Raw genomic sequence first — 144,179 nt, 5'->3', positions numbered from 1 at the left:
CCTACAAATTCATTATATCAGTTAACCCCACATATTCCATAATATACCTGACCCTCATTATTGATACCCTATTTATTTTTTTACAAATATGATGCTTAGATTATGATCTGTAACTGTTTTATTATCTAAACACTACAGTGGTGTCATAGAATAACTCTATATCTAAAGCTAATAGCATTGCGGAGGTAATCTGGTTTTATAACTGGAAAATGAATAAATCCAGTAATAAACTGTTAGTAAAGAAAATCAACCAGTAGGTAAAATAGTAATTGATCTGGTTTCAGCTAATCTGTAAAGTATCCACTGCCTCGTCAATATTTGCAAAAACTTTTTTGCATGGGAAAAGTTGGCACCAGAAATCCAGCGATAAAGTAGAAACAAACTAATTGGGTCAGCGAAATACAGCTTGACCTATTGTTGCTGACTAGTTGATAACTAGTATTGTATGTTGTAAGTATTCATTAACATCTGATACTGTATTTGATTTTGCAGAGTGGTCCAACTTTGTGGATTTTCATGTTGATCAAGTATCTTGAAATCATAAGCAAAGTGTTGATACACATTTTAATGGCCATATATTATGGGTATGTATATATCATTATAAGATTATAATTAAGTTAGATTAATTACTTACCAGGTAAATTGTAGATGATTTACAAATTTAGCTCTGCAGTTTAAAAAGCTTAGTTATTCACTGATTTTGTTTTGCCATATGAATGTAGTTTTGAGAACAGGATGAAAGTTGTTGGTAAAAATATAGGGTTGGTAGTTAAAACAGAAAATATCAACAGAACTTAGGAAAATCATACCAAACTCCATAGCAGCCAAGACTTATCTCATTTTTCAGTATTCTAGTGGAGTTATAACACGCACCCATGATTGATGGCCACAACAACTACTTATGAATTTCAACAAACAGATGACAAACAAAGTGGCTATTTATGCCACTTTCCAGTCTCCCAGTTAGCAATCATTCCATGCAGTCTTTTGCAGCAGTCATGTCACTGTTGGTTACTTGTTACGATTCTCTGCTACTATTTGTTTTCAGCAGAGTAGGTTTTCATGTACACACTTGATATTGGATTAGCTGCTTTTTATTTCCAGGAAATAAGGTAGATATCCAGTGGAATGAGTTACTACAAAAGCAGTATGAATGTGTTCAGTGATGCACTTGCTGGTTTATGTTGCAGTTTGAGTGATAACTCTCACCCTCTCCAGACCTCTCACACAGCACTTACACTTACAGATTAATGGATTCAATTAAACCTTAAGGTCTTTTTTGGCTTTCATATCCTGATAAACTTTGGTACTTAAATAGGGCTAACTGACTGTAGCATCATTGATGACCTAACTTGCGAGAGAGTTCCAACCATCTATCACTATTTCACTTAAGAAGTTCTTGGTTTCAAATAGAATTCTTTTTCTTGAGACAGTTTGTGGCTCTGACCCTTCAGAAGTTTATTGCTGCTTGGCTCAAAAAATAAATCTGTGTACATTCCCCAAACCTTTGAGAATTGTAAAAGTTTCAGGCAGGTCCTTTCTCTCTCTCTCTATCTCTCTCTTGCTTTAATAGTGGCAGTACTTTTAGATGGTGGAACCTCTCTTCATGGGAGCACTGCCTCAAGTTAGGAACTATTTTAGTGGTTAGTTTCGCCAGACCCTAAATATCTTTGGTAAGATATGGTTTCCGTGCCGAGACAGTAATCCATGTGTGATCTAACATTGGTCTGATGTAGGATCATTAATTATTTACAGTCTACTGGTATATATGGAAATATTTTGCCATATGTCACTCACAACCTTGGCTACAGTTTTACACATTGATTTTAGGTATGTCTTGATCTACATACCCAAGACTTTCCATTCTACCACTTCTTTTATCGAATGTAAAGATCAACTTGACTGGCCATCGTATATATAACCTTCAACACTGTGGCCTTTCTGCATCCTCCTGCATTTTTCAACATTATATGCCAGGTGCCAGTCACTGAACCACTTACCTTGATATTTTATTTGCTTTGTCGCTGTCTCCTGCGTTAGTGAGGTAGCGCAAGGAAACAGGCGAAAGACTGGCCCAACCCACCCACATACACATGTATATACATACACGTCCACACACACAAATATACACACCTATACATCTCAATGTACACATATATATACACACACAGACATATACATATATACACATGTACATAATTCATACTGTCTGCCTTTATTTATTCCCATTGCCACCTCGCCACACATGGAATAACAACCCCCTCCCCATTCATGTGTGCGAGGTAGCACTAGGAAAAGACAACAAAGGCCCCATTCGTTCACTTTCCTTGATATTCAGATAATTTTGAATTAGGTCTCTTCCTTGACACCCTATGACTCTGGTGAGTTTCCATGAGTTTATATGAGAAAGACAGACAACAGAAGGCCTGATTAGCCCATGACTGGGTTGCCAGACAACAGGAGGCCTGATTGGCCTATTCCTGGGTTGCCTGAAAAAAATCTAAGTTTACAAAAAAAATGTAATTCCACTCGATACTTCATTAAGCTATCACCGACTCCCTGCTGCTGCACATTAGCCTTCTAGTGTCCCTGTTACTGCTGTCATTTATACATTTATTGCTAGCATTTTCTCAAAGTATACCTGAATTTATAGAATATTTGTCTAAACAACTTTTGAAGGTATTTATAGTTTTAGCATTCAGTACATCTAACAGTAACGTATTCCAGTGCTCAACACAAAATAGGAAAAGAAGCATTTTCCCATGTCCATACTACATGTTATAGCTTTGAGTTTTAATTCATTTGTCCTAGTAACCATATTTTCTTGTTTTAAAAAAATGCTTGTGGTTTACTTTATCAAACTTATTCCCAATTTTGAACACTTGAATTAAGACGCTGTGAAGTCTACATTTTTAAGGGAGAAGAGATTCAATTGTTTTAGCTTCTCTCCTTGTGCAAGAATTCTAAAGGATGGAATCAATTTTGTCATGCTTCTTTGTACTTGCTCTGATTTTTCCTCATATCTTTTATAGTTTGGGGATCAAAACTAGGCTGAATATTCAAGTTGTGGTCTTGCTAGAGAATCATAAAGTGTAAGAATTGTTTCTGGTGTCTTATTATTGATTCTCCTGGCTATGAAACCAAGCATTTGGTTACCTTTTTACTTGCTACTTGACACTGTTTAGTGTATTTCAAATTGTTGCTAATGACAACTTCAAGGTCTTTTTCTTCATTTACTTAGTGAGAGAGTTTCTGAATATCAGCAGACATCTTGATGTGGCTTGTGATGCTTTCCTGGAGGTCATTAATGTATATGATGAATAGAAAAGGACCAATGATGAAGCCCTTTAGAACTCCATTGGAAAATGTGGCCTACTCTGAGTGGCTCTCTCCAAGACAAACATTAGTTTTTCAAATTGGATGAATCCACTTAAGGATTTTGTCTATAATTCTGTAGGGCTTTATCTTTTGAAACAGTTACCTAGGGCACAGTTTAAAAAGCTTTATTGTTCTGTTGAAAAATATCAACACCATTTATTTCATCAAATGCTTGAATCCATAATTACAATGTTTCAAGTTGAATTGTGAAGGAGAATTTGTTTCATAAGAATCTGTGCTGATGCAGTGTTATCAACTTGTAAAGGTCCAGATAATCTAGAACTGGGGTAAACCATGGAAAAGTCTGTGGTGCCTCGATGTGGATAGGGAACTGTGGTTTCCGTGCAATACACATGACAGCTAGAGATTGAGTGTGAACGAATGCCCCTGCTCCCCTTAGGGTAGCTCTTGGAAAAGACAGAAAAAGCCACCTTCATTCACACGCAGTCTCTAGCTGTCATGTGTAATGCACCTAAACCACAGCTCCCTTTTCACATCAAGGCCTTACAAGACTTTCCATGGTTTACCTCAGACGCTTCACATGCCCTGGTTCAATCTATTGACAGCATGTCAACTCCGGTATACCACATCTTTCAATTCACTCTATTCCTTGCATGCCTTTCAACCTCCTGTATGTTCAGGCCCCGATCCCTCAAAATCTTTTTCACTCCATCCTTCCACCTTCAATTTAGTCTCCTTCTTGTTCCCTCCACCTCTCACACATATATCCTCTTTGTCAGTCTTTCCTCGCTCATTCTCTCCATATGTCCAAACCATTTCAACACACCCTCTTCTGCTCACTCAACCACACTCTTTTTATCTCCACATTTATCTCTTACCCTTTCATTATTTACTTGATCAAACCACCTCACATCACATATTGTCTTCAAACATTTCCAACACATCCACCCTCCTTCGGACAACCCTATCTATATTCCCATGCCTCGCAAGCATATAACATTGTTGGGACCACTATTCCTTCAAACGCTCTCAGAACCTTTGCCGCTTCCCCTACCCTATGACTCACTTCTGCTTCCATGGTTCCATCCACTGCTAAGTACACTCCCAAATATCTAGAACACTTCCTCCACTTTTCTCCAAACTTACCTCCCAATTAACTTGTCCCTCAATCCTATTGAACCTAATAACCTTGCTCTTATTCACATTTACTCACAACTTTTTCCTTTCACACTTTTCCAAACTCAGCCACCAACTTCTGCAGTTTCTCTTACGAATCAGCCACTAGAGCTGTATCATTGGTAAACAACTGACTCACTTCACAGGCCCCCTCATTCCCAACAGATTGCATACTCACCTCTCTCTCTCTCTCCAAAACTCTTGCATTCACCTCTGTGTCCACCCCATCCATAAATAGATTAAACAACCATGGGGACATCACACACTCCTGCTGCAAACTGACATTCACTTTGAACCAATCACTCGCCTCTCTTCCTACTTGTACACATGCCTTACATCCTTGGTATAAACTTTTCACTGCTTCTAACAACTTACCTTCCATGCCATATACTCTTAGAACCTTCCACAAAGCATCTCTATCAACCCTATCATATGCCTTCTCCAGATCCATATATGCTACATACAAATCCATCTGTTTTTTAAGTATTTCTCAAATACATTCTTCAAAGCAAACACATGATCCATACATCCTTTACCACTTCTGAAACCACGCTGCTCTTCCCCAGTCTGATGCTCTGTACATGCCTTTACCCTCTCAATCAATACCCTCCTATATAATTTCCCAGGAATGCTCAACAAACTTTTGCCTCCGTAATTTAAACATTCACCTGTATCCCCTTTGCCTTAGTGCAATGGCACTCTGTATGCATTCTGCCAATCCTGAGGCACTTCCCCAGGATCCATACATACATTGAATATCCTTACCAACCAATCAACAACATAGTCACCCCCTTTTTTAATAGATTCCACTGCAATACCTTCCAAACCCACTGCCTTGCTGGTTTTTTATCTTGCACAAGGCTCTCACCACCACTTCTCTGTTTACCAAACCATTCTCCCTGACCCCTCTCACTTTGCAAACCACCCTGACAAAAGCACCTTATATCTGCCACTCTATCATCAAACACATTCAACAAACCTTCAAAATACTCACTCTATCTCCTTCTCACTTCATCACTACTTTTTATTACCTCCCTATTAGCCCTCTTCACCAGTGTTCCCATTTGTCCTCTTGTCTTACAAACTTTATTTACCTCCTTCCAAAACATCTTTTTATTCTCCCTGGAATTTAATGATACCCCCCGCCTCAACTCTCATATGCCCATTTTTAACCTCTTGTACCTTTCTCTTGACCTCCTGCCACTTTCTTTATACATCTCCTAATCATTTGCTCTACTTCCGTGCAAAAATTGTCCAAACACCTCTCTTTTCTCTTTCACGAACAACCTTACTTTTTCATCCCACCACTCACTACCCTTTCTAATCTGCCCCCTTCCCACCTTTCTGATGCCACATGCATCTTTTGCTTAAGCCATCTGCTTCCATAAGTACATCCCATTCCCTTCATGTCAATTGCTCTCACCTTTTGCCATTCCACAGTCAATCTCTCGTGGTACTTCCTCACACAAGTCTCCTTTCCAAGCTCACTTGCTCTCACCACTCTCTTCTCCCCAACATTCTCTCTTCTTTTCAGAAAACCTCTACAAATCTTCACCTTCAGCTCCACAAGATAATGATCAGACATCCCTCCAGCTGCTCCTCTTAGCACATTAACATCCAAAAGTCTCTCTTTTACACACCTATTAATTAACACATAATCCAGTAATGCCATTTGACCATCTGTTCTACTCTACTTCTACTCTTCTACTTCCTTCCATTTCTTTATTGTTCTTTCCCAACTTCTTGCTGCCTCCACTTACAACACATATATCCCTTTCGTCACTCTTTCTTCGACCATCCCCTGCCTATGCCCAGACAATTTCATATTTTGTTAATATCTTATGTATACAGGTTGAGCATCCCAAATCCAAAAATCCAAAATGCTCCAAAATCAGAAACTTTGAGAGGTGACGTTACTAGTGGAAAATTACGTCTCAGTTAAAACCTAGAAAATAAAGTACAGTGTACTGTAGTCTTTTGATCAAGACAGCATTGAAGGTGGAAACTGAAAACCTACACTTGTTTATTGTAATTGTTTAACAGTTGATACAGGTATTCTGCTGATATTACTGTGCTGCTTAGTTACCTTAAATGCACTATTTTTCATTGTATTAATGGTGTTTTTTTTTTTTTACTTTTAAGTACTTATGCATATCTGTAGCATAGAAATTCAAGAGTCAGGAATGGTGATTCCAGACAACCACAGATTATCCACATGGGTGGCTGAGGTTGTGACACCTTAGCTTACTGATGGTTCATTGTTACACAAACTTTGTTTCATGCACAAAATTATTAAAGATATTGTATGGACTTGGGTTCCATCCCCTAGATATCTCATTATGTATACATGCAAATATTCCAAAATCTGAAAAAATCCAAAATCCAAAACACTTCTGGTCCCAGGCATTTCGGATAAGGGATACTCAAACTTTACCCCTTTAGTCATCCTTTCCTCACTCATTCTCTCCATATCTCCAAATCATTTTAGCATACACCTCTTTAGCTCTCTCATACATATTCCTCTTACTACCACACCTTCCTCTTACCAAATCATTTCTTATTTGATCATTCTTGCATCACTACACATTCTCATACATTTCATTTTCTGCACACTCTTGCCATCCTTTAAATTTTTGTCTTCAAACGTTTAATTTCCGACACACTCATCCCATTCTTTACATTTTTTTGTCTTAAGGCATCCTTACAGCACTGACAGGACTACTTTACCATCATACATTTCTGCTTTCCCCTTAAGACAGTGTCCTTTCTTTCCACACATTCCTCTCTGCACCTAAGACTTTTGCCCCTCCACCCACCCTTTGGCTTACTTGAGCTCCTATGGCTCCATTGGCTGCCATATCCACTCCCAGGTATTTAAAGCACTTCATTTTCTCTAAGCCCCCAAGTTCTCTGTTCAAACCCACACTCCAGATAACCTACCCCTTTTCACTGCTAAACCAAATAAGCTTGCTTTTATTTTCAATTGCCATTAACTTTCTCATTTCACACACATTCCCATAATCAGACTCGAATTTTTGCATTTTCTCACTAGTGCTATCATACATCATCTGCAAACAATAACTGACTCCTCTCTCAAGCCCCCCCCTCACAGGAGACTTCATACCTGCTCCTCTCTACAAGATTTGCATTCACCTTCCTCACCACCTCATCCATAAACAGAGTAGACGTCCATGGTGACATCAAGCACACCTACTGCAGACCCACCTTCATCTTGAATCACTACCCTCCCCACTACCTACCTACTTATACATGTATTACTCTATTCATAAAAACTATCCACTGCTACTAGAAAGCTTTCATCCCATTCCATATATTTGTAGCACCTTTGGTAGAGCATCTCTCTAAACCCCATCATAAACTTTCTGCAGATCCATAAAAACTATGTATGTATTTCTCTCACACATTCTTCTAAGCAAATACCTGATCCACACATCCTCAGCCACTCTTGATACTAAAGTGTTCCTCCCTAGCCTGATGCTGTGTGCATGGTGCCACCCTCTCAACCATCACTTTTCCTTACAACTTACGAGGTTCACTTGGTCACTACTCTTCCGTACAATGTACCAGGTACACTCAACATACCTTTGTTGCTCGGAGAGTCACTTTTATCCCCCTTGTCTTTGTACAGTGGCACTTTACATCCTCAAGCACCTCACCATGATTAGTACACACACTTGAAAATCCCATCTAACAAATCAAGAGCAGTGATTTCCCATGTTAAGAAATTCCACTGCAGCCACCTTGCTGCATTTCATTTTATGCATGGCTTTTTATATCTCAAATTTTTATATTTCAGTAGAAGTGGCTTGAGGCTAGATTTTGTCAAGAAATTTTTGATGATCTTTTTCATGAATACAAGCCTTTCATCATTATACATGCACCTCCGCTCATTATCTCTAGACCTCCAAACTTTACCTGCAAGTCATAATTACTGTCAAGAGCAAGGGCAATCTTGACAAGATACAGAGGTAGGTGCAGGTGATTACATTGTCTTACATTTTTTTTCCTGGAGTGTATGGACTTTTAATTTCCATTAACTAAAGAAACATTTGCATCATGAAGGTCTTGATTTTCATAAACAAGCTGTTATTATATGCATATTCTTATCTGTTTTTATTCACAAGATACTGTATCCATTTTTTCTATGATTTAGAAAAACCCTGACCTGCAGGATATGATGTTGAATACATATTGTTCCTTAGATATTTTGTCCTAACCCCTTTAGTGTTATTAATCTAACAACAGAATTTGAACATGGCAGAATAATTACATATTTAGCAGCAGGAAACAGTACGAGTCAAAACTTTCACCAAGATCATGTGGAAAGGAGGATAAATGTTGCTTTAGTATGTATGCAAGGGAAGAGCAGAGAACTGTAGGAATAGTTTGAAGTTAAATGACAGAAATTGGAAGTCCATGACCGTATAGTATGAAATTTTAGAAAAGTGAAAATTCTTGCGCTCCTTCTGGAGTTACCATCAGATGATACGGCAAAGTGAATTTGTCCCAAATCTCTTACAAGAAAAGAATAATGAATGAAAATTTATGATAGATCTGAGGTTGACCTATTTGGTTTGATCTTTACAATAAGGAGTCCATCCTAAATTCTATTTCTCCCCTATCCCTGTGGATATGGTAGAAAGATTTCTATACTGCCTACTTATTCCCCTGCGTGTCATAGAAGGTGACTAAAAGGGATGGAAGTGTGGGGCTGAAAATCCTTCCCTCCTGTTTTAATTTTACAGAAGAAAGTTGAAGGAAGCAAAGTTAGGATTATCCCTTTTGAAGCTCAGTCATCTGTTCTTGATGCTACCTCACTAATGTGGGAAATGGCAAATATGTACGAAACATTTATATCCTTGGGGATAGGAGAGAAAGAATACTGTCCTTGTATATCCTGTGTGTTGTAGAAGGCAGCTAAAAGGGGGGCTGGAAATCTTCCTCTCCTGTTTTTACTTTTCCAGAAGGAACAGAAAAGGGGACCAAGTGATGATTTTTCCTTCCAAGGCTATATCCTCTTTCCTTAAGGCTACCTTATTAATTTTAAATGGCAGTTATGTATGAAAATTTTTTTTTATCCTTAACTCAGTGTTGTAAATGGAAATGGTGAAGAGCTTGTAGATTTGTATGCTGAAAAAGGACTGGTGATTTAAAAAGAGAGATGTATAAAAGTACACGTATGTAAGTAGAAGAGATGGCCATAGAGCATCATTGGATTATGTTTTAATTGATAGGTGGTGAAAGAGAGATTTTTGGATGTTTAATGTGCTAAGAGGGGCAACCGGAGAGGTCTGATCATTATTTTCTGTAGGCAAAGGTGAAGATTTGGAGAGGTTTTCAGAAAAGAAGAGAGAATGTTGGGGAGAAGAGAGTGGTGAGAGTAAGTGAGCTTGGAAAGGCGACTTGTGTGAGGAAGTACTAGGAAAGATTGAGTGCAGAATGGAAAAAGGCAAGAACAAATGGCATAAGGGGAGTGGGGAAGGAATGGGATATATTTAGGGGAGCAGTGATAGCTTGTGCAAAAGATGCTTATGGCATGAGAAAGGTGGGAGGTGAGCAGAGTAGTAAGGGTAGTGAGTGGTGGGATGAAGAAGTAAGATTGTTAGTGAAAGAGAAGAGAGAGGCAGTTCAATGATTTTTGCAGGAAAATAGTGCAAATGACTGGGAGAGTATAAAAGAAAGATGCAGGAGGTGAAAAAGAGGGCAAATGAGAGTTGGGGTGATAAATTTTAGGGAGAATAAAAAGATGTTTTGGAAGGAGGTAAATAAAGTGCGTAAGACAAGAGAACCAATGGGAACATCGGTGAAGAGGGCTAATGGGGCGGTAATAACAAGTAGTGGTGATATGAGAAGATGGGTATTTTGATCGAGGTGGTGTCTGAAGTGTGAGGGTCAGGGAAATTGGTTCGGTAAGGAGGGAAGAGATAGTAAAAGCTTTGAAGACTGTGTTGTTGACTGGTTGGTGAGGATATTCAGTGTATGTATGGCTCATGATGAAATGCCTGATGATTGGCGTAGTGCATTCATAGTGCCAGTGTACAAAGGCAAAGGGGTTAAATGTGAGTGTTAAAATTACAGAGGTACAAGTTTGTTGAGTATTGCTGGAAAATCATATGGGAGGGTATTGATTGGGAGGGTGAAGACATGTACAGAGGATCAGATTGGGGAAGAGCAGTGTGGTTTCAGAAGTGGTGGAGGATATATGGATTAGGTGTTTGTTTTGGAGAATGTATGTGAGAAATTCTTAGAAAAATAAATGGATTTGTATGTAGCATTTATGGGTCTGGAGAAAGCATATGATAGAGATAGAGATGCTCTGTGGAAGGTATTAAGAGTATATGGTGTGGGAGGCAAGTTGCTAGAAGCAGTGAAAAGTTTTTTTCGAGGTTGTAAAGCATGTGTACAAGTAGGAAGAGAGGAAACTGATTGGTTCCCAGCGAATGTTGGTTTGCAGCAGGGGTGTGTGATGTCTCCATAGTTTTTTGATTTGTTTATGGATGAGGTTGTTAGGGAGGTGAATGCAAGAGTTTTGGAGAGAGAGGCAAGTATGCAGTGTGTTGTGGATGAGAGGGCTAGGGAAGTGAGTCATTTGTTGTTCATTGATGATACAGTGCTGGTGGCTGATTCGGGTGAGAAACTGCAGAAGCTGGTGATTGAGTTTGGTAAAGTGTGTGAAAGAAGAAAGCTGAAAGTAAATGTGAATAAGAACAAGGTTATTAGGTACAGTAGGGTTAAGGGACACATCAGTTGGGAGATAAGTTTGAATGGAGAAAAACTGGAAGAAGTGAAGTATTTTAGATATCTGGGAGTGGATTTGGCAGCGGATGGAACCGTGGAAGTGGAAGCGAGTCACAGGGTGAGAGAGGGGGCAAAAGTTCTGGGAGCATTGAAGAATGTGTGGAAGGTGAGAATATTATCTCGGAAAGCAAAAATGGGTATGTTTGAAGGAATAGTGGTTCCAACAATGTTATGTGGTTGCAAGGCGTGGGCTATAGATAGAGTTGTGCGGAGGAGGGTGGGTGTGTTAGAAATGAGATGTTTGAGGACAATATGTGGTGTGAGATGGTTTGATCGAATAAGTTATGAAAGGGTAAAGGTAATGAGTGGTAATGAAAAGAGTGTGGTTGAGAGAGCAGAAGAGGGTGCATTGAAGTGGTTTGTCATATGGAGAGAATGAGTGAGGAAAGATTGACAAAGAGGATGTATGTGTCAGAGGTGGAGGGAAAGAGAAGTGGGAGAGCAAATTGGAGGTGGAAGGAAGGAGTGAAAAAGATTTTGAGCAATTGGGGCCTGAACATGCAGGAGAGTGAAAGGTGTGCAAGGAATAGAGTGAATTGGAATGATGTGGTATAATGGGGTCGACGTGCTGTCAATGGATTGAAGCAGGGCATGTGAAGCTTCTGGGGTAAACCATGGAAAGTTTTGTGGGGCCTAGATATGGAAAGGGAGCTGTGGTTTCAGTGCATTATACATGACATCTAGAGACTGAACGTGAATGAATGTGGCCTTTGTTATCTTTTCCTAGTGCTACCTCCCGCGCATGCGGGGAAAGGGGGGTGTCGTTTCAAGTGTGGCGGGGTGGCAACGGGAATGAATAAAGGCAGTAAGTATGAATTATGTACATGTGTATATGTGTATTTGTCTGTGTATGTATGTGTATGTATATGTTGAAATGTATAGGTATGTATATGTGCATTTGTGGACGTGTGTGTATATACATGTGTATGTGGGTGTGTTGGGCCATTCTTTCGTCTGTTTACTTGGGCTGCCTTGCTAACGTGGGAGACAGTGACAAAGTATGATAGATATTTATATATAAATAAAAAGATGTTTAGGAAGGAGGTAAATAAGTTGCGTAAGACAAGAGAACAAATGGGAACATTGGTGAAGGGGGCTAATGGGGAGGTAATAACACGTAGTGGTGAAGTGAGGAGATGGAGTGAGTATTTTGAAGGTTTGTTGAATGTGTTTGATGATAGAGTGGCAGATATAGGGTGTTTGGTCAAGATGGTGTGCAAAGTGAGAGGTTCAGGGAGAATGGTTTGGTAAACAGAGAAGAAGTAGTGAAAGCTTTGTGGAACATGAAAGCTGGCAAGGTGGTGGGTTTGGGTGGTATTGCTGTGGAATTAATTACAAAAGGTGGTGACTTTGTTGATGACTGGTTTGTGATAATTTTCAATGTATGTATGGTGAAGTGCCAGAGGACTGGTGGAATGCACGCATATTACCATTGTATAAAGGCAAAGGAGGTAAAGGTGAGTGTTCGAATCACAGAGGTATGTGTTTGTTGAGTATTCCTGGGAAATTATATATGAGGGTATTAATTGAGATTGAAGACTCAGATTGGGGTGTCTAAATGCATGTGTATGTAACCAAAATGAGAAGAAAAGAGAGATAAGTAGTATGTTTGAGGAAAGGAACCTGAATGTTTTGGCTCTGAGTAAAACAAAGCTCATGGGTAAAGGGGAAGAGTGGTTTGGGAATGTTTTTGGAGTAAAGTCAGGGATTGGTGAGAGGATAAGAGTAAAGGAAGGAGTAGCACTACTCCTGAAACAGGAGTTGTGGGAGTATGTGATAGAGTGTAAGAACGTAGACTCTAGATTGATATGGGTAAAACTGAAAGTGGATGGAGAGAGATGGGTGGTTATTGGGGCCTGTGCGCTTGGGCATGAGAAGAAAGATCGTGAGAGGCAAGTGTTTTGGGTGCAGCTGAGTGAGGATGTTAGCAGTTTTGATGCATGAGACCGGGTTATAGCGATGGTAATTTGAATGTAAAGGTGAGTAATGTGGCAGTTGAAGGAATACTTGGTATACATGGAGTGTTCAGTGTTGTAAATAGAAATGGTGAAGAGCTTGTAGATTTTTGGGCTGAAAAAGGACTGGTGATTGGAAATACCTGGTTTAAAAAGAGAGATATACGTAAGTATATGTATGTAAGTAGGAGAGATGGCTAGAGAGTGTTATTGAATAATGTGTTAATTGATAGGCATGGGAAAGAGACTTTTGAATGTTAATGTGCTGAGAAGTGCAACTGGAGGGATGTCTGATCATTATCTCGTGGAGGCGAAGGTGAAGATTTGTAGAGGTTTTCAGAAAGGAAGAGAAAATGTTAGGGTGAAGAGAATGGTGAGAGTAAGTGAGCCTGGGAAGGAGACTTGTGTGAGGAAGTACCAGGAGAGACTGAGTGCAGATTGGAAAAAGGTGAGAGCAAAGGACACAAGGGGAGGGGGAGAGGAATGGGATGTATTTAGGGAAGCAGTTATGGCTTGCGCCAAAGATGCTTGTTGCATGAGAAGCATGGGAGGTGGGCAGATTAGAAAGGGTAGTGAGTGGTGGGATGAAGAAGTAAGATTATTAGTGAAAGAGAAGAGAGAGGCATTTGGACAATTTTTGCAGGGAAATAATGCAAATGACTGGGAGAAGTATAAAAGAATGAGGCAGGAGGTCAAGAGAAATGTGCAAGAGGTGAAAAAGAGGGCAAATGAGAGTTTGGGTGAGAGAGTATCATTAAATTTTGGGGAGAATAAAAAGATGTTTTGGAAGGAGGTAAATAAAGTGCATAAGACAAGAGAACAAATGGCAACATTGGTGAAGGGGGCTAATGGGAAGGTAAGAGCAAGTAGTGGTGATGTGAGAAGGAAGTGGAGTGAGTATTTTGAAGTTTTGTTGAATGTGTTAGATTATAGAGTGGCAGATATAGGGTGTTTTAGTTGAGGTGGTGTGCGAAGTGAGAGGGTTAGGGAGAATGGTTTGGTAAATAGAGAAGAGGTAATGAAAGCTTTGCAGAAGATGAAAGCCAGCAAGGCAGTGGGTTTGGATGGTATTGCAGTGCAATTTATTAAAAAAGGGGGTGACTTGTGTTGTTGACTGGTTGGTGAGGATATTCACTGTATGTATGGCTCATGGTGAAGTGCCTGAGAATTGGTGGAATGCATGCATAGTGCCGCTGTACAAAGGCATAGGGGATAAAGGTGAGTGTTCAAATTACAGAGGTATAAGTTTGTTGAGTATTCCTGGGAAATTCCTGGGAGGATGAAGGCATGTAAAGAGCATCAGATTGGGGAAGAGGAGTGTGGTTTCAGAAGTGGTAGAGGATATGTGGGTCAGGTGTTTGCTTTGAAGAATGTATATGAGAAATATTCAGAAAAACAAATGGATTTGTATGTAGAATTAATTTATCTGAGAAGGCATGTCATGGAATTGATAGAGATGCTCTGTGGAAGATACTAAGAGTGTATGGTGTGGTAGACAAATTGCTGAAAGAACTGAAAAGTTTTTATCAAGGATGTAAGGCATGTGTATGAGTAGGAAGAGAAGAAAGTATTTGGTTCCCAGTGAATGTTGCTTTGTGGCAGGGCTGCATGATGTCTCCATAGTTGTTTGATTTGTTTATGGATGGGGTTGTTAGGGAGATGAATACAAGTGTTTTGGAGAGAGGAGCAAGTATGCAGTCTGTTGTGCATGAGAGGGCTTGGTAAGTGAGTCATTTATTGTTCGCTGATGATAGTGCTGGTGGCTGACTCGGGTGAGAAATTGCAGAAGCTGGTGACTGAGTTTGGTAAAGTGTGTGAAAGAAGAAAGCTGAAAGTAAATGTGAATAAGAGCAAGGTTATTAGGTACAGTAGGGTTGAGGGAAAAGTCAATTGGGAGACAAGTTTGAATGGAGAATAACTGGAGGAAGTGAAGTGTTTTAGAATAATCTGGGAGTGGATTTGGCAGCAGATGGAACCATGGAAGTGGAAGTGAGTCACAGGGTGGGGGAGGGGGAGGGGGCAAAAGTCCTGGGAGCATTGAAAAATGTGTGGAAGGTGAGAACATTATCTCGGAAAGCAAAGATGGGTATGTTTGAAGGAATAGTGGTTGCAACAATGTTATATGGTTGCGAGGTGTGGGTTATAAATAGGGTTATGTGGATGAGGGTGGGTGTGTTGGAAATGAGATGTTTTAGGACAATATGTGGTGTGAAGTGGTTTGATCGAGTAAGTAATGAAACAGTAAGAGAGATGTGTAGTAATGAAATGAAGAGGGTGTATTGAAATGGTTTGGTCACATGGAGAGAATGAGAGGAAAGATTGACAAGTAGGATATATGTGTCAGAGGTGGAGGGAATGAGAAGTGGGAGACCAAATTGGAGGTGGAAGGATGGAGTGAATAGATTTTGAGTGATCAGGGCCTGAAACATGCAGGAGGGTGAAAGTCATGCAAGGAACAGAGTGAATTGGAATGATGTGGTATACTGGGGCCAATGTGCTGTCAATGGATTGAAGCAGGGTATGTGAAGTGTCTGGGGTAAACCATGGAAAGTTTTTTTGGGCCTAGATGTGGAAAGGAAGCTGTGGTTTCGGTGCATTACTTATGACAGCTAGAGACCGAATGTGAACGAATGTGACCTTTGTTGTCTTTTCCTAGTGCTACCTCACACGTGCACTGGGTGGCGGGGTGGCGATGGGAATGAATAAAGACAGCAAGTATGAATTATTTACATGCATATATATGTATGCGTTGAAATGTATAGGTATGTATATGTGCGTGTGTGGAGGTGTGTGTCTATACATGGGTATGTTGGTGGGTTGGGTATCCTTAATCTGTTTCCTTGTGCTACCTTGCTAATGCGGGAGACAGTGACAAAGTATAATGAAAATGAATAGATATATATTGATTGAAAGGGTCAAAGTATGTACAGAGCATCGGATTGGGGAAGAGCAGTGTGCTTTCAGACATGGTGGAGGATGTGTGGATCAGTTGTATGCTTTGAAGAATGTATGTGAGAAATACTTAGAAAAACAGAATAGAGATGCTCTTTGGAAGGTATTAAGAGTATATGGTGTGGGAGGTAAGTTGCTTGAAGCAGTGAAAAGTTTTTATCGAGGATGTAAGGCATGTGTACGAGTAGGAAGAGAGGAAAGTGATTGGTTCCCAGTGAATGTTGGTTTGTGGCAGGGGTGCATGATGTCTCCATGGTTGTTTAATTTGTCTATGGATGGGGTTGTTAGGGAGGTGAATGCAAGAGTTTTGGAGAGAGGGGCAAGTATGTAGTCTGTTGTGGATGAGAGGGCTTGGGAAGTGAGTCAGCTGTTCGTTGATGATACAATGCTGGTGGCTGACTTGGTGAGAAACTGCAGAAGCTAGTGATAGAGTTTGGTAAAGTGCGTGAAAGAAGACAGCTGAGAGTAAATGTGAATAAGAGCAAGGTTTTTATGTTCAGTAGGGTTGAGGGAGAAGTCAATTGGGAGGTAAGTTTGAATGGAGAAAAACTGAAGGAAATGAAGTATTTTAGATGTCTGGTGGTGGATTTAGCAGTGGATAGAACCATGGAAGTGGAAGTGATTCACAGGATGGGTGGGGGGGCGAAGGTTCTGGGAGCGTTGAAGGATGTATGGAAGGTGAGAACATTATCTCGGGGAGCAAAAATGGGTATGTTTGAAGGAATGGTGGTTTCAACAATGTTATATGGTTCGAGGCATGGGCTATAGATAGGGTTGTGTAGAGAAGGGTGGATGTGTTGGAAATGAAATGTTTGAGGACAGTATGTGGTATGAGATGGTTTCATCAAGTAATGAAAGGGTAAGAGAGATTTTATTTATTTATTTTGCTTTGTCGCTGTCTCCCGCGTTAGCGAGGTAGCGCAAGGAAACAGACGAAAGAATGGCCCAACCCGCCCACATACACATGTATATACATACACGTCTACACACGCAAATATACATACCTATACATCTCAATGTACACATATATATACACACACGGACATATACATATATACACATGTACATAATTCATACTGTCTGCCTTTATTTGTTCCCATCGCCACCTCGCGATGTGTGGTAATAAAAATAGTGTGGTTGAGAGAGCAGAATAGGGTGTATTGAAATGGTTTGGTCACATGGAGAGAATGAATGAGGAAAGATTGACAAAAAGGATATATGTGTCAGAGGTGGAGGGAACGAGGAGAAAATCTGGAGACCAAATTGGAGGTGGAAGAATGTAGTGAAAATGATTTTGAGCGATTGGACCCTGAACATGTAGGAGAGTGAAAGGCATGCAAGGAATAGAGTGAATTGGAATGATGTGGTATACTGGGGTCAACGTGCTGTCAATGGATTGAATCAGGGCATGTGAAGCATCTGGGGTAAACCATGGAAAGTTTTGTGAGGCTGGGATGTGGGAAGGGAGCTATGGTTTCGGTGCATTACATATGACAGCCAGAGACTGAGTGTGAATGAATGTCACCTTTGTTATCTTTTCCTAGTGCTACCTCGCATGCTCTGGGGGAGGGGGTGCCATTTCATGTGTGGCGGGGTGGCAACAGGAATGGATGAAGGCTGCAAGTGTGAATATGTATGTGTATATATATGTATATGTCTATGCTACTTGATCATTATCTTGTGGAGGCAAAGGTGATTGTAGAGGTTTTCAGAAAAGAAGAGAAAATGTTGGGGTGAAGAGAGTGGTGAGAGTAATTGAGCCTGGGAAGGAGACTTGTGGGAGGAAGTACTGTAAGGAGAGACTGAGTGCAGAATGGAAAAAGGTGAGAGCAGAGGACGTAAGGGGAGTGGGGGAGGAATGGGATGTATTTAGGGAAGCAGTGATGGCTTGCACAAAAGATTCTTGTGGCATGATAAGCATGGGAGGTGGGCAGATTAGAAAGGGTAGTAAGTCATGAAGAAGTAAGATTCTTAGTGAAAGAGAAGAGATAGGCATTTGGACGATTTTTGGAGGGACATATACATATAGACACATGTTCATAATTCATACTTGCTGCCTTTCCACATCCAGGCACCACAAAACTTTTCACTGTTCGCCCCAGATGCTCCACATGCCCTGACTCAGCCCACCGACAGCACGTCGACCCCGGTATACCACATCCTTCCAACTCACTCAATTCCTTGCACGCCTCTCACCCTCCTCAGGCCCCGATTGCCCAAAACCCCCTTCACTCCATCCCCCCATCCCCAATCCGGTCCCCAACCTCTCCTCGCTCCCCCCACCCCTGACACACAAACCCCCCCCTTGTCAATCCATCCCCCCCCCCCCACACACACACACACACACACACACACACACACACACACACACACACACACGTTACCAAACCATCCCAACACACCCTCCTCCGCTCTCCCAACCACTCTTTTTATTAGCACACATCTCTCTTACCCTTTCATTACCCACTCAACCAAACCCCCTCTCACCACACACTGTCCCCAAACATCTCACTTCCAACACATCCACATATATATTTATTTTTATTTATTTATATGTGTCGGAGGTGGAGGGAACGAGGAGAAGTGGGAGACCAAATTAGAGGTGGAAAGATGGAGTGAAAAAGATTTTGTGTGATCAGGGCCTGAACATGCAGGAGGGTGAAAGGAGGGCAAGGAATAGAGTGAGTTGGATCGATGTGGTATACCGGGGTTGACGTGCTGTCAGTGGATTGAATCAGGGCATGTGAAGCGTCTGGGGTAAACCATGGAAAGCTGTGTAGGTATGTATATTTGCGTGTGTGGACGTATGTATATACATGTGTATGGGGGTGGGTTGGGCCATTTCTTTCGTCTGTTTCCTTGCACTACCTCGCAAACGCGGGAGACAGCGAAAAAAAAAAATTATTTATTTATTATACTTTGTCTCTGTCTCCCGCGTTAGCAAGGTACCGCAAGGAAACAGATGAAAGAATGGCCCAACCCTCCCACATACACATGTATATGCATACACGTCCAGACACACACATATACATACCTATACATCTCAATGTATACATATATATATACACACACAGACATATATACATGTACATAATTTAGACTGTCTGCCCTTATTCATTCCTGTCGCCACCCCACCACACATGAAATGACAACCTCCTCCCCCAGCATGTGCACAAGGTAGCGTTAGGAAAAAAACAAAGGCCACATTCGTTCACACTCAGTCTCTAGCTGTCATGTATAATGCACCGAAACCACAGCTCCCTTTCCACATCCAGGCCCCACAAAACTTTCCATGGTTACCCCAGACGCTTCACATGCCCTGGTTCAATCCATTGACAGCACGTCGACCCTGGTATACCACATCGTTCCAATTCACTCTATTCCTTGCACGCCCTTCACCCTCCTGCATGTTCAGGCCCCGATCACTCAAAATCTTTTTCACTCCATCTTTCCACCTCCAATTTGGTCTCCCACTTCTCATTTCCTCCACCTCAGACACGTATATCCTCTTTGTCAATCTTTCCTCTCTCATCCTCTCCATGTGACCAAACCATTTCAAAACACCCTCCTCTGCTCTCTCAACCACACTCTTTTTATTACCACACATCTCTCGTACCCTTTTATTACTTACTCAATCAAACCACCTCACACCACATATTGTCCTCAAACATCTCATTTCCAGCACATCCACCCTCCTCTGCACAACTATTTATAGCCCATGCCTCATAACCATATAACATTGTTGGAACCACTATTCCTTCAAGCATACCCATTTTTGTTTTCCAAGATAATGTTCTCGACTTCCGCACATTTTTCGAAGCTCCCAAAACCTTTGCCCCCTCCCTCAGCCTGTGATTCACTTCCGCTTCCATGTTTCCATTCACTGCCAAATCCACTCCCAGATATCTAAAACACTTCACTTCCTCCATTTTTTCTCCATTCAAACTTACCTCCCAATTGACTTCAGTTGCACCTCTCAGCACATTAGCATCCAAAAGTCTCTCTTTCGCGCGCCTATCAATTAACACGTAATCCAGTAACGTTCTCTGGCCATCTCTCCTACTTACATTTGTATTCTTATGTATATCTCTCTTTTTAAACCAGATATTCCCAATCACCAGTCCTTTTTCAGCACATAAATCTACAAGCTCTTCACCATTTTCATTTACAACACTGAACACCCTATGTACACCAATAATTCCCTCAACTGCCACATTGCTCACCAGAATACTAACACCCTCACTCATCTGCTCCGAAAACACTTGCCTCTCATGATCTTTCGTTCTCATGCCCAGGTGCATATGCACCAATAATCACCCATCTCTCTCCATTCACTTTCAGTTTTACCCATATCAATCTAGAGCTGACTTTCTTACTCACTATCACATACTCCCACCACTCCTGTTTCAGGAGTAGTGCTGCTCCTTCCCTTGCTCTTGTTTTCTCACTAACCCCTGACTTTACTCCCAAGACATTCCCAAACCACTCTTCCCCTTTACCCTTGAGCTTCGTTTCACTCAGAGCAAAAACATCCAGGTTCCTTTCCTCAAACATACTACTTGTCTCTCTTTTCTTCTCATCTTGGGTACCTCCACACACACTTAGACACCCCAATCTGAGCCTTCAAGTAGGATGAGCACTCCCTGCGTTACTCCTTCCTTCATCTGTTTCCCCATTTAGAAAGTTAAGATACAAGGAGGGGAGAGTTTTTAGCCCCCCGCTCCCGTCCCCTTTAGTTGCCTTTTTCGACACGTGAGGAATGCCTGGGAAGTATTCTTTTTTCCTCTATCCCCTACTGTTTTTCGTGAAGAATGTAGAATTCATTCAATTTTAGTGATACTAGAATCTGCTGTCAAACATGATATTCCCATGTCTGAAATCTAACACCAACTCTGTTGTATCTCTTATACCTCATATCACCAGGAAAGTATTGCTTGGGTGATGGTCACGGCAGTAAGGTTTCTTGACTGCTTGTCCAAAGACATCTTGAAGTGCTCCAACCTCATCACACCTGCCTGGGTCCTCTTGCTCATGTATTCTGCTAATGTATTTCTTTACTTTCTTTTTAGCAGAATACTAGCAGTCTGTGCTTCACTATGTACCTTGTTCCTGGCTCTTGTATGATTTTTTTATCTATGTTATTCATCCTCTTTATTTAAATGTGTTTCTTTTAACCCACTCTGTGACACCCCATTACTTTTCATCCTCTGACATACACCAGCTCTTAAATACTTAACCACTACTTGGTTCATCCCATGTGCTAGCAGTACAGGTTCTCCTCTAAAAGCTTCTTTGAGCATCTTGAGTCCAAGAGCTGTTTACTGCACTGCATGTCCACATTTCACACCTATGGCCTTTGTTTATACTCATAGTCTGAATTTTCGTTGCATAGTTATTTCTCTCTAATTATCCCACCACCTTCCTCTTAAGAGCTGTCCTGTATTTTGCTTTCAATTGTGTCTTATTTGCTTTGTGTTGAACCCAAAAACTTTATTTCTTTGACCTCATCCATCAATTTAGCATTCATTTAAACCTGCATTTCAGTTCATTAGATCTGTTTATTCTGTTAGGCAGTGCAACCTACCATTTATCCTTCCTTCCTAACACAAACTGTCACTAGCACCCTTCAGTCTCTACTCACCAGTGACTAGTTCTTTTTTCTACTAAGTCTTTGCTCACTCTCCCGTGTTGTTTTCATTTCTGAAAACTTATACTTGATGCAATAAAAATTATAAACCTTACACAAACAAGGAAAGCATTAACTGAAATAGACAGTAAATTCAGCTTTCATTTATCATGAACATATACATCTGTCTATCTGTGTATATCTCTGATGCCTGTTTCCTTTGTGAACTCCCTTCAAGGAAGTGGCTATAGCAAAAGAGTCTTTTCTTATCTCTGTCCTTCTATGTCTCCCTTGCATACATCATTCCACACATTCTTCCTCAATTTCTATCGCTCCAGTACTCTTCCACCTTAATTGCAGTCATAGGAGGTAGTTGGTAGGCAGCCTCCAACCAGGGAAGTATACTACTGGTACTACCTGCCTGGATATTGGAAGGGTCAGTGATGGCTGCTTAGTGAGCCAGCAGCCCATTGTTTTTCATGTTGCGCTCCTTTGACCTCCCAGGTAGCTGTCTTTTTCTTTCTGCCTTACCCTCATATGGACCGCTTGCATTATGTTCACAGACATACAATCTCTCCTAATTACATGTAATGCTTGACAACACTTAACTCATACAGCTCAGTCTTCATAACTCTAGATTTTTCTGTGGTGATTGATATGTGCTAGCCATGCCTTTTGGCAGAATGGTAGGAGTAATAGGTAGAAGTAGTAGGTAGAACATTAGACAGGAGTATTAGGTAGAAACAGGAAAAGTTGCTGGGAGCATTAGGCAGAGATAGTTGGTTGGAACTTTAGGTAGACACATGAGGTAATAGCTGTTGGTGGGAACATTAGGTAGGAGCCTCTGAAAAGACTGCACTAGAATTGCCCTCTGCCAGTGGCCTATTAAAGGTGAGGCACTAAAAGTTTAGAAGTGGCACTGAAGTTCACTATGTTTGGAGACTTTGACTGTGGCCACCCCCTTGTGGGAGTTCCAAAGGAGAAAGGCATCAGAGATGTAGATAGATACGTAGATAGATGGTTATAGTCATACATTTCCCTTGTAAACTCCTTGTCTTGCACTTTTTCTACATACTCAAACCACCTTTTCAAAGTATTACATTTCACCCACTCTTCCACTCCACAATTCATTCCCAGTGCATTCCATGCTGCACCAAATCTTTCATATACCCCCTCATTTCCTTCTTCCTTCCATCTCATCATACCATATGATCCTCTCAAATAACTCATTTCTGCAGCCTGGATTCTTGAGTTCTGTGACTCATCTCATGTCCTTGTTTTGTCTGCATAGGTCAGGGTCAGGAGGCCTATGCTGTCCTTTAGTCCTTTCTTCTTTTCCATTCTTAAACCTTATAAGTCTACCCTTCATTATTTCATTAAGGAACCCAGTGACTCTTCTATCTTCTATAGTTAAATACCTCTCCCAGTCTTTCTTCCCCCTTATCTAACACAGTTTAATACACTTTTTCACTCGTTCTGTAGGGCTTTGCAAAATATATACTTTCACTCTGTTTCATTTCAGATACTATTACTTTACTTTTATTTGCCCTTACCTTCAGTAACCTATGCTTACATTCTATAAAACACATTTAAAGCCTTCTGTGGCTCCTTCATTTTCAGCAAACAACACAGTATCATATACAGACAGGCGTGTTACTTGCCACCATACCTCACCACCACACTCCATCTCTACACCTCCTTTCCTTAGTTTTGCTTTCACCTCTGTTACCATGTTGACTTCACACAAGCCTGCCTCATGCTCACATGTTTACCTGAACTTGCTCAACTCTCTGTCACATGTACACATGCATTTGCTTCTCTGTAGAAGGGATTCACATCATCCAACAGTTTTTTTTTTTTTTTTTACATTGGAGGCTCCAGTCACCAACAAAAGTACACATCAAGGCCAGACATTGATTGAAATATAGAGAGGTTAATGGAAGGAAAAAAGAAACGACAAAGAAAAGTATTCATGAATTTTGGAGGAAGTGAAAACCCTGTATTTTAGAATGTGCCGGGTCATAGGTGAGAGCAGTGCTTCATATGATGACAGATCATTTCTTTGTATAAACAGAGCAATCATTAAGAAGAAAAGAAATATCAACAACTTAGAGGCAGACTTACCTATTTTCATAGTGTTGGGTTTCCAATATACTTCGGATGTTACATGACAAGTATGACAAGTATGTTCATTGGGGTAATTGGTGGAATTAAAGAACCATCAAAGGAGAGAGGAAAGTTGTGAGAAGTTGTTGGTAGTGAGTGAGCAGAAACTGGGTCTTAGAGGCATTAAACTTATCAAGATTTTTGTCTACCTCATTGAGATATCCTGTTCAAGACTGAGTTCATTGAGGAAGTTGTGTTCAGATGAGATGTAGATCGAATGAGAGAAGTGGGAGTGTAGTGTTGTGTTATCATTGTATGAATACATGTTGTGATATGTGCCATGTCAAGGTAGCTTTAAGGTGAAGAAGGCAGAGGGATTGAGAGAAAGACCATTTCCATAAGTGGTGCCAAGCTATTGTTATTGTTCCACCCATACAGAATAGCACCTTAATCCCGTGCATCATGACAAGTCTTTTCAAAAGAAATATGATATGATTGCCTGCTACAAAAGCAAAAAATAATACAGTGTCATTTAATGAAAATATAATTTCCATATAAATTGAAATAATTATCATTACATATTTCCCCAAAACAAAACATGAAAAATAAAGTAACATGAAATAAGATAATGCCAAGTGAACTGCACAACATAACTCATAAATATGCAAAGTACAAAGATTTCTTTTATATCATACATTTATAGATCTAAAAGCTTAGGTGGTTGTGCTAGTTTACCTCTATATGTTCTCGTCTCACTGGAATCATGCTTACTCCTGTGCGGTGTACCTTTCCCATTTGTGTCCACTGGACTTGTCACTTCTTCCAGTTCATCTCGTCTACTGTTGATTCCTGGTTTCGCAGAACCTTCTCCTTCTTGACATACATCAGTTTGTTCGTCATAACCACTGGCATGTTTTAGAGAATTTGGGCTTTCTGCTCTCTTATGCAGTTGCTGCTTTTTCTCCTGTAAATCTGACCTTCACTATTCATAACTGAATATGGTCTAGGAGCAACCACGATACCCTTTTTTAACTCTTCACTTGTGCTGTCATTGATTCTATCCACATTTCCCTCTCCCAATTCAGGCAGTGGCTTAGATCTATCATAATATTGTCTGCCTATCTTGTTAGTCTTGAAGTAGGTGTCTGATAGTCAGTGGGTAGTGTGTCTCGGGTCGTAACAAGGCTTCACAAGTGGGGATCATGGTTCGTGTTCTCCTACCAAACAGTAACTGAATGGAGCTTGCTCTCCCCAAAACAGGAGTATTTCTATAATCTAGCACACTTAGATAAGGATCCTTGCCCTCTTTGGCTGCCTTCTTCATCAGCTTCTTTACTGTCTGTACACACTTTTCTGCCAGGCCATTACTTTTTGGATAATAGGGGAATGAAGTTGTGTGGTCTGTTCCATATGACTGAGAGAATTCTTTGAATTCTACAGCTGTGAACTGTGGGCCAATGTCGTGAATAGTCTGAGGTATCCATGCCTAGCAAAATGATACTTAAAGTATTTCACAATAGTGTTGGAACGAGTATTGTCTCAAGTCAAACTCAAAATATTTGCTGTAATAATCAATAGCAAGAGGTACCTCTTCCCTTTCATCTCAAATAAACAATCTCCAAGTTTTTGCCAAGGGAGTTTAGGGACTTCATGAGACATCAATGGTTCCATTGCTTGGTGGTTACTATAGGCATTATGGGTGTTACATGCACTAATCATGTCCTTATTTCAGTCCCCATTCCAGGACAGTACACAAGGTCTCTCACTATTCTTAGAGACTTTTCTATACCTTGATGAGATTTATGAATGAGGACCTTACTTCTTAGTTCCTTAGGCACTCTAATTCTGTTCATTTTATGCAGCATTCCATTTACATAACTTTGTAATTCCATAAGGCATGGATTTCTACTGGAGTGTCTGTCTCACCATCAGGCCATCCCTCTAATGTGAATTCTTTAAGTGGCTGCAGTAATCTATCTTCCTTAGTCCTGTCTTTTAGTACCTTCAAACTTATACCTGCAGTGTCTTGCTGTTCATGAATTATTAGATGTACTTGAACCTCTAGATCATCATTTTGCACTTTTTCAGCCCAGCTGACTCTATTCAGAGCATCAGCTATATGCATGTCCCTCCCTTTCTTATAATGTACCCCTAAGGATTACTTCTAGAGTTTGAGAAGTCTTCTCTGTAACCTAAGAGGAGCAGATGACAAGGACTTCTTAGAAATACTCTCTAAGGGTTTATGATCAGTCTCTACAACTACTTTACTTCCCTCATACAGATAAGAGTAAAGTTTTTTGGTTCCAAAAATAGTGGCCAACAACTTTTCAATTTGAGCATAACTAGGGACTTGGCACCATAGGCAACAGGGTGATCTTCCTGAAGAATACAATCCCCTACAGCATACCCTGAGGCATCAGTAGTCAAGGTTACAGGCTTAAATACATCATAATAACTCAAAACTAGTGCTTCACAGACCATATGCTTGAGTTTCAGAAAACATTTCTCCTGTGGTTCATCCAGTGATTTTCTCAGAGGATCATTTATTTCAGACATACCGGGAACATACTTTCCCATGTAGTTGATCATTCCTAGGAATCTTAAGTAACTCTTGCTCATCCTTAAGAGAGTTGGAAAATTACTTATTGTATCAGCCCTTCGTAGGGTATGGTCTTAACCCTTCCACTGTTAATACATGGCCAATGTATTCTATCTGCTCAGTTTTAAGCTTAAGTTTGACACGGTTCAACTCTAAATTTCTTTCCTGACATCTCTCAAGGACTTTCTCTAGTCTCTCATCATGTTGCTTCAGAACTCCCATTAACTAATACTTCATCCATTATAATTTCCACTCCAAGATCATCAAACAATTCATGCATGTATGTGCCTCTGGTAGATTTCTAGTGCTGGACTTATCACAAACGGGAGATGTATGTACCTGTATCTACCAAAACAAGTGTTAGTTACAAGCAATTTGCAAGACTCTTATCTAGTTTAATTTGCAAACCCCCTTGGTGGTATCTAACACAGAAAACACCTTAGTATCTGCTAACCTGGTTGATAATTCCTCAGTTGTAGGTAGTGGATAGTGTTGCTTCTTCAAGGCCTTATCTAATTCTCTTTGATTTAAGCATAATCTTAATTTACTTCCCTTATCTGCCGTTACTGTAAGGGTCAGGTCAAAGGTCGTACACATCGTGTTTACATAGAATAAGCAAAGGGGTCAATGAATTATTACATGGAGAGGGATATTGTGGTGAGGAAAAGAGGTAATGAAATAGTGAAAACGTTATATGGGTGGTCAGCACCCGTGGTGTCTTTTTAGGGCGTCAAGCTACTGCCCTGCTTCAGGAGCGGAGTGCATGGGCCACACCCACACGCCGGGGAGGCTGTATTCAATATACACTGAGGAAGGGAAAGCTGGGTCGGCCTTCACTGTATAATAATCCCACAATTGCTTTTCTTTCTTTTTCTTTCTCGTTTTCTTTTTCCCGTTTTCACTGTTGTGAATAAATTCGGTCGCGTAGATCGTGGGGGAATTTTCTTTCTCACATATATATATATATATATATGTATATATATATATATATATATGTATATATGTATATATATATATATATCCCTGGGGATAGGGGAGAAAGAATACTTCACACGTATTCCCTGCGTGTCGTAGAAGGCGACTAAAAGGGGAGGGAGCGGGGGGCTGGAAATCCTCCCCTCTCTTTTTTTTTTTTTTTTTTTTTTTTTTTTTTTTTTTTTTTCCAAAAGAAGGAACAGAGAAGGGGGCCAGGTGAGGATATTCCCTCAAAGGCCCAGTCCTCTGTTCTTAACGCTACCTTGCTAACGCGGGAAATGGCGAATAGTATGAAAGAAAGAAAAGAAAGATCTAGAATAACCATACCGTTAACCCAGTATGTGGGATTACTTTCTCTGATGACACCTTTCTTTTCCATGACCTCTAATTCACATTTTAATCTTTCTCTTAGAGCAGCAGGCACTTTGCGGGTGGATGAGCCACTGGTCTAATCTTTGAATCAACCTCTAGATGCATTTCACCCTCTAGGCATCCCAGTCCATCAAATACTTCTTTATTTTTCTGCAATACCTTATCAGTGGTTGTGTCTAAGTTGGTCTCTGACTTTGCTTGATTCATGAACTAGATTAACCCAAACAATTTAGAGGCATTTTTACTCAACAGTAACACATAATTTACATCAACAACGAAGAGAGCGAGCTGATATTTTAGAGAGTTCTGTAAACATATCATTTGACAGTTAACAAGGGGTTTGACTTTAATTCCAGTGAAAGCAACTGATAGAATCTATGTGCATTTTGACTCTGGTTTTCCTTTTAGCTTGTTGATACTTTTGGACAATACACTGACCTCAGCTCCTGTATCCATTCGGAAAGACACTGGTTGATTTTGAAGGAGAAGAGTAACTGGTTGGAGGTTACCTTGGACACTGCTTTTGCTTACTTCTTTAGGACATATAAACCTTCCACTGGCATCTCGTAATGCCCTTCAGAGTCGGATGACAAATCTATGACAGCCTGATGGACACTCTTGCCTTTTCCTGAACTGCTGAATTGTCACACCTGCTCTTGAAATGTCCAGTCCTGCCAAACTTCATACACTGTTTGTTGTTTGTATCCCTCCAAGGACATGCTTGAAGCCACAGAACCTACAGGTCCTTTGTGATGTGTTGCCAGGAATTGAGGATAGACACTCACTTCTCTTCTTTGACTTCACATCGTGGAGATTCAAACTGCTTACAGCTGAACCGAACTAATTCATTTGTTCTTCACTTGCCTCATGAACTCTGCACTGTAATATGACTTCATCAAGGATCATGTTGCCTTTCCTCAACGGCCGTCCACATAGCTTGTCATCACTGATGCCACATATGATTCTGTCTCTGATCATTTCATCCTTCAAGGCACCAAACTCACAGTTTATAGTCTTCTTGCTTAGGTCAGTAACAAAACTATCAATAGTTTCATCAGCCTGTTGCACTCTACCATTACAAATGTGTCTTTCATAACTGACATTCTTCTTTGGTTCAAAATATTCTTGCAACTTCTATATAAGAGCCTTGTATTTCTTCTTATCAGCTTCCTTTATAGGCAAAGTGTTATATATATCTAACAAGTTTCTTCCACCACAGTTTAGCAGTAAGGCAATCTTCACCTCATCCTTCTTATCTTTCTCAGAACTCAGTAGATATATTTCAGATTCCTGGTGGAATCTTCTCCAGTTCTCTGCTGTTTTGCCTGATAATATCGGGTTCAGGAAGTCGACATTGGATGCTCACCCTGAACGTTCTAGGTGACCACAACAATGGCACAGGGAGACTTTCCACCTCACAGTACCTCAATTCTTGCCACGAACCTTCTTCCCATTCACACAAGTTGCTCCTCTTTATAGCCAGAAGCACATGAGAAGTTGGCACACCTGACACCATGTAATGTGTGCCATGTAAAGGTGGCTTTAAAGTGAAGAAGGCTGAGGGATTGAGAGAAACAGTATATCTATGAGTGGTGCTAAGCTTTCGTTATTGTTCCAACAGTACAGAATTGCACCTTAATCCTGTGCATCATGACAAGTCTTTTTTAAAAGGAATATGATATAATTGCCTGCTACAAAAGCAACAAATGATTCAGTGTCATACAATGAAAATATGAATTCCATGTAAACTTAAATAATTATCATTACACATGTGGTTATTTGTTGAAGAAAGGATATCATTGATGAAAAGAAATTGAGAAAAAGTGTAGGATACAGGATAAAACCATGAGGGTCACCATTGTTGATCGAGAAAGAAGGATAGGCTGATCCATCAACAATCACAGGGATAGATTAGGTAGAGAGGAAGCTAATTAGATATGAGGGAGCAGAGTGAGGAAGGAAATCCAAAAGAGGGGAGCTTAGAGATGGAACACTGGTGCCACACCTTGTCAAAATCTTTGGATATATCAAGGGCAACCACATAGGATTTCCCCTACCTCATATATTCTTAACATGTCCCATAAAGCATTCCAATCATCTCTGGCATAGGTCTCTCCAGATCAATAAAATCTGCATACTGCTTCTTACCTTTTGCTATATACTTTTCTACAGTCATTCTGAACACACAAATCTGGTCCACATATTCCCTACCTTTCTGAACCTCCCTTGCTCCTCATTTATTATGCATTCAGTTACTTTGCTTATTCTGCAATGATTCTGTAGAATGATTTTGTTGCATCTAGCAACTCTACTCCTGCATTGGATTTTCATTAACTCCAATGATGTATTTCTGTCCAGTTTATCATCTTCCTTTTGTAGGCCTTTGAATGTTACATGCAGCTTTCTTCTGTTTTTCATGCTTTATTGCTGTTTCCCCAGTTTGCAAGGTGACACCTAACACAGATGAAGAAAGACCATGTCTGCTCACAGCCATGCTCTAGCTGTCATGTGTAATGCACCAAAACTACAGCTTCCAATCCAAAACCAAGCGTCACAGAACTTTTCATGGAAACCCCCAGCCGCTTCATGTTCCCTGGTTCAGTCCATTGACAGCATATCGATCCCTGCATACCACATCATTCCAAGTCACTGTATCCCATACATGCCATTCACCCTCCTGCATGTTTAGGCCGCAATCACCCAAAATCTTTTTTCACAGTTTGGTCTTGCTCTTTTCTTTGTTCCCTCCACTTCTGACATATTTTTTTTTTTTTTTTTTCAAACTATTCGCCATTTCCCGCGTTAGCGAGGTAGCGTTAAGAACAGAGGACTGGGCCATTGAGGGAATATCCTCACCTGGCCCCCTTCTCTGTTCCTTCTTTTGGAAAATTAAAAAAAATTGAGAGGGGAGGATTTCCAGCCCCCCGCTCCCTCCCCTTTTAGCCGCCTTCTACGACACGCAGGGAATACGTGGGAAGTATTCTTTCTCCCCTATCCCCAGGGAAAACTTCTGACATATGTATCCTCTTTTACAGTCACTTCTTACTCATTCTCTACACATGTCCAAACTGTGTTTGTACACTCTTCTCAGCTCTCACAACTGCACTGTTTTAATTACCACACCTCCATCTCTCCATAGTCATAGTCAGTAGTCAGTCAAACCACCTCACACCGCATATTGTTCTCAGACATTTAATTTCCAACACATCCACCCTCCTGTGCACCTCCTCATTTATAGGCCATGCCTCACACCCATATAGGAATTTTGGAACTACTGTACCTTCAAACATACCCATTTTTGCTTTTCCAGATATATGACCTCTCTCCACACATTCTTTAATGTTTCCAGAACCTTCATACCCTCACCCACCCTGTGAGTCACTTTTGCTTCCATGATTCCACATGCTTCCATGTCAACTCCAAGATATCTGAAACACTTCAGTTCCATCAGTTTCTCTCCATTCTTACTCACACCCTACTGAGCTTTCCTTCTACCTTGCTGAACCTAATAAACTTGCTTTTAGTAATAGATACAGTCAACTTTCTCATTTCACTCACTCTTCCAAAGTTGCTTATCATCATCTGCAGTTTCTCACTCAAATCTCTCACTAGTGCAGACAACAACTGACACTAACTATGCCCCCCGGTACCCTTGTAGACTGTACACTGATTCCTCTCTCCAAGAATCTTGTATTTACCTCTCTCACAACCCCATCATTAAAAAGCTCAAAAAGACATGATGAAATTACACACTCCTGCCACAGACCAACCTTCACTTGGAACCATTCACTCTCCTTTCTTCTTACTCATGCACATGCCTTACACTCTTGATAAAACCTTCTTGCTTCCAGCAGCTTTCCTCCCACACTATGTATTCTTAAAATCTTCCACAAAGCATCTCTATCAACCCTATCTTATGCTTTCTCTAGATGCATAAATGCTAAATTCAAGTCCTCCTATTTCTTTTAAGTATTTCTTAAACACACACTTTAAAGCAAACACAAGATCCACATATCCTTTCCCACTCAGATCTGAATTCATGCTGTTCTTCCCAGTCTGTTTCTCTGAATATGCCTTAACCATCTCACCCACAACTCCCTCATACAACTTACCAGTTACATTCAACAAATTTATACCTCTGTTTTTTAAACAGTCACCTTTATTCCCCATGCCTCTGTACTGTGTGACATTATGCTTGCTTTCTGTCAGTCATTTCACACCTCACCATGGTCCATACATCTTTTATTTATCATACTTTGTCTCTGTATCCCGCGTTAGCGAGATAGCGCAAGGAAACAGTCAAAAGAATGGCCCAATAAACCCACATACAAATGTATATAAATAAACGTCCACACACGCACATATACATACCTATACATTTCAATGTATACATATATATACATACAAAGACATATACATATATACACATCTACATAATTCATACTTGCTGCCCTTATCCATTCCCGTCGCCACCCCGCCACACATGAAATGACAACGTCGACCCCAGTATACCACATCGTTCCAATTCACTCTATTCCTTGCAGAAGTGGGAGACCAGATTGGAGGTGGAAAGATGGAGTGAAAAAGATTTTGAGTGCTCGGGGTCTGAACATGCAGAAGGGTGAAAGGCGTGCAAGGAATAGAGTGAATTGGAACGATGTGGTATACCAGGGTCGACGTGCTGTCAATGGATTGAACCAGGGCATGTGAAGTGTCTGGGGTAAACCATGGAAAGTTCTGTGAGGCCTGGATGTGGAAAGGTAGCTGTGGTTTCTGTGCATTATACATGACAGGTAGAGACTAAGTGTGAAGGAATGGGGCCTTTGTTGTCTTTTCCAAGCGCTACCTCGCGAACATGCGGTGGGAGGGGGCTGTTATTTCATGTGTGGCGGGATGGCAGTGGGAATGAATAAAGGCAGACAGTATGAATTATGTACATGTGTATATATATATGTATATCTCTGTGTGCGAATATGTACGTATACGTTGAGATGTATTGGTATATATATTTGCGTGTATGGACATGTATGTATATACATGTGTATGTAGGTGGGTTGGGCCATTGTTTCGTCTGTTTCTTTGTGCTACCTCGCTAATGTGGGAGACAGCGACAAAGTAAAATAAATGAAAATAAATTAATAAATATATTGAATTGGAACGATTTGGTATACCAGGATTGACTTGCTGTCAGCGGATTGAACCAGGGAATGTAAAGCATCTGGGGTAAACCATGGAAAGGTCTGTGGGGCCTGAATGTGGAAAGGGAGAAGTGGTTTCGGTGCATTACACATGACAGCTAGAGATTGTGTGTGAGTGAGTGTACCCTTTTTTGTTTGTTCCTGGTGCTGCCTCGCTGGAAGGGGTTAGGGGGATGCTATTTTGTGTGTGGCAGGGTGGCGACCCAGCCATAAACAAATTAAACAAGCATGGGGACAGACACCCCTGCTGTAGACTGACAACAGTGGGACCAGTTTCTCTCCTCTCTTCCTTTTCATGCACATGCCTTACATTTTATTTGTAAAAACTTTTCACTGCTTCTTGCATTTTACTTCCCATGCCATATACTCTTAAAACCTTCCACATAGCATCTCTATCAGCCCTGTCATATGCCTTCTCCATATCCATAAATGCTACATACAAATCCATATGTTTTTCTAAGTATTTTTCAGATACATTCTTCAAAGCATACACCTGAACCACACATCCTTTACCACTTCTTCAACCACACTGCTTTTCCCCAATCTGTTGCTCTGTTCATGCCTTCACCCTCCCATATGATTTCCCAGGAATACTCAACAAACTTGAGCCTCTGTTGTTTGAACCTTCACCTTTATTCCCTTTTCCTCTATACAATGGCACTATGCATGCATTCTTCCAATCCTCAGGCACTTCACCATGATCCATACATACAATGAATATCCTTACCAACTAATCAACAACACAGTCACCCCCTTTTTTAAAAAATTCCACTGCAATACATGAAATATATGCCCTTACTGACTTGCAGGTTTATATTTAAGAAAATAGCTTTGCTGTGATATTGTTCTTTTATCTATTTCTCTTTCTTTGCAGATGCATAGCCAGTATTTTGTAAAAGGGCTTCACAGATCCTTCTGCCATGGTTTACATATGTTGCAAAATATACTTTCCATTTGAAAACTTGAAAAATTGATATCTGATGTGGTTAGAAAGCATCATGCACAAACACTAGGTAATATGCCTTTTATTTTTTTAAGTAAAAATGATCTGATAATAATTTTCCATGTTTCAAAGTTCCTGCAATATAGATGTGTATTTAGGGTAATAGATATTTGTAAAATCTCTACTTATTCTGTATTGATTGATAGTAAAACAGTTTGTCACTCTTTAAGCTATGGTCAACAATGACTCTCTCTCTGTTTCAGTTTTGTGTGTGTGGTTGGTAATGGCAGAAGGGCTCCAACCCAGCAGTGAATATCTATCCACTTGACCAAACCCCTAGCCCAACCTTTCAGTCCTTGTTCTTTACATGACCTGAGCTAGACCCAAGCTCTAAATCTCCCCTACCTGTCAGTCCTCAGTCCTTATACATCCATTTGCTCAGCTGGATCCCACCCATATCTCCATAAACTTGGTCCACTCTTCCTGACCTTTGTCCTCAACTTCCATCCATTCATCCAGACTCAAGCTCCACACTCCCATTTACAAGGCCAAACTCGAGCACTATACCAACATCTCTTTGGTTAAACGTCACTGACCTGGTTAGACACTAGTCCCATGCTTCCATCAGCTTGGCTCAACCCTAGCCCTTCACTTTTGTCACCTCTGCCAGACCCAAGTCCCACACCTATGTGTACTCAACCAAATCCCAGACCTATATCTCCATCTGCACAGCCAGACCCTAGATCCTCATTTCTATCAATGTGGTAAGACCCCAAGCCCCATCATTCACTAATGAGTTACAGGTTCCCAGAAATTATGTGAAAAGAGGGCTTACTACCCCTAGATCATTGTTCCTTCCTATAACTACCATCCCAAAGTTTCATATACATTATTACAGTTGGCCCAAACTATGTGCTTCTCAAGTTTGGTCACTGCAACTAAAGAAGCTGTGATAGCTAATTGAGAAGATCTGGAGGAAGGCAAGGTAGTCCCAGAGTTCAGAAAGCTGAGTTACAGGAGAAGGCTATTGGCTTTAAGTTTACCCACCTTGGGAGAGAAAAGAGTGAGTGATGACCGAACCACAACCTTAAAGGTTTCAAAACAGATATGTAATGTGTATTCTGAGCAATTTTAGAGATTTAGGGACAGAGCAAGCAGAGGACATAACATATGAAGTAAGAAAGAAGGTCAAAGGATGTAAGGAAGTACTTTTATAGAATAAGAGTGGGGGATGTATGGAGTAATGTTACTGTGGACAAGTTGATGCATAGGGCATACCTGCACTTGAGAAGTTGAATGAAGGGTATACTTAGATTTAAGAAGATGCATGATAGTAGAGAATGTTCAAGAAATGAGGCCCTTCAAATGTAAATCTCCCTCTCCATACAGAATGAGTAGGTGATTGCAAAAGAGAACCTAGTGCCCCCATATTATTGGGATACTTTCCCTCCATAAACCAGCCACTATCAGGGTATAGATTACAACAGGATACTTAAGTCCCATCTGCATCTTCTAGATAAACCTTTTTGTCATAGAGTTCAATATGCAGTCAAATGAATTTTCAGTGGTGTTAGACATGGAGCTTGGTTTTTCTACATGGTGTCAAAACATCTTTCCACCAGCCCAGTTATCAATGTCACACCTCAAGATTTTAGAATGACTGTCATAGTTAGTGCAATGCCATGTACATCCCTTATGACTTTGTTAGAATTGTATGAGCTGGTTATTATAAAATTGATTGCATATTTATTTCATACATCTCTGCCATTTCCTCAATTAGCAGGGTAATGCCAAGGACAAACAAAGAAATGACTTCATTCACCAACACCACTCTCAAGACATTGTGTATAATGCATGAAAACCAGAACCCCTATCCACAACTGTACCCCACAGACCTTTCTGTGGTGTCTCCCGTCTGCCATATGTTCTCGGGTTCATCCCATTGAAAGCATGTCATCCTCTTAATATTACATGGTTGCAATTTATTCTATCCTTAGCAAACCTTGCATGTACCTTCATCTTCTGTCCTCTCGTACATTCTTCTTTCACTACCACACCTCTCGCTTATCCTTTCATTTCTTATTTAATCAAACCTCCTCACACCAGATGTTGTTCTTGAACATTTCATATACAACACATTCACCCTCTTTTTGCCTAAGGACTATGTTTTGCACCCATACAGTGCCAGTGGGACTGCCATACCATCAGACATATGCATCCTTACCCTGAAAGACATTTACTCTCAACAGCCTCTTTTTACACATTCTCCCAAGCTCAGAAACCAGCTTTTGCAGTTTCTCACTTGAATTTGCCACCTGTACCTTGACACCAACAAACAGCAACTGATGTTCCTCTGAGCCCCCATTTCACCTCCTACAGACTGTATACCTACTTCTTTCTCCAAAACCCTAGTATTCACTTCCCTCACCTCCCAACCCATGAACATATACAACAGCCACAGTGATATCACATACCCCTGCCACAGACGCTCCTTCACTTGGAACCACTAACCTTTCACTCTTACTATTTGCTCTCATGCCTTACTCTCTTGATGAAAACTTTTTACTGCTTTTAGCAGCCTTCCTCCCACACAATAAATTTGCAGCATCTTCCACTGAGTGTCTCTATCATCCCTATGATAAACTTTCTTCAGATCCATAAAATACTTTATACAAATCCTGTTTGCTTTAAGTATTTCTTGCATACATTTTTCAAAGGAAATACCTAATCCACACATATTCTGCTGCTCGTAAAGCCACATTGTTCTTTCCCAGTCTGGAACTGTGTACATGCCACCAACTTTTCAATCAACCACTCTCCCATACAACTTACCGGAACATTCAACAAACATTCAGTTTTGACCTCCTTCCCTTTATATAATGGCACTATTCAGGCATTTTGCCCATTCCCAGCACCTCATATGAGCCATACATACATTGAGAATCCTTACTAACCAATCAACAACCAGTCACCCCTTTTCTTTAGATATTGAATTGCAATTCTATCTTTGCCACACTTCACATTATGCAAGGGTTTTCACTACCTTTTCTCTTTTTACCAAACTTCTTTCCATGACTCTCTCACTTCCCGTAACTCTAAGTCCAAGACATCCTGTATCTGCCACCCTGTCATTAAACACATTTTACAATACTACAAAATATGATCACCTCCCCTTCACTTCATTTTTGCCTTTTATCACTTCCCATTTGTCTTCCTTCACCACACAATAAATTCCCATTCTATTTCTTCACACTGTTAACCACAGTATTTTCTTATTTTCTTCATAGGTTCCCCCAGCTTGCCATTACCACATAATTGACTCACTGCCGTCTCCACCCACTAACCATTGCCAGCATGTAAAGTATCCAGTGTGATCCAGGAAGGAGAGGGGATGCCATCCCCACATTTAGGTACCACTGTCATATTGCCACTGTGAGGGTGCAAGTACCTAAAGAGTCTCGAAATAGAGGACCTGTCGACTCCATATAATTTGCTCATTTCTCTGTTTGTCATCCCACTGGCATTGACAAAACCAATGTTCCCCATCTCCCTTGGAGGATCTGCATACCCTTTATCACTCTGTCTACCCACCAACCACTACCATAATATACCTTGGTTCAAGACCTTCACTTGAGGACCTGCCACCCCCAGTGTTGTAACTCCTCTTCTCTGCTCCTCTTCAGATGGGCCATAGGCATTGTGAGAGAGCCCTTGTTTCGTGGAACTAACTGCAATACATGAGGAATGTTTTGGAAAATTTTCAGTTGGCTAAGAGAACTTTACCTAGATGGCCTTAATTACTCTGGCAGTTGCTACGATGAAGGCCCAAACAACCTCTTTCCTGACATGAAAGTGTTGGTTCCAGAAGGTTACCAGAGAGTAGAGTTTATTACCCCTCACATCATTGAACCACCACTCTACCCTTCTTACCAGCCTGTTAACGTGCAGGTTTCCTTATTATTGACCTTGTGGTCTAATCAGCCATGGGCTGGGTACTCATCCCAAGAAGGTTTCCTTATTATTGACCTTGTGGTCTAATCAGCCATGGGCTGGGTACTCATCCCAAGAAGGTTATATGTATATATGTTATGTATATGTATATGGTGAGGATATTCAATGAATGTATGGCTCATGGTGAAGTGCCTGAGGGTTGGTGGAATGCATGCATAGTGCCATTTTACAAAGGCAAAGGGGATAAAGGTGAGTGTATAAATTACAGAGGTATAAGTTTGTTTGGTATTCCTAGGAAAGTATATGGGAGGGTATTGATTGAGAGGGCGAAGGCATGTACAGAGCATCAGATTGAGGAAGAGCAGCGTGGTTTCAGAAGTGGTAGAGGATTCATGGATCAGGTGCTTGCTTTGAAGAATGTATGTGAGAAGTACTTAGAAAAACAAATGGATTTGTATGTAGCATTTATGGATCTGGAGAAGTCATATGATAGAGTTGATAGAGATGCTTTGTGGAAGGTATTAAGAGTATATGGTGAGGGAGGCTGGGTGCTAGAAGCATTGAAAAGTTTTTGTCAAGGATGTAAGGCATGTGAGCGAGTAGGAAGAGAGGAAAGTGATTGGTTCTCAGTTAATGTCTATTTGTGGCAAAGATGCGTGATGTCTCCATGGTTGTTTAATTTGTTTATGGATGGGGTTGTTAGGGAGGTGAATGCAAGAGTTTTGGAGAGAGAGGCAAGTATGCAGTCTGTTGCGGATGAGAAAGCTTGGGAAGAGAGTCAGTTGTTCGCTGATGATACATCGCTAGTGGATGATTCAGGTGAGAAACCTGCAGAATCTGGTGACTGAGTTTGGTGAAGTGTGTGAAATAAAAAAGCTGAGAGTAAATGTGAATAAGAGCAGGGTTATTAGGTACAGTAGGGTTGAGGGATAAGTCAACTGGGAGGTAAGTTTGATTGGAGAAAAACTGGAGTAAGTGAAGTGTTTTAAATATCTGGGAGTGGCTTTGGCAGCGGATGGAACCATTGAAGTGGAAGTGTGTCACAGAGTGGGGAGGGGTCGAAAGTTCTGGGAGCGTTGCAAAATGTGTGGAAGGCGAGTACATTATCTCAGAAAGCAAAAATGGCTATGTTTGAAGGAATAGTGTTTCCAACAGTGTTATATGGTTGCGAGGCATGGGCTATAGATAAGGTTGTGCCGAGGGTGGATGTGTTGGAAATGAGATGTTTGAGGACAATTTGTGGTGTGAGGTGGTTTGATCGAATAAGTAATGAAAGAGTAAGAGAGATGTGTGGTAATAAAAAGAGTGTGGTTGAGAGAGCAGAAGAGGGTGTTTTTAAATGGTTTGGTCACATGGAAAGAATGCATGAGGAAAGATTGACATAGAGGATATATGTGTCAGAGGTGAAGGGAACGAGGAGAAGTGGGAGACCAAATTGGAAATGGAAAGATGGAGTGAAAAAGATTTTGAGCGATCGGGGCCTAAACATGCAGGAGGGTGAAAGGCGTGCAAGGAATAGAGTGAATTGGAACGATGTGGTATACCGGGGACGACGTGGTGTCACTGGACTGAAGCAGGGCACGTGAAGCGTCTGGGGTAAACCATGGAAAGTTCTGTTGGGCCTGGATGTGAAAAGGGAGCTTTGGTTTCGGTGCATTATACATGCCAGCTAGAGACTGAGTGAACGAATGTGGCCTTTGTTATCTTTTCCTAGCGCTACCTCGCGCGCATGCGGGGGGAGGGGGTTGTCATTTCATGTGTGGCTGGGTGGCGACGGGAATGAATAAAGGCAGCAAGTATGAATTATGTACATGTGTATGTATGTATATGTTGGTGTATGTATATATATGTATACGTTGAAATGTATAGGTATGCATATGTGCGTGTGTGGACGTGTATGTATATACATGTGTATGTGGGTGGGTTGGGCCATTCTTTCGTCTGTTTCCTTGCGCTACCTTGCTAACGCGGGAGACAGCGACAAATTATAATAAGATAAAAATATAAACATTTTCATACTTGCTGCCTTCATCCATTCCGGTCTCCACCCCGCCACACATGAAATGACACACCCCTTCCCCCGCGCGCGCGCGAGATAGCGCTAGGAAAAGACAACAAAGGCCACATTCGTTCACACTCAGTTTCTAACTGTCATGTGTACTGCACTGAAACCACAGCTCCCTTTCCACACCCAGGCTCCACAACACTTTCCATGGTTTACCCCAGATGCTTCACATGCTCTGCTTTAATCCATTGATAGCACGTCGACCCCGATATACCACATCGTTCCAATTCACTCTATTCTTTGCAAGCCTTTCACCCTCCTGCATGTTCAGGCCCCGATCGCTCAAAATTTTTCTCACTCCATCTTTCCACCTCCAATTTGGTCTCCCACTTCTCCTCGTTCCCTCCACCTCTGACACATATATACTCTTTGTCAATCTTTCCATGGTTTACCCCAGACGCTTTACATGCCCTGGTTCAATTCATTGACAGCACGTCCACTCCACCCCGGTATACCACATCGTTCCAGTTCACTCTATTCCTTGCACGCCTTTCACCCTCCTGTATGTTGAGGACCCGATCGCTCAATATCTTTTTCACTCCATCCTTCCACCTGCAATGTGATCTCCGTCTCCTCATTCTATCCTGCTACCAAACCATTTTAATACACACACTTCTGCTCTCTCAACCACACACTTTTTATTACCACACATCTCTCTTACCCTTTCAATACTTACCCGATCAAACCACCTCACACCACATATTGTCCTCTAACATCTCATTTCCAACACCTTCCTCCGTACAACTTTATAGCCCACGCCTCGCAGTCATATAACTTTGTTGAAACCACTCCACTATTCCTTTAAACATACCCATTTTTGCTCACCGAGATAATGTTCTCCCACACATTCTTCAATGCTCTTAGAACTTTTGCCCCCTCCCTCACCCAGTGACTCACTTCCGCTTCCATGGTTACACCCGCTGCCAAATCCACGCCCAGATATCTAAGATACTTCACCTCCTCCAGTTTTTCTCAATTCAAACTTGCCTCCCAATTGACTTGACCCTCAACCCTACTGTACCTAATAACCTTGCTCTTATTCACATTTACTTTCAGCTTTCTTCTTTCTCACACGTGACGAAACTCAGTCACCAGCTAATGCAATTTCTCACCCGCATCAGCCACCACGCTATATCATCAGCGAACAACAGCTGACTTACTTCCCAAGCCCTCGTATCCACAACAGACAGCCTACTTGCCCCTCTCTCCAAAACTCTTGCATTCACCTCCCTAACAATCCCATCCATTAACAAATTAAACAACCATGGAGACTTCACGCACCCCTACCACAAACCGTCATTCACTGGGTACCAATCACATTCCTCTCTTCCTACTCGTACACATGCCTTATATCCTCGATAAAAACATTTCACCGCTTCTAGCAACTTATCTCCCACGCCATATACTCTTAACACCTTCGACAGAGCATCTCTGTCAAATCTGTCATATGCCTTCTCCAGATCCATAAATGCTACATACAAATCCATTTGTTTTTCTAAGTATTTCTCACATACATTCTTCAAAGCAAACACATGATCATGACATCCTCTACCACTTCTGAAACCACACTGCTCTTCCCCAATCTGATGCTCTGTACATGCCTTTACCCTGTCAATCAATACCCTCCTATATGATTTCCTAGGAATACTCAACAAACTTATGCCTCTGTAACTTAAACACTCACCTTATCCTCTTTGCCTTTGTACGATGGCACTATGGATGCATTTCACCAATCCTGAGGCAGTTAATCATGAACCCTACGTACATTGAATATCTTTACCAACCAGTCAACAACATAGTCACCCCCTTTTTCAATAAATTCCAATGCAATACCATCCAAACCCACCGCCTTGCCGGCTTTCATCTTCCGCAAAGCTTTTACTAACTCCTCTCTGTTTACCAAACCATTCTGCCTGACCCTCTCACTTCGCACACCACCTCGACCAAAACACCCTATATCTGCCACTAAATCATCAAACACGTTCAACAAACCTTCAAAATACTCACGCCATCTCCTTTTCATTTCACCACTACTATTTATTACCTCCTCATTAGCCCCCTTTACCGATGTTCCCATTTTGTTCTTTTATCTTATGCACTTTATTTACCTCCTTCCAAAACATCTTTTTATTCTCCCTAAAATTTAACGATACTCTCTCACCCCAGCTCTCATTTGCCCTCTTTTATCACTTTCTATTCTCCTCCTGCCTCTTTCTTTTATACATCTCCCAATCATTTGCACTATTTCCGTTCCAAAATCGTTTAGGAATGTCATGGGAGTTAAGACAGGGGTTGGTAAGAGGACGAGAGGAAAGAAAGGAGTAGCAGTACTCCTGAAGCAAGAGTTGTGGGAGTGTGTGATAGAGTGTAAGAAAGTAATCTCTAGATTGATATAGGTGAAGCTGAAAGTGGATGGAGAGAGATGGGTGATCATTGATGCCTGTGCACCTGGTCATGAGAATAAAGATCATGAGAGGCAAGTGTTTGGGAGCACCTGAGTGAGTGTGTTAGCAGCTTTGATGCACTAGACCGGGTTATAGTGATGGGTGATTTGAATGCAAAGGTGAGTAATGTGGCAGTTGAGGAAATAATTGATGTATGGGATGTTCAGTGTTGTAAATTTAAATGGTGAAGAGCTTGTAGTTTTGTGTTGAAAAAAGACTGATGATTTGGAATACCTGGTTTAAAAAGAGAGATATACATAAGTGTACTTATGTAAGTAGGAGAGATGGCCAGAGAGCGTTATTGGATTACGTGTTAATTGGTAGGCGCGTGAGAGATTTTTGGATGTTAATGTTCTTAGAGGGGCGACTGGATGTTTGATCATTATCTTGTGGAGGCGAAAGTGAAGATTTGGAGAGGTTTTCAGAATAGAAGAGGGAATGTTGTGGTGAGAGTAAGTGAGCTTGGAAAGGAGACTTGTGTGAAAAAGTACCAGGAGAGATTGAGTGCAGAATGGAAAAAGGTGAGCAATTGACGTAAGGGGAGTGGGGGAGGAATGGGATGTATTTAGGGAAGCAGTGATAGCTTGCGCCAAAGATGCCTGTGGCATGAGAAAGGTGGGAGGTGGGCAGATTAGAAAGGGTAGTGAGTGGTGGGATGAAGAAGTAAGATTGTTAGTGAAAGAGAAGAGAGGAGCATTTGGCATATATATATATATATATATATATATATATATATATATATATATATATATATATATATATATATATATATTGGAAAGGATCACAATTTTGCTCGTGATCAAGATATTCCTACGAGTCTACGGGGAAAATGAAACACGAAAAGTTCCCAAGTGCACTTTCGTGTAATAATCACATCATCAGGGGAGACACAAGAGAGGAATGTAACAGTCAGTTGATATACATCGAAGAGACGAAGCTAGGACGCCATTTGGTAAACAATCACATGTTTACCAAATGGCGTACATATATTCGTACATATTCGCCATTTTTTGAGTTAGCGAGTTAGTGTTAAGAAATATATATATATATATATATATATATATATATATATATATATATATATATATATATATATATATATATATATATAATATCCTTGGGGATAAGGGAGAAAGAATACTTCCCACGTATTCCCTGCGTATCGTAGAAGGCGACTAAAAGGGGAGGGAGTGGAGGGCTGGGAATCCTCCACTCTCGTTTTTTTTTTTTTATTTTCCAAAAGAAGGAACAGAGAAGAGAGCCGGGTGAGGATATTCCTAAGAGGCCCAGTCCTCTGTTCTTAGCGCTACCTCGCTAACGCGGGTAATGGCGAATAGTTTGAAAGAAAAGAAAGATATATATATATATATATATATATATATATATATATATATATATATATATATATATATATATATATATATATATACATACTTCTTTTCTTTCTTTCAAACTATTCGCCATTTCCCGCATTAGCGAGGTAGCGCCAAGAACAGAGGACCGGGCCCCTGAGGGAACACCCTCACCCGGCCCAATTCTCTGCTCCTTCTTTTGGAAAATTAAAAAAAAAAACGAGAGGGGAGGATTTCCAGCCCCCCGCTCCCTCCCCTTTTAGTCGCCTTCTACGACACGCAGGGAATACGTGGGAAGTATTCTTAATCCCCTATCCCCAGGGATGATATATATATATATATATATATATATATATATATATATATATATATATATATATATATATATATATATAAATCATGGTGAGGTTCCTGAGGATTGGCGGAATGCTTGCATAGTGCCATTGTACAAAGGCAAAGGGGATAAAAGTGAGTGCTCAAATTACAGAGGTATAAGTTTGTTGAGTATTCCTGGGAAATTATATGGGAGGGTATTGATTGAGAGGATGAAGGCATGTACAGAGCATCAGATTGCGGAAAAGGAGTGTGGTTTCAGAAGTGATAGAGGATGTGTGGATCAGGTGTTTGCTTTGAAGAATGTATGTGAGAAATACTTAGAAAAGCAAATGGATTTGTATGTAGCATTTATGGATCTGGAGAAGGCATATGGTAGAGTCGATAGAGATGCTCTGTAGAAGGTATTAAGAATATATGTTGTGAGAGGCAAGCTGTTAGAAGCAGTGAAAAGTTTTTATCGAGGATGTAAGGCATGTGTACGAGTAGGAAGAGAGGAAAGTGATTGGTTCCCAGTGAATATTGGTTTGCGGCAGGGGTGTGTGATGTCTCCATGGTTGTTTAATTTGTTTATGGGTGGGGTTGTTAGGGAGGTGAATGCAAGAGTTTTGGAGAGAGGGGTAAGTATGCAGTCTGTTGCGGATGAGAGAGCTTGGGAAGTGAGTCAGTTGTTGTTCGCTGATGATACATCGCTGGTGGCTGATTCGTGTGAGAAACTGCAGAATCTGGTGACTGAGTTTGGTAAAGTGTGTCAAAGAAGAAAGCTGAGAGTAAATGTGAATAAGAGCAAGGTTATTAGGTACAGTAGGGTTGAGGGTCAAGTCAATTGGATGGTAAGTTTGAATGGAAAAAAACTGGAGGAAGTGAAGTGCTTTAGATATCTGGAAGTTGATTTGGCAGCGGATGGAACCATGGAAGCGAAAGTGAATCATGGGGTGGGGGAGGGGTCGAAAGTTCTGGTAGCGTTGAAAAATTGGTGGAAGTCGAGAACGTTATCTTGGAAAGAAAAAATGGGTATGTTTGAAGGAATAGTGTTTCCAACAATGTTATATGGTTGCGAGGCGTGGGCTATGGATAGAGTTGTGTGGAGGAGGGTGGTCGTGCTGGAAATGAGATGTTTGAGGACATTATGTGGTGAGAGGTGGTTTGATTGAGTAAGTAATGAAAGGGCAAGAGAGATGTGTGGTAATAAAAAAGAGTGTGGTCGAGAGAGCAGAAGAGGTTTTGAAATGGTTTGGTCACATGGACAGAATGCGTGAGGAAAGATTGACAAAGAGGATATATGTTATAGGTGGAGGGAACAAGGAGAAGTGGGAGACCAAATTGGAGGTGGAAAGATGAAGTGAAAAAGATTGTGAGTGATTGGGGCCTGGACAGACTGTTAAGGATCTTTCTGTTAGACTTGAGCAACATTGAGGAGTGTGGGGAAATAGAGGTCTTTGTAATTGGTATATTTAATGTATAGAAAGAAATCTTGGTGGTGCTGTATGAATACTAGTTTTGAGCCACAAGTGCAATATTATGGAAGGGGATAGATGTGTTGGAAATGAATTGCTTGAGAATATATATGTGGTTTCAGTAGAATTGATCGAGTAAAGAATAACAAGGTAAGAGTATACATGCAGTGCATATGAAGGTGTCCCCTGCCACCGGGTGGTACTCCAGGTCAAGAAGTGTGTTGACGATATGTGTGTGTGTTTACCTTTGAAGTGTGCGCAGGACATTTAAGGATTATGTGTTCTGTTCCTTCAGAATGGAAGATGCAATTTGAATATGACAGATCCTATGATGTATTGATATTGTGTTTGTACTGTAGGTGTCCAGAATGTATGCAAGGAAGTGTCACTGTTACATACTAGAGAGTGTAGCTTTGGATAGGCATATATAAGTATGTTAGGGTGGAATTTGATGCTCATGGTGGGAGGGAGGTTCTTACTTGTTGAGTCACTGCTGTTTGTATGTGGTTAGTGAATGTCACGTTTGTTGAAGGAGGGAAGATCTGTGAGTACAGATGGCTAAAGTGCAAGGGATGAGTAATATTTTTTTCTAGTGGGTTGTTGGCTGGTTATGGTGTGGTTTGAATGAGAAGGATGCAGGTCTGTTGCAGAGAAGTGGGTGCTGGGGATACTGAAGTGAGATTGTAATGGAATGATTTTTGTTTTATGGTGCAAGTGGTTGTTTTGACGGCCTTGTTTTGGCCGGATGGTGACCATGCATGTAAAGCTTAGTTTGAAATTAGGTGGATGAATTATTTGGAGAGAATGCTGTGGGATCCTTTTTTTCTTGTCCAAAACTGGAACCAGTAAGAGTTCTAAGAGCGTTCACGTATATTCATGTTTGTAGGGTGGGCAGTGCCTCTCAAAGAATTTTATCAGGTGGTACATAGTTTCTTTTGGGTCCCTTTCCCTTCTTTGTTGGTCATCCAGTTTTTTATCCACTACAGTTATGCCATGAGCTGTAAGGCCAAGAAAGGCATGGATGGTGAGTGAGGGGTGGAATGGAGCACTTTGTTGACTTTCTGCATGTGAGGCCTTGTGCTCCAACGCTTTATCCATGATAGATGTAGATAAATGTATATAGATGTAAATTCCCGGGCCCCCGTTTAGAGCTTTGGGCCAGGGTACGATGTGCCTCCTGCACCCCTTCTCATAGGGCGTGGGGAGTAGGCAGTGAATGTCTTGTGTGTCGTACTTGATACCGACCATAGTTGTCCTGAGTGGACGAGACTGACTTTCAAAGTAATGGAAGGATGTAGGTAGTATTCATACCTTTTCTTGGTTACAAGAGTAACGCTGGATATATATGGAGCGATGCAGACATTTGAGTTTTGAGTGAGCCAATAATTTTGCATGTTAATGCATCTTTGATATATGAGCATTGTGATTGTGGGGTTGTCTGCATACGAGAGGATTTTCACAGTGTGGCTTTCGGGAGGTGTTGGTAAGTTGTGCAAAAAAAAGATTGAATAGATTGGGAGAAAGAACTGACGATGTCTTGAAATTGGGTGAAACCCATGTAAAAACCAACCATTTATGGGATATTTAGTCCACATTAAGGTCAACCTTTCACAAATTCAGGCTAGTATATACATTTGCAGGTGTAGTTTTACATTTTTGATGCTTAAATTTCATGCAGCATTTTATTAATGTTTTGGGAACCCCACTGAAGAATTAAAGGGTTTTGTGAATGAGTCTCGATTTTTGGCCAGATAAAAAGCTAGCTACCAATTTTTGTGAAGAATGGTGCTTAGTAGTTTGTTGGTGAACAATGTCAAATGCTTTGTTGATGCCTATTGCCACTTGAACGGTGGAAGAGGGTGGTTTGTGGCTTGATGATGCTGAATTCATCCAAGGTGTTTTGAATGAGGTTGTGTGTGTAGAGTAGAAATGGAGTGGTTCAGTCTAAAGCCATGTTGTATGGATGAGAGAGGGACATTTTCCTTGATTAGTTATTCGAGTACATTGGATATTGGTAACAGTAGGGGAGGGGGAGTTTTAAGGTGGGTATTATGCTGGTAAGTTTCTAGATGTTTGGGATTTTCTTGTGTAACCAAGAATTATTTGAGGATGTTTCTGTGTGCATGGTTTGCTTTTGGGTCTCGATGTTCTGTGTAGAAGTTTCATATGTTATCAAGTTTCGTTGCTGGGGATTTCTTTATGGTCTTGATTACATTTTATGAGTTGTATAAGGTGGGGTATTATGTTGTTTTTCCTTGTTTGATCTGTATATGAGCGTGCTTGGCCTGTAATTAACATTTCAGTAGTGTTTCGTAAGTGTGCTTTGTGTCTTGCTTGCGATAAGGGATGATGATGTTCTAGGTTAGAAGGGCTTTAAAAGGAGGGGCTGCAGTTGTATGGGATTTGTATTTGACTCCCCCCCCCCCCCCCTCTCTCTCTCTCTCTCTCTCTCTCTCTCTCTCTCTCTCTCTCTCTCTCTCTCTCTCTCTCTCTCTCTCTCGTGCTCTATCGTATCGAGGAAGGTGTGCGAGTTTTCTGTTAAATTTCTTGCGATTAGGTTTAGTGGAGGTAATGTTTAGTTTTAATCTGTTCTCTTGTCTTTCCTGATGGCAGGTGGTTTTATATGAGCGTGTTTAAATTGTATTTCTGTCTTTTTCATTGTTGAATGTATTTTTTTTTTTTGGCTTGGTTTATGATGTTTAAAATGTCATGATAAGTGGATGGGGAGCTGTCAGAGATTTAGTTCTGAGACCTGGATTCCATGTATGAATGCTGGCCAATGTGCCTACATTAACGTCATATTCACTTTGATGAGGAAATGATTCCCCATATTTTATGATCACTTATTTTTTTTTTTTTTTTGCCAATGTTCCAGTTATCCCCTTGTGTTTTGAACTTTTTAGAGAACTGCTTCATATAGAGTCGTCATGGACTTCAGAATTTGTGTCACTGTTTATCATATCTGCCCTCATTCTCATTTTCAAAATGAGCAGATCCAAGACTTGTTTCTTCTTATATCAGCTCACTAAGGTCTGGTACCGTTCTTATTGGATTATGTATACTTTTTCCAGCATTTCTTTGTCTCATTAAGAGAGGACATCAGACTTGTAGCATTTCCAATGTAAGCCGAATACTTGATAAACAATATTAGTTTTCTGTCCAGTTGCTTTGGTTTGGTTAGAACTTTTGGATATTTTTGCATTTTTCTGCACTTCATGAGTTCCGTTCCCCATATTATATTCTCCCTAAATCCGAGTTTGAAGTAAAGTTTATGTTAATTGGAATAGGACAGACTAGTATGGTTCACCACTTTGGTGATACTCTATTTCAAAGAAAGAATGAGGTACATTTTACTAAATATAATGGTTTGATGGTTTTAGAATAGACAAGTGAAGAAGTTGACTAATATCGCTAGAGAATCTTTAAATAGCACAGACGAAATCATTTGATTTTATAGGCAAATGTATACATTTTATCCGACATCCTGAGGCTGTGTGGCTTTAAGTTTGAGGCCAATGTATGTTAATTTTTCCTTGATTACAGGACTTTGAGCATTAGTAACCATAAATGTTGGTAAGATCCGAATCTAGGTTCAAAACATGTAAGTGAATCAAGACTCGTAAGTCTTGCATACACGTTGTACATGTTGCGGCCATTCCATTCACCATCGAGTTGTAATAGCAAATGGCAGAACGGAAGTAACAGCAAGACCACTTGAAACGCAAATGAATTGCAACGATCAAGGTTAAGTATCATTCACACTGGTTCTATTGTGAAATGTATGTTTTAGAATGCTGGTTTGTTTAAATATTCTTTGTTGTATATTTCAATTTAATCATGTTTTTTTTACACATTAGCTATTCAGGTATGATTTACTAACAAAGGACAAGAAAGCTTTCACTGTAACAGGTAGCATGTGACAGGATGATAAAAGTGTCTGATAATTCCACTCAGAAAAGTTCCTTTATACCCTTTTAGTAGTGCACACTATAGCTTCCCTGTCTTGTTAGCATTATCGTCAAATAAGGAGAGCAGGAGTATCAGTGCATAACTACAAGGAGAATATATCGAAACATCTTGTACTTCAAAATTTAAAGTACGAGAAGTGTAACGATTTTTTTGTTGACTACATCCTATTGACCTTTCTGAAGAGCTCACCGCCCATGTCCTTGACAGCAGTTAACCTTGCCCAGTAGATGTCCTGCAAACAAGCTGAGTATGATGTCAACTCTGAGATTTCTTTCATTGTTCGACTCTTGTAACTAGTTTTTCCTGAAATAGGACTCGATCACCATCTTAGTTCATTACTCCAGCTTTCAGACCACCACTGCATCATGAATAGGTTTCTTTGCTTTATTCTGCTGACCTTGTCTTCTCGCACTTCTCATGATTTTAACCTTATTAGTGATTCTATCATGTGTGGGCCCCATCGCCTTTCGCATATCATTTAAGTAGACCAGATATAGTTATGGCCCCAGCTCTGGGTCTTGTGGGACGCCTCGTCTTGTTGCCGTTACTCAGCTCGAGAAGGCTTACCTGTGTTCTCTGTTTACTCCCACTTATCCATGTGAGTTGCTCTCTTCGAGCACGAGTTTGGATGTTACGCTTCATGTTTAAACTTTTCTGTGGAATGATATTAAAGGTTTGTTGGCATTCAAAGACATACAGCGAAGTGTTTCATAGATTTACAGCAAATTCATCATGCAAGATCTTTCCCTCCTGAATCCACATTGTTTCCCACTCGGGCAAAACTTTCTTGTTCGCCTCCTGTAAACAAGTATCTTACCAGTAATGCTCGTTGGTGATTCTGGTTCCTGCTTTTTGTGTACTTTACTCTCGCTTTTACTGAATACTGATGTTACGTTGCTCAACTTCCACTTGGAAAATTGCCCTCTTTGAAGATCTGGGACACCATCATGATCATTGGTTTGACGAGAGTCTCAGTTGAAATACAGATAAGTGCAGATGGAGACCTGCCATTTGATCCGCTAACAGTCTGAGTCTCCTCACTCTGAATTGATTATATCCCCCATCCTCTTGCTATAGTAGTTTTGGTATCTCCAGGTATCTGAGTATAAACACATACTGACATTTCGCATTCGACTCCACATTCCTCATTTGTACTGGTAAAATTTTATGAGATCTTAGATTTAATGGCTTGCTCCTTTTCGCTTTATTTGCCCTTTTTGTGAATTTGTGAAATAATTCAGGATATTGTTTATGCTCACCAACTGTTTTTCTTTTCATGCTTTCCATTCCCCCTACTCTTTGTCGAGATTGTCAATTTTGGCCATCACATAACTTTCAAATGCAGCCTCGCTCCTATGTCTCCTGTACTTCTTTTTACATTTTCTTTTGTTAGTCTTATAGTTTTCTGTCTCCAATATTAGTGCGTACCTCCATCTGCCCTCATTGTATATATCTCAGAATCTTGTAGCATTTTCCTACACCCAGGTTTAGGAATTCGACATCCCATCATCCACCTTAAAAGGGGTGTAACGTTAAGGCTTCACTCGTTTTGAGGACTGGTTCTGTCTTGAAGTTCGACGTCTTTCATTTTGTAATTCGTATGTCATATGTACCAAGTGATTAATCTTCCGTAAGTGATGGGTCTATTGGTAATGTTTTCAATTTCGAAGCTAGTTTTTTTTTTTTCTAACCTCGTTGGATTAAGGAGTAAAGAGTATTGCTACCAGTCATCTTTACAGGTTCTTGCACCATTGGGATCATCATTGCTTTGTCATTGTAATAAAAAAGTTGACCATTTTCTTTTGACCTCCGTAAAGGATTGTGCACATTAGCAATGATATTATAGATTTCATGTTACTATTTTTTCATTTCTTGTGTGGTAGGTTGCAGTTCTGAGTCAGTGCTGTGTTTTTGTGCGCTCTTGTAATTTTTTTTTTTTGTTGTAATACTGTCAAAGTTTTATAGTTGTCAAATGTTTTTTGGTAATATCACCATATTCGCCTCAACGGCATAGTTTCCCTGTGTCCTGCAATCTGACATGTTCATCTTGACTGTATGCCCAGTATCATTTGCCTTCTTAATGTGTGTAATGCGTGTTCTTTTCACCTCAAGTATATAAATACTCGCGTAAAACGTCAATTAATCCTTTATGACGTTATCTCCAGTTCTCTCTCGATGGCGTCACACCCCAGGAGCCTTCGTGGTAAACACAACGTACTCGGGTGATTCACACCCTCAAAATATCGCGCCCACGCCGTAACAACATACGAACTTACAATCACTTATAAGGCGCACCCTGGCCTTGCCCTCACTCCTGCCCACGGAGATATATAGACGTCAAGTGGGTTTGAGGGCGGATTTGGAAGGGGATCAGTGGGGCTTACAGGCCTGGGTGAGTAAAGGTTGGGGGGAGAAGAAGGAAACGAGGGGAGAAGTGCAGGAAAGAGATGGGGAGATGAGAGAAGCTTAGAGGAGCGAATTAAATGAAAGGACCAAAGGAGAAATGAGTATAAAGGGTGAGGGGGAGTGTAGGGTAAGATAATTAGCATGAGGGGTCAAAATGAAGATGGTATGCAATAAAGATGATAATGTGGGCAACGATATGTGATGTAGAAATGAGGAATGTTTTAATGTCGACCCTGTAGATAGTACAGGTAATGTTACTGCTTCGCACAGGTAACCTTTTATAGAGGTGACTGCTACTGCTCGGTATCAGGTAGGAGTTAGTTTTCTTTAGGCCTCACCGTTACCGTGGCCTAACATTGTAAAGAGTTAGCCGCTAGTTCGGATTTGCCTAAGGCATAGTGGTGAACCAAGTATTTAATGAGCATATTAAACAAAGCTAGTTTTCTTTAAGGACTTTGTCGTTATTATATCATGTTCTTGTGTGTGTGTGCCGTTTTATTTATCTTATTTTAATGCTCCCAGTGTTCATGGTCAGCACTCTTTCTTAATACACTCCTGTGCCCTTTTGGAAGTTGCATCACGTGTCAGATTTGTTTTAGGCTAGTGCAATGTCTTTGGGTTACTACAATATTTTTGATAATGTCTAGTACCTCTCCCATGCTCTCCTAATCGTCTAATGGTGTATGGTGTGCTTTTGCATTTTTATTCTGTTGCGAGCGATCTTCTTCGTCCGTGTTTTTACAGATGTTCTGGGAACGGTTGTTGTTGGTATGTTTGTATGTTGTTGTTGTTTCTGGTTGGTGTGTGTGTGTGTGTGTGTGTGTGTGTGTTTAGAATATGTGTTAGTGTTTGTTTTGGCGTGTTTTGGTATGTTGGTCAGCATGAGGGTGGGCCTAGGAGTTGTTTATTTTGAGCTTTTCAGATTTTCTTGCCACTCGTTCGACTATATTAGGGAGGTCTGTCTGTCTGGTCCTTTGGTAGCATGCGTCGTTTGGTTTTGTTACAGTGTGTGTGTCGGGTAGAAAACTTGAAAATATTATGAGCACATAGGTAAAGGTGTAATATACATGGATACTTGTGCATTTTGCCCGTGTGTGTTGTACTTTTCGAATTGAAGTATAAGTTTTGTATGTTTTTGTGTATCTGTTCTCGTGGGAAGCGTATCTTGTGTGTTCTCAATCACTTTCATGTGACCTCTGGTGGAATAATGCCGAATTATACAGATTCCATTCATTCAAAAAGTAGTGTGTTGTTTAATGGAAGCGTATATAAGAGATGCTCCTTCACAAAAGTGGAATGCTGCATATCAGTGAATGCTAGTGCATATTTTACCCAATTGATTAAACATCTAGAGAACGTTGTGCCGAGGGGGTCGTGATTTGCTGCGAGTCGAAATCAAATGAACTTGCTGCTACCAGCAACGTGTCTCCAACCGTCATCTCCATCCACCTCTCTCTCTCTCTCTCTCTCTCTCTCTCTCTCTCCACTTTTTCGTCCACTCCCAGATTTTTTTTTCATTCCCTTCAATTCTCCCACCCCCGTTGACGTCACACTTCCCCGTCGTATTTTGAAGAAAGGAATTCTTGTGAATCGCATGGGCAGAGGGTGGGGGAATTGATGGGATGATGGTTGGGGGTCACGGAAAACGGAGCTAGGAACCTGATACTCAACACCGCCACCCACGCCCTCCCCTCTCCTGATGCTCCAAAAGATTTTATTTTATTCTGTTCATGGTCGCCATTTCCCGCATTATCGAACATACGAGTTAATGGGCTCTGCACAGTAAGTGCACACATCCTCCCAATAGCTGTCATGTATAATTCACCGAAATCAGAGCCCTCCGTCTACAATTAGAATCTGTAAACCTTTTCATGTTCCCTGGCTCAGTCTGTTGATAGCACGGCGTCACTGTTAACCATACTGCTCCAGTTCGCTCTATTACCTTGCACGCCTCGTACCTTCCTGTATCAGGTCCCGAACCATTAAGGCATCTTTAAGTTCATCATTCAACTTCCTTGATTCCCCTTTTCCATGTTCCTTCCACTTCTGTCTCGTGTACCCTCTTATTCATCGTTTCCTCATTCATCCTCTCCATATGTCCGAACAATTTCAGCACACCACGTTCAGTTCTCTCATCCACACTCTTCTTACTACCACATCTCTCCCTTACCCTGTCATATCTTATTCATTCAACTATCCTCACGTCACACATTGTCGTCAAACATTTCATTTCCATCACATTCACCCAGTTGTTTATATTTCTGTCCAAGGCCCACGCCTCGTATCCATGCAGCATCGACTGGGTAATCGTACTATCAGTCATGCCCATCTTTTTCCCCTAGTCGGCTCACTCTCTACACAATTCTCAGTACACCTAAGACCGTCGCCCCCTTACTCACCCTGTGGATCACTTCAGCTCACATGGTTCCATTCGCTGCCATACACTCTCCCATGTATCTAAAAATATAACTCTACGTCCTCAAACTTGCGTTCTAAATAATGTCTCTTCACTGCTAAACCTGATAACCTTGATTTTATTAATTGCCCTCAACTTTTTCCGTTTACACTCTCCCAAACTCAGGCATCAGCTTTTGCAGTTTTTCACATGAATCTGCTACTAGCGCCGTATCAGCATCAAACAACAACCGACTCGCCTCCCAAGCCCACGCACCCTCAGCAGACTGCGTATCTGCTCCTTTCTCCAAGACCCTTAACGTTCACCTCCTCTACCCCAACCATCAACAAATTAAACAGTCATTGTAACATCACACACCCCTGCTGCGGACCCACTTTCACCTGGTACCACTCAACCTCCTCTTTCCTTACTTGCACACATACCTCGTTCTCTTGATAAACTCCTCTGCTTCTGGTATCTTTTCCCCACACACCATGTATTCGTAACACCTTCCACAGAACATTTCTGTCAACCCACCATATCCATAAATGTTGTATGCAAATCCTTCTGTTTCTCTATTTCTCGAATTCTTTAAAATAAGCACCTGATCCACACCTCCTCTACCATTCCTAAAACAACATTGTTCTTCACAAGTCTGTTGGTCTATGTGTATGCCACCACCCTTCTGGTTACCGGTCTCCCATAAAACGTACACTTCAAAAATTAGAACACTCACGATTGTCCCTTTTACCTTTGTAGAGTGGCACCTTCTTATCAAATTGAACTGCAGCACCATCGACTTCAGTCGCCTTGCGATATTTCATCTTACGCAAGACTATCACCAACTCTTCCCTTTAACATGTAACATGCTATGGCATTCTTACTTGGCACACCTCCCCGGCTCATACAACTTACATATGCCATCCTATCATCAAACACATTCAGAAATCCTTCAGATCAGTCATTTGATTTCCTCTTCACCTTATCCTTGCCTGTTAATACTTCACCGTTTGCCGCCTTCACCGTCGTTCTTGTATTTTTCGCTATTAATCTCATTCCAAAACTTTTTTGGTGCCGAAATTTTCTGGTACTCGCTCCCCCAGCTCTAGTTTACCTTCTTTTTCAGCTTCTACTTCTCCCTATTAACCTCCTCCCGCTTTTTCTTGTACATCTGCCATTCACCCTAACTCTTTTCTTGTAAATATCGTGTATACATTTCCCTTTTCTCGTTAGCAATTTAGCTTCGTCGTCATCCCACTACTCGCAACCCTTTCTCACCTGCCCTTTCTCCCATATACCTCAAGTTTTCTGGCACATACTAGCACTGCTTCCCTAAACACCTCCCATCCCTCACTCACTCCCCTAGCTTATCTACTATCGGCTTTTGCCAATCTGTTTCTTTAGCGTCTCGTCACACGTTTTTTTTTTTCCAGTCACATACTTTCACCACCACCTTTTCACCCGTATTTTTTTCCCCTTTCCGACAGCCTCTACAAATCTTCATCTTCAGACATCCAACCAGCCTCTTCCCATCTTTCCTACTTTGTGTATACTTATGTATGTATGGCCCATTTTCTAAAACGAGGATTACCAAACACCAGTCCTTTTTCGCTCATAATTCCACAAGCTATTCACCATTTCCAATGACAGTACAGAATACTCCATGTCCCGCAGCTTCATTACTCACCTTCGCTTCGCATTCAAATCGCCCATCACGTGGCCTGTTGTATACACACAAATAATCACCAACCTCTCGTGATCCAATTTCAGTTTTACCCGCATCAGTCTGGACTGTGAGTTGTCTTGAAAAGTATGTGCACAAGACGTAATTTCGTCCGAGGTTGGAATCTGCCACGACAATCTGGTCTCGTCACTTGAGGAACCACGGAGCCTGCTGGAGAGAGCCCAAAAGAATCCAAGAAGAATGACGGCAGACCTGCATGGGATGAGACACGAAGAGGAGGAGAAGCCGAGATCTTCCCGTTTTGGAAGGAAGAGGTTTATGGTGAGACATGATAACTAAAGATTATTTTCAGCAGTGGCAGTTTTGTCTACTAGTAGAAGTTAATCTTCATTTTCTGTGTCTGTACTAATGGTCAAGCTCTACACATTGCAATATTTTCATAAAAAGTAAAAGGCAGTTTCACTCTTTGCATTCTTTGATTAATGAATGGATTAGGTCTATAAAACACAGCTAATGTGCGATGCCTTTAATATATTATATATATTAATATATACATCCAGGTACTTGTCCAAATACTGGGTGGAACTGTAAGGCTAAGAAGCCATATATCCATCTGAGGTCACTTGGACGGCCAGCGTACAAAATAAAGGCACAGATGTCGAGTAGGTTTCATACACATCGGGATTTCATATATATATTATATATATATTTATTTAGGGGAGAAGGAATTCTACGTACGTATTCCATGCTTGTTTGGGGATGCGACTAAAGGGGGCGGGAGCCGAGAGCTAGAAAATTCTCCCCTTCATATATTTCAATTTCTAAAGACGAAGGAGCCAAGCAAGGAGTGCTTATCCTCCACAAAGGTTCAGGCTAGGACTTCTGCATGTGTTTGAAGGTCATCAAGATTAGAAGAAAAGAGAGAGGTAGTATGTTTAAGGAAAGAAACCCTGATGGTCTGGCTCTGAGTGAAACAAAGCTTAAGGGTGAAGGTGAAGAATGGTTTGGAATTATCTTGGGAGTAAAGTCAAAGGTTGTTAAAAGAACAAGAGCTACGGAAAGAGTAGCACTACTCCTGAAGCATGATCGTGGAAGTGTGTGAAAGTTTAAGAAAATGAATTTTTTTCTAATGTAGTTAGAAATGAAAGTGGATGGCGAGAGAGGGATGATTATTAGTGCTTATACACCTGGCTATGAGAAGGAAGTTAATGAAAGACAAGTGTTTTGGGAGTAGCCGAGTGTATCAGCAGATTTGATGTAAGAGACCTGGTATTAGTGATGGGTGATTTGAATGCGAGGATGAGTAATGTCGTAGATGAGTGTATAACTGGGAGCATGAGGTATTCAGAATTATATATGGAAGTGGGAAACAGCTTATGGAGTTCTGTGCAGAAAAAGGGGCTTGTTTAGGATAGATGCTCAGGGGGCATTGCTGGATTACATATTGATTGATAGACGTATAAAAGGTAAACTTATGAATGTAAATGTGCTGAGAGGGGCAGCTGGTGAGATGTCTGATGGCTATTTTGTGGAGGCGATGGTGAATATTTTTAGACAATCTCAAATAATAGGAGACATATCGATGTAAAGAGAGTGGTGAGAGTGACTGAGCTTGGAAAGGAGACATCTGTCAAGAAATACCGGGAGAGATTGAGTGTGCAATCGTAAAAGGTGAGAGTAAATGAAACAAGGAGAGTCAGTGAGGAGCGGTAGGTATGTAGGGAAGTATTTCTAGTATTTGGGAGAGATACATGTGTCATGGGAGATGAATAGATTAGAAAGGGTAGGGAGTGGGATGAAGAATTGGTTGCCAATGAAAGAGAAAAGTGTACCTGGTAAGTTGTATGGGAGGGGCAGTGACTGAGAGAGTGAAGACAAAAGGTGATAGTTGTAGATAAGCTAGGGGACCGAGTGAGTGAGGATTGGGAGGTGTTTAGGGAAGCAGTGCTAGTATGTGCCAGAAAAGTGTGTGTGGTTTCAAAAGTGGTAGAGAATGTGTGTATTTGGTGTTTGCCTTAAAGAATGTATGTAAGGCATATATACGACTAGGAAGAGGAAAAAGTGAATGGTTCTAAGTGAATGTTGGTCTTCGCCAGGGGGTGTGTGATATCCCCATGGCTGTTTGATTTGTTTATAGATTGGTTGGTGAGTTAGGAAATTGCAAGAATCTTGGAGAGGGACGAGTATGCAGTCTATAGGAAGTGAGTGGGCCTGGGAAGCTAGTCGGTTGTTCCTTGATGATGATACAGGTCTGGCGGCAGTCCGGGCGAGAAACAGCGAGTTTGGATGAATGCGTGCAAGGAGGGAGTTGAGAACAAACGTGAATATAAGCAAGGTTATTAGGTTTAGTTTATTGAAGGGCAGGTTAGTTAGGGTGTGAATTTGAGTCGAAAAAAGAGGAGAGAGTGAAGTTTTTTAGATGTGCAGTGCACATGACAGCTAGAAAATGGATGGGAGCGGATGCGGCCTTTCTTCGTTTGTTCCTGGCGCTACCGTCGCTAACCTGGGAAACTGCATTTGAGTTTATTTCATTTATATATATATATATATATATATATATATATATATATATATATATATATATATATATATATATAGTCATCCTTCAGGGTACCTCAGATATGGCTCGTTCTCCTCCCTTTTCAAACCACTGCAGTGCAAAGATTAACACAAGGCGGTCTGATATTATATCTGTCACCATGCTTTATATTCTTTTGATTTGCTATAATGCCCGTGATCTTTGGCGGTATCATTTTGTGGTGAATTTCAGTATCGTGTTTCATCTCTGACGTATTGCTGTGCATGGCCTGATGTGTTGATGTGCATTTCATCAAGAGCATAAGCAACACCCGCGACATTAAGTTTTGAATCTTCGTTGTAATGTTGCTGTATTCATGTACCCTCGGAAGGTCATCAGGCCTGAATCTCCAACATGAATCTCACAAATGCACTATCCAAACCATTTTTTTTCATTACATATTTCAATATGTTCTCATATTTTTTTTTTATATATTTTTTTCTTTACTACCCAATACTTTACCCTTCATCACAAGTAAAAAGAATGGTAAAAGTCCAAAAGTTACTCGACCTCCTCATGAATCAAACTTGCACTGGGAGGAGTGAGGGAGGGAACTTCGCTGTATAAACTGTATACATGTCGTTACTAATCACTTTCACCCACCATGTCTATGTGTGGTGAAAAACTGCTGATAGCCTGGTGGTAAGACATGTGACGACTGTTACATACGATGATGAAGGCTTCAGGACTTTGATGAATATAAAATGAAATGTAGGATAAAGTTACAGTCAGGCAACCACTAAACTATTGCACTCTTCTGAATAATCGGCTGTTTCTATGTGTACCTCGAAATTGTCAATGGAATTAACAGCCGGGTCGATGCCACCGAACAGCACGGGGCACAGAGGGGACGGACGGTAGCACAGGAGAGTTGCTGAAGGACAGTAGTGGAAGGTTGACCCATGCACTGTGAGGGATCTCGGAGGCAGAGGCTTATAATCAGTCTCCACTCAACAGCGCTAGGTCACTTGATGAATACATCCTGTACAAATATCTGTCTCATTAGCTTTTTTTTTTTGTTGGAAACAATATTGCAGTAAGATCTGTTAAACTAACAAATGATAGACAGCAGAATAAACAAATAACCACAGAAATATACTATTCAGAACGTTAACAAGTAACAGAATCAGAAGGCGTTCTGTAGGCTTATCTTCATGAGATATTAATCTAACAAGGAATGGAACTGTGATCATGTGTCTAGTTGCCTATTTACGGACAAGATTACATGAATGAATACAAGCTCTCAAGACTTCTTCTACAACCCTTATTTACACGGTACATAAAAGTTATTATATTCATAACCCTTATCAGGGGTCGGAGACAAAAAAAAAAAGAACTACAAAATATAATCTGAATCACTATATGTATCTACGTAGCATTCTCAAGGCCAGTGTTCTTACACTGAGTAGACTTCCGTGGACACTGAACATTCTATAACATACGTCCCAGTGTGGCAAGAAGTATTGTTGACTTAATAACTCTGTTATCTTGACATCCTGTGGATGATTACTTTCATGAGGTCCAAGAAGTCAAGGCACTTCATCTACGATACACTTGAGCGAAGTGAGGCACTAAGTAGACTGGTTTTAATGCTGAATACTGAAACACTACACAGCTTATATTTTTTTTTTCAGCCCTAATGTGCATATGCCATTAAAACTACTACAGGTTCCTTATATGCTTGTTTAGTCCCAGCAGTCAGTTAGCGGCAGATAAACCAACCATTGTGCGTACGTAAACGTAGTCTTTCATCGAGTAAGACTCGTCGGTTCTGTAAGCTACTTCTGTACAAGAATCCTTCTCTGACGGTTTGGTAATGATGATTGAGGTCGCTCCTCACACCGAGAGAAACAATTCTACATTTCCTGTCTACATGGAGGAGGAGGAGGAAGAATTCAAGGGTCTGCCATTTTTTCACGCAGGTTTTCCAGCATCACTCAGTGGCATCCTCCGATACACTAGAATCCATTAGGCTCCGAGAGGAACCGTGCTGGATCTGCTGGGCAGGAGGGATTTGGTCCTACACGACGTGGCTGTGAAGCTGGTACTGTTGCACCACTGCTGCTGCATTGGAGAACGTCAAGCACTTCTTGAAGAACACTACTTGTTATTGCAGAGTACAGTATACTCTAATGTGAGTCTTTAGCACTCTGATTATATATATATATATATATATATATATATATATATATATATATATATATATATATATATATATATTTAATCGTTTCACTTCTCTTTTAAGGTAATGCGAGCTGCCAAGTGGACGAAAGTCGCATGTCCTGCAGCTTTTTGGAGAATGAGAGAGCGAGCCCTGCACGTCAGCTCCACCTGCCCAGCTGGTGTGGCCTTCAGCACCAGTCAGCTGTTGGCCTCTGGCGTCATCTGCCGTGTCCGAGATGTAGGTGGTAAAGCGAATCCTTTTCTTGGAGCCTCAAACCAACAGATTGCCAGCTCTCTCTCTCTCCTCCTGTCCTATACTACAATGAACAACTTAACGCACATATCCTGCAAAAACAGAAAAATATAGTAGTATGAAAGTTTGGTAAAATCAACGTCAATTATACAATTCAAAATTTCAGCTAGTGGTCTTTTTATGGTACACACGACAGTACGAATTTTGCACACACTCGCGCGCGCGCGCACACAGAAAATGAGTCAAATGTAGACATTAGAAAGTGTAGGCATTAGAAATTAGATAATAACGTTTCGTTATAGTCAGTGTAATTCTAGCTGTTAGTTTTAGTTTCACCACTCAAACGTTACAATATTCCTTTATCTACTGCAGTATGTATCTTCATATGATATAAAGATACATGTATATACATGGGTAGATGCAGACACACATTATGTATACGTATATATGTATACAGGAGGGTGGATGGTCTGCGTCAAGGGTGTGTGATGTCACGATTGCTCTTGGATCTGTATATGGCTAGGGTAGTGAGAGAGGTCACTGTAAGGAGAAGGGGTAAGGTTGGGGAGGAGTCAGTTGTTGTTTGCTGATGGCATGGCACTGATGGCTGATATGAGTGAGCAACTGCATAAGTTGAAGTCTGAGTTTGGGAGAGCGCTTGTGAAAGTTGAAAGTAAATGACTAAATTCAAGGTTTATTCGGTTTAGCATTGCAAAGGGATAGATTAGTTGAGTTTGAATTAGATTGGAGAAAGCCTGGAGGAAGTGAAGTGTTTTAGGCATGTGGGTGTAGATATGACAGAGAGTGGAATCATGGCAGCTGAAGTGTCATAGGGTGGTTGAGGGGGCGAAGGTCCTAGGAGCGCAGGGTAGTGTGTGGAAAGAAAGGTCACCATCTGCCAGGGCGAAGATAGGTAGGCTTGAAGGTATAGTAGTCTCAACGGTGTTGTATGGATGCAAGGCATGAGCTATAGATGAGATTGTGCTGAAGAGGTATAGATTGTTGGAAATGAAATGTTCGAAAACAAGATGTGGTGTTAAGAGAGCTGATCGAGTTAGAAATGATATGAGAGAGAGATGTATAACGAACAGTATGGTTCAGAGGTGGAGAGCATGTGCTGAAATGGTTTCAACATGTGCAGAGAATGAGCGAGGAGAGGATGAGAAAGAGGATGTATATGTTAGGAGAGTGAACAAGATGGGGAAGATCGATATGGTGATGGAAGACGTTGAGTGCTCGGGGCATGAACATGCTGGAGGGTGAAAGGCATGCAAGAGACAGTAAATTGGAGCGATTTGGTATACAGGGGTAGACGTGCTCTTGATGGGCTGAACCAGGAAGCGAATGAGGTGTTTTCTTCGTCTGTTCTCGGCTCTATCTCATTTACATGGGAAACTGTACGATTTTTTATAACATAAACCCAGGACCTCTCTCTCTCTGAAGGGAGCACCTGCAGATTCAAGGTTGTGCTACTTCCTTTAGGAGGAAAATTATGAACTTTTTTGAATGACAAGTTTCTCGACAAGACTTTCCAGTCACACCATAAATTACTTTACCCCATCGGTGCCCAGTGATAGGACAGACTGGCGAAAAATTCCATTCAAAGTTCCTTCATCTTGTCTCACATCTGTATCATCCTCCCTCCTGTATATAGGAATATATGGAGCTTCCACTGGCACTGTTCCTGTCATTTGCCATAATGCAATATGTGGAGCCACCTGTGGTATTATTCCTGCCACTTGCCATAATGTAATATGTAGAGCCACCAGTGGCACAGTTCCTGTCAGTTGCCATAATGTAATATGTGGAACCTCCAGTGACACTGTTACTGTCATTTGCCATAATGCAATATGTGGAGCCACCTGTGGCACTATTCCTGCCACTTGCCATAATGTAATATGTGAAGCCACCAGTGGCACTATTCCTGTCACTTGCCATAATGCAATAATGTCGCACCAACCCAATCAAGACGACAGGGGATGTAGTGTTCCGAAATTCATCGTACCCAGGGGTAAAAGTAAGCAATGGTCTGACTGTACTTCCTTTCGTCAAGAGGCGAAGGTGAATATTCATTCGCAGCATAGCCAAAAGCAGGCTGGCTGTGTCTGATAACGCCTCTTTAGTTTTTCCTTTTTCCTTGTTCACTCCCCTTCCGACCTGTATACTTTCTTAGCTTCTCCTCACTCATCCTTTCCGTATGTCCATGCCACTTCAACACACCCTCTTCACCTCTCTCATGCGTACGCCTCTCACTACCACTCCTCTCTTACTCTTTCATTTATTATTTGATCAGCTCTCCTTACGCCACATATTATCCTCAGGCATCAACTTGCTACCACATAAACTCTACTCTGTATTCTTTTTTCTTGCGCAGGGCCACGCCTCCAGTGCATACAATACCATCAGGAATACTGTACTAGCAGACTTACCCACCTTACCCTTACAAAAAGTTACTTTTCTTTAACCATTGTGCCGAGGACCTTAGCCCTCCTCAACCATCCTATGGCTCAATTCAGCTTCCATGGTTCCATTCGTTGCCCTGTCCATTCCAGGTATCGAAAACACCCCTTCCTCCAGTGTCTCATCATTCAATATCATTCTTCAGCTGACTCATCTCTTTTCTTTTGCTTTTTATCATGCTCTCAATTCATACACTCTCCCGAACTCAGCAACCAGCTTCTGCAGTTCCCCACTCGAATCTGCCACTATCGCCGTGTCATCAGCAAAGAGTAAATGATACGTGGTCTGACCGCCTCCGCCTGCATGCGATCACGCCGTGCAATGTAAAAACTTTTCTTGCTGGAAGAGTCCGGTAACACCTCTCTTTGGTAGGCGTCAGCACCGACCAGACACATATTACCGGTAGTACCCACATGAGTATCGGAGGGTTGATGACGTTCGCAGTAAGCCAGCACTTCAGTGGATGTTAAGTTGTACTCCTTTGGTCGAGGTAACTATCTTTTTTTTTCCTGCCTCACTCTCTCATGGCCTGCTGGCTTTCAGTCCACAGACGTACTACTACTCCTTCTCGTACACGACTCGTTCTACTCAACCCTCAATTATCCTGCGGTGAGCAGTACGCGTTATCCCTGCCTATTGGCAAGAATCTTGTATGTACCTGTTAGAACTAAGTACATGCCACACACACACACACACACACACACACACTATCATCATCATAAGTCCTAGATCTTACTCAATCATTAACCTGTTAGAGTTTGGAGTCTGTCCAGTAAGGGTAGTAGGAGAGAGGTGTGAGCTGGGAGGAGTTCGGCGTCTCTCCTTGGCGCCGGCAAGCGCTGAGGCCGGACCCGTAGCCGCCGCCGCCACCACCACCTGCGGGTAACGGAGTGAATGTAACCTTTGGTACTAAGTGTATGACAGATCTTAAGATGTACTAGCTTACGAGATACATACATGGATATATCATTATCAACACACTTCGGTACACACATTCCTCGTTACTATATGGATACCTTAGTTTGATAAAGTTAAGGATATCTATGCAGATGTACAGTTATGGATACAATAGTTCGATGGACAAAAAACATCTCTTGGGAAAGAAGTTCCCTTAATCGTGTAAAGTCGTTATCATATACCTAAATAGAGATGTAGTAATATAAGAAAGGTTGCAAGCGAAGAGAGAGAAATAGGGTAAAAGGTAACGAAATTGACGAAGAAAGAAAACAGGTGAAACTCCTTGGCAGTCAGGTATAAGAGAAGCAAAAGGTGAGGAATGTTTAGTCGGGTAGATGGAGAGTGTGGTGGGAGGAGGAGGGAGGGAGAGACAGACAGCTGGAGGGTGAGAAGACGTAGGAGTACGGAAGAGCCACGAGCTGATATGGATGGTGTCGCATTAGTAGCCAGAGCCGGGTGTAGTGTGGGCTGAGAGTCTCTTAACTTCCAATGTGTGTTTTACATACGGTCATTTTTTTCGCATCTCCATGTGTAATGTAGAACTATGAATTTTTTTGTAATTAACATATGTAGATATATTTGTGTATTATGTCGCGAGGAAACGTAGTGATATCATGTACAGTAGTTTCTTTGTTTATTGATCTGTAGGGTAACAAAATGACGTACTGTTTAAATTTACTTAGTTTCTGCTATCATTTTCATGTACAGATGTTTGTGTGCATGGCCAGGTTTTTGCGTTTTTAACGTTAGCAATATAATCAAGACATGGTTAACGACGTTGGTGAGGGTTGCACCTAGAAGCAATGATCTTTGAGCATTTCTGTTAAGGTAATCTAACAGTCAAATGAGCGTCCTTCTCATCCATGTCCAGAGAACCAGCTTCGTTATCGCCCTTGTAAGCGTTTCAGCGCATAATCCTTTTTGGTAACTTTGGTAAACGAAATCCACCAGTCTTACTCTTTTGTTTTCATTGGAGCTTGTTTTTCCCTGAATCTATGTTGTTTATGACTTTGCTAGTCTCGTCTTTGTAAATCGTCATCCATTTGCTTTCTGATTATCTTTTCCAATGGCTTTACAAACCACACGCATCAGAGACTAAGGTTAGCAATTTAGCGCAGATTACTGGTCTCCTCTTTGAAAAATAAGTACGACATTTGCCCTTTTCCGCTTCCATGTTAGTATGTCATTTCCAGCGACACGCTGAACAATATTTCAAGCGAGTCATTAGTTTCCTGTTTCTTTTATCTCGAAAATTGCATTTGATATGCCTATTTGCTTAACAGATTTTAATTGATATCTTTCGCTTCTCCACTCTTTCGTCTTTGTCTAGCCTTTTCCACTCTTTCATCTTTATCTAGCATATGGTTTCTTCGTCCAAAGATCATCAGTAATTGATTTGTCTTTAACTCGCTTCTTGAACTTGTCGGCTAAGTCCTGCAGTATTGCATCACATTATTATTATTTTTTTTTGACATCTTCATATTCGAGGAAATGCAGTGATCCTGAATACTATACTCTTTTCCTTAACCTTGCCATTGAACGAACCTTAGAATTCTCCGAATGTTCTCTCTCTAGCCAAAAAAGTTGCTCTCTCGCTAGAGGCTGTGCAATCACAGGAGAAATTTAATGACATTATTGAAAATGAAATTGCAGGAGCTTCACCAGACTTTCAAATAGAGGAAAGGACAGAAGTGTATACTCGATCTACTGGAATGATATTGAAAGCTGATCAGGAAGGAAAAAGGACAAAACACACACACAAAGACTGAATTAAGATTGGGAGCAAATTTGGATCGTCAGCAGTGTTAACAGTGAAGAAGAGGAACAAGAACTCGGGGAGAGACAGAGGCACACAGGAAATTGAGTAAAGAGGATGAAAAAGTAATGTGCTCTGTTAAGATGAAGGAATCGGGGCAGTATATGGGCTAGTTGAAAGAAGGTTTAGAAAAGCACAGAGAAAACAGGACCAGTATTTGCTAGCCAAAAGAGATATTATAGATAAGGTTGAAGACACAGAGGTTGACACTAACTCACTGAAGAATCTAGTTGAAAAGTGGGTGGCACCAAAATTAAAAATATTAGTGAAGCAAGAGGTTGGTAGACGTGAATCATTGATTATTTCTGGTTTGGAAAATCATTCACCAGATAAGGAAGAAAGAAAGGAAGAAGGAAGAGTGAGGTTCGTAGTAAAAGAAATCCTGAGGACTGCTAGAAGCGACTTTTATGATAAAGGAAAGGAGAAGAATAGAGGTTATAACCAAGACGTTTAAGATGTGACCAGTTATGGTTACGTTTGACTTGAAGTCATCTAGCCAGGAAGTATTTAGCAGGGCTAAGAATCCTAAAGGCAGGGGAGAATCAAACGAGATATTCAAGTGTGATAGATGTATGGAGAAAAGAGTACGGGCAGAAAACAGAAATCTATAGACTTCACATATGGAGCAACCCCGCTAGAACTGTAGGTAAGGCAGGAGTGTTGGGAGATTGTTGTATCAGGTTAAAAGTGATGTATTCAAATGTGGATGGGTTAGTAGTTACTGGCAGAGAACTGGGATTCAAGGATCGAATATGGGAAAGTGCAGCTGGAATCGTGAAAATTATGCTTACCAAAGTAATAGGCTCCCACCTGTTCGGTCCAGAGGGTTAACAATAACAAGAAAAGAAATTGAAGGTAAATGAGGAGGATTATCCCTCTTAATAAGGAAAACTGATGTTTCAAGAAATAGTGGAAGATGACGTATTCAGACAATACATAACGGGAATATAAACTATAAGGAAGAAGACCATGATGGCCCTATAAGTATACAATTCTCCAGAGAACTGCAACGAACCGGAACAAATATACAATGAAAACAATGAAGTAACAATCAGGATGGTGCATAAAACCGCAAACGCTCTCTTCTTAGAACTAGAGCACAACTTATAATGGAAGATTTAAATTATAAGGGGACAGACTGGAGGAATTAGGATTTTTCTGGAGATAGATTCATGGAAACGCAATGTTTTTCAGTGTATCCAGGAAAATGTCCTGCATCAGCTTGTCAAGAAGCATGCTAGGATGAAAGGGATTGATACATTATCATTATTAGATCTTATTTTCACTAGTACCAGTATGGATATTAAGAACATAATGTACGATACACCTATTTGAAGAATTCATTATGTAATACTCAAGTTTGAATATATAGTAAAAGAGGACATTAAAGACGCTGAGTGAGAGAGAAAATATGGAGGAGATATAATCGTGGAAGCTACACAAACCTTAGTAATTTATATGTTGACGTAGTTTAGGAAATGTTCTGTGTAGTTTACGGTGAGAGAGGGGCATGAGTACTTAAAGCCTCAAACACGGGGGGAATAGTAAGAAAGTTGAACGAATGATTTGATAAAATGTCATAAGCAAAGGCTCTTCGAGACGTGCAGTGGCAAAGATATAAACGGCACTCAAGCCAGATTGCGTTGGCAAGATACAAGACACATCGGAACGAGCACAGCAGAGTGGAAAAAAAAAATGAAAAAGATGTGAACAAGGCAGCTGAAAATCCAAAATTATCCCATTAATTCATCAGGAGCCTGTTGTCAATTAAGGAACAGCTAACCAGGCTAAGGGAATCGGAAGGGAACTATTGTAAAGTAATATGTAAGGATATGTGAGGAACTGAATAGCAAGTTCAAGAGTGTTTTCATATTGGAACGCATTGTATCCCCGAGGATGGAATGGGGAGGAGGTTTAGGAAAGAAAACCGAGAACAGGCGCTGAACAACAGACCAGTCTCACTAACGAATGTGGTGCATGAAGTTCTGGAAAAGATTATTAGAAAGCAAGTGAATGACTTTCTGCGGAAAAGAAATTTCATGAGACACCATGGCTTTAGGGAAAGGAAGCCACATGTTTACTGACCTCTAACGGTTTTATAGGAGAGTGAACTCAATCCTGGACAAAGGGGAAGGCTGGTTGGACTGTCTGTACTGTATCTGGATTGACAGAAGCCATTTGACACTGTATCATATAGAAGGTTGATTTTGAAGCTGAATCACCAAGCAGGCATAAAGGGGAAACTCCCTTGGACAGAAAATCTCAGTGCCAAGGCTCCATTGCCAGTGAGCCTTTACCTAATAAGTTGAGGTGACCAGCGAAGTCCCACAGGGTTCGGTTCTAGGACCATTACTTTTTTTTAATCTATATCAATGACTCGCCTGAAGTATAGATTCCTACCTGAATGTGTTTGTAGATAATGCAAAAGTCATGAGAGAAGTGAAACAAGAGGAAAATTGCTTCGGCTGAGAACAGGACCCAAACAGACTTCAAACTTGATCTGAAACGTGGTTGATGATATTCAGAGAGTGTTCAAGAGACGGGGTCTCGCAGGTCTAAAATTCCCTCTCCTAGAGTACAAGTAATTACAAATAGGTAATTACACACGTACACATTGATACACACCAGTCTCTATTATGTATCATGGAAGATTAGCTTTTCAGGATTGTGATAAGGTTAGGTTGGGGCATATCTTTCCTCTGGACACTTAAGACTTCACAACCGTTATATGTGGAATGGCAAAGGTGGATTATTCTAACGGATTTTGATTTATAACTGATTTACACAGAAGGGCTTACGTGTGTTGTTTTTGATGAGTGATGGAAGGTACTTACTAGAGGAGAGAGAGAGAGAGAGAGAGGCTTACCGAAGGAAGGTTGGAGAGGCGCCGTGGAGGGCGACCCTAGAGTGCTGCCGGATCCCAGGAAGCTGCCTGCCCCAAGCCCCGAGGGAAGACTCGATCCCGAACCCGACGTCCACAAGGGAGGCGCCGACCCAAGGCTTCCTGGGGTGCTGCCAGTGGAGGATATGGACGGCGACGTCCCTCCGAGGAACCCACCACTCAGATGGCTCGGGAGACCCGATCCCAGCGCTCCTGCTGAATAGGATATCAAGTTAGGAATCATGATGGTGATGCGGGTAGTGCATGTGAGTTGTGGTAGTTGATGGTCATGTGATCAGTGGTGGTTTCTGTCAAGGTCGTGGACTTACACTGTCACGAAATTAAGTTCTTGATGATAGATTGTCTATGGTTAGTGTTCCTGTACTCAAGGAACTGTATTTATTTAATGTGGTTCATAGGCACGTAATTACCAAGCATTGACCAATGATAGGTTACTGGACACGTGACTAGCGTTTATGTGAATGCAAAGGATTATGATAATGGAGGAGAAAACTATACAGGTAATTTAAACAAATTTTAAGGAGGCACAAACAAGATCAGTCGTGGACTTGAAGTGTTTATCAAGTCTCCTTCAACGTCATCTCTGGAGCTGCTTTCAACTTCTCTAATTGATAAAACGTTCCATACGTTGCAATCCAGTTGAAGATAATGTACTTCACCCTCTTTCAAGTAAAACGCTTGGCCACGGGTTTTTATCCACTGTTACGCATGAAATCGGATAAATCTACTTTTAAAGTAGCTGCTTAGATCAAGACTATCAAAACCTTTGAATTATTTGAATATCTGTATTAAATCGCCTCCAAAGCTTCTCCTTTATGTGCTAGATAAGTTTAGATTTAGAGTTTGTATATCATTCGGGGAACCATCTTGGTTACTTGCACAGCAGTGACTAGAACTTAATACAATATTCATGGTGCTGACACATCAATGAATTGTAAAGAGTGAGGACTAGTTCCTTAGAGTTCAATTGAAAATCCTGCGTATGAATCCAAAAAATGTTATCTCTTTTTAATGCTGATTGGTACTGCTTATTTAGCTTTAGGTCATCAGAATTTATTATATCCGAGTCATTTTTCTGATCAACCTTTTTCAGTTCAACGGAATTCATACTGTAGCTTACCTTCTCGTATTTACGACGCGTGCAAACATTTGCTGTGGGCGTTCAGTGTCTGTTGCAAATCTATTTCCCAGCATCGTGTTGTCAACGACTTAAGCTATCATACAACACAGCCCATTATCAACGTCATTGATATACACGAGGAAAACTGTTCTTAAAACTAATCCCTGTGACACTCCACTAGTTACATCTGATCATCCTGAGGCTTGACCGTTTTCTTTGTTTATGGCCAGTAAACCAATTTTTTTTTTAAAGTTCTTAGCCACCGAATTCCAGTCGTTGATGCGGGACGTAATCGAATGCTTTCTGAAAATCTGAACAGATCACAGAACAACCACTTGACATACACTCATCATACATGTTTGTTGTATCACGAAAAAAATATTGAAGATGAGTTAGACATGAACGAATTCGACGAAGACCATGCTGAGGATCGTTTGTCAAGTGGTGATCCTCTACATGATTTACAATCTTGTATCGCATGACTGTTTCCATAAGTTTACCAACCACAGGCGTTGAGCTAATTGAACAATCATTTCCAGGCAGGGACTTTGTTACACTGTATAAGTACCGTTGTGACATTGATAAACGTCCAGTCGTCAGGGACTGTAACAAGTAGCCAGTGACTTGTTGGGAAGTGGTGACTGGGTGAGTATGTGTGGCTGAAAGATTGGTGGTCACAGAGCATTAACGCTGTTTGATGCGGTCTAGTAGTTGTATTTCATGATGTAGTTAGTGGTTACGTGATTTATCGCGTGTTTGAGGACACACTGTGATGATGTTAAGTCAGTTGAACCCCCATATCTAGGTATGGCCATGGACACTCCATAGTCGTTGTACGAATGAACACGCAAAAATCTCGTCGTAGATAAAGGAAAAAATTTAGCTACAAATAGATACCTTTGAACTCATGTTCAACTCTTAATTTACCAAATAGTCCCAGAAAACATGACTACAAACGTTTACTAAGATATTTAACCAGAATTCATTACCCATGCCAATTTGTCCATCTCATTTCTTCTTCATACCGTTCTCGGGTGAAATTTCAGCAACGCTTCACCCTATACAGCTTGTTCCTTCAGAGATCACAGAATTTGGCTATGGCTTTGTCACATCTCGATAATCTTGGATGGATGCTTGATATTTTCTACACCTGTGGCGTGGCAATTAGGTGGTCAGACGGGGAGGAAAAGGTTGTGGTCTTCGCCTCTTCCTTTAGTAATTAATTTTATCATTCTGTTCTTCTGTGGTGATGTATAATGACAAAAAAGATGTAGGGATGACAGTGCCAGAGACGCGCATAAAATCTTATAACTGTAGAGAGATCTTATGATAGTCAAAAGTGAACTAGTTATCTTAAAGGATGTAATAGTAGTTTGCATTCCAAGTACTTTTGTCTTTCCTTTTTTTTTTTTTTTTAATCAGACGAACGAGTTTTGATATGCTGTATCATTTGAGTTCCTGGCATTAAAAAATCTTATTCTTCATTTTGATTTTGGTAGTTTGGAAATTTTAGGTCCTTATATATATTGACCCTCAGAGACATCCGTCTCATGAGGATGTGTACTTGTTTTGTTTAGATATGTTAGTTAGATAACCCCAGGACTTCCTTTATGGGGCTCCTGCTGCTTTAACACTGCGCTCCAATCGGGAGAAGGGAAAAGATGGACTCCTTTGGTGTGAGAAGAATTTTATTGAGACCCATACTCCGACATAACCCGTACATTGAGCACAGTGGTTTGCACATGCTCAGAACATATGGACTCTTTGCCGCAGTATGTATATGATTTAAACTGGACTACATGTTTCCATGGGACTGTTTTTCAAAGTTGCATTGATACATTGTTAGGTGGTCGATGACCAGTGACGATCTCACAGTTACTGGGAGGTTATTGTGAATTTGATGATTTCGTAATTTACGGCAATAAGCATTCATGGTTTTAAGGCCACCCTGACATGTCTTCACGTAACGAAAGTTGTGTTAGCGAGAGAAATTACAATTGGCCTTTTTAGGGCCATTAACAGTTGTCAACACCACTTTAAGATAGGTGGCACGTACCCATGGGATAAGATTTGTAATCTTGCAGCGTTACAACAGCAACAGCAACAAAATCTCAAAGGATATACGAATAACGGTCTAATTTGCTTGCTACCTTACTTAAAAACAGTTGTGTTGCACATAGAAAAAAAAGAAATAGAAATACGGGACCACGTATGTTGTACAAATAATTGGCTTTATTTCCATTTTCCGGTGTTGGTAATATGTTGAAATATATCCCAAACATTATTGGCTATGCACAAACCCTGCGCAGTTGGAATAACATCGGAAACAGGGACCTAGTTTATATACTGTACACTATGAGATCTTACCCGACAAGATCTCACCCGTTACCTGACCCATTAAGACACTTTGCCTTGCCTATTGACTAAGTGACCCCATCCACTCTTCCTAAGCAGTTTTACATGCTTCTCGACCTCATGACATACGATTTTGCTACACGAGAATTGGCCCTCAGATACACTAAAATTATACCCATCATGATAATCAAATTGAAAGAATGTTGCATATATTAAGATCAATTCTATAGTCAAAGTCCTTTACGTTTACGAAAACGGCATTTTCTTCGTTTCCTACCACCACATCTCATGTTCATAAATTCATTTCTTATTGTCTCTTCCCGTCTCTCCCACATATACATTATCATAACAATCTTGCATGGTACGACATATACATCTTTGTCTTTATCGTCTATGGGTTTGTTCTTTAACCTTTATTGAGTTGCTATATTGAAATGTTACATTAATGCCTAAGGCTTGACATGTTTTCCTGGGCTCTTTCAGTCGTTCATTTGAGGGAAGGACCATGCTTTCCTGAATATTGTCATTACCAATTGCTCTCCCAGTATAGAAGGTCTTCTAAGTTGCTAAATGAGTACTGATCATAAACCATTCAGGATAAAACAGTTCTTCAAATATATCATTAACTCTTTTGTATGTCTTCATCAATATATGATGTGTGTTGCCCTCTTTAGTATACTCATTATTTTATTCTGTCCATTTTGCCTATTGATGAAAATTTCTAAAAGGATAGAGGTGTTACCGGACTCCACCTGCTTTGAGGTTACACAGCAAGTAAAAAGTCACCTTTGGTGAGGATGTATTTTTGGGAGTACTGTCTCGCTAAAGACTTATTCACTCCAAAGCGAGTCTGTCATTTCCTGTTATTGTAAGTAGCTCATCCTTGGCCTGCAAGAGCGTTCCGAAAGGTCCCGGATTCTTTCATAGAAATTGGTCACGGGGTTATCATGAATAGTAAACATAGACAGATACAGATGGGGGATTCATCATTTTTTTTTCTTTTCCAGATCCACGGCTACAGTATATGATAAGGAAGAGCGAAAAATGGATCACATTTGAACTGCACATTTTAGTCTTGTGAGTACGACGTGCCCTCGAGAGAGAGAGAGACTCCCCCCTGCAAAAACAGTCCCTCTCTGTCCACGGTCAGGTTTGCCACGATCACTTACGCTGACACGCTGACAGCCGTAAGTCATATGTAGCTGCCAACGAGCGAGAAGATTGCAAACCACATCCAACTTCCTCAAGCTGTTCTTTCCCCTTTCCTCACTTACCTGAGGCCAGCGGTGCTGATCCTAACGTCGCCGTGCCCAAGGACCCGCTCAGCTGCTGGTATCCGCCGCTCAGCTGCATCTGGCCCTGCAGCTGCACAAACATGAGAGGCAAATTAGTCACATATATCCGTCGTCTCTCTACTTTGTTCGTCACAGGTGAGCTGCTAAAGGTTTTATTATTCATTGTGGGTGCGTATGTGTGTGTGTGTGTGTGTGTGTGTTCGTGTGTGGGAGGAGGAGGGGGGCGGGTGCATGGAATTACATCATAACCAGTTGAATTCTTTATCATTATGATGTCATCACTAGTCGTCAAAGGTTATCTGATGACCGTGACGTAGTTGTTCCACGTATCCTATTTGCTGAGGGTAACAATATGAAGAGCTTCATTCTAGCTATTTGTTATGGGTCTGTTTATTATTTATTGCTGTGCTCTAGTAACATGATAGCTGAGTGGCTGTACGTAATGACCACCTCATTATATCTGAAGTTCTCTGATTTATGATATCAAATGATCTATAGAGATAATTTATGACGGCCAGTGCGCAGTATTTGCAGTTAATTTGTTCGTTACTTATTATCATTACGATATCAAGAAGTCTGCATTACCCGTATTTACAATCTAAAAGCCAAGTCTTTATTAATCTAACTGCATATATAGATTAGGTTAATGTGCGAGCATTTTCATAAGCGTAGCTAAATCTCGGCGTAGCACTGAAATATTTACATGCGAGCAGATAAAAGTTTGGTACATTTGGTTTTGATACCCAAACACCTGTGAGAAAGCTGCTGATAGATTTTTATTATATATCACACACACTTACACACACACACACACACACACACACACACACACATATATATACCCTGAATAAAGAATACTGCCATATATCTCCTTAATGTTGTAGGAGGTGACTAAAAGGAGCGGGAACATAGGGCTGGAAATTCTACCCTCCTTGTCAATTTCCATAAGAAGACACAGGAAGAGACCATAGGAGGAGTGTTTTCTCTAAAGCTCAGTTGCCTGTCCTTGACGCTACCTGCTCACATGAGGAATAGGGAACACACACGTACTCCTCCTACTTAAGGTTACACCTCGGGTGGAAGGTCCACCTTCGGCGTGGCTATGTGAACGTCTGTTGACAAAAGGGAATACAGTCTCGTCGAAGACCTTATCACTCCGAATAAGTCTATTACTCCCCCGCTATTAGATGCCGCGCAGCCTTAGGCTGCGGGAGTTACTGAAAAAGGGATATTCTACGTCAATTATGAATAAGTAAATGAACTGATATGTGTGTGTGTGTGTGTGTATGTGTTTGTGTGTGTGAATGTATAAAGGTAAGAGGGATTACAGAGGTGCAAGTTTGTTGACTGTACCTGGCAAGTAGGTAGGGTGGGTGAGAGGATGAAGGCAAGTAGAGGGCATCAGACTAGGGAGGAATAGTGTGGCTTCAGAAGTGATGTTGGCTTTAGAAAGTTATGATTTGGAAATGCGGCATTTATGAATCTGGAGAAAGCTTAAGATGGGGTTGTTATAGATGTCTTGTGGAAGATCTTGACAATATACGGTGTGAAAGAGAGCTGCTCCTTCTTCAGCAGCATTTTCGCTCCTTCCTTGGCTCTAGCCCTAACTTCTGACTTTACCGGAAAGACATTCGCAAACCATTCTCTCCTCTTCCTCTTCAGCTTAGTTTTTCTACTCAGAAATACTACTACTTTCTCCCTTTTCATCCTGGTTACATCTACGCACATTCAGACACCCCAGCCTCAGCCTCAAAGGAGGACAGACACTCCTGGCATTATTTTCTTTTGTTCCAACTTTTAGAAATTATGAACATGTATATATTTTCCTGGAAATGATGAGGATGGGGATAATCTATGAATAGCAGGCGCTAGTCCCTGTGCATTCTAAATAACATTAAAAATTACATGTAAATGCGCCACCACAGCAATAGTTCTCAGCTTCCTCTTTCCTGGTGCAGATGGCTGTTTCTCCTTTCTGTCCTACGCACGTGGGGGTTACTGTAACACAGTCTACAAACGTACTCACTCTCTCCCCACTACACATAACTCTTGACAACACGTAATCCACACGATCATCCATTCGAATCACAAATTTCTTTATTTCATTCCCTGAGGTTAGGGGATTAAGAATTCCGACCTCGTATATCTTCCGTGTAGTATGAGACGACCAACAGGTGGGAGTAGGGGACTGCAAACTCTTCCCTCTCTATATAATCCTTTGGTAAATTTTTTTTTCACGTGGGTGATTTGCGTTCATCGGGTATTATTGGATTTTGTGTTAAATGACAGGTGTGCAAAGAAGAGGTTATTGGATGTGAACGTGCAGAAAGGGTGAGCATGTGGAATAATGTATACGAACATTAGATTTTGTGGAGAGTTTAAGAAAAGAGGAAATAACACATGCTTAAAAGATGTGGTGAAAGTAACTGATCTTGGGAGGGTGACTTGTATGCAGAGGTACTCGTAGAGATTGAGTGAAGAATGGCTTAAGGTGAGAACAGCTGAACTGTATGAAGTTGAAGAGGAGGGGTAGGAATTTAAGGAAGCAATGCTCAAAAGTATGTGATGTGTTGACAAGTGGTTGATGCGAAGTGGACTTATGGCAAAGGTTAGTTTGTGAGTTAGTGATGGGGAAACTAAATCATTGGTCTAATAGAAAAGGGAGGTATATGGTTGATATTTGTAAGGGAGCATTGTGTATTGTATAAATGGAAGGGAGACAAAAGTAGATACTTCAATTACAGTAAGTTGCACGGAAAAGTGGTCATTGAGAAGATGGTGCCATGCATAGAGCATCAGAAAGAGTAGGAAACATTGGGGATGTGGGAACCAGTTCTTTGGTGTGAAGAATTTGCAAGGGAAAAACGTGGAGAAAAGTGGAACTTGCTTGTGGCATTTATGAATCCGAAGAAAACATTTGACAGATTTGACAGATAGGTCTTGTGGATGAAACTACGAATCCCTGGGGAAGTGTAGTCATGAGTCCTTTTATCGGGAGAGTAAGGCATATGTGCGAGTAGGAATGTTGGAAGGTGAGTGGTCCTTGATGAAGGTGAGTCTGTATCAAGGATGTGTGATGTTACCACAGCTGTTTAATATGTGCATGGATGAGGTGTTCAGGGAGTTTAACGCGAGAGCCTTGGAGTGGGTCTAGAGTACTCTGGAGGAAGGGACGCATGAGATGTGAACCTGTTGTTTCCAGATGACGTGCCTCTAGTGACCGACTCGAGAGTGAAGCCTAAAATAATGGTGTCAGTCTGGTAGAGTGTGTGAAAGAAGAAAGCCGATAATAAATATGAACGTAAGGTAATGAGATACGGCAGGACTTGGAGGAAATGGAGTGCTTTAGTTACCCGGGAACTATGGTCGCTCAAGTAATTCAAAGGGTGGAAGGGGAGAGATCTAAGGACCTGGGTGCATTAAGAAGTACATGGAAGGAAGGGTCATTGACTGTGAGAGCGAAGTTGGGTATGTCAGAAAGTACAGTAGTCCCAACGGTGTTGTATGGATGAGAGTCTTCGAGCTTGAAAGGAAGCTTGGAAGTGTTGTAAATGAAATGCCCAAGGACGATATGTGGTGTGAGGAGAGTTGATTATTTGAGGACTCGCAGTGTAAGAACAGGCGGTGACAGGAGGTGAAGTCTGATCGAGATGCACTGAAATGGTATGGCAACCTGGAGAGGATGAGCAAAGAAAGAACTCATTAAAAGAATTTATGTGTCAGAAGTGTAGGGAGCTAGGGGGAATGACAAACTGAGGTGGCGATGGAAGGGAGCATCGGACACGATTGGAACGATGTGGCACGTGGGAGTTAGTCTGTGGGCATAGTCTATGGATGGCAGGCTCTGGTTCTGGATCATTCATTATCGGTGATATTTAAAGTTTGTATGTAAGAAAATGAGGCCATTATTCGTCTGTTCCTGATGCTAACTCGCAAGAAAGGCATTTAGGTATATGTTACTGAATGATGAATATAAAGAATGGAGTCCCAGTTGACGTTGCTGCAGCTCCTCACCTAGTCTTACCTGGTTCATCTGCGGGTAGGTGTAGGAGTGGGGTGTGTGGGCACGAGGATTCTGCGTGTAGCCACCGATCTGACCCCCCTGCATCTGGCTCAGGCCCCAGCTCCCACTTCTGCTGTAATCAACATACTTCTGTTAAGATATGTATGGATGTGTGACTCCTGTGTGTGTGTGTATTGCAGGTTTATTTTCGCATAGATATCTGTGGTCTTGTCTGTAAATACATTTCACCGGGTTTGAATGTGATCTTCTTATGATTTACCGTGGAGGTACATATGTCTTGTGTTTGCGTAGGTCTAATGTTTGTTTATGAATGTATATTTGGATATGTACGCGTATGTGTATGCGTGTAACCATGTATAGATTCGTATAAGATTACAACATATCTGGACACACACACACACACACACACACATATATATATATATATATATATATATATATATATATATATATATATATATATATATATATATATATATATATGTAAATATATGAATACAGTGCATATGAACGCGCACTTCCATATAACATACACACCTCCAACAGCCAGGATATAACCCGTGACCGCTGCGTGGTAGGCGGGAGCACTACCGCTAGGCTATGATCGCCCATGATAGGGAAATGACTATTCCAGTACTATGCAATCCCAGGTTCGATCCTGGCAAATGACGTGAAGGGGGTGGGTGAAGAATGGGATGTATTCAGAGAAGCAGTGATGGCTTGTGCAAAAGATGCATGTGGCATGAGAAAGGTGGGAGGTGGGCTGATTAGAAAGGGTAGTGAGTGGTGGGATGAAGAGGTGAAATTGTTAGTTAGAGAAATGAGAGGTGTTTGGATGTTACTTGCAAGGAAGGAGAGCAAATGACTGGGATATATATGAAAGAAAGCGGCAGGAGGTCAAGAGGAAGGTGCAAAGGTTGGAAAAGAGGGCAAATGAGAGTTGGGGTGAGAGAGTATTATAAAGCTTTAGGGAAAATAAAAAGATGTTTTGGAATGAGATAAATAACGTGCTTAAGACAAGAAAAGAATTGAGAACATCAGTGAAGAGGGCAAATAGGGAAGTGATAACAGGTAGTGGTCAAGCGAGACGGAGATAGAGTATTTTGAAGGTTTTATGAGTGGTAGATATAGGGTGTTTTGGTTGTGGTGATGTGCAAAGTGATAGGGTCAGGGAGAATGGTTTGGTTAAGAGTGAAGAAGCAATGAAAGCTTTGCGGAAGATGAAATTCGGCAAGGCGGCGGGTTTGGATGGTACTGCAGTAGAATTTATCAATGAAGGGAGTGATTTTGTTGTTGATTGGTTGGTAAGGATATTCAGTTTACGTATGGATAATGGTAAAGTGCCTGAGGATTAGCGTAATGCATGCATAATGCCGTTGTACAAAGGCAAAGGGGATAAAGGCGAGTGTTCAACCTACAGAGGCATAAGTTTGTTGAGTATTCGTGGGAAGTATGTGAAGGTATTGATTGAGAGGGTGAAGGCATGTACAGGGTATCAGACTGGGGAAGAGCAGTGTGGTTTCAGAAGTGTTAAAGGACGTTTGGATCAGGTGTTTGCTTTGAAAAATTTATGTGAGAAATACTTAGAAAAACAGATGGATGTGTATGTAACATTTATGGATCTGGAGAAGGCATATGATATGGTTGATAGAAATGCTTTGTGGAAGGTTTTAAGAGTATATGGTGTGGGAGGTAAGTTGCTAGAAGCAGTGAAAGGTTTTTACCAAGGATGTAAGGCATGTGTACGAGTAGGAAGAAAGGAGAATGCTTGGTTCCCAGTGAATGACAGTCTGCGGCAGGGGTGTGTGATGTCCCCAAGGTTGTTTAATTTGTATATGGATGGAGTGGTTAGGGAGGTAAATGCAAGAGTTTTGGTGATGAGAGGGCCTGAGAAGTGAGTCACTTGTTCGCCGATGACACAGCTCTCGTGGCTGATTCGAGTGAGAAGCTGCAGAAGTTGGTGACTGAGTTTGGAAAAGTGTGTGAAAGGAAAAAGTTGAGAGTAAATGTGAATAAGAGCAAGCTTATTAGGTTCAGAAGGATTTAGGGTCAAGTTAATTGGGATGTAGGTTTGATTAGAGAAAAGTTAGAGGAAGTGAAGTGTTTTAGATATTTGGGAGTGGACTTAGCTGCGAATGGAACTATGGAAGCAGAAGTAAGTCACAGGGTGGAATAGGGGACGAAGGTTCTGGGAGTGATGAAGAATATGTGGAAGGAGAGAACGTTATCTCGGAGAATAAAAATGGGTATGTTTGAAGGAATAGTAGTTCCAACATTATTATATGGTTGCGAGGCATGGGCTATAGATTGGGTTGTGCGTAGGAGGGTGGGTGTGTTGGAAATTAAATGTTTGAGGACAATATGTGGTATGAGGTGGTTTGATCGAGTAAGTAATGAAAAGGTAAGAGAGATGTGTGGTAATAAAAAGAGTGTGGTTGAGAGAGCAGAAGAGGGTGTGTTGAAATGGTTTGGACATATGGAGAGAATGAGTGAGGAAAGATTGATAAAGAGGATATATGTGTCAGAGGTGGAGGGAACACGGAGAAGCGGGAGACCAAAATGGAGGTGGAAGGATGGAGTGAAGGGATTTTGAGCGATCGGGTCCGGAACATACAGGAGGGTGAGAAGCGTGCAAGGAATAGAGTGAATTGGAACGATGTTGTGCACCGGGGCCGACGTGCTGTCAGTGGTCTGAACCAGGGCGTGTGAAACGTCTGGGGTAAACCATGGAAAGTTATGTGGGGCGCGGATGTGGATAGGGAGCTGTGGTTTCGGTGCATTACACATGACAGTTAGAGACTGAGTGTGAACGAATGTGGCCTTTGTTTTCTATGCGCTGCCTCGCTGAAGCAGGGGATAGCGATGCTATTTCCTGTGGGGTGGGGGTAGCGCCAGAGATGGATGAAGGCAAGCAAGTGTGAATATGTACTTGTGTGTATATATATATATATATATATATATATATATATATATATATATATATATATATATATATATATATATATATATTATTACCTTTATGGATCTGGAGAAGGCATATGATAGAGTTGATAGAGATGCTCTGTGGAAGGTATTAAGAATATATGGTGTGGGAGGCAAGTTGTTAGAAGCAGTGAAAAGTTTTTATCGAGGATGTAAGGCATGTGTACGTGTAGGAAGAGAGGAAAGTGATTGGTTCTCAGTGAATGTAGGTTTGCGGCAGGGGTGTGTGATGTCTCCATGGTTGTTTAATTTGTTTATGGATGGGGTTGTAAGGGAGGTAAATGCAAGAGTCCTGGAAAGAGGGGCAAGTATGAAGTCTGTTGGGGATGAGAGAGCTTGGGAAGTGAGTCAGTTGTTGTTCGCTGATGATACAGCGCTGGTGGCTGATTCATGTGAGAAACTGCAGAAGCTGGTGACTGAGTTTGGTAAAGTGTGTGGAAGAAGAAAGTTGAGAGTAAATGTGAATAAGAGCAAGGTTATTAGTTACAGTAGGGGTGAGGGTCAAGTCAATTGGGAGGTGAGTTTGAATGGAGAAAAACTGGAGGAAGTGAAGTGTTTTAGATATCTGGGAGTGGATCTGTCAGCGGATGGAACCATGGAAGCGGAAGTGGATCATAGGGTGGGGGAGGGGGCGAAAATTTTGGGAGCCTTGAAAAATGTGTGGAAGTCGAGAACACTATCTCGGAAAGCAAAAATGGGTATGTTTGAGGGAATAGTGGTTCCAACAATGTTGTATGGTTGCGAGGCGTGGGCTGTGGATAGAGATGTGCGCAGGAGGATGGATGTGCTGGAAATGAGATGTTTGAGGACAATGTGTGGTGTGAGGTGGTTTGATCGAGTAAGTAACGTAAGGGTAAGAGAGATGTGTGGAAATAAAAAGAGCGTGGTTGAGAGAGCAGAAGAGGGTGTTTTGAAATGGTTTGGGCACATGGAGAGAATGAGTGAGGAGAGATTGACCAAGAGGATATATGTGTCGGAGGTGGAGGGAACGAGGAGAAGAGGGAGACCAAATTGGAGGTGGAAAGATGGAGTGAAAAAGATTTTGTGTGATCGGGGCCTGAACATGCAGGAGGGTGAAAGGAGGGCAAGAAATAGAGTGAATTGGAGTCATGTGGTATACAGGGGTTGACGTGCTGTCAGTGGATTGAAGCAAGGCATGTGAAGCGTCTGGGGTAAACCATGGAAAGCTGTGTAGGTATGTGTATTTGCGTGTGTGGACGTGTGTATGTACATGTGTATGGGGGGGGGGGGTTGGGCCATTTCTTTCGTCTGTTTCCTTGCGCTACCTCGCAAACGCGGGAGACAGCGACAAAGTATAAAAAAAAAAAAAAAAAAAAAAAAAAAAATATTATTACCTAACTCCTGCTTGAGGTGAAAAGTGAAAAGTCACCCGACTAAACAGTAGTTCTGTTAAAGAACTTTTCTCTTCATAGGAACCCTTGCCTTCCCTGCCACTGAGTGTAGTACAGCCTTGAAACGGCTAGTAAATATATAGAATGCACGTCTATAGGCTTCACCATCCCTGCCGAGTGCTCAGTGCTAAGACCATGAATGATTGTCAGATTCTGAAAGCACCAGGGCATAGGTTTCACCAAACACATATGTGGCACCAGGATACACATGTCACCAAGCAAAGATGTCGATGTAGCCGCGACAGATGTCACTAAACACAGGTTTGGGTGGTTCTAGGGTAAAGATGCTGCTGTCTAGAATAGTCTCTGTTACCGTGACAATGATGTCACGACACAACATTTTGGTGGTGGTAGGAAAATGTCACCAAGTAAACGTTTTGAGAGAGCCGGGAAAAATGAATTAAAAATGAAAGTAAACGAGTTTTTGTGGTACCAGGACAACGGTGTCGTAAACGATAGGTTTTTGGCGGCAGCAAGCAAAGATGTCGCCAAATATGAGATTCGAATGTTGCTCTACATTATAATTGCTCTTTAAAGAATGCAAGAATAACACCACTTATGAATTACGTCTGAAGAATGCCTTCGTATACGTTTTAACACCATATCCAAGTTAGAGGTACGACACCTAATGTATTCCGATCGTATCTTCTATCTTGAACTTGCTTCTTCCTAGTCTTGGATCTTTCCACATTTTACCTTGGCTTGTGGAACTCGCATATTTTTCTCACACATGGCTAAAAGGAATCCCCTGTTTCTTTCCTTTTTTCCCTCCGGCTTCGTAAAGATGTACAACGTACTTTAGGGAAGGCGCCTACCCTGCTTAATGGCTGGGTAAGAAAATGAAGTGGTGGGGGGAGTGAGGGAGGGGGAGACTATAGCGATATATCCTTAAATCTCGAAGTCGCTGACATAAACGTTGATGAAGTATACCACAAACGGGGAGTTGGCAAGGAGAATGGTGGGTGGAGGAGGAGGATGTACAAGGTAGGGGAGGAGAAGGGGATGAAGAAAATAAAATGGCAAGGCGTAGAGCGGAGTGGGGGGGAAACGAGTGGGTCAGACGCCAAAGTAAGAGAAGTGTCGGAGAGCCTCACCCGTCATGATCAACTCGAAAATAAGATATGTTAATTGGAGTTTCCACTTAGCGCAGCCGCCCTGGCGAGGAGTCAGTCGACCCAGCCAAGAAACACACACAGCGCTTCTCTGTGTGTACTCCTCCAGACGACAGAAGCTGAGAGAATATTCACTTTAATAATTAGTCTCGAAAGAAACATAAATGATTTAAAAAAGAAAGCCATGTTAAACGAGGCCTGACACTAGGACGAGGGTGTATTTTACTGATAATTTCCATGGACAGGAAAAAAGTGGGTGGGTGCCCCCGTGTTTTACGAGGCGAGTGTTGCAGCCTCGCACCTCTCGAGCTGCAACTGTCGGGCGTATTTTATGCAGGAGACATAAAATATATTCCTCATCGCCTGTTACATATAGCGACCAGAGCCGCCTGCCACGTCTTGCACCTGTGCTGCTTGTCAACCTGAGCGCCATTGGTTTGTTTGGAAGTTTCCCGTGCGATGATTGGCCGGCATTAACTACAGCCAGTTCTGATTGGTTAATTCTTAACGTTCCCCCTGATTACTTCTGGCATGTTGGAAGCCCGCGTGTGGGTTGGAAGAGGTTCAATGCGACAATTGGATGCCAGGGGATTTTCTCAACGATTTAGAGGGAGATAAAATGTGCCTGTCTTTGAAGATGTGGGTTTTAAAACTGTTGGTGTGAGAGCAACAAGACCGCGGGATGGCCATAGTTGCTCAGACCCGTGGTATCCCAGCCTGGTGTACTACGGATAGTAAACGTCACCATTAGCAGGGTATGTCAACCTTGCATCCCATGCTGGTAATGGTTATCAGTAGAATCCCATCTACATCAGCTCACACCATAGGTGCCGAAGAGAACTCCCTCCCCCCTTGTAGGATCCACTCCTGACCCTCCGTGTCACCTTCATGATTTATGAGAAGGAGGAGAGGCAATGACCTGGAGATGTGCTGGCGAGTGTGGGGGTGAGGGCATCTTCCTGGTGAGGGCACACTGACTTTGTTTCATGACTGCCCCTGGCGGGTTTATCAACAACAGATCATGATGTTGTTGTACTCCGCCGCTGTTTGTAAACTCACCTCAAAAAGTATTTACAAACTGAGGTTTCCCCGGGAATGTAAACTTGTTTGTAAGAAGTGGAAACGATTAGCATCTTCTCACATCAGACCTTCTCGCCAGTCAGTCATTCGGTCTTGTGAACGGCTGATGAATTAGTGGGAAATCACACTGACATAACAGCCAGCCTTCCTTATACTGTTGGACGTTGAGCGTCAACATGTGCTGTGCTACATGGGGTGCTTACGTATGCAGAAGACTCATTATCCACGACCAGTAATAACCCAGAGCTCACCTGAAAGAGCAAACCAAACTATATATATATATATATATATATATATATATATATATATATATATATATATATATATAGGATGTATTTACTGAAAAATGACCATATTTCACGATGTTACTATTTTACTGAAACATGTTTTTGGACTGGTTCCGCAACGCCTTTCCCGACCGTTCCGTCAGAAATCAACCGATGATATTACATATATATATATATATATATATATATATATATATATATAATCAAAATGCTTCCCTAAAGATTAGGTAAGAAGTATGTAAGAGAAAAAACTGCCTGTGGTTAGCTGGGCGGCTACATACCCGGGGCAACAGTCACTAGGGAAATTTGTCAGCATCTACCTACCTCACCCCATCTCCCCCTCCCACACCCCTCCTCACCTTCACCAACGGCGCTATGGGCCACATCGACGCCAGCGACGCTGAGGGAAGAGGAGGAGGAGGATACGGTACACGCGTGCGCCCTGCTATTTGTGGCATCCGGGTGCGGTATTGTGTTGTGTGTGTGTGTGTGTAGGATGGGGGCCGTGTTGTGGGGTGGGGGTTGTGGGGTTGCGGTGTGTTGGGGCGTTGTGTTGTGTGAAGTAACTACCCAATCACTTATATGGTTCATAGATAGAAGTAATTTGCGGATAGGTTTCGTGTTTAGTTAGAGATATATACCTTTGCTTACAGGTTGCGTCTGAAACGTACATACGTACCTTACAACGATGCCTCGTATGTGCCGAGACCTTTACGTGTGTGTGTGTATGGTCATCATGTGTGACTGTCTAGTGTGTTCAGGCTGGGTGTTCTGTGTTGTATGAATGGGAATATTCTATTGTTTGCGCGGTTTGCCTGATGTACAGGTGGACCTAGCATGTTTGTAATGACCTCTTTGTAAGATACGGGGAGGGATTTATGCAGTTGTGGGCCCACCTATTTTGAACTTTCCCTGAAGAAAAAACTTTCAAAACTTTTTTATATTGTCAGCTTTCCCTATATTATTAGTTTATTCCGGTCTGATACCCTAAATGTACTTCTTTACATCTTCTCTTATCAATTACATGCTTCCTCTCATGTTATGGCGTCTGGTAGTTCTGTCTTTGCCTTTTTCGAAGACCTCTTTACCGTTGACGCTATGAGACTGGTATGAAATGTTATAAGTTATGGTCGTGTCGCCCCTTTCTTTTTTTCTCTTCTAAGGTGGGGAGCAGTTTATGGCCTTAAATCTTCTATTACCATTTCTAGCCATCCTGTGTGGTCTTTCTCTGCTAGTTCTTTATGCTTGTTTATGTGCGGTAACTGGACCCGAGAGGCATCATCTAGTTTGCTAAATATTTCGTTATCCATGTACTTGAATACGATCGTTTCTAGTATTTTCCAACGGAGTGTTTGTCTTCTTTAGAGTGTACGCCCAAGTTTGCCTCTGGCAACAGTCTAGATACTCTGTCAGCTCCCAGATCCCTCTCACGTACAGATTCCTGCAGCTTATTTCCTGCTAGATGATATTCAAAGCGAGGCCTTCTGTCACTGCGTCCCATCCTCATGTACTTGCATTTCAGCATGTATCATCACTCTTTACCTCCCTCAACACGACAACATCATGCGTAAACATATTCTGGTGTGAGTCCCGTCCATCTGGCACGTCATACACATAAGATTATAAACAGAGATGTTCCCAGGACTGATCCCTGTGGTGCACCAGAGAAGGCTCCTCTGACATGCTTTCTAAGTTCCCTTACAGTGTGTGTGTGTGTGTGTGTGTGTGTGTGTGTGTGTGTGTAGCGAAGAAGGCGGGAGGGGTGGGGATAGAAATGTATGGCATGACTGTACGTATACTCTGTGTATATTGCACTGCATAATATTTAGGTTACACCTTATGTGATGTCCTAAACATGTCGTTTGCCATACGTGTTTTGTGTGTGTTTCTTGTGTGTTTTGAATGATAGTATGAACGGAGTATGGTGTCTATGGTGTGTCGGTTTATGACGTCGTGTTGTTTTATAGATTTATGCCATGTGTAGTGTATGAGCATTGAGTATGATATAGTATCTAACTCACATTATTATGTATTATATGTGTTTTGCATGATGTTTCGCATAGTATAAATCAAATGCAGTGTGTACAGTATGTATGTCTGTCCTGTATATGTTGCTTGTGGTGCTGATGGCTATACTATGTTACTTAGAGTATATGTATTGCATGTAGAGTTCTGCTGAGTATTTGATGCATTGTTTGTATGTTGCTGTGTCTATGTATCTTGCGTATATTCTATACTCTGCGGTGGGTGTGTGTGTATAAACTGGTGAGCATGACTTTATCTCAGCTTGGTATAGTAAGCTGTGTGGGAAGTGTGATGTTTATAGAGTGTGTCTTAAATAGCGTGCATCATATAGGTAGTGTGAATGGTACCTAGAGTGTTATGTTCAATTATTCATTTTTGACGTATCATGTATAATATGTTGTTTGGAAGTTAGTGTTTAGTACGCTGCGTTCGGTGTATAGGTCGTATAGTGAATCGTTTAAGTCTGTTTCGTGTAGCGTATGTTGCACATGTTTGTGGAATTCGCTACTTCTGCAGGAGGTTCATGGGGAGAGAAGGGACTCCTGGGACAGGTAGATTAGGAAGTCAGTTAGAAGCCTCAAAATTGCGATTAGGAAGGAATGAACTGACCTCTGAAGCACGAAGAGGAGTTCAGATAAGCATAAGTAGAAACATTTTCCATTACAGTGAAATGTGTCAGGTAAAACATGTATATGGAGAAATTGACTGTGATCAGCAGGTTCCAGGATCTTATAACTGCGAGACTAAGGCTAGGCTATAGGTACTATCGGCGCCTTGGCCTAACTGGAGATGTTAACCACGTGAATTGTCAAGTTTGTGGTCAAATATCTGGACACAAACTAGAACACTGTCTTAGAGGTGGAAAAATAGAGCCTTTTAGGGATAGATCTAAACAAACCCTGCAATAAATGCCACATCACATTGTTAATGACAAGATACCTGAAATTTTAAGTTTGTATCCACTTCTTGCATCTAGTCGGTAAAACTTACCGTATGAAACTATGCAATGTATGTACTGAAATACGAATTGTAACATCGTATATAATATCAACCCATTGGAGTCTGACTAAGACCCTTTGTAATCCTTTTGTGCTACCGCTCACAGGATGAGCATACAGTGCACAATAAATTTGCCTGGGTCACAAGCAATGATCAAATCAACGTATGGTAAGGTGTATAGAAACATTGTTTTTATATGCTTATTTCGTACCTCACACAGTTCGAAAGAAGAGGGCGAGAGGAGAAACGCTAAAGAATATACAAACAAACCCCTAAGCAAAATTTAAGCAATACATCATGCGGTTATACTTCGTGTTCTAAGAATTTGTGCCGGTATATATCGGGTATCTAGCCCAAGTGGACGAGAGGAGCGAGGGCAGCGTGGTAGCGAATCAAAGAGAACTGTGGGGTATGTGAAGTAAGGCAACACAGAGACTCCCACCTAACGTTGTCTTAAGAGCAAAGGTCCGATACTTCGTTGGTCAACAGAGAACGCCATTGAGATTTTGAGTGGAATCCAGTAAACATTCGTAACGTACTTATTTCAGTGTATATCTCAGATGTCATAATGATTTATTGGATATATGGCAGATGTCCTATACTGCAGTTACTGTGGAATCTAGGACGGTAGAACCCAAACGTACAAACCAGCTAACTGACCCTGAAAAGAACTCGGAGGAAGTGTGTTCTGGGATGTTGTGGACTGGGCTACAGGTCTGTTTTTCCAATCAAATGACGTGGGAAGATATAGGGAGCGTGGAACAGTCTGAGTTGATGGGGTCTCAGAAATCTGGGAGATGTAGGGAAAACGGAGTGTTTGGAGGTGGAGGGGTAGAGGAAAACTGGAGGGATGGATGGAAGGTGGAATAGTGTTGGATGAGTGTGAGGTTGTCGAGAAGGTGGAGGAATGTAGGGAGGATGTGAGGGAGTATGGGAATGGAGTTCCCGAGTGAATATAGTATTACAGTTCCTGCTCCATGAGGGAGCCTCAGATTGTAAACATGGGACCATAACTACGCTTTACGACACGCCTATTCACATCACATATGCTCGTATTCCACAACAAGTTCCTCCCGTACATGGCCACAAAATCCAGTCTTCCATTCATGAGGCGTCTTTTATTCACTCCTCTTTCATATCCGGTGTTCGCCCGGAAAACAACTGGCTTAGGACTCCGTGCTAATGAAGCTTACACGGGCCCGATACAAGTGTTGATGAAAATCAAACACCCACAACAAACATCAAAACAGGACTAGACGGCCGGGAGGTAACACGACACGAATGTAACTCGGGCTACAAAAACTAGGAGCCACAAACCACCTCTTGACCACGGCACACTCGTAGTACCTCCTCGCTGGTCACTCCACACACCCCCTTTCCCCCACCTCTTACCCTGCACCCTCTTCCCTGGCTTCCCTTTAACTACCTTAACCGCCCATTCATGTAGGTAGTGAGGGTCCGAGAGTTGCTTAAGTCAAACACACAAACAAGAGCAGCAAACACAACAAACGGCAGCAAACGGCGGGGTAACAGGAGACTCGCGTCTTGGGGATCGTGTGGACATCCCCTAAAGCTGGGGAATTAGTCGTCAGCTCGGCTCACCCGCTAGCGGGAGGGGAGCGAGTAGCGAGGAGGAGAGAGACGGTGACAGTGAGAAGAGACAGGGCGGCGGGGAGGGTAGCCAGAAGGGGAACGAAGGCACCAGGGAGAGGATAGAAAGGCACCGGGGAGGGGAGCGAAGGCATTGGGGTGGGGAGAGAATGCAATAGTGGTAGAGAAGGCATTCGAGAGGAGAGAGGAGGCACTGGTGGGGGGGAGGGGGGGGGAGAGAAGAAAGAGGAGAAAAGAGAGAAGGTAATGGAGAAGACTAGGTGGGGTACGTGGGAATACATTGGAAGGACAGATAACAGGAGACCTGACAGTCTATGACGGGAGTGTCATCTGACTTATGTAGTTTTAGAAATTGGATATTAAGAGAAAGTTCACCTCCCCATCCACCCTCCCGTAAGGGTCAATTGCGGGCAGGAAAAGGAAAAATGAGAATAATCGTGTCATACAGGAGGAACATACAGTCATGGAAATGATGTAGGAAAGCATGAATGGGAAAGGTTCTCCATCAATCTTACGCAGGGATTCATTGGGGCAGGATTCTGAAAAAGACAGTTCTTGAAGCGAGATCATTTACTGATAAGATAACCATTGAAGTATTTGTCTAGCTTTGATTTCCTTTTCTTGAAGTTGGATTCTTATTTACTGATAACCGATATCACAGAAGTATTTGCCTGGTCTTGATTTAAAGGCATTGATAGTCTTTGCACTGACTGCATCTGGAGGTAGCTTATCCCAAATTTTTGCTACTGTACAGGATAAGGAGGAGGGGATTGAAGGTAGTGGGGTGAGGAAAGGTAGTTGCAGAAAGAGGAGGGAAGAAAGACTATGGAAACGAACCACGGAAATGAACAGCAATGAAACGCGAGAGATGTGAGGGGGAAACATTGGAAGAAAAAGTGTTGCAAGAGAGACAAAAGAACGCTGAAGAACAGAGTGGAAGACCTTCTAATGTAAGGCAGAGGCGCGACGAATGTATGAAATGAAGATTTAAGAGACCGGGAAACTGTGAGAGAAAAAGACGAGAAATGTTTATAGAAAATACGAGAAAAAGTAGGTTCAGTATTGAGATATTGTTGTCTGCATGAAGTCAAAAAGATATACCGGTGAAGGTGATGGAAATTCAAGTTTTATGATTAAAAAGAAATCTAATGCTTCAAAAAGAGGCTAAGATGAAAACAGAAAGTATAAAGAGTTTCATTGTTAGTCAGATTAAAGTGCAAAAAGAATATAAGTGGGAAAACTCACGAAGGATTGGTATGAGGACACAGAGGCGTTCAGGTAGTATGAATTGAGGAATAATGTTTGACCAGTGAGGTGGAGGCCTGCAGTGGGGTCGCAGTGCAAAGGAAGCAGGTGAAGAGGAGAGGAGAGTGCTGATGACAGATGGGAGTGTTGTGGTGAAAGGGGAAGTGTTGAAGACAGAGGGGGTATTATAAAGAAAGCGAATAATGTAAAGAATGAGGAGTGTTGTATAGAAAAGGGAAGTTTTATATTGGAAGGGGAGTGCTGAAGAGAAAGTTTTTTATAAGGTTTTGAGGAGAAAGGAGAGTTTCATAAAGGGAACGGTTGTAGAGAAAGGGCAGTACTATGGAGAGAATTTTTAAGGGAATTGGCAAAGTTATAGAGAAAGGAAAGGGCTGTAGAGAGGGGTAGCGTTGTAAACAAAGGGGAAATACTGCACTGAAGGGGATTGGTAGGAGTGTTGAAGATTGATTTTGATTGACTTGTGCTGGGGTACCTGCTTCAAGATGAGAAGGAAAATGTATGAGAGAGAGAGAGAGAGAGAGAGAGAGAGAGAGAGAGAGAGAGAGAGAGAGAGAGAGAGAGAGAGAGAGAGAGAGAGAGAGAGAGAGAGAGGTGGGTGAACATCGGAAGAGAGAGTGAGGTGGGATGAAGCGATGGAGAATATGGAATGGAAGAAATAAAAGGGTGAAATTTGGTGAAACTCTCTGGAAGGATTTAGAGAAAAAGACTAACTTGTGTAAAAGTGAAGCACCTGATGAGAGTAAATTAGGGCCACAAGTCAGCACATCCGACGTCAGCTGAAGTAGTCCAGGTGAACCAGTGGCAAAAATATGAAGCCAGGAAGGGTGAAAGTAGGATAGTAAATAAAGAAAGAGGGTGGTGGGTGTGGGAAGGGGGGTGGGGAGAAGGAATTAAACACTGAGTGAAGAGGAGAAGGAATACAGTAAGACAAGAAACAAAGAAGAATCAGGAACGTAAGAGATGAGGATTAAAAAAGAAGACACATGGTGTCAAGACAGTGAAGAGAAAAAGGCTAATAAGAACGAGAGAATTATGATTACAATAATAATGAGACTTAAGGTAGACTTAAAAGGCACGAATGCGAGGGGAAAAAAAAAAGGAGCGAGCAAACGGGACTCGAAAATATACCCGAGAATTGTCGTAGGCTAAAGGCAGCCGGCTAATACCCGCGGCTGACGTAGCCCCCAGTATATCAGCAGGCAGCAGTGCTTCGCCTGATGGAGAGCACCCGAGCAGCCGCCGCGGACGCCAAAATACAGCCACAACACCAAAAAAAAAAAAAAAAAAAAAAAAAAAATAGTCGTCGACAGAGGAAAAAAATGAATGAAAAAAGAAATAGATTTCTCCCTCTTGGTCACCATGGTGAAGAGCCGTGTTGGGGGTGCTGGTGAGAAAGAGTCTTGTGTACAGGATGGTGTGGGTGGTACATGAGATGGGTTGGTGTGGATGGCGTTAGGGAACGTTGGGGTAGGGAGAGCTGTGTGTGTGAGAGAGGTAGGTAGGTTTGGACGGTGCGTGGGAGAAGCTGGTGTGGAAGAGGTTGTGGTGTGTAGGAGGGATTAAGGTGGATGGCATGTGGGGAATAGCTGGTGCGTATGTTATGTGAAGGAAGTAAGGGCAGATGGTGCGTGGGAGGAGTATGTTTGAGTAATGATCAAGAGAGCTGGTGTGGGCAGTTTGCAGGAGGGTCAGGTATGGGCACTACGTGAAATGGGGATAGTAGTAGTTTGTGGGAAGACTTGCAGTGGCGAGAAAGGATAGCTTAGAGTGGATTGTTTGCGGGATGGTAGTGTGTGGAAGACCCAGTTTCTTTTCTCATCTTGTACGTTGTCATATTACACTATCCTTCTTCTTTTCCTTTTAGATTTTGGTTTGTGCTTTAACGCTAAGCCTCCTGGTATGTGGTTACAGATAGCCGTACACGGTGTGTAATAAATCAGCTTCTCACTTACCTTTTATAAGACAGATTCACAGAATTAATGGAAGTGCGTCTTTAGTCGAGTGGATCTTAACATTTTGAAAAGGCACGTAATGTTCATTATTTTGACCTTTCGAATGTTCAACAAGGAATATTGCGTTTGCTGTTTACAAATATACGTACAGCATAAAACGCTCAAGCGGACATTTACTGGAAGTGCCACAAGACACGCTTCCCCGAGCCACATCGAGGGGAATTATTCAATCATTCGGTTAATCAAATCAGTAGTAACTCTTTCACGTCAAAAGTACGGATGTATAATCTCACACATACACATTAGAGATAAGGAAGTATGATCTCACACATTTACATCAGATGCCTTGGCAAACTTGTCTACGTTAAGATCAGAAGGAGCAAGTCATTTGTTCATTCACTTTCATTTTGTTCACAGCAGAGCAATAAGGCACACAATCACGTCATTCACACTATAGTCAATAAGGTGTGACATGATTCTCGTATGAGAGGCAACGTGGTACGCCGTTACATGATATACCTCATAATAAATAAAGTGTATGGTGACTCTCACATCAGAGGCATCGAGGCACTCATTCATACACTCACATTTATAGCCGCACGTCATGTCATATTCACACACGCATCATAAAAACATTTAAGTCACTCATGAACTCACGCTGGAGACAACAAAACATGTGTCAACACATGGCTAAGGAAACAAGGCATCCATTCAAAACTCTCTCATCGGTCGCTTCAAGCAACCACTTCATAAGCTCTCATCTGAACCAGAGGGTACTTATTATTACGCTCACACTACAAAAGAAAAGCACTTAGTTTATAAACTCATCACTGAACAAAAAAAAAAAGGCTATTCTTTTTACTGACTCGCTATAAAGGAAAAATGGAGTGCGAAGAATTTGACCCGGATCTAACTTTACTGTACTTTCAGTCTTCATAAACTTTTGTTCCTGTAGTAATGTCACACGTATGTTCTTGTTACAGTTCTATATTGTACTAGTGTTTTTGTGGGGTCATGAAGTATTTGTTTCCTTGCTGTAGCCATCTACTACCCCTGTGCTCTAGATTGATAATGCTTCATATTTTTGTTCTGGTTGCAGCGCCATGCCCAATTCGCCTTTATTGTGTGCTGTGCCACAGCTGAGACCCCCACCCACTGCATTCGTATATATCACGGCTGTAGTTCTAGACTGTATTTATGTTCTGACTGCAGTGCTACGTCACATTTGTGATTTAGCTGTTACACTGTCCCACCTTTGTGCTCTGGTTTCGGTGTTGTGCCAGTTACGCCTTCTTGCCGTGGAGTTGGTCGTATATCCTGGGAAGGCTCACCCCTAGAGACGTATCTCTTACCGTGAGCGTTTTACCGTGCTCCCTCAGACGTACTTAGAGGACCGGTAGTTCGCTTATGGAGGTAGGAAAGATTATATTCAAAGTATGGTGTTGCTCTTACAGGTTCCTAAGACCTTACAGTGAGAGTACTCAGGATTTTGATATCCGTGTTTCATATAGTCAACTAATGGGTAATAATGGCATCAGCGAGTATTTTGAAATGCGTTATTCAGTGAACAACTGTAATTATTTCATCCTTTGATTTGCAATCGGTAGAACGACGCATCATTTTGTGTGTTGTACCGTTTACGTACTTGGCGTCTACGGACACTACCACATCTCATCTTTTAAAAGGTATAAGACACATCGACATACCTGATGACAGCCACAAGTTTCTGGTGTGTTGCGAGCACCGTACGCTAAAGAACCCTATATCAGTTTCCACAAAAACAAGTATGAAACTTCTGAGAGAACTCTTAGTACCGCAATTCTTCCCTCAGTGTCACACAAGAGCTCACGCCGGGCCAGCTCGAGGCTGTTCGCGCAGTGCTACACAGACAAAAGCATCTTTTGAGGAAACTGTAATAAAGGGAACACCAGGATCAGTAAGAAACAGAATTTACGCGTTGAGAAGAGGCAGAACATGAAGACTTGGAAGAGTTCACGTTTGGAAGACTACTAAGTGAACAATTAGAGGCAGCAATATTCAGGATCAGTGAAAGACAGCGCTCGGAGAGAAGTGGGAAGTAGAACCTCCAGTGACAGACATAAGGTCACCCCTTGGATATGAATTGAGCAAGTGGTTGGGGACTGAAAAAAAAGAAAGTAGCCAAGAACAAATGAGAGACTACTAGGATTCAAGAGCGACCACTATGATATGAACCGAAATAAAAAGCTTTTCAAAGGAGTTCCGAAAAACAGCACTTGTAAGGACTGAGTGGTATTATAGAAGGTGCTTGGGTTCAGCATCAAAGGCAGAATCTGGAGGGACTGAAAGGTATCACAGGGATGTTTGGGTTCGACATCAGCGGAGCAAATCCTCATCAAGTGGTAATACTACAGATAACGTCTAAGGTGGCCTTTTATACGAAGACACTTGGTTTTATGAGTTTTTACTTAATGCATCTCAAATTCGAACAGAAAGTGTATTAACTACCATCTTCTAGTTAATATATACACATAATTTTCTATGGTTACTAGTGTTATGGTGTTTGAGTCCCATTACGCGAGATTTTGCTTAGATGTGTTGTACACTATGGATATCCAAGCAAGTTCCTTCTGATCTATGACGAGTAGCAGAAAGGAGTGAAGAGGAGGAAGGGGCAGAAGGGTGACTGATTTGAGGACTGCAGAGGACATTTCCTTAGAACAAGCCAACTGCCCCGTGGAAATATGAGCATCGCGATCACTGGCTGAGAGAAACATAAGCTGAAGTGTATTCTAATCCTGAAAATGTGGCTCAAATAGACAAGAATGGCGTATTCCAGCAGTAACTGGGTCAGCTGCAGGCGCAGCCGTCCTGGCGACGCTAATGTAGGGCCGGGCGGAAATTGTGGAGGTGGCGCGGAGCCCGCCGTCACTCTGGGTGGAGCGGCCCGCGCCATAACTGTCTCCCGCGCCCTTCCCCTGGCCCGTGATGCCTCATGTCAGGTGAGGCCCAGCAGGGCCGGGTGGGGCCGCTGGGCCGCCGCACCACGAGCAACACACACACACTCTAACCTACAACTGCGACCAGCCGTCCCCTCCTCGCCTTGCTCTCACACGTTCACACACAGTGACTCGTATGCTCTCTCTCTCTCTCTCTCTCTCTCTCTCTCTCTCTCTCTCTCTCTCTCTAACATCGTACGAGCGGTATACTCAGTCGAACTGTCCCAGTGGTAGAATAATGATGTCACCACAGCACGACAGCCAAACCACCCACTACCCCTCGCCCACGCTGTCAGCCAATACCCCACAGTAATCTCAGCCTGTCCCACAGTGATTTGATATTGGCACAGTTACTGTTTGTACTGAGAACAACTCGTCTGTAAAACAAGTGTCGTGGGTTCAACACACAGAGGTGATGAGTTAAACTCACGGTAATGATTGCTGCTGGTCTGTCTGTTTTTTCGGCTCTACGTAGATTCAACTCTTCGGCGAAGAGAGTTCCTAGAGCAATATAATGACGCAAACCTAAAGGAACTTAAGAGGAATTCGCGTCAGGGAAAGAATCTCACGTCTTAATTCGTGTATTTCAGCTTTAAGGAAGTTTGCTTTCGCCACCCGTCCTATAGTAACTGTTCCTAATATAGTGAAACTTTAGCCTGGTAAGAAAAACGGGAAATAAGTTGAATGATAAAGTGATGTATGAGGGCAAAGGGATCTTAGTGTCTGATGAACCGGTGTAAGCGTGGATTTTCGTTCTGGGAAACATACAATAGGGATGCGTTTGGGTTCGAAGATGAAGAAAATGATACCATATAAAAGATGCTGATTCTGAAGGGATAAAGCAGATACTCACTTTATACATCAGGTTGGCTTGAACGGGATGCAGGATATCCAGTCCCTAATCTTCCAAGCTTTATATCGCAAACGAGGAGGAGAAAGCAACGAGGCTATGCTTGAGGATAAGGATGAAGAACGAGACGTGATAGACATGCTAGCCGAATAAAAGATCCTTACGTCGATGATCTCTCATCCGAATCCGGGTAAGCGTATGGGACGGTGAAAGGAGGAGGATACGGGATGAGAGAGGTATTGGAGCGGAGAGGGGGCGGGCGTTGAGTCGGCGTTATAACTGTCACTTCTGGCTGCCTCCGATAGTGTGACGTCCACAATCAGGTGGGAAAGGAGGCGAGGACTTAGAGAGAGAGAGAGAGAGAGAGAGAGAGAGAGAGAGAGAGAGAGAGAGAGAGAGAGAGAGAGAGGTAGCGGACACAGAGGCAAGAGGCTTATTTATGAAGGGAGGAAAAAGGTTGGGTGTCAAAAACAAGACGGGGGGGAATGGAAACAAACAGTTGCACAGGGGAAGAAAAGCAAGTTGGGTGAGAGAGACTAGATGATACGAGGAACGCCAGAAAAAGCTGATAAAAGGTCAAGCCTGAGTTCATGGAGATAAGTGAGGGGTCAAAGGTCAGTACTCGGCTGACGGGGTGAAAGCGCTGGGCAGCATGGAGGGAACAGAGCCATCCACACGTGGGAAAACTCTAGTTAAGGGATCACAACAGACATTCGGTAAAGGAGAGCGAGGCTGCGTCATCGTCTGCAAGCGGAAGAGCGTATATCGTTGTCGCGCACCTTATAGGTACGCATTTTATCCCGTTCCACCGTGGGAGCCGCCGGGACCCCACGAAAGGGCCCTGGAGTAGAATAAATAAACATATATATATATATATATATATATATATATATATATATATATATATATATATATATATATATATCCCTGTGAGTCCACGGGGAAAATGAAACACAATAAGTTCCCAAGCGCACTTTCCTGTAATAATCACATCATCAGGGGAGACACAAGAGAGAAATATAACAGTCAGTTGGTATACAACGAAGAGACGTAGCTAGGACGCCATATGGTAAATATGTGATTGTCTGTCTTGGACGATCAAGTGATTGTGCCTTTGTAAGTCTGTGCATTTGTACGTACGTTTTCCTCGACCGAATAGTAGCACCTTGGCCTTGAAGGCTGGTTTGAGGCCACCAAAGGCCGTCCCCATCCATATATATTACACTTTGCTGACTGCACTGACTCAAAATAGTCGACCTAGCAGCCTCAAATTGTAATAGATATACCTTAGGAACAAAGGCAGGATTCAAGGGTGCCAAAGCTTGACCTTAAAGGCCAGTAAAGGCCACGATTCAAGATTCAAGCTTAGTATAGCCTCATGTCGTTCAGATTCACAACCGCTTCATTGAACATATAGAGACTCCACATTCTGGATGTAGGTACTTGAGAATCTGGACAAGTTCTTAAGCTACCGCATGTCTGCCTTGAAGGCCGTTTTGAGGCCACTAAGGTTCATCAAATGCTACCTTAGCCTTGAAGATTTAAGCACTCATTTTCTCAGGCGACCTGGCAGCCTCAGAGTATGATGAAGAACCTCAGGAAGAACATCATGAGCAAAGGGTACCAGAGTCCGACCTTAAAGGCTAAAAAAGTCCTCCATTCAAGGTGTAGAATTTGAGCACTTTAATGGTGCTTGTTGACCTCAGAAGTAACTGCACATTTCAATTTTTTGTCAGTCGACGTAGCAGAACGTTTGAAAGCAAACAAACGTAATTTTCATGTTTCTTTATAAAAGCTATTTTTCCCTCTGCTTCCCCGGGTCATCCAGTATGTATATGTCTTATTGATTCATTGATTGATTCACAGTTTAATCTTAAAGGCTTACACAATACTAGAGAGAGAGGTTGCAGTATATGAATGGAATCAAGTGATTTATCTGTCCTCGCTGTAATTCCCTATATGAGACTTTCCAAGAAAACTAGGAATCCCGTTGTATATTAACGAACACGGTTGTTGTTCTTTTCGTTATATTATTTATCAGCAGCTAGGTCACGACTTCTTCATCTGGAACATGAACTGGATCACCTTAATTCATGCATCCAGTTGCATTGTTTTCAAACACTTCGCCGCAACTTACCTCCCCGTCGCCATTTGTTTTAAGTCGCGGACATGTAAGATGTCTGACGTAGCAGCGTTTCCCAACCCGGATTTGGCCCTGAGTGCGCAAGGTCCAGAGTTATATATTGACGCTTCACCAAACTCTCCATTATTTCACGGATTTATTCCAGCGGTGGTTAAGTGGCTCCGCTATGTATTTAAACTTCAACCCTTTGGGTAGCACCACGCGTCTTTTATTTGTCTCGTCGCTACATCTGGGTTTTTTTTCAGCATAGTTTATGTAACTCGAAATTATTGACGAGGTAGTTCTACCGACGTGTTAGCAGGCTTTAACAGGAAGCATTCTCTCACATATATAGGACTTTCATTTCGATGGGTAAGCTCGAGTTCCGCTTTCCCAGTAGTGGTTGATTCTCTGAAAATACATACATACGTGTGGTGTGTGTTTGTGTGTGTGCGTTATTAGACTCCGCCTACTTGAGGATACACAGCAAGTAAAATGTCACCTTTAGCGAGGCTGTATCATTAGGAGTGCAGTCTCGTCAAGGAATTTCTCACTCTATAGTTCATTTCATAGGTGACTGTGTTATTGTTATTGATCGGTTAGTTAGGATTTTCAACGTATGTATACATCATGGTTAGATGCCTGAGGACTGGCGGAGTGCATGTATATTGCTAATGTATAAAGGCAAGAGGATAATGGTGAGTGTTCTGTCAACAGATGTATAAGTTTGTTGAATGTATCTGGTAAATTGTATGGGAGAGCAGTGATTGAGAGGGTGGAGGCATGTACACATCATCAGACTGAGGAGGAGCGGTGTGGTTTCAGAAGGGGTAGAGGATGTGTGGATCAGGTGTTTGCTTTGAGGAATATGTTTGAAAAATACTTAGAGAAACGTAGATTTGTTTGTGGCATTTATGGATCTGGAGAAAGCATATGATAGGGTTGATAGAGATTACTTGTGGAAGGGCTTAAGAATAAACGATGTAGGAGAAAAACTGCTTGTAGGAGTGAGTTTTTATCAAGGGTGTAAGGCATGTATACGAGTTGGAAAAGAGGAGAGTGAATGGTTTCAAGTGAAGTTTGGTATGCGGTTAGGGTGTGTGATGTCACCATGGTTGTTTGATTTGTTTACTGATGTTATGGCAAGTGAGGTATATGTGAGTCTTGGAGATAGGGGTGAGTATGCATTCCGCAGGGGATGAAAGGACATGGAAACTGAGTCAGTTGTTGTTTGCTGATGGTATAACACTGGTGGCAGATTCGAGTGAAATACTGCAGGAGCTGGTGACTGAGTTTGGAAGTATGTATGTGAAAGGAAGTTGAGAGTAAATATGATTAAAAGTACGATTATTAGGTTTAGCAGGTTCGAGGTGCAGATTAGTTGTAGTGTGAGCTTGACTGGAGGATAATTGTAGGAAGTGAAGTGTTTTAGATACCCAGGAGGTATATGATAGAGTTGATAGAGATGCTCTGTGGAAGGTATTAAGAATATATGGTGTAGGATGCAAGTTGCTAGAAGCAGTGAAAAGTTTTTATCGAGGAGGAAAGGCATGGGTACGGGTAGGAAGAGAGGAAACTGATTGGTTCTCAGTGAATGTCGGTTTGCGGCAGGGGTGCGTGATGTCGCCATGATTGTTTAATTTGCTTATGGATGGGGTTTTTAGGGAGGTGAATGCAAGAGTTTTGGAGAAAGGGGCAAGTATACAGTCTGTTGTGGATGAGAGGGCTTGGGAAGTGAGTCAGTTGTTATTCGCTGATGATGCAGCGCTGGTGGCTGATTCGTGTGAGAAACTGCAGAAGCTGGTGACTGAGTTTGGTAAAGTGTGTGAAAGAAGAAAGCTGAGAGTAAATATGAATAAGAGCAAGGTTATTAGGTTCAGTAGGGATTAGGGACAAGTCAGTTGGGAGGTAAGTTTGAATGGAGAAAAACTGGAGGAAGTGAAGTGTTTTAGATATCTGGGATTGGATTTGGCAGTGGATGGAACCAATGGAAGCGGAAGTGAATCACAGGATGGGGAGGGGGCGAAAGTTCTGGTAGCGTTAAAAATGTATGGAAGATGAGAACGTTATCTCGGAAAGCAAAAATGGGTATGTTTGAGGGAATAGTGGTTCCAGCAATGTTATATGGTTGCGAGGCGTGGGCTGTAGATAGGGTTGTGCGGAGGAGGGTGGAAGTGTTGGAAATGAGATGTTTGAGGACAATAAGTGGTGTGAGGTGATTTGATCGAGTAAGTAATGAAAGGGTAAGAGAGATGTTTGGTAAGAAAAAGAGTGTGGTTGAGAGAGCAGAAGAGGGTGTATTGGAATGGTTTGGTCACATGGAGAGAATGAGTAAGGAAAGATTGACAAAGAGGATGTAAATGTCAGAGGTGGAGGGAACGAGGATAAGTGGGGGACCAAATTGGAGGTGGAAGGATGGAGTGAAAAAGATTTTGAGCGATCGGGGCCTGAACATGCAGGAGGGTGAAAGGCGTGCAAGGAATAGAGTGAACTGGAACGATGTGTTATACCGGGATGGACGTGCTGTCAGTGGATTGAACTAGGGCATGTGAAGCGTATGGGGTAAACAATGTAAAGTTTTGTGGGGCCTGGATGTGGAAAGGGAGCTGTGGTTTCGGTGCATTATACATGACAGCTAGAGACTGAGTGTGAACGAATGTGGCCTTTGTTGTCTTTTCCTAGCACTACCTCGAGCGCGTGCGGTGGGAGGGGGTTGTCATTTCATGTGGCGGGGTGGCGACGGGAATGAATAAAGGCAGCAAGTATGAATTATATACATGTGTATGTATATATATGTCTATGTATGTTTATATATGTATACGTTGAAATGTATAGGTATGCATATGTACATGTGTGGACGTGTATGTATATACATGCGTATGTGGGTGGGTTGGGCCATTCTTTCGTCTGTTTCCTTGCGCTACCTCGCTAACGCGGGAGACAGCGACAAAGTATAATATATATATATATATATATATATATATATATATATATATATATATATATATATATATATATATACATATGTGTGTGTGTGTGTGTGTGTACTGTATATTTATCATTACTCCAGAAATAATTTCTTTGAGAGAGTTACATGTTAACCCACGACCTTTCTAAAGCCTCCTGTAGCCCATAACTGCCCTACTTCCAATCACAACAGAGACCAATTTTTAAGTGTCCTGATATCACCCACGATCACTTTCCATAGGTCCTCAGTGGCCCAAGGCTGCGCTGCTTCCAGTAGCAGGGAAATTTGAACTTCTTTGTTGGAGTGTTATGTCCTTTAACGAGACTTTACTCCCATGTGAAAAATATGGTCAATGTCTCGAACTCCACAAATAAAATCATTTTCGATCACATCGGGTTTTCGCAACGCAGACTCAGCGACAGCGAGACTTCCAAGGTCAAAATGAAGGCAGGAGAGAAGTTGATCAAACATGGAGGCGTGTATTGCTACATTGGGCATAACACAACACCTCTTGCTCATGCACGATTGTGCTGACCTTATGAACAATTTGTAATAACAAAGGCTTAAACTGTACCGCATTAAACGCTGTCCGTGGGTGTATAGGTCATCGAATTGGTGTGTGTGTGTGTGTGTGTGTGTGTGTGTGTGTGCCAACGGATTTCACCTCCAAGTAGTTACACAGCTTACGAGAAGTCACTATCAATTACGTTGCCCTGCTCCTGTACGGAGCGCAACCTCGCAGTTATAAGTCTCACACAACCCCGAGACCCGTTTTTATGAGGTTTCTGCTGCTTTGAGGCTGGAGGAGCAGGGGATGATGGACTTCTTTGAATGAAAAGGACCTTGGGAAAATTGTAATCCTTTCCATTCACTGAAACCGATACAGGTATACCACCGAATATGACTTTTCACTTGTAGTATGACCAATAGTAAACGGATTCTAGTGAAATGCAAGAACCAGAGAAACAAAGAAAAGTATTGAGATTTTTCGTACATTACATCTTCACATTAGATGAGGAATTGTTACGTCAGAAATAGTATATATATATATATATATATATATATATATATATATATATATATATATATATATATATATATATATATATATTTTTTTTTTTATACTTTGTCGCTGTCTCCCGCGTTTGCGAGGTAGCGCAAGGAAACAGACGAAAGAAATGGCCCCCCCCCCCATACACATGTATATACATACGTCCACACACGCAAATATACATACCTACACAGCTTTCCATGGTTTACCCCAGACGCTTCACATGCCTTGATTCAATCCACTGACAGCACGTCAACCCCGGTATACCACATCGCTCCAATTCACTCTATTCCTTGCCCTCCTTTCACCCTCCTGCATGTTCAGGCCCCGATCACACAAAATCTTTTTCACTCCATCTTTCCACCTCCAATTTGGTCTCCCTCTTCTCCTCGTTCCCTCCACCTCCGACACATATATCCTCTTGGTCAATCTTTCCTCACTCATTCTCTCCATGTGCCCAAACCACTTCAAAACACCCTCTTCTGCTCTCTCAACCACGCTCTTTTTATTTCCACACATCTCTCTTACCCTTACGTTACTCACTCGATCAAACCACCTCACACCACACATTGTCCTCAAACATCTCATTTCCAGCACATCCATCCTCCTGCGCACAACTCTATCCATAGCCCACGCCTCGCAACCATACAACATTGTTGGAACCACTATTCCTTCAAACATACCCATTTTTGCTTTCCGAGATAATGTTCTCGACTTCCACACATTCTTCAAGGCCCCCAGAATTTTCGCCCCCTCCCCCACCCTATGATCCACTTCCGCTTCCATGGTTCCATCCGCTGCCAGATCCACTCCCAGATATCTAAAACACTTCACTTCCTCCAGTTTTTCTCCATTCAAACTCACCTCCCAATTTACTTGACCCTCAACCCTACTGTACCTAATAACCTTGCTCTTATTCACATTTACTCTTAACTTTCTTCTTCCACACACTTTACCAAACTCAGTCACCAGCTTCTGCAGTTTCTCACATGAATCAGCCACCAGCGCTGTATCATCAGCGAACAACAACTGACTCACTTCCCAAGCTCTCTCATCCCCAACAGACTTCATACTTGCCCCTCTTTCCAAAACTCTTGCATTTACCTCCCTAACAACCCCATCCATAAACAAATTAAACAACCATGGAGACATCACACACCCCTGCCGCAAACCTACATTCACTGAGAACCAATCACTCTCCTCTCTTCCTACACGTACACATGCCTTACATCCTCGATAAAAACTTTTCACTGCTTCTAACAACTTTCCTCCCACACCAGATATAGGGTGTTTTGGTCGAGGTGGTGTGCAAAGTGAGAGGGTTAGGGAAAAAGATTTGGTAAACAGAGAAGAGGTAGTGAAAGCTTTGCGGAAGATGAAAGCAGGCAAGGCAGCAGGTTTGGATGGTATTGCAGTGGAATTTATTAAAAAAGGGGGTGACTGTATTGTTGACTGGTTGGTAAGGTTATTTAATGTATGTATGACTCATGGTGAGGTGCCTGAGGATTGGCGGAATGCGTGCATAGTGCCATTGTACAAAGGCAAAGGGGATAAGAGTGAGTGCTCAAATTACAGAGGTATAAGTTTGTTGAGTATTCCTGGTAAATTATATGGGAGGGTATTGATTGAGAGGGTGAAGGCATGTACAGAGCATCAGATTGGGGAAGAGCAGTGTGGTTTCAGAAATGGTAGAGGATGTGTGGATCAGGTGTTTGCTTTGAAGAATGTATGTGAGAAATACTTAGAAAAGTAAATGGATTTGTATGTAGCATTTATTGATCTGGAGAAGGCATATGATAAGAGTTGATAGAGATGCTTTATGGAAGGTATTAAGGATAGATGGTGTAGGAGGCAAGTTGTTAGAAGCAGTGAAAAGTTTTTATCGAGGATGTAAAGCATGTGTACGAGTAGGAAGAGAGGAAAGTGATTGGTTCTCAGTGAATGCTGGTTTGCGGCAGGTGTGCGTAATGTCTCCATGGTTGTTTAACTTGTTTATGAATGGGGTTGTTAGGAAGGCGAATGCGTTAGTTTTGGAGAGAGGTGCAAGTATGCAGTCTGTTGTAGATGAGAGAGCGTGGGAAGTAAGTCAGTTGTTGTTCGCTGATGATTCAGCGCTGGTGGCTGATTCATGTGAGAAACTGCAGAAGCTGGTGACTGAGTTTGGTATAGCGTGTGAAAGAAGAAAGCTGAGAGTAAATGTGAATAAGAGCAGGGTTTTTAGGTACAGTAGAGTTGAGAGAGAAGTCAATTGGGAGGTAAGTTTGAATGGAGAAAAACTGGAGGAAGTGAAGTGTTTTAGATATCTGGGAGTGGATTTGGCAGCTGATGGAACCATGGAAATGGAGGTGAGTCACAGAGTGGGGGAGGGGGCGAAAGTTCTGGGAGCGTTGAAAATGTGTGGAAGTCGAGAACATTATCTCGGAAAGCAAAAATAGGTGTATTTGAGGGAATAGTGGTTCCAACAATGTTATATGGTTGCGAGGCGTGGGCTATAGATAGAGTTGTGCGGAGGAGGGTGGATGTGTTGGAAATGAGATGTTTGAGGACAATAAGTGGTGTGAAGTGGTTTGATCGAGTAATTAATGAAAGGGTAAGAGAGATGTGTGGTAATAAATAGAGTGTGGTTGAGAGAGCAGAAGAGGGGGTTTTGAAATGGTTTGGTCATATGGAGAGAATGAGTAAGGAAAGATTGACAAAGAGGATATAAATATCAGAGGTGGAGGGAACGAGGAGAGGTGGGAGACCAAATTGGAGTTGGAAAGATGGAGTGAAAAAGATTTTGAGCGATCGGGGCCTGAACATGCAGGAGGGTGAAAGGCGTACAAGGAATAGAGTGAATTGGAACGATGTGGTATACCGGGTTCGACGTGCTGTCAGTGGATTGAACCAGGGCACGTGAAGCGTAGTTTGAGAGGTTTTATGTTGGCCAAGCAGGCACAGAGTTGGTAGCGTGTATTAGCCAATATGAGCTGTCTACATTAGTGCCTTATCGCAACTTAAAGCCTTATTCTACGACCATACAGATTGTGAAAACACTTACACCATTACTGACTCAAACCGAAACCGAGGTCTGGATTGAATATTATGGAATCCTGTCTGATCGTAATTTCCTTTGAAAAGAAAGCATTATTTTAAATTATATGTATTTTATATTCTAGGTGTGATATATGAGAGGTTTCTTCTGATTTGAACTTCGGTTGATATGTTAGGTTTTGTGGGACCCTCTGACCTGAGATTACCTCTTCCTGTCCGCGTAGTTTCTGATGTTTACCTTTCATTTGCTCTGAGGCTCCTGTGGCCTAAAGCTGAGCTGCTTCCAGTAGCATGGAAATCTGAACTCTTTTGAGGTGTTAAGTTTTTAACGAGACTCTACTCCTAATGATAAAGCCTTGCCAAAGGTAACCTTTCACTCGCAGTGTAACCTCGGGCAGGCGGAGTCCGGTAACACCTACATTAAGGTAGTTCTAAGAGCAGACGAAGAAAAGGCCTTATTCGCTCACATCTATTCTCTAGTTGTCATGTGTAATGCACAAAAACCACAGCCCTCTATTCACAACCAGGCCCCGCAGACCTTCCTGTGGTTTATCCCGGCTGCCTGAGACGCCCCGGTTTAGACTTATTCTTGCGAACAGTATTTGTCTTAGCCTTGCAACCTATATGTTCAAAGTCTGTGGAGGTGAATATAAGCACGTTACCAAAGACGTCTTTATGAGAAGCCATTGTTTATCCAGGGTGAGAGCGAGCGTCAACAGAGGGAGGTATCCATCACACTGTCCGCTCCACCCTCTCTCTCGCTGCCATCATTCTTCTCAGAGTTCGTGTATGTAGCTAGACTACCATGGCCTTCGTTAGGGATACCTCTTTACAAAGATAAAACCCTGCCAGGTGAGAGCAACATAATTCCTGTACATTATGCGTTGTGTACGATTTGGATGATCTGTTGATACGAAATGAAGTGAGTTTCATGCTATATTGCTTTGATTGTTCTGTTTATTTTAGAATTGTCAAATTTGGGTCACATAAAAGATAATATGTATTTCAATGTACATATTCTTAAATGAAGTCTAATGGTCCTGTTCTTCAAGAAAGAGATCGATAAAAGTTTCCGCAATATTCACCCCCCAAAATCCGAATCTAAACCTCATGCTATGTTTAGAATTATACCATCTCTTCTCACCGCGCGACGAGAGAGCCTTAGGTAGGTAGCTGCCAGAGAACTGCAGCTGTTCACACTCTCCCTGGTGTTAGTTATCAGATATTGGCCAGCGTGACAGAGCCTTCATTCTCTACACTGTCTTGCAAAGCCATCACAATGAGAAATAATACTCATAGAAACTCGCTGAAGATGTAGAGGGTTATGTACTCTCACACAATTAGTCTATCTGTAATGACGCAGCCGCACAGTGGCTCTGCATTGGGAAAGATGCCACTTGACGTGTATGACTGTGTGTGTGGACACTTGGAATTGCTAGTATTCACTTCACTGAAACTGTTTTCATGGCTTAAGACTGACAGTGTGGACTTGAACTGGGTCAAGTGGGTAACTATCAGATATTCTGATTCGCTGGTTTGTAACAGGATTAACTCACCAGTCTTGCTGCTCTCGTTTACGAAGCATTCATTGGTGCTGGGGGAGTAACATGAAGAGTAATCATAATGATAAGTCTTTTAATGAAAGGGACCAAACCATCAGATGGCATTTTTACACACACACACACACACACACACACATATATACACACACGGTGAATATCATAATCTAAAATCACAGATACAAGATGACGCTTAGCCAACGTTCACACGTCAAAACAAATACAGAGCCAAGATGTATTTCATTCTTGCCCCGTGTGTTGTTGTCTCTCTCTCTCTCTCTCTCTCTCTCTCTCTCTCTCTCTCTCTCTCTCTCTCTCTCTCTCTCTCTATATATATATATATATATATATATATATATATATAAGATTAGTATTTCATGATTAGAAGGTCAGAGAGGGCGAAGAACCTATTGAATGAGCACAGCTTAGGTCTGCGACTTTCCACTAATTTGATGGAAATGTATGATGAATTATCCTTGGTAATATTTTTAAAGACTTAAATGTGAGTCTTTTCTCTTTCTGTCATGGCGTAAGTATGAATAAGTATGACATCAAGTTATTTGCACAGGCTCACATGACACTGGAGGCTATGACAGAGAATGGTGATCCAAGCCGCTCGCCACACTCCTGATTGCCTGAGGCAGGTAAGTAGTAAAGAGTTTAGTCAATAGATGGCATGAACGTGCTACCGCTTTTTTTTCGGTTATTATCGTACTGAGGCAGCGCTCAAATCATCAAAGTAATCTGTGTGGCTGAATGTAGTAGTTTCCCCTCTGTGGTGAGCTTGGGTGTCAGGCTATGAAGGCATAGCAGACTCATTTCTGTTGACGTGACGTTTGTGTGTGTGCATTCGAGAACTCTGGTGACACTTTGTATCATTTATAACAATTGCGGAACTAGTATGTATTCTTTTACGTGAACAGTTGATTGTGCTTACTTTCGTGGTCACTTACATATAAACAATGGATCGAATACCCATGAAATGAAGTAGAACATTATACATTTAGTGGACGTTTTCGGCCTCCCGATGTGTCGTCACACCGACGGTATAAACCAGCCAAATTGTCAGGCCGGGAGCCAGCCAGCTCAATCACCAGTGGGTAAGTACGCGTTTGCATGTGCTTGTCATATCATCGTGTGTATGATAACGTTTTTAAGTTTTGTCGATAGAACTTGCCCTTGAATGACCACTCATCATCCAATGTCCTCATACGGTAATTCTCATAACGGGACACTTGTTTGAGGCCTTGTTTTTTAGCAATTAGACGTGTAAATATTTCAGTTTATTACTCTTTAAGCGGGAAATAATCAAGATTTAAGGACTACATTGTCATTTTGCAGTATGATAGATCGATAATCATAATTCAGTAAGTAAATGTATATGTGAATTATACCTTATGAGGACAGTATGATCAAGGGGTTTGAAAGGGTCATCGGCACACATTCTGAGGATTATAGCATGACTCTTATCATCAGACCGGTTGTTGACATGGCCATGGGTGTCGAAGTTTCATGTTTTATCTTTCTGTATAATATCAATCCTACTTTTTGAGGAGAGGAATAACGTTGCTTTAGGAGGATGGGTAAGGTTAGAGAGTAATATGGACCGTGACAACGTCTTGTTAACAATCGTGCTTTGTCAGGCGTTCTTACGTAAAGTTGTAGTTAAGACATTGCCACATACAGGGAGCAGTAGTCAATTTGAACATAAGGAGACTAGAACCGTAGTAGTATCCCACTGGAACGTTCATGTATAAAGTCTCCTCGATGTGGAGATTAGAATCAAGATTAGAGTATTTCTTAGACTTTAACGAGGTTATAACACATCTGTGGAATGGTGTGGAAATCGACACTAAATGTGCATCAGTAGATTTTAGTTAACTGGTAAACTAAGATACCATCAGTAGAATGACCCAGAAGAGAATCAGATACCGGTAAGAATGTAATGTCGTAAGTGGAATGTTTCAAGAAGGGAATGTTGTTCGGCTGTGAAACAGGTATCATAGACTACAATTCATGCAGAAGTAACATGTGATTTGGAAACTCGTTTTCCATGGTATGTATCATGAACCAGTTGGATTCATTTTCTTTAGAGATGGTGAGTGCTGGTAATTAACAAATTAATCATCATCATTTCCACCATGTGAATAGTAGGCTTTAGTGTCGTATCAGTAAGGTTTACGTAAAGGAACTATTGAGTCGTTCATCAAAATTAGCTTATTTCGTCAGTAACATCGTTGTGAGTTTCAATTCTCCATAAGATTGTAGTTAGAGGGGCATCAGAGTTCGATTGGAGCTTGAAAACTATGACTGAATCTGAATGGTTGTAAGCCTGCTTGATAATATGCTGAGGGAGTAAGTTTGCTGATGAGGCATAAACAAAGGTGCTTTTTGTGTGCCTTTCTCCGTAATTGGATGAACTAGTGTTGTTGCTGTGTATTTTTATTGATTTTAGGGAAGAGCTCATGGTTATCATTAAAGTTTTCTTTCGGAAACTACTTTACTGGCCGGAGAGATGATGAAAACGAGGAATGATAAATGTTTGTATTGTCGAACGAAAGAAAGAAATAACGCCTGTCGAAATTTTCTTATGGAATTCTTGAGACATAATCAAAGAAACAAGTATGGTCAACTTGCCTTACTTAATTATGAATAGACTTAACTCGTACTTTATTATCAGTAGAATGAATGCATATGAAAACGACGACGTGAGTTTTTAGTCATGTGGGTCCACTTGCATCACTACCCATGTGAAGCATTTCCTGGTGGTGTGAGTCAATGAATCGTGCGTGTAGGAAACTTTTCGATACATCTGGGAAGTGACTCAAGGGTTTCAAACCACCCAAGTTAATAGTATGCACATGTCTGAACGTCTGGTCAGCTATCTGACTATTCTGAGGGGCATTCTCCTTTCTTTTTTTTTTTTTTTTCCTACGTTACACAACGGTTGCAGTCCTTTCGGAGGTTAGCAGACCACAAACTCTTGGATCACATTGGAGCGCAGGATGGTTTGAGTAAGCCCAGTGAAGATCTTTACACTAACCATGCTACTGTTGCACTGTGATTTATACAGGCTGTGGAGAAGGATTTTAGTCTTACGTGTGAATGTGTTACTGATGGGCAGTTTTGCTGCGTTTAGGAGTAAGGACAAGTTCTAACAAAGAAAGCTTGAATGAAACGTTGTTATTTGTATGTGTGAACCAAAATTTCAGGTACGTGACATTTCGAGAGCAGAATCAGACAAGGAATAATGAATTATAGTTAGATTTGGATTTAGTAATCTTTTTCGATTTTATGGTTCGATGTCTTAATGGCACTTTGGAATTATGTTGTATACAACGTCTGTGCAAGTGAATGTTCTCCAGTAAACGATAGTTATGTACACGATGTCAATCGAGAGTAACCATTATCTTGTTTGCATTGTTCGGTCTATTAGTTTTTCGATTATGACAATTTTAGAACTGGATTGGCAAACGTGATGGTGTGTGCGTGTGTTCAATAGACTTTGTAGGTTTCATAGGAGGTAGAATGTGGATGTCATTAATCACAGCCATAGAAACCCATGCTAATCAAGTTAACTAAAACTGCTAACAAGAGAAAAACTTGGCAACTTGTCGTATTCCATCCGTAAAGAGGTTATTGCCATTTGGTAGTTCTGTCTAGTCCGTTCACGGGTAATTCACAGTTTTTGATGATTGGTCCCGTGAATCACGTACTGGCCATGAGGGGGAAGTATTTAGCTTGTAAAAATCATAATCACCCTACAGTGTTGATCAGCTTATATTCTTCTGTGTGGATCTGTGCGAGGTGACATTCATCGAGGGAAGGAGGAGGGAAGTGGTACCATATACCAAAATTATCATTGGCTGATATTTGACCGAGAGGTATTCGGAACAGTTACCAGGTTATCAACCTTCACTTTTTTTTCCAAGGAAAGGGAAGTGCTCGCTTATACAGAACATTGATATTGGATGAGAAAAGTTCTCGTGTAATGTAAATGTAATGTTGATAATAGTTCTGTGAGTCCAAACCTGGATCTTTGGTTCTTTGGCTTTCATAGCTTTTTTTTTTCTTTTTTTTAATTCTTCATTGCTAATCAGATTCAACAGAACTCCATAGTTAGCCACGATTTAGAAAGTTAGGTTTTAGATGGTGTTGAACAGAGTGCCATTGTATCGTGAATGCAGTCCATAACTGATTTCTCTCCTCTGGTGATCCCGAGTTAGGGTTCAGAGATATATGAAGGGTAAGATATAGTGGTAACGGGGTCTGTACATCTCAGTGTTTACATACTTCAGTTCAACAAATGACTAAGAGACGAGATCACCTTACAGCTGGTATGAATCACTTAGAAGTAAGTTAGGATACTGCATCTTATGCGTGTATAATCGCTATGATTTTCTTAGTGTAGGAGTAAATGAATATGAATAAGTAATAATGAATCGGTAAAAACCAGTAATTACGAAGTTACATGTAATGATTCTAGGCTTTCTAATTAGAAATATCAGTCATAAGCTATGTATTGGTATACTTTAGATAGCGGGTTTTTGTCAAGTCAATTTCAAGTAAATCTTAGTTACAATATAGCTCTTGATTTTGGCCTAGTAACTCCGTGGGTCAAGTGTCAGGAGATGTCAAGGAGATAGACTTGAACTGAATTGGACCATCGCTACACAGTGATGCTCGATAGCGTGGCTTTGCACGTTGGCAAAGGTGCGTCTTCTGTTTTTCTCCAGCTTCAGAGGGACTTTCACGTGTCTTCACATTTCAGGGGCTTTACGGTTTTCTGTTGGTGGTGCTTTTGATTAGACGAGTTAAGGCAAAGTTAACCCGCCGTATCTGATGTCATGCCAGTACTGAGAGATTCATCTCCTTGTAGAGGATGTCTAAGTTATAATCGGAATATTCCCCGTTTGTGTCATTACTTATTTGTACTGCATGGGGTGGGAGATATACACTGATGGGTCCCTATCTCTCTAACATTTCCCACTGTCGTATAACTTTCTGAATTTCTGTATGCTCTCCACATCAACCATGTGTATATTGATTTTGTAAAAGTACATCTTCATCTCTTCTATAACAAATTTCTTACTTGATTTCATGTTATTTCCTCTGGTTACTCTACGTTATCAATGTTTTAATGATATATAGGTCATGATTAGGTCAACTTTCAATCTTCCTCCCTTCCATGGAGGGGAAATGAAAGGCTTCCAGCCCTCCCCTGTGACACCGCTCTTCTAAGTCTGACACCATCTTTATTGCCCTCCGCTAGACCTTCTCTAGAGGCGCTTTGCATCTCTGTAAGTGCGGTGAACAAACCTGAGAAGCATATTCTAGTTTTGGCTTCATGTTATCTATGAGCAGCTTCCTGAATGCAATTCAAATATTTGCTGGCAAACAGGTGCGCTCCTTAGCTGTTCTCCTGAAATTGTGTGTGTGTGTGTGTGTGTGTGTGTGTGTGTGTGTGTGTGTGTGTGAGGAAAGTGTTTTACACTAGCATTGCCCGTCTCTAGACCTTGCATGCATGTATCATGTCTTGACTCCTATGAATTCAGTAAACTGTTCTTTATTCATTTATCTGTTTACCACAGCCAGAGCAAGGTACCCATTTGCCGACCATCCCCAGTGGAAGGATGAACACCTGGGTAGGGTGTAGGCTGACTGCTAGTCAGGATTCGTGCCCATTGGGGGCTCGACACCGGGCTGGCTTATGGTGACTCATGGTCAGTAACGTTCACCATGTATGTGCGTGTGTGTGTGTGTGTGTGTGTGTGTGTGTGTGTGTGTGTGTGTGTGTGTGTGTAAATTTTGAAATTCTGTGCATTACGTAATGGGCGTCTTGGGGTGGCTTATGATCCGATCCTTTTCATAGTTTCAATCTGGGCAGGAAATAGCTCTCTGAGCCAATTTAAGAGATGGTTTTTCTTTTCTCATTTCGTGAAGAACAGAACAATCCAGTTCATTTAATGTTTCATTTTGGTTCATATTAGATACAACTGTAGCTGGAAACTGTAACTTCAGTTTTACACAGTTAGTAAGTAATGTTGTTTTCAACACTCGGTTCTCACTTGACATGAACCACACAAATCACAGAAAAGTGACTAAGTTGAGACACTGAGACAAGACATTAAACCTTGCTCTCGAAGAACAAAAACTTTTATGAGACAACTGGCACTCGAACAAAGCAAGAACCTCATTTTGTCCCTTGATCTGCTCCTCAAACTTTGGCTGCAGTAAGGTCAGGGGCCTCCTTCGGTCTCTTGGTGTCGTGTATCATAAGGGTTGGGGTCAGGAACCTTCTTCAGTTTCTTGGCGTCGGTTGCCGCCAAGCCTCAGCTCGGGAACTTTCTCCATTTTCTTGATGTCATGTGCCATAAAGCTCCAGGCTAGGAACCTTCATTGGTCTGTTGCGTGTTGTGTGCCACAACCCATAACGTTAGCGCAGGAGTCTCTTTTATTTGCTTGATATCGTGCAACGCAAAACGTTGGTTCAAGAACCTCCTCCTTCAGCCTCCGTCTCGAGTGCCACATAGGTTTAGATCAGGAACCTCCACCTCCTGCTCTTTGCAGTCGTGTGCAATAAAATTTCAGGTCGGCCATGAACCTCCTTCGGCCGTTTTGATGTCGAGTGCCACAAAACATCTGGTCAAAAAACCTCATCCCATCGTTCCCTGATAATTGCGTGCCCCAAAGCAACAGGTTAGGAATCCCACACATCGGTCCTTGGGCGTCGTGTACCTATGCTGTGCTTTAGGTGTTGTTGGGAAGGTGTGCTGAGACGCCACAAGAGTGCAGCTCCGGCCTCCCTGTGCGTCAGTCATATCCAGATTGTACCAGCTTCATGAAACAGCCAGGATCATAAATAACAAAAGCTTTTACTTATGGTTCAGATTCTGGGTTTATGATCGTGTGAATCGCCTTTATGGCACAGTGTGGTATGGTATATTTTTGGTCGACGGCTAAATTGCTTACTCACCGAACCCTCTTGTTTCTCTATATGCCGGCGGTGTTGATCCCGCTGAGTGGACCGTGCTCATGACTCATCCTCTCGGTGCTCACTGGCAGTTGAGCACAGCACACGACACTTACTGGCGCATGAACACAGAACACGAAGATCACTGGCATTTGAGCACAGGACGCGGTATTCACTAGTAGTGAATACAGAACACGATACTCTGGATGTTCATGACAGTTCCCGGTATTCGCTTCCGTTTGAACACAGAACACCGTACTCTTTGGTAGTTAAGCACATAACACGGAACTCGCTGGCTGTTGAGCACAGAACACGTTACTAACTGACTGTTGAGCACAGGACACGGTACTCTCTTGAGCAAAGAACACTGTTTACACCGACAGTTGAGTACAGAACACGGTACCCATTGCCAGATAAGTACAGATGACGGTACTCATAGGTAGGTGAGCACAGCACATGGTTCTTATGGTTAGACGAGTATAGAACACAGTACTCACAGGTGGATGAACACAATACGGTTCTCACTGGTAAGTGAGCACAGAACACAATGCTCACGGGTCGGCGAGAGCAGAACACGATACTCACTGGCTGTTGAGCACAGACCATGGTACTCACTGGTAGTTAAGCACAGAACACGCTACTCGGTGGCAATTGAACACGGAACTCGGTACTCGTGGCTAGATGAGCACAGAACACAGTACTTCTCCTTGGATGAGCACAGGTTATGGTGTGTTTAGGCGAAGCGCAGAACACCGCGCTCAGCTGATCAGATAACTCGGGACTTCGTAATTAAACACAGAACACAGCAATCACTGGCATTTTAGCACAATGCATGGGTAACTGCGCTAAGAACATGGTACTCATAGATACTCATGAATATTCATGAATATACAACTCATGGGCAGATACACTGGAAACACAGAATGATGAAGACATCATTATAGAGAACGCGGTGCAGAACAGGTGAACATAGAACTCGTGGGCAACAGAACATGGTAACATAGTACTCAAGGGTGTCTGAACAATCCATGTATGAGGGCCCATGAGTATAGTCTCTCTCTCTATCTCTCTCTCTCTCTCTCTCTCTCTCTCTCTCTCTCTCTCTCTCTCTCTCTCTCTCTCTCTCTTCGTGATGTGATTACATAACACGGTACTTTTCGGAAACGATACGGAATCCATCGGTAGTGCTGCACGAAGGCAGATAAACGAACACTACGATAAAGAGATATAGACAGCTGAACACCCCCCCTCCCTATAGTGTTGACAACTGGAATCGTATGGAAAATCAGAAGGCACAAAACCCTTTTACTCAGGGAAGCTGAACAGACAGTCGTCACACACACTGAACGTGGAATTCGAGGTCAGGTGGCTATAGAACACTGTGGTACTGAGGAGGGGAGTAACGCTTAGCCTAGTTCTCACGGGAAGGAACACTGGACCTAGTAGTACTCACGGGGAGGCTGGGAAGAAGGCTCTGGAGGTGAGGCCGAGGTAGGTGTCTGGGTAGGCGTAGGCGTGACGATACATACTGGGTCGCTTCATCCGACGCCGCCGCTTGTAGTTGCCGTGTTCGAACATGTCCTCATGATTCGGATCTGTCGGGGGATACAAACCAAAACACCTTCGTCTAAATTTAAGTACAGGAGCCGAAACACTGTATCTATTTGTCTACCCATCCATCCACGGAGCCTGTGGACTCTGTATATGGGGATGGCCAAGACCTCTACAAGCTATGAACACCAGAGATAAGAATTTGGTCCAGGATGGGCACCAGTCATTCGCATTCGGCTGTATCTCTGTCCAGTGAACTCGTACATATGTTCAATAGCTGTCGATGAAATACCAAACCATAACATGCCAAATTTACCAAATTTTCCGCCTTCTTCCTCCTCGTAATTTTCTCGTACGGTATAACATCAGCCTTTGTCGCTTCATGAAGTTGGTTCACATTGTGATCGGCAGCTTCAGTCCTAAGGAATTTTGCTATTTGCCATCACCGTCACACTTGGACAGATGATGCTGCAAGAGGCGCTCAAGCAGGGACCACGCCTGCGGAACTACGTCTATTACTTTATCATCTTCCTTCGTCTGTGGTGATGTATTATTTTAACAGTGATCAATATACTCAAAAAAGATTCATGATAGCATAAGGTAATAACGGAATGGAAATACCAAAACACCTACAAACAAGAGTTGGTATGATGTAGATACAGTGAGATCATCCCCACATGACTTTTGATTGCCGAATAAGATTGGTCTCGTGTATTTTATCAATTAGATATCTTCACTTCAGGGCTAGTGTCATTCAGGGATGGACTCTCTTGTGGCTATATTATCCATTATTTTGTCTGAACCATGACCGGGAGTAACGCATGGTCCTGCTCGGTACTACAGGCAACTCGGCTGGTCATCCTCTCCCTCGGGGCTGGTCGGTCAATGGGTACCTGGCTTAGGCTTACTTCCTGTACCAGGATTCCCTCCTACCCCCATGAGAACTCGTGCAACGCTGTGGAAGCTGGTTACGTCCACCACCGCTTTCTGTGTGTGTATCTATGTGCAGAGGGCGCAGGGCAGTTAAGTAGTAAGTGTGGTGGTTGCATCATGGGTATATAGGGTCAGGAACTGTGTTTGTAATGTAGTGATGGATGATGTCGAGTGGGAGAACATGATTCATGTTTGCTTGGGAAGTGTGTTTCCTGATGGGTACATGTCTAGTGAGGTGGAGCGTCGGTCTGACTTGGGAGGTCGATTGTTTTGTGCTCGTCGGGTTATTTTCTGTGTGTTTGTGTGTGTGTGTGTGTGTGTGTGTGTGTGTGTGTGTGTGTGTGTGTTTTGTCGGTGTTGTATCTGTTGGGGTGTGGTGGTGGTGTTTGTATTTTGAGAGGAGAGGGATGTCTGAGTGAAGTTGGCCGAAGTGTAAGGCAGGGGTAAGCGTTTTATTTTCACTTAGGTTTTGGTGGTTAGTTACAGAATGCATTGGTTAGGAGGCGTTTGTGCTGTTGCATAGAAACGAGTGCCGAGCCTTTTGAGGTGGGACTATATAAGGAGGATCTTTGTTTCATTGTTGAAGGTGTTGGGAGTTTGTAGTTGCCCGGTGGCCAGCGATTGTTCGTTCTGAGTACACTATTTTGTTTCGTTTGTAGCTTTGTTATATGTGGTGGGGCATTTTTTTCTTGTCCAGATCTGGTGCCAGTTCTAGGAGCATTTGATTTGTGTTGCTTTTGTGTTGATGGTATTGGTGTGGGGAGTGTGTGTTATTCGTGTGTCGTGCCTAGAATGGTTGGTTTCTGCTCAGTGGGAGAACTATCTATTCAAGGTGACTGGAAGGTGTGAGCTGGATTACTGTCTCTCTGGGATTTATAAGATTAATGGAAGACTTCTGGGGAGATACTCCGTTCTGGATGAGCCAGTGCTCCGGTTGTGTAATGTAATGCTGCATCTTTGATGTTGCTGTTGTGGTGTCCGGGTGTTGTATTGTGAATGTAAGATCGTTTGTGAGGTTTTGAAGTTTGTCTGAGGTAATGAGAGGTTGTGTAGGAAGAGACTGAAGAGAACTGGAGAAAGAATTTCTCCTCTGGGAACTTCAATTTAGAGTTTGTTAATTTAGAGGAGGAGCCGTTGTGAGTGACTCTGGCATGGCGGCCGGCAATATATATTTGTGTGTTATCGCACTCTTCCTTCACATGTTAATACTGTTAGTGGGAACTCTGCCTTCATATGGTAATACTGTTAGTGGGAACTCTGCCTTCATATGGTAATACTGTTAGTGGGAACTCTGCCTTCACATGGGAATACTTTTAGTGGGAAATCATTTATTCTTTGTATCATCGTCAGCGGACGGGAGTATACACAGCTTCGTCAGCGACCTTCCAGCTGTAGGAGAGCCCGCCTTTACTTGCTTTTGCGTGAAGCGCAGCCTCAAAGCTGTAGGAGCCTCATAGATAGGATCCTTGGGTTGCCTATCCAAATAATTAGCTAATTCAGTTACTCAGGTACTGGGCTTTGCATTCTTCAGGGTTCGAGTTGGTTAATCATTAACCTGTGTATACATTGCTTAAAATCTGTATCGCTTCAGTACCGAGAGGTCAGAGTTATGAATATCAACTTCGTATCATATGACGTATGGGACGCTATTTTTTTCATTGTTATTCCACGTCAGCTGCTGCAGCTACAGCGTAGAATCGCTTGTTGATAAATTGTCGATTGTATGATTCCACCTGTAGAATGACGCACGCAAGGAGCCCGTGACGTAGTGGTCGAGCGAGTTATCTCGCAGGTCGACAGGGCGTGATCGATGGCCGAGACGAGCATAGGTTAATCTTGAAGGAGAGCTCAAGTCTGGTGTCTTTCGTTCTTAAGCTGGAGAACAGCTGCCTCTTCCTACTCGCCGTGAGACTGTCATTCCCCGAGTGAACACTGTCGCTTCAGTCAGTATTAACTGTAACCCTGTGCTGACGTGAGCTATGGTAGAGTCTAGATTTTGACGTTATCAGCGGTTAGCTTACACAGCGCTCTCTGCTCATCCTGTGGGCGGTAGCGCAAAAGGGTTACGAAGTCGCAGATGGTCGTTCGTCACACTCCGGTTGGCAGAAAATTATGACTTAAGTCTGTGGCAAAGTTGGTACATTACATATGCTTATAGTCTAACCATATCGTAAAGTCGCCTGAGAAGCATATTCTAGTTTTGGCTTCATGTTATGTATGAGCAGCTTCCTGAATGCTATTCAAATATTTGCTGGCAAACAGGTGCGCTCCTTAGCTGTTCTTCTGAAATTGTGTGTGTGTGTGTGTGTGTGTGTGCGCGCGCGCGTGAGGAAAGTGTTTTACACTAGCATTGCCCGTCTCTAGACCTTGCATGCATGTATCATGTCTTGACTCCTATGAATTCAGTAAACTGTCCTTTATTCATTTATCTGTTTACCACAGCCAGAGCTAGGTACCCATTTCCCGACCATCCCCAGTGGAAGGATGAACACCTGGGTAGGGTGTAGGCTGACTGCTAGTCAGGATTCGTGCCCATTGGGGGCTCGACACCGGGCTGGCTCATGGTGACTCATGGTCAGTAACGTTCACCATGTATGTGCGTGTGTGTGTGTGTGTGTGTGTGTGTGTGTGTGTGTGTGTAAATTTTGAAATTCTGTGCATTACGTAATGGGCGTCTTGGGGAGGCTTATGATCCGATCCTTTTCATAGTTTCAATCTGGGCAGGAAATAGCTCTCTGAGCCAATTTAAGAGATGGTTTTTCTTTTCTCATTTCGTGGAGAACAGAACAATCCAGTTCATTTAATGTTTCATTTTGGTTCATATTAGATACAACTGTAGCTGGAAACTGTAACTTCAGTTTTACACAGTTAGTAAGTAATGGTGTTTTCAACACTCGGTTCTCACTTGACATGAACCACACAAATCACAGAAAAGTGACTAAGTTGAGACACTGAGACATGACATTAAACCTTGCTCTCGAAGAACAAAAACTTTTATGAGACAACTGGCACTCGAACAAAGCAAGAACCTCATTTTGTCCCTTGATCTGCTCCTCAAACTTTGGCTGCAGTAAGGTCAGGGGCCTCCTTCGGTCTCTTGGTGTCGTGTATCATAAGGGTTGGGGTCAGGAACCTTCTTCAGTTTCTTGGCGTCGGTTGCCGCCAAGCCTCAGCTCGGGAACTTTCTCCATTTTCTTGATGTCATGTGCCATAAAGCTCCAGGCTAGGAACCTTCATTGGTCTGTTGCGTGTTGTGTGCCACAACCCATAACGTTAGCGCAGGAGTCTCTTTTATTTGCTTGATATCGTGCAACGCAAAACGTTGGTTCAAGAACCTCCTCCTTCAGCCTCCGTCTCGAGTGCCACATAGGTTTAGATCAGGAACCTCCACCTCCTGCTCTTTGCAGTCGTGTGCAATAAAATTTCAGGTCGGCCATGAACCTCCTTCGGCGTTTTGATGTCGAGTGCCACAAAACATCTGGTCAAAAAACCTCATCCCATCGTTCCCTGATAATTGCGTGCCCCAAAGCAACAGGTTAGGAATCCCACACATCGGTCCTTGGGCGTCGTGTACCTATGCTGTGCTTTAGGTGTTGTTGGGAAGGTGTGCTGAGACGCCACAAGAGTGCAGCTCCGGCCTCCCTGTGCGTCAGTCATATCCAGATTGTACCAGCTTCATGAAACAGCCAGGATCATAAATAACAAAAGCTTTTACTTATGGTTCAGATTCTGGGTTTATGATCGTGTGAATCGCCTTTATGGCACAGTGTGGTATGGTATATTTTTGGTCGACGGCTAAATTGCTTACTCACCGAACCCTCTTGTTTCTCTATATGCCGGCGGTGTTGATCCCGCTGAGTGGACCGTGCTCATGACTCATCCTCTCGGTGCTCACTGGCAGTTGAGCACAGCACACGACACTTACTGGCGCATGAACACAGAACACGAAGATCACTGGCATTTGAGCACAGGACGCGGTATTCACTAGTAGTGAATACAGAACACGATACTCTGGATGTTCATGACAGTTCCCGGTATTCGCTTCCGTTTGAACACAGAACACCGTACTCTTTGGTAGTTAAGCACATAACACGGAACTCGCTGGCTGTTGAGCACAGAACACGTTACTAACTGACTGTTGAGCACAGGACACGGTACTCTCTTGAGCATAGAACACTGTTTACACCTACAGTTGAGTACAGAACACGGTACCCATTGGCAGATGAGTACAGATTACGGTACTCATAGGTAGGTGAGCACAGCACATGGTTCTTATGGTTAGACGAGTATAGAACACAGTACTCACAGGTGGATGAACACAATACGGTTCTCACTGGTAAGTGAGCACAGAACACAATGCTCACGGGTCGGCGAGAGCAGAACACGATACTCACTGGCTGTTGAGCACAGACCATGGTACTCACTGGTAGTTAAGCACAGAACACGCTACTCGGTGGCAATTGAACACGGAACTCGGTACTCGTGGTTAGATGAGCACAGAACACAGTACTCCTCCTTGGATGAGCACAGGTTATGGTGTGTTTAGGCGAAGCGCAGAACACGGCGCTCAGCTGATCAGATAACTCGGGACTTCGTAATTGAACACAGAACACAGCAATCACTGGCATTTTAGCACAATGCATGGGTAACTGCGCTAAGAACATGGTACTCATAGATACTCATGAATATTCATGAATATACAACTCATGGGCAGATACACTGGAAACACAGAATGATGAAGATATCATTATAGAGAACGCGGTGCAGAACAGGTGAAAATAGAACTCGTGGGCAACAGAACATGGTAACATAGTACTCAAGGGTGCCTGAACAATCCATGTATGAGGGCCCATGAATATAGAGTCTCTCTCTCTCTCTCTCTCTCTCTCTCTCTCTTCGTAATGTGATTACATAACACGGTACTTTTCGGAAACGATATGGAATCCATCGATAGTGCTGCACGAAGGCAGATAAACGAACACTACGATAAAGAGATAAAGACAGCTGAACACCCCCCCTCCCTATAGTGTTGACAACTGGAATCGTATGGAAAATCAGAAGGCACAAAACCCTTTTACTCAGGGAAGCTGAACAGACAGTCGTCACACACACTCAACGTGGAATTCGAGGTCAGGTGGCTATAGAACACTGTGGTACTGAGGAGGGGAGTAACGCTTAGCCTAGTTCTCACGGGAAGGAACACTGGACCTAGTAGTACTCACGGGGAGGCTGGGAAGAAGGCTCTGGAGGTGAGGCCGAGGTAGGTGTCTGGGTAGGCGTAGGCGTGACGATACATACTGGGTCGCTTCATCCGACGCCGCCGCTTGTAGTTGCCGTGTTCGAACATGTCCTCATGATTCGGATCTGTCGGGGGATACAAACCAAAACACTTCGTCTAAATTTAAGTACAGGAGCCGAGACACTGTATCTATTTGTCTACCCATCCATCCACGGAGCCTGTGGACTCTGTATATGGGGATGGCCAAGACCTCTACAAGCTATGAACACCAGAGATAAGAATTTGGTCCAGGATGGGCACCAGTCATTCGCATTCGGCTGTATCTCTGTCCAGTGAACTCGTACATATGTTCAATAGCTGTCGATGAAATACCAAACCATAACATGCCAGATTTACCAAATTTTCCGCCTTCTTCCTCCTCGTAATTTTCTCGTACGGTATAACATCAGCCTTTGTCGCTTCATGAAGTTGGTTCACATTGTGATCGGCAGCTTCAGTCCTAAGGAATTTTGCTATTTGCCATCACCGTCACACTTGGACAGATGATGCTGCAAGAGGCGCTCAAGCAGGGACCACGCCTGCGGAACTCCGTCTATTACTTTATCATCTTCCTTCGTCTGTGGTGATGTATTATTTTAATAGTGATCAGTATACTCAAAAAAGATTCATGATAGCATAAGGTAATAACGGAATGGAAATACCAAAACACCTACAAACAAGAGTTGGTATGATGTAGATACAGTGAGATCATCCCCACATGACTTTTGATTGCCGAATAAGATTGGTCTCGTGTATTATATCAATTAGATGTCTTCACTTCAGGGCTAGTGTCATTCAGGGATGGACTCTCTTGTGGCTATATTATCCATTATTTTGTCTGAACGATGACCGGGAGTAACGCATGGTCCTGCTCGGTACTACAGGCAACTCGGCTGGTCATCCTCTCCCTCGGGGCTGGTCAGTCGATGGGTACCTGGCTTAGGCTTACTTCCTGTACCAGGATTCCCTCCTACCCCCATGAGAACTCGTGCAACGCTGTGGAAGCTGGTTACGTCCACCACCGCTTTCTGTGTGTGTATCTATGTGCAGAGGGCGCAGGGCAGTTAAGTAGTAAGTGTGGTGGTTGCATCATGGGTATATAGGGTCAGGAACTGTGTTTGTAATGTAGTGATGGATGATGTCGAGTGGGAGAACGTGATTCATGTTTGCTTGGGAAGTGTGTTCCTGATGGGTACATGTCTAGTGAGGTGGAGCGTCGGTCTGACTTGGGAGGTCGATTGTTTTGTGCTCGTCGGGTTATTTTCTGTGTGTGTGTGTGTGTGTGTGTGTGTGTGTGTGTGTGTGTGTGTGTTTTGTCGGTGTTGTATCTGTTGGGGTGTGGTGGTGGTGTTTGTATTTTGAGAGGAGAGGGATGTCTGAGTGAAGTTGGCCGAAGTGTAAGGCAGGGGTAAGCGTTTTATTTTCACTTAGGTTTTGGTGGTTAGTTACAGAATGCATTGGTTAGGAGGCGTTTGTGCTGTTGCATAGAAACGAGTGCCGAGCCTTTTGAGGTGGGACTATATAAGGAGGATCTTTGTTTCATTGTTGAAGGTGTTGGGAGTTTGTAGTTGCCCGGTGGCCAGCGATTGTTCGTTCTGAGTACACTATTTTGTTTCGTTTGTAGCTTTGTTATATGTGGTGGGGCATTTTTTTCTTGTCCAGATCTGGTGCCAGTTCTAGGAGCATTTGATTTGTGTTGCTTTTGTGTTGATGGTATTGGTGTGGGGAGTGTGTGTTATTCGTGTGTCGTGCCTAGAATGGTTGGTTTCTGCTCAGTGGGAGAACTATCTATTCAAGGTGACTGGAAGGTGTGAGCTGGATTACTGTCTCTCTGGGATTTATAAGATTAATGGAAGACTTCTGGGGAGATACTCCGTTCTGGATGAGCCAGTGCTCCGGTTGTGTAATGTAATGCTGCATCTTTGATGTTGCTGTTGTGGTGTCCGGGTGTTGTATTGTGAATGTAAGATCGTTTGTGAGGTTTTGAAGTTTGTCTGAGGTAATGAGAGGTTGTGTAGGAAGAGACTGAAGAGAACTGGAGAAAGAATTTCTCCTCTGGGAACTTCAATTTAGAGTTTGTTATTTTAGAGGAGGAGCCGTTGTGAGTGACTCTGGCATGGCGGCCGGCAATATATATTTGTGTGTTATCGCACTCTGCCTTCACATGTTAATACTGTTAGTGGGAACTCTGCCTTCATATGGTAATACTGTTAGTGGGAACTCTGCCTTCATATGGTAATACTGTTAGTGGGAACTCTGCCTTCACATGGGAATACTTTTAGTGGGAAATCATTTATTCTTTGACTGTATCATCGTCAGCGGACGGGAGTACACACAGCTTCGTCAGCGACCTTCCAGCTGTAGGAGAGCCCGCCTTTACTTGCTTTTGCGTGAAGCGCAGCCTCAAAGCTGTAGGAGCCTCATAGATAGGATCCTTGGGTTGCCTATCCAAATAATTAGCTAATTCAGTTACTCAGGTACTGGGCTTTGCATTCTTCAGGGTTCGAGTTGGTTAATCATTAACCTGTGTATACATTGCTTAAAATCTGTATCGCTTCAGTATCGAGAGGTCAGTTATGAATATCAACTTCATATCATATGACGTATGGGACGCTATTTTTTTCATTGTTATTCCACGTCAGCTGCTGCAGCTACAGCGTAGAATCGCTTGTTGATAAATTGTCGATTGTATGATTCACCATCGTAAGAATGACGCACGCAAGGAGCCCGTGACGTAGTGGTCGAGCGAGTTATCTCGCAGGTCGACAGGGCGTGATCGATGGCCGAGACGAGCATAGGTTAATCTTGAAGGAGAGCTCAAGTCTGGTGTCTTTCGTTCTTAAGCTGGAGAACAGCTGCCTCTTCCTACTCGCCGTGAGACTGTCATTCCCCGAGTGAACACTGTCGCTTCAGTCAGTATTAACTGTAACCCTGTGCTGACGTGAGCTATGGTAGAGTCTAGATTTTGACGTTATCAGCGGTTAGCTTACACAGCGCTCTCTGCTCATCCTGTGGGCGGTAGCGCAAAAGGGTTACGAAGTCGCAGATGGTCGTCGTCACACTCCGGTTGGCAGAAAATTATGACTTAAGCTGTGGCAAAGTTGGTACATTACATATGCTTATAGTCTAACCATATCGTAAAGTCGCCTGCTGGACGCAAGTATCTCATGATTTCGTGTATCTAATCATTAACGGTAATGTGTTCACTACGTCCCCAATCTAGTGTAATAATTATTTAAAAGTTGTGATCAGCTCATCTGTCACTCTTTTCCACGGTGGGCAAATCTAATTGCAGGCATTTTAGGTTTTCCCTGTAACTCGTCTTTCTTTCCTGATACTGCCTTTGTTACCCTACTCCAGACCCTCTCTTATCATTCCTTATGCATCTTCAGGAGCGGAAACTAAACTTGAGAAGCATATTCTAGTTTAGCCTTGTGGATGATGTGAACAGCTTGCGAAATAGTTACTTACATACTTGAATGCAATTTAGCACATGATATTTTATAAAAATAGCTGCAGCCAAAGTCTGAAAACATACAAGAAAAATAAGTTTATATGACATGAAACGAAGGGGAGCATGAAAAGATGTGTTCATCAGTGTACACAATACATTAGCGGACTTTAATATACTGACGATCACAATGGTTTGGATGGGATTGTTGTAGTGTATTTGTGCTTGTCTGTCTGTCACTCTCTGTGTACTTAGATATATTTTTCATGCGTTTCTCTGTATGGTGGTTTTTCATGTGTTTCTCTGGTTGTTTTTTCCGCGTGCGTGTGAGTACGGCGGAGAAAGTAATGTTAAAATGTTTTTAGTCCGCACTCATGCAGGACCAGGCCTTCCTTGCAGTCACGACGCGGACACTCAACACTAATCCAATAATGAATGTATTAAGTTCTTGGTTCTCAAGGATGATGGGCTTGGCTCGTGTGAGGTCACCAGTCTCACATAAGCACAGCTGTCATGGAGCTGCAATCTCTAGATACAGCTGTCATGAATCCACATCCTTTAAATACAGCTGTTGTAGAGCCGGAATCTCTGTTTAACTTTCCCAAAAGCTGGCGTATTGTGATGAATGGTGTTGGCTGCTGTGCTGTATGTTAGTTTGCTCTGCATCCCCAGTCAGTCAGTCTGGTGGAGCCCTACATCCTCGAGGCCGCTCTTCCACGCGGAAGCAGGGTAAGATGGCCACCTTTGAGGCGGGAAGATCCTCCACAACGCTGTACTCCTTTCTGTCTTCTGACATCGATTTTGGTACGAGGACTTCAGCGATAAACCAAACTTTTCAGAAATGCTCAGCTTGTGACACTTCATGATTTCATTCATTCAGAGATTAGTGAAAATAAATCGATATTAATGATTTACGTTTTCTTCGAGACAATACTAAGTGATATGACGTTTCTTTAATGTGTATGATTTGATAACGTTTGCATGATGTGAACAATATTTATTTGGTGATGTCACTGGATATTTTAAGGGAAATATCTGCCGTATACAACAAGACATGCTACAGTACAATAACAACGTGTTCAAGATTCTTCAATTAACTTATCAGTTGACGTTGACAACCGTTGATGACCCTGGCAGGCGATGGGCCGGCCGAAATGATTAATGAACCAAATCATTTTCTTAGTTTTCGAGAGATTTTAAGGTATATTGATTTGATATCAGTAGGCGAGCTAGGTAATAATACATGAATAATTTTCTGATAACTATTTCGAGGCTGTTCGTGTGCCGGATTACGTTAACGCAAACAGCAACTTAGATATGTCTACTATCCTCGCGACAAGAAATGTTTAACAAATACTCTCAACAGAAAGATACAGTTGACTATACATTGAATGAAATTACCCACATGTTACTCGTTCAGGGTGTAGCTATAAGGCTATCATTAACGGAGAGCGCCTGACCATAATATCACTCGGTGACAGAGTAAGTACGAATACACATGCCACCAGTTGACTGACCCTCTCTCCTACGATGCTATTCATTACATCTCTCCAACTAGCTGACATTCTCTATCTTTATGGCTTCAGTTGACAGAGCCATCGGTATTAATTGCTGACAATACCTGTCTGCCACAATTTGAACCTGACTCGTTCATAGACATCTATCTACCATTCGTTGACATACAGTACTTGCAGAACTAAAATATGGTCGACAGGCATTACTGACGTACCACCCGTTGACAAGCAGTACCAGTTGTGTCCGTGACTGGAGCCTCCAACACAAAAACTTCAAAAAGAAGTTATTTGTTGAGAATAGCTGTCTGTCCCTGGTTGAAGGATGGTTCCCATCAACCACTAGTTCACAGGTAGCGTCTGTCACATACTCGTTCACGAATATCTCGTACCCCTCAATGAACAGACGATTCTCACCTTCCACGCGCTGATATTTCCAGTCAACCACACACCACCGTGACACTCACTCTCTGGGAGATCGTACCTAGGGTCCAGTAGTTGCCCTTGCCGCCACCACCACCGCCCTCTCGCGGGATCTTGACGAAACACTCGTTCAGGCTGAGGTTGTGGCGGATCGAGTTCTTCCAGCCTTGCTTCTCCTTAGCGTTCTGCTGGGCGTAGAAGGGAAATTTGGTGGCGATCCACTGGTAGATCTCGCTCAGCTGGAAAGGACACCAGATATAGGATCAGTTTTTCAGGGTAGATAAAAATGGGAAGTATTAAAAGAAACAAAAAAAATACATCAAAACCCGCGCACGTAGCGATCACCGTTGGCTTTCTTTGCCAGCCACATCTCACTCATCCTCATCTAATACAAGAGATAATACGTATTCGAATATATTGCGATGGTTTCACATTTGATGTATCATGAGACTCGAAAAGGCGAACTTTTCAATTTTTTTTCTCTTTTACGATAAATGGTTGTAAAGACGTGTGTCAATGGGGAGTGCAGTGATGATTATGCAGTTGTCTCTTCCATTGCATACTGAGGAGCATGACAGCCTTAAATACAGCAAGTGTTAACCCTTCATGCATTTATCAATAAAGCTTTAGCGTATGTATGTGGATATATATATATATATATATATATATATATATATATATATATATATATATATATATATATATATCAGTAGGCGTGTATGAATGTGGATGACCAGAACTCCGAACTCAGCAACAAATGGCGGGATTGTTACCATATTTTCACGGTTCTTCGGTGGCAAAAAGATTTTGTTTTTTCCCTAAGGATTGAAATCGATGTTGCCAGGTGACCTGTAGTGTTGACAGACTTTTTGTGATGTGCCAGTTAACCTGCATTGCTCCATGGCGTCCTGTAGTGCTGCTAAGCATTCTGTAATGCAACTAGCAGTCCTGTAGCGTTGCTAGGTAACCTTTGGGGCTGCCAGAGGCCCTGAATGCTGCCGCGAGATGTCCCGTTGAGCCGCCAGACGTCCCGTAGCGCTGCCCGTCTTGTAGCGCTATCAACCATTCTGTAACACTACCAAACGTTCTTTAGTGCTGTTCAACGTCTTGTAGTGTTGTAGACGTCCCGAAGTGCTGCCAGAGAACCTTTAACGCTGCCAGACGTCTTGAAACGATGTCGAACGTCTTGAAGTGCTGCTAGAGAACTTACGGATACCGGCCGTCCTGTGGCGTCGCAAGACGCCCTATTGAGCCGCCATACGTCTTGCAGCCCTGTCAGACTCCTTTGGCGCTCCCAGACGTCATGTAGCGCTGCTCGACGTCCTGCCGGATGCAGCTCTGTTCGAGGACCTGTAGCGCTGTCATACGTCCTGTAGCTTTACCATACGTCTTTTAACACTGCCAAACGTTTTGTAATGCAGCCAGAGAAGCCGTGGCGCTTCCAGACGTCCTGTAGCTCTGCTACACGTTCCATGGCGCTGCCAAACGCCCTTTATCGCAGCCAGACGATCCTAAAGCGCTGTCAGTCGTCTTTTAGTGCTGTCAGACGTCTAACAGTGCATTGTCTGTAACAATACTCTTTTAGCGATTTAATTCTAAGCAAAGGCCGACCGCTAGTTTTGAACAAAAATCCCAGCAGCCTTCCAGGTGGTTATACCTACCCGGGGGGAGGGGATATCTGACTGTATGGGAAATGCATCTCAACCAGAGCCCACTATCCACAGCCAAGCGCCAAAGATCTTACCTTGGTTTCCCCTAACTGCTTAATAAACCTTGGCTCAGCCCATCGATAGCGCGTCTCCCCCTGAATACCACATCACTCTTATTTCGATTTGTCCTATGCACATCATAGATCCTCATGCATGCTCAGGCCCTGGCCATCCAAACTATCTTTCACCCCGTCCTTCCATATCGTCCTTCGTCTGTGTACCCTCCAGTGGTGACCTGCACGCCCTCTTAGCCAGTCTCTCCTCACTTATCTTCCATATGTCCAGACCACTTCAGCTTTTCAGCACACACTCTTCAGCTCTCTCAGCCATATTGTTGTTACTCTCACGCCTCTCTATTACCCTGTCATTTCTGAGTCGATCAACCCTTCTCACACATTTCATTCCCGATATCTCCACCCCCTTCGGTCCGTATTTATTAAGGGCTTATGTCTCGCATCCTTACACCACCGTAGATTCTACTATATCAGCATATTTACCCATCTTTGTCCTCACAGACAGTGACCTTTCTTTACTCTCTCTCTCTCTCTCTCTCTCTCTCTCTCTCACTCTCTCTCTCAGTGCACATAGTACCTTTGCCCCCTCACTCACCCAGTGGCTTGTTCCAGCTCCCGTAATCTAGCTATTTATTCCTTCATCCATCTACTTCGTCATCCACATACTTTCATCTTATTAGTGATTTCTTTACAATTACCCAGTGACAAATGCATGTGAAAGAGTCCTGGTGTTATTCAGGATCTCATTCCAAAGGCTCCTGCAGGTGAAGGCTGCGTTAGTTGCAGGGATATGTGAACTCCTTTTAGGTGAGACGTTCTTTGACGAGACTGTACCCCCGAGGATCCAGCCTCGCGAAAGGTGAGACCTTTCATTTGCGGTGTAACATCGAGCAGCCGGAGCCCGGTAACATCCATTTCTATCTTCAGCTTAAAGTTCATCATATAAAAACAGTATATATATTTTTTTTTTCTTTTTTTTTTGTCGCTGTCTCCCGCGTTTGCGAGGTAGCGCAAGGAAACAGACGAAAGAAATGGCCCAACCCACCCCCATACACATGTATATACATACGTCCACACACGCAAATATACATACCTACACAGCTTTCCATGGTTTACCCCAGACGCTTCACATGCCTTGATTCAATCCACTGACAGCACGTCAACCCCGGTATACCACATCGCTCCAATTCACTCTATTCCTTGCCCTCCTTTCACCCTCCTGCATGTTCAGGCCCCGATCACACAAAATCTTTTTCACTATATATATATATATATATATATATATATATATATATATATATATATATATATATATAGAGAGAGAGAGAGAGAGAGAGAGAGAGAGTACACATGATAGTTACCAGGTCAAGTTGTATATCCTAAGCTCAGTAAAACGCTCAAAGTTTCTGGCGCAGCTCAACAGCGCCTTTCGTCAAGTCATCATCTACTCGAATCATCTTTATATTTAGTCCAGAATTTCAGTCTCCTCATAGCTGACATCTCACACTTGAAATTCACTTAAATGCTCCACTCTAGATTCTCAGGTTATCTCTTGTTTATTGTTTGCACACTCTCACCACCCTCTATCGGTCCAGAGTTTCATAAAACTTGTGCTCGATCATTCAACCTGTGCACTCTGCTCGACTGCTTCATATTAACCCGTTACCTGCCCGTTATTAACCTATAATATTTTTTTTTTTTCTATTCGACATCATCATATAACCTGTGTTCTCTATATCAGAACTCGTGTAACAGTTTTTGTCACCGTAGTTATTTATATGTACATGTTCGAATATGTCTGGGTTTGGGGAGAAGGAATTCTACTTCCATATTCCCCGAGTGTCGTAAAAGGCGACTAATGGGGGTTGGGACCGGGGAGCTGAAACCCCTTACTATCCCTCCCTTGTATTTCAATTTTCAAAAGACGGAACAGAATGAGCCAAGCGGAGAGTGCTCATCCTCCTCGAATGCTCATACTAGGATGTCGAAGTGTTTGGATGTAACCAAGATGAGACGAAAGTAGAGATAGAAAGAAACCTTTGTATTCTGGTACAGGGCGAGACAAAGCTTAAGGATGAACAAGAATGGCTTGGAAATGTTTTGGTGAGGGGTTGGTGACATTGCAAAAGCTACGGAAGAGGTGGCATTACTGTTAAAGCAGGAGTTGTGGGAGTGTGAGACAGAGTGTAAGGAAATGGGCTGTAGACTGATGTGGAAAAAATTAAAATAGATTGCGAGAGGTGGGTAATTATTAATGTATATGCACCTGAGAGGCAAGTGTTTTAGGAGCAGCTGAATGAATGTGTCAGCATTTTGATGCAAGAGACCGGGTATTAGTGATGCATTATCTAAATGGGAAGGTGAGTAAGTAGCAGATTAAAGTATAATTGGGGGCACAGGGTATTCAGTATTTTGAACAGAAATTGTGAACAGTTTGTGGAGCTGTGTGAGGAAAAAGGACTGATTATAGGGAACACCTGGTTTAATATAGTCAGCGGCATTATTAGATTAAACAACAATTGGTAGGTATACAACAGAGAGACTTTCGGACATGAATGTGCTCAGAGGGGCAGCTAGTGGGATGGTTGATAATCACATGTATAGAAGTTTCGAAAATGAAACATTTTGGGAGAGAAGAGAGCGGTGAGAGTAAGTGAGCTTGGAAAACTGACCTGTACGAAGAAAGACCACGAGAGATTAAGTGTAGAATGGGAAAAGATAAGAGTAAGTGAAGCAAGGTAAGTGGGTGAGGAAAGGGAAGTATTTAGGGAAACAACACTGGCATGTGCGAGAGATGCAAGTGGCATGCATAAGGTGGGAAGAAGGCAGATTAGAAAGGTCATAGTAGTGGAATGAAGAACTAAAGTTGTTTGTGAAAGATGCTACGATACTCAAAGAGAAGAGCAAACTACTGGGAGATGTATAAGAGGAATCGGCAGGAAGTCGAGTTGAAGGTGCAGGGATTGAAAAAGAGGGCAAATGACGGTTGGAGTGAGCGATTATCAGTAAACATCAAGGAGAATAAGATGTTTTGGAAGAAGGTTAATGCTTTGCGAAAAACAAGAGAACAAATGGGAACATCGGTGAAGGGGCCAAATGGGGACGTGGTAGCAGGTAATGATGAAGTGAGGAGATGGAGTGGTTATACTAAAAGACTGTTGAATGTGTTTGATGACAGGGTGGCATATGTCTGGTATTTGGGTCAGGGTGGTATGAGAAGTGAGAGAGTCAAGGAGTGGTTTGGTGCAGAAAGAAGAGGTGGTGAAAGCCTTACGTTAGATGAAATGTGGCAAGGCGGTGGGAGTGGATGGTATTGTTGAATTTCTTAAGAAAGGGGACGACTGTGTTGTCAATTACTTAGGATTTTCACTGTATGTATGGATCATAGCGGGGTGCTTGAGGCAAGTTACAGAGGCATAACTTTGTTGAGTGTACCTGGTAAGTTGTATGTGAGAGTAATAACTGAGAGAGTGAAAGTATGTACAGAGTATAAGATTAGGGAAGAAAAGCGTGGTTTCAAAAGTTGTAGAGGATGTGTGGATAAGGTGTTTGCTTTAAAGAATGTGTGTGAGGAATACTCAGAGTAACAAAAAGATTTGTATGTAGCATTTATGGATCTGGAGAAAGAATATGAGAAGGTTGATAGAAATACCTTGTGGAATGTTTTAAGAATATATAGTAAGGGAAAAGTGTTAGAATCTGCGGGAAGTCTTTGTCAAGGATATAAGACGTGTGTACGACTGGGAAAAGAGGAGAGTGAATGGCTCCAAATGAAGATTGGTTTGCAGCAGGGGATGTGTGATGTCCCCATGGCTGTTTAGATTGTTTATGGATGGGATGAAGAGAGAGGTAAATGCAGGAGTTTCGGAGATAAGGACAAGTGTAGAGTCTGTAGGGGATGAGGGGCTTTGGAAATGAGTCACTTCTTTGCAGGAAACACAGTATTGGTGGATGATTCGTGTGAGAAACTGCAAAAGTTGATAACCCAATTTGGAAAAGTGTTTAAAAGGAGTAAGTTGACAATACATGTGAATAAAACAAGGTTATGAGGTTTAGCAAGATAAAGGGACAGGTTAGATAGGGATGTAAGTTTGAATGGAGAAAAATTAAAGGAAATGAATTGTTTTAGATATAAGAGAGTGGACAAGGCTTCCAAGTGGAACCATGGAAGCGGAAGTGAGTCACAAGGTTGGTGAGTGGGCGAAGAGGTCGTTATCTGGGAGGGCGAAAATGGGTATGTTTTAAGGTACAGTAGTTCCAACAATGTTAGAGGAATGCGAGGCATAGGCAGTAGATGAGGATGTGAGGAGGAGGATGAATGTATTTGAAATGAAAAGCTTGGACAGTGTGTCGTGAGGTGGTAATAAAAAGTGTGGTTGAGAGAGCTGAAAAGGTGTGTTAAAGTAGTAGGCACATTAGAGAGAATGATGAGTGAACAAAAATTTGTGTGATCGGGGCTTGAACATGCAGGAAGGTGAACGGTGTGCATGAGATGGAGTAAATTGGAACGATTTAGTATACAGGGGTCGACTTGCTGTCAGTGTACTGAACCAGGACATGTGAAGCGTCCAGGGAAGCCATGAAAAGGTCAATGAGACTTGGTTGTGGGTAGGGAGCTGAAGTTTAGGTGGATCGCACATAACTAAAGGATGGATGTAAGCGAATTCGGTCATATATATATATATATATATATATATATATATATATATATATATATATATATATATATATATTTTTTTTTTTTTTTTTTTTCATACTATTTGCCATTTCCCGCGTTAGCGAGGTAGCGTTAAGAACAGAGAACTGGGCCTTAGAGGGAATATCCTCACCTGACCCCCTTCTCTGTTCCTTCTTTTGGAAAATTAAAAAAAAGCAAGAAAGGGGAGGATTTCCAGCCACCCGCTCCCTCCCCTTTTAGTCGCCTTCTACGACACGCAGGGAATACGTGGGAAGTATTCTTTCTCCCCTATCCCCAGGGATAATATATATATATATATATATATATATATATATATATATATATATACAAGCGCTTGCTATAGTCTTAACGCGTTGCTGGTGTATTATGTGCTTGGGGTCGTCTGGTAAAGATGAGCAATGTTTTGAAGAGGTGGCTCGAGTTTCAGATGACATTTGCATTTTGTTTTCTGTCGTTAGTTTATTTTCGTTACGCCCGGTGGGTATGCCATTTATTCCAGGCTTCATGTATACATGTTTTGAGATAGTGCTTTGTTTTTCATTTGTGATTACACAGTTTGAACTGAAAGAAAACTTTTCTCTTGCCCTTAGACTCATGCTCATGTATCCTTGGTTATAACACTACACTCCCCTTTCCTGCTGGCCACCTAAAGCTGCTAGTAGACGTTCACTTATTTTATCTTTTTGTTTAAACAGTGACTGATGAGTTTCAGTGGAATCATGGACATTTCATCATCATTTGCCCCTGCTTAATGTTCGTATATTGTGTCTTTTTAAAACGCCACATTATACGGTTAGCTCTATGTTTGGTCAGCACCCTTTGATATCATCTGCATATTTAGGTATAGTTTTTATTCTGACTGTCAAGGTACCTTCCTTACTGACCTGTAGCTTTCTGTCTGGACTCTCCTTGATGGCCATGGCAATGAGGGCGACGTAAGAATAGGGCGGTTTCTTGTTGGGATCGGAGTCGCTGTCCTTGTTGTTCTCGTCCTGGGTGAAAAACAAAACACGATCATGTTACCCAGTGGAAGAGGAAAAAATAGAATTAGTATGATGGGTTGGTAGGCACGCCAACTCTCTGCCTATCTGCATTGTCTCTCGAGTGTAGAACTGCATTTTGAGACGTGTTCTCGGGGATTTTAGGAAAGAGCCTTGAGTTTACTGAACCATAGATGAAGTGCACTCGCTTATATCTGAAGTTTTAGGATCACATTAAATATTATGGTTGACCGATTATAATAGTTTATGACTGAGCCTATTGCAAGAATTTCTAGTATGTTCATCTACTTTTAACATCCGTTTGGTAGAGGGTAAACTGACTACATTTATGAAACAGGTCGGTAGATCATGTTAAGTTTACATAGTTAAAGGATACTTGTAAATAACTTGTAAATTTGGCGTACCTTTTTACCGCCGGCGGAGCCTTGCGTCGTGACCTTTTCCGCAGACTCCGTGATCGAAGCCGGAGTGTCGAGCGCCTGTACCGTCTTCTCGTACGCGGTTGAGTCCACCGGTTCGATGACCTTCGGTGAGTCGTACTGCCTCTCGTACGAAGTCGAGTCCAACGTCTCGAGGGTCTTGTACGTCTTCTCGTAACATTTCTCGTACCCGCCGCTGTCTATCTGCGGGTCTAAGTGGGTCTTGGGAGGGTACATCTTCTCGTAGGGTTTAACATCCTGAGCCTCGAAGCTTGTCGTTTCCATCTGCTCTAACGTCACCTTTTCGTATTCCTTTGCGACGTAGAGCTTGTCGAAGGCCTTCGATGTGTCGTAGAGTTTGTTGTCGTACATTTTGGGGGCGTCGAAGGGGTGGTTGGCGCTGGTGGAGTCGATGTGTTCATATGGCTTCACAGGGGCGTGGTGCTCTGGGTCAACCGCCGGCATGACCAGAGGTTTTGCGTAGACTTCATTTCTTGGCGAGTGGGAGAGAGGAACTCAAGTCATTAGAATGCAGCGGAAGGAGTGAGGACGAGGCTACAGCATGATCAAACAATGATGATAAAGCAAAGCTTCTCCTCTCACAGGAATGATTTGTTTGTCACTGAAATATCAGACGGAAGCTCTATGGCTAATGGTATGGAAACTTAAACTTAAGAGGATCTCTGAATCACTGCTACATTCCATTTCAATTTACAAGTCAGTTAGCACTTATCACATTACCACACTGGACGAGTGGCGTTGCACTAACCCTGACTTTTCATATTACTCTGAAGCAGAAGTGAGTCTGAAGATTTTACCGTGCAGTAAAGGTGTTAACACACAAACATGGTCTTCACCCTTGGGGAAGTCGGCGGGATATGACATGCTTGCATTGCTCGTAGAAGTTGTCGTAAATCATAGTCCTGTATATTACTGTGTAATGTAATATATCAATGTGAAATATAATGACTCTGCCATCACTACAGTGACTTCGAGGGCCGGGTTAATGGGGTCATCTGAGCAGTGTGACCCCGCAAGAAGTGTCATTAAAGAGAATTAGGAAGGCAAACCCTAAGCTGAGGTTCTTTGGCTGCGAGTTAACGCCCTTGTCTTTTATCTTAGGAGAGAGATTTCTGCAAATTGATCCTAATTCGTATGACGTTGATTAATTACCAGTAATTATTTACAGCGACAAGAATGTTATGCAAGCCATCTCCATAATCACCCGCATGGTTGATTGCTTTATTCAAGACTATTGTTTATTGTTTATGGGATAAACAATGTAAAGAAAGACCTCACAGATTTTATACTATGCTGATTGGGTTGCGAAACAGCTGGGTGGGTGGTAACACTGTCCCAGTGAAGCTGAACTCCGCAAGGGAAAGACGAAGGCTGGAGAGGCTCTTGATGATGATGATGATGATGATGATGATGATGATGATGATGATGATGATGATGATGATGATGATGATGATGATGATGATGATGATGATGATGATGATGATGATGATGATGATGATGATGATGATGATGATGATGATGATGATGATGATGATGATGATGATGATGATGATGATGATGATGATGATGATGATGATGATGATGATGATGATGATGATGATGATGATGATGATGATGATGATGATGATGATGATGATGATGATGATGATGATGATGATGATGATGATGATGATGATGATGATGATGATGATGATGATGATGATGATGATGATGATGATGATGATGATGATGATGATGATGATGATGATGATGATGATGATGATGATGATGATGATGATGATGATGATGATGATGATGATGATGATGATGATGATGATGATGATGATGATGATGATGATGATGATGATGATGATGATGATGATGATGATGATGATGATGATGATGATGATGATGATGATGATGATGATGATGATGATGATGATGATGATGATGATGATGATGATGATGATGATGATGATGATGATGATGATGATGATGATGATGATGATGATGATGATGATGATGATGATGATGATGATGATGATGATGATGATGATGATGATGATGATGATGATGATGATGATGATGATGATGATGATGATGATGATGATGATGATGATGATGATGATGATGATGATGATGATGATGATGATGATGATGATGATGATGATGATGATGATGATGATGATGATGATGATGATGATGATGATGATGATGATGATGATGATGATGATGATGATGATGATGATGATGATGATGATGATGATGATGATGATGATGATGATGATGATGATGATGATGATGATGATGATGATGATGATGATGATGATGATGATGATGATGATGATGATGATGATGATGATGATGATGATGATGATGATGATGATGATGATGATGATGATGATGATGATGATGATGATGATGATGATGATGATGATGATGATGATGATGATGATGATGATGATGATGATGATGATGATGATGATGATGATGATGATGATGATGATGATGATGATGATGATGATGATGATGATGATGATGATGATGATGATGATGATGATGATGATGATGATGATGATGATGATGATGATGATGATGATGATGATGATGATGATGATGATGATGATGATGATGATGATGATGATGATGATGATGATGATGATGATGATGATGATGATGATGATGATGATGATGATGATGATGATGATGATGATGATGATGATGATGATGATGATGATGATGATGATGATGATGATGATGATGATGATGATGATGATGATGATGATGATGATGATGATGATGATGATGATGATGATGATGATGATGATGATGATGATGATGATGATGATGATGATGATGATGATGATGATGATGATGATGATGATGATGATGATGATGATGATGATGATGATGATGATGATGATGATGATGATGATGATGATGATGATGATGATGATGATGATGATGATGATGATGATGATGATGATGATGATGATGATGATGATGATGATGATGATGATGATGATGATGATGATGATGATGATGATGATGATGATGATGATGATGATGATGATGATGATGATGATGATGATGATGATGATGATGATGATGATGATGATGATGATGATGATGATGATGATGATGATGATGATGATGATGATGATGATGATGATGATGATGATGATGATGATGATGATGATGATGATGATGATGATGATGATGATGATGATGATGATGATGATGATGATGATGATGATGATGATGATGATGATGATGATGATGATGATGATGATGATGATGATGATGATGATGATGATGATGATGATGATGATGATGATGATGATGATGATGATGATGATGATGATGATGATGATGATGATGATGATGATGATGATGATGATGATGATGATGATGATGATGATGATGATGATGATGATGATGATGATGATGATGATGATGATGATGATGATGATGATGATGATGATGATGATGATGATGATGATGATGATGATGATGATGATGATGATGATGATGATGATGATGATGATGATGATGATGATGATGATGATGATGATGATGATGATGATGATGATGATGATGATGATGATGATGATGATGATGATGATGATGATGATGATGATGATGATGATGATGATGATGATGATGATGATGATGATGATGATGATGATGATGATGATGATGATGATGATGATGATGATGATGATGATGATGATGATGATGATGATGATGATGATGATGATGATGATGATGATGATGATGATGATGATGATGATGATGATGATGATGATGATGATGATGATGATGATGATGATGATGATGATGATGATGATGATGATGATGATGATGATGATGATGATGATGATGATGATGATGATGATGATGATGATGATGATGATGATGATGATGATGATGATGATGATGATGATGATGATGATGATGATGATGATGATGATGATGATGATGATGATGATGATGATGATGATGATGATGATGATGATGATGATGATGATGATGATGATGATGATGATGATGATGATGATGATGATGATGATGATGATGATGATGATGATGATGATGATGATGATGATGATGATGATGATGATGATGATGATGATGATGATGATGATGATGATGATGATGATGATGATGATGATGATGATGATGATGATGATGATGATGATGATGATGATGATGATGATGATGATGATGATGATGATGATGATGATGATGATGATGATGATGATGATGATGATGATGATGATGATGATGATGATGATGATGATGATGATGATGATGATGATGATGATGATGATGATGATGATGATGATGATGATGATGATGATGATGATGATGATGATGATGATGATGATGATGATGATGATGATGATGATGATGATGATGATGATGATGATGATGATGATGATGATGATGATGATGATGATGATGATGATGATGATGATGATGATGATGATGATGATGATGATGATGATGATGATGATGATGATGATGATGATGATGATGATGATGATGATGATGATGATGATGATGATGATGATGATGATGATGATGATGATGATGATGATGATGATGATGATGATGATGATGATGATGATGATGATGATGATGATGATGATGATGATGATGATGATGATGATGATGATGATGATGATGATGATGATGATGATGATGATGATGATGATGATGATGATGATGATGATGATGATGATGATGATGATGATGATGATGATGATGATGATGATGATGATGATGATGATGATGATGATGATGATGATGATGATGATGATGATGATGATGATGATGATGATGATGATGATGATGATGATGATGATGATGATGATGATGATGATGATGATGATGATGATGATGATGATGATGATGATGATGATGATGATGATGATGATGATGATGATGATGATGATGATGATGATGATGATGATGATGATGATGATGATGATGATGATGATGATGATGATGATGATGATGATGATGATGATGATGATGATGATGATGATGATGATGATGATGATGATGATGATGATGATGATGATGATGATGATGATGATGATGATGATGATGATGAGGATGATGACGACAGATGGTGATGATGATGATGGCACTTGAGTGAATACATGACAATGCTTTTGGATGCAGCTGGAGTTCCTGCGACGAGATTTTCCTTAGAAACCTGGGCTAGCGCGCAGCGGTCATCGCTTGCCTTGCCTTTTGGTAGAAGCCGTCTCTCCCGACTGTCACTCTTGTATTCATCGCCTGCCTCGCCTGTAGTGCAATGCTGTTTGTCTTGGCGGCTACTCCTTCGGCGAAGTTACCTGTTCGAGGATCATCCGGGATTGTCTTCATCCATTGGTCTAATCTTCTTTTGAATGTTTCTGTAGTCAGTCCTCGTATAGAACTTGGTTCTCCTGGAATTGCAGTAATCATCGTTTCAGCTTCCACGTTGGCTGGTCATTCATACATTTACGTTGGATTGTTCGTAGTTGTTACATGATCCAGTTATTCCCTAACTGCCTTCTCCAGTCGCTTTCATGTTTAAAATGTTGCTCTGCCTACCTTATGTTTTGAAACAAAGCGTTTAATGTCATGAGTAACGCCTAGACTTCACGTTATTTTAAACGCTCTTGGTAGTATATTTGCTCCAGTCCATCAGTAATGCTTGTCACGTGTTTCTCTGTTTTCTAACTTTATTTATATGCATCTGTTTGAATAACGGCCAGACAGCACGGCAGTATTCAATTTTCCTTTTTCTGTAGATACAATGAACATTTTCGTCATATTTTTCTATCTTTTTTGGGTTAATTCTCAATATCGTAGTCCTCATTATTTGGCTTTTAGTGTATCTCATAAGTGTTCTTTAAATCAGGTCCTTCATTTATGATAATTTCCAGTTACTTGATCTTTACTCTATATTTCATTTTCTTGTAGTACCACCGTAAGCAAGCGCTGAAGTGTTAGATATTTCGTGACTTATTCGCTCAGATTTCTCATTCCATTCCATAAAGTTCTCCCCCTCCAGCTTGTAGAGTTTTATCTTGGGTTTTCATCATTACGTAGACAATAAATATTTTAGCATAATGAAAAGATTCCTTCTTTTAAATTTTTTCGTGTTATCTGTAAAATGCCTGACAATGCACTTGTCTTATATCCGTGTCTACGTCATATACGATGATTACAAAGAGTATTGAAGTTAATACCGTTAATGCCATGCGAGGCGCGCGGAGGCGCATCTTCTCCGTCAGACTCGGTTCTGTGGCCAACCACTTTGAACGTTCTAGCGGTTAGAAACACTCTGGGGTAGATAGATGAATAGAGAGAGAGAGAGAGAGAGAGAGAGAGAGAGAGAGAGAGAGAGAGAGAGAGAGAGAGAAGCGTGGGAGTGAGAGGGAAAGAGAGAGTGGGATATCCAGTACCATTTGAGTGTTTGTTTGTTTACGCGCGGACAGTGACACGGACTGACTGGTTTCCGTCGTTAGTACCAGGGATGCCAACTGCCAGTTACGCACAATTTATGACTCCCTTATGTACGTCTTGATGGCGTGGTGTTTAATCAACGAGGCAGTTGGTGACTTAATGAAGATATATGACTGATACCAAATCGGTCTTGCATTGACGACGACGTACACTTATGTTGCTTCTCTCTGTGTATGGTTACATAGATGTCATGGTTACATAGATATCATGGTAACATAGATAATCGTTACCTAGATACGAATACAATTAGATACAAATGAATTCAAACAGCAACAGACCAATGGGTCCTAACGAGGCTGTTTAGTGGTTAGTGGATGAGAACTGCCACTCATGGATAAGTGTGGTGGGAGTAGAACCATAACGCCATAGATTTCTTAGAGGTGTCATAAGGAGAGGTTTTCTAGCTCAGACCTGGAGTGGGTCCACTCCTCATGTTTACTCCCACAGCTGATCATCATTGGTGGATGGTGAGGGCGTTAGTTGTGGTCAGCTGCTAGGCTCAGTCAGGGCCCTCTCGTGTGTGAGGCTGTCGCTGCTGGGATTGCCCGGTCGGTAGGTAACTCACTGCTTGGCTCTGGCATTCTTATTAAAAACTCGTGGCTCACAGAATGGATAAGATTAGTGATTACAATAATAGTGGGAATGATAAAAAGTAAATCTAGCAGCAAGATAAATAATCACCAGAAACTGATATGATACGGTGCACTATTTGTTTTTTTACGGGATTAATAGCTTCAAACATTTTGATTAACTAGAAGAATGTTTTGATCTAATAAAAGACTAAAGTGAAAAGTCAAACATCAGCGACCTCCCCAAGCTTGTGCCTCAACAAAAGGCCTAGGGAGCTGAGGACGTTGGCTGGTGCACTCACCGTGGATGTGGTCGGTGGTGGCGAGGTAGTCGTCCTTCATCTTGCTGTGAAGAAAAGAAGACAACGTTAGTATAACAAACAACAAACGATCCGTCGTTGTATTAATTTATTCCTACCATGTTGCTCAAATAGAGGGCTGTAATGACCGTATGTATGATTTCTCTCTGTAATTCAACTTCTCACATATATCACGTCATTAGGCATAAATACATCCATCATTTCATCACCAGCAGGCATACAATACTCGAACACTGTATGGTGGTCCATTCTTTAGTTGTAACCTTCACATACGCTCGGAACTGCATTCGCTATGGCTCTTCGGCTCTTTGTCAGGCGAGGTAAGAATGTAATGATTACGTAAACCTTCCGTTCTTTTAAAGGTTTCAATATGTTTAGGAATATGTCCTCGGTGAAACAAAATTTTCTACTTCTTGACACTTGACAGAGTTCATACCTTAACGAAGAAATAACTTTAAAAGGAAGACTTAGATATGGGATGCCAAGCTAGATCATCATTTGCATCATCTTACCCTCGTGTATCGATGCTAACATCACATTACTGTACTCAAAACCGAACAAACAAAAGCTCGTCTCACTGCCACCAACAAGAGCCTATGACAAACCAACCAAAACCCCACTCATGTTTTCGCAAGCCTCGTAGGGTCGCATCGAGGAGGGAGGTGGGGGGGGTGGATCTTGCTAAAATAAACAATATCTCGCATTTTGATAATCACAGACAAAAATCGTATAAATAGCCCTTAATCTAAACTATCCTTCACATTGACAAGGAGGAGATATATATCCGAGAAATAATAAGTGCGTAAATAAACGTAGTCTCACGGGAGTAAATAAACCTGGGTATTGGTGCTGGCGTCAGGTTACCGGCGCTGCATGTCGTCGCGTCCCTCTTGCGTCACACGCCGCGGCGACGCGACGCCCTCCTCCCGTCGCCTTAGCTGCCCGCTGAGGCTCTCTCTCTCTCTCTCTCTCTCTCTCTCTCTCTCTCTCTCTCTGCCTAGGAGGACCTTATTTGTTCTGGGTAGCTGAGTCAGTGGGTAATGGCAGTGATCTCATTCGTTTCCTGGTTATCGTTGTCATAGGTTGTTCATGATCTAAGGGAAGTTACTGGAGGTTGATGTGGAATTTGTTCACTGCTTCTGGTGGACTGGACAGCTCTGCTATGTAGACAATGAATACTGAAGTGCTCAGTGGTTTGCCGAGCGAGTTCAAAGATTCAACTGAGCGTCTGGTTACTGACAGTATAACTGGTATATGATAACCATTGCTACGGTCAGAGCAGTTAGTTAAAGACAGCTCCCTGCACAGTGTTTCAGTCGACAGCGCCACCGGCTTGTGATTATCATAGCGGTTGGTTAGAATTACAGCAGCTGCTTGGCCATAGAGTAGCTGGGTGACTGTAGCTCGTAGATCTATTGTTCAGGGTTAAGTCTTCATTAGAACTCGTTACTGACTGAATATTGTTTTTCGTAGG

The 144,179-nt window shown here is 41.9% G+C and overlaps 2 protein-coding genes and 1 long non-coding RNA gene across 6 annotated transcripts in view; 1 reads left to right on the top strand and 2 right to left on the bottom strand.

The window, feature by feature from the left end:
• The window catches only part of LOC139751454 (uncharacterized), a 37,631-nt gene extending 943 nt beyond the window's left edge, over positions 1-36,688 (top strand). Inside the window, exons 2-5 of one of the 2 annotated variants that reach the window (XR_011713349.1) lie at positions 493-584; positions 8,333-8,504; positions 33,992-34,130; positions 34,324-36,688. This is a non-coding gene — a long non-coding RNA (uncharacterized lncRNA). The remainder of the gene's footprint in view (positions 1-492; positions 585-8,332; positions 8,505-33,991; positions 34,131-34,323) is intronic. The other variant, XR_011713352.1, reaches the window with a different exon arrangement.
• A 19,939-nt stretch (positions 36,689-56,627) lies between these two features.
• LOC139749129 (uncharacterized) lies at positions 56,628-115,890 on the bottom strand. Of its 3 annotated transcripts, none has more exons than XM_071662755.1 (6): positions 115,753-115,890; positions 78,040-78,151; positions 73,995-74,085; positions 69,210-69,440; positions 64,319-64,446; positions 56,628-61,202 (listed from the first exon to the last, which is right to left on the bottom strand). In XM_071662755.1, exons 1-5 carry the CDS (start codon positions 115,875-115,877, stop codon positions 64,322-64,324), a joined length of 684 nt encoding a protein of 227 aa, XP_071518856.1. In that variant the 5' UTR covers positions 115,878-115,890; the 3' UTR covers positions 56,628-61,202; positions 64,319-64,321. The 3 variants fall into 3 exon arrangements, with proteins under 3 accessions (XP_071518856.1, XP_071518874.1, XP_071518865.1); XM_071662773.1 differs by having other exon boundaries at positions 69,210-69,437; XM_071662764.1 differs by having other exon boundaries at positions 78,040-78,148.
• Positions 115,891-121,986: 6,096 nt separating this feature from the next.
• LOC139749120 (uncharacterized) lies at positions 121,987-136,399 on the bottom strand. Its single transcript, XM_071662742.1, has 4 exons — positions 135,274-136,399; positions 134,753-134,860; positions 127,508-127,685; positions 121,987-122,147 (listed from the first exon to the last, which is right to left on the bottom strand). Exons 1-4 carry the CDS (start codon positions 135,751-135,753, stop codon positions 122,002-122,004), a joined length of 912 nt encoding a protein of 303 aa, XP_071518843.1. The 5' UTR covers positions 135,754-136,399; the 3' UTR covers positions 121,987-122,001.
• Positions 136,400-144,179: the final 7,780 nt, after the last annotated feature.

Source organism: Panulirus ornatus, chromosome 1 (assembly GCF_036320965.1).
Source record: "Panulirus ornatus isolate Po-2019 chromosome 1, ASM3632096v1, whole genome shotgun sequence".
NCBI classification, from domain to species: Eukaryota; Metazoa; Arthropoda; class Malacostraca; order Decapoda; family Palinuridae; genus Panulirus; species Panulirus ornatus.
Note: the sequence above shows the minus strand (reverse complement) of the source record. Positions and strands in the feature narration are given on the sequence as shown.

Coding starts and splice junctions, on each gene's coding strand:
- LOC139749120 (XM_071662742.1), bottom strand. CDS start 135,753: ATGCCGGCGGTTGACCCAGAGCACCACGCCCCTGTGAAGCCATATGAA. Junction 127,686..134,752: donor GTCCAGACAGAAAGCTACAG/GTCAGTAAGGAA, acceptor TGTCCTTTCCAG/CTGAGCGAGATCTACCAGTG. Junction 122,148..127,507: donor GGGCAACTACTGGACCCTAG/GTACGATCTCCC, acceptor ATCCCCCGACAG/ATCCGAATCATGAGGACATG.
- LOC139749129 (XM_071662755.1), bottom strand. CDS start 115,877: ATGTTCGAACACGGCAACTACAAGCGGCGGCGTCGGATGAAGCGACCC. Junction 74,086..78,039: donor CCTACCCGCAGATGAACCAG/GTAAGACTAGGT, acceptor ATGTTTGTGCAG/CTGCAGGGCCAGATGCAGCT. Junction 64,447..69,209: donor GCCTCTCCAACCTTCCTTCG/GTAAGCCTCTCT, acceptor CGTTACCCGCAG/GTGGTGGTGGCGGCGGCGGC.